Raw genomic sequence first — 144,179 nt, forward strand, 5'->3', positions numbered from 1 at the left:
ATTGAGCTTTTAATTTGTTGGTCTGAGCTTTCTCTCTTTTGCAGATTAAAGTATATAGATATATACATTTTTTCCTAAGCACTGCTCCAGCTACAATGCCCAAATTTTGGTATGTTGTTTTTAGTTTTTATCTTTAATGTAATTATTATTCCTGTGACTTGTTCAATGACCCCAAAATTCTTTGTGGTTAACATCCCCTCAAAAAATTACAAAGAAAGATTATTTTAAAAACCCTATAAACTAGAAACCCTCATGCTTACTTTTTCATCTCTATACATTTTTTTAAACCCCTACCTTCCATTTTAGAATCAATAATGTGTATTGACTCCAAGGCAGAAGAGTGGTAAGGGCTAGGCAATGGAAGTTAAGTGACTTGCCCAGGGTCACACAGCTAGGAAGTATCTGAGGCCAGATTTGAACAAATGACCTCCTGACTCTAGGCCTGGCTCTCTATCCACTGAGCCATCCAGCTGCCCCTATACAAATTTTAAAAGAATGAGTTTCATTATGTTGAGAGTAGCCTTGATAAAAGCATATTAAAGAAAACATGGGCTTTGCAAATGAATTTCTACAGTAGACCACAGAAAGAACATTTAAAAAATCTAGTTTAAACAATTGACTTAAATTGATAGAATTTCAGCTTATTATTGTGATAGTATTAACTGTGAATGAGTAAAAATATAAAATTTTAGGTGGGTGTAGAAGGGAAACCAGGTATCAATATTTAGATCATTGGCCTATCCAAAATTCTATTTCCTTCAGAAAGTTTGAATACTTCAATCCAAACTAAGTTCTCCATTTTCTGAATTTCTATGAATTTTTTTGTTTGAACTGTATGATTTAGGACCTAAATGACTAATTGTGTAGTAAGGAATAATGAGCAGTATCAAAACAGGCTTTCAGAAGGTCTACTATGCATCTCTAAGGAGCAGGCAAGGAGGATTTATCAACATCGATCAACACAAGCTCATCAACTTCGATAAGTGAAACAGAAGGGTGTCTTCTTGTCCAGGTTGCCCAGTGACTGGGGAGCAGGAAAAGGGACACGAGTAACGCCCGAGTCTCCAATGCTTAGGAGTTTAGTTTTATTACTGTTGAATGATCTGTGGCAAGACGTGCGTACCTCCTCTCTAAGACCAACTTGGAGTTTACTTGGCTACAAAAATATACAGTCCAAGTGGGCACCGGAGAGGACACTCAGGAAGCAAGGGCGGCACGCTCAGGGAAGGGAGCTTCAGTGAAAACCAGATGAAGCTATGGGCAGATCGAGACCGATTTTTCCACTGGCCAGGCTGCCGCAGTTCACAGTGAAAGTCGTCCTTTTCTAGAAGTATCGCAGACTCCAGGGAAAACAAGCAAAGGGGAATAGTCTTCTCTACTGCTTGACCTATTTTACTTGGCCTGTAGTGGAGCCCTTTGCTTCACGATCTCCATTTCTTCACAGAGCCCACAATTTCTCTTACATGGATTTCCCTTCGCCCTAAGACAGCTGATTCATGGTTTTCCTTTACTGTGGTCCCATCTACTCAATGTGTGCATAGCCGTTAGCCTACAGAGAGGCTGGAAAGATGGGCAAGCTCCTCAGAAGGCCATTTCACGGTTTTGTCACATGTTAGTCGTCTACATTAAAAAGGGAAGTTCTGAATGGAGAGAAGCCTGTCAATGTGCGTATTTCAAGAGTAATATTGAATGTAAACACCCACCTGATGATTCCAGATTTTTCCAGTATCTTATTAGATTGTAAACTCCTTTAGTAGAGAAACCTTGTATCTTAGTCACCTATATACAATATAAAGCTTTTGAGGCAGAAGGAAGAAGGGGTCTCTTGGCTTTTGAGGCAGAAGGAAGAAGGGATCTCTTGGCTTTTGAGGCAGAAGGAAGAAGGGATCTCTTGGCTTTTGAGGCAGAAGGAAGAAGGGGTCTCTTGGCTTTTGAGGCAGAAGGAAAAAGGGGTCTCTTGGCTTTTGAGGCAGAAGGAAGAAGGGGTCTCTTGGCTTTTGAGGCAGAAGGAAGAAGGGGTCCCTTGGCTTTTGAGGCAGAAGGAAGAAGGGTCTCTTGGCTTTTGAGGCAGAAAGAAGAAGGGGTCTCTTGGCTTTTGAGGCAGAAGGAAGAAGGGGTCTCTTGGCTTTTGAGGCAAAAGGAAGAAGGGTCTCTTGGCTTTTGAGGCAGAAGGAAGAAGGGGTCTCTTGGCTTTTGAGGCAGAAGGAAGAAGGGGTCTCTTGGCTTTTGAGGCAGAAGGAAGAAGGGGTCTCTTGGCTCTTTGAGGCAGAAGGAAGAAGGGGTCCCTTGGCTTTTGAGGCAGAAGGAAGAAGGGCTCTTGGCTTTTGAGGCAGAAAGAAGAAGGGGTCTCTTGGCTTTTGAGGCAGAAGGAAGAAGGGGTCTCTTGGCTTTTGAGGCAGAAGGAAGAAGGGGTCTCTTGGCTCTTTGAGGCAGAAGGAAGAAGGGGTCCCTTGGCTTTTGAGGCAGAAGGAAGAAGGGCTCTTGGCTTTTGAGGCAGAAAGAAGAAGGGGTCTCTTGGCTTTTGAGGCAGAAGGAAGAAGGGGTCTCTTGGCTTTTGAGGCAGAAGGAAGAAGGGTCTCTTGGCTTGGGGACAGAAAGAAAGGACAAAGTCCAGCTCTCTGATTTCTCCGCTGTTACAGTGACTGAATTTCCAGACCTGTTAACCCATTTTCCCAATCTGAACTATATTCCACCATCCTCCAACCTAGGAAATATTCTAGTATTAGGGAAACCCCAAATCCTCTTTCCTTCCATTTTCCTATCTTTCTCTTTCTCCCCAATAAATCCCTTATTTAATCTTAAAGAGAAAGGAGTGATTTAATTGATACATCATAATACTCTGAGTTGATTTAAAGACCAAAAGAAGAAGCAACTGGAAAAGGGGAAGGGGGGGAGGGGAGGAGGAACAAGGAGGGAGGTGAACCAGGGAGGAAATTGGAAGATCTGATCTTTAGCTATCATTTATCATTCAAATAATCACTTATTACACTTAGTCACCTCTGCATCCCCCACAGTAAGCGGAGCAGCTCCTTGCCGACAAGTCATTTGATCAGTCGCCGTTACTGAGCTTCCACTGAGGAGGAGCTGGCATTGGAAATAGGAAGACACGGATGAAACGGGCCCTTTCTTCAAGGAGCTTCTGATTTAGCTAGAGGAGCTGACGTGGATATATACACACATAAATGGGATAATTTATATATGTAATGGGGAAGAAATGGAGTAGAATTTGGAAAGACTTCTACAAACACTGACATGAGTCTGGCAGTTGACCAGGAGTTAAACAGAAGTCAGGTCAATCCCAGTGTGTAATTCTCAGAGTAATATTTGCCTTGTGACTCCAATATTCTTGGTGGGGTACAGAAGAACCACAGCTTAAAGTATAGTTTTAAGGCATAGATTTTTTCTTGATTAGAGAGAGAAATGTGGAAACTTGTTTTGTTGCTTTTAACTTTTATCTAAAAAGTTGCAGGAATGAGTCCAGGGACATTCCCGGAGAAGCCCTTTCTCGCTGTTCCTACAGCCTGGAAAAAGTACAGGTTTGAGAATGGAGGGATAAAGGAAAGAAGAAACTCTTTTTGTTCTGTACTTACGGTACCCTGAAATTAAATCATTAGCTCAAGACTATAAGTGTCAAAGGGAGGAGAGGTTTGATGACCGAGAGGGGAAATCTTGCAGCAATATAATTAGAAAAAGGTCTGTTCTTGCATGTAGATGGGGTGGCATTTTGTCCTGAGCTATCTGCTTGAGGGCAGTGTCCCTTTCCCTTCCCTTCCCTGCTGCCTCTCCAATAAAGCTGCATCTGTCTGCATTCAATCTTGGCCTCTTGTTTATTTAAGTGACTAAAAGAGGTGATCTTGAAATCAAGACCCTCCAAATTTTCATTCCAGATACCAGACCTGGAGATGGGAAAGAGGGGGCTCTGTTTGAAGAGGCGGAAGGGGCCAGTTTGATTGGGCCACAGCACAGGAGGGATGAGGAGTAGTGTATAATAAGACTGACCTGTGAAGTTTGGGCCAGTTTAGGATGGGCTTTAAATGACAAATAAAGGAGCTCATATTTGATTCTAGTGGCAAAAGTGAGCTTCTAAAGTTTACTGCAGGGATATGGCATGGATAGAACTGTGCTTTTGGACTACTTAGAGGGAAATTTTTATTATAATAAACATTTTTTCAAGGTAATGACTTTTTGTTTTTCAAATTATAAACTAAGAGCTAGAAGGAATCCCAAACGTCTCCTGGGTTCAACCCCTAGAAAACTAAGGTTCAGAGAATATCTAAAGTAGTCGAGGCAATGAGGGGCAAAGCTTCTGACTCTAAACCAGGCTCTTCCTGAGCTCCTCAGCTCTGCCCTTCCTGAGACCCCAGCCCATCATCTTTGCCCCGCTGCTCCTCCCTCACCCCAGAGGCCGTGGGTCTCTCCGTTTTCCCTGGGATCACGGCTCCTTATCTCTAGAGCCTTCCTCTACCCTTTCCTGAAAATCGTAACTGTGTCACTGCCACCACAACCTGAGAAGGTGTGTGAATGGACCTCTACCTCATTCCATTCCCCATCCAATGTCTCAGGCCATGGCTCCTTTCCTGGGCCACTACTCTCACCTCTGTGTGGTCTCCTCCTTAAGTCTGACTCCAAAGCAATTATTAAAGCCCATGTCACCAGGATGTAAGTTCTTGGGCAGATTTTATTAAGCTGAAAAGGAAAAATATAGGCCCAATATGAAGAATCCAAGAAGCCAAAGAGATATGCCCTAACAGGCAATGAATTTTTGGGGAAGGGAAGAGAGGTGGGAGAAGGAAGAAGAAATCAGGTAATGAAATACTTTTGCTTTTAGTTTCAATTTCCTCATTTGCAAAATGAAAGAAGTTGGATTTAGATATCTTCTAAAATTCCCTTCAATTCTAATATTCCATAAAATATTTCTATAACAATCTTCCAAGAGGATTTTAAAAATAAAGAGAAACAGGCTAAATGGAAATATATACATATGTAGTTGGTTGTTAATTTTCAAATATGTTGACATCAAATAGTTTTGGGGAAAAAATTACACAGATCAAAAATTCCTAAATGTGTTGCCCCGCAGTCAAATTCTTTTCTTTGGATAAAATTTAGCGTTTCTTCCAAGTGAATTTCCTACGGGCTCCCTCTTGGCCCGGTTTCTTCCGTTCTCTGACACGAGGATCAGGAGTCAGCAGACCAGCTGTAACATGAGATGAAAATTAATCAATCATGGGATTTGCATGTTGCCTAAATAGGGAAGAAGGTGAATGATATGCAATTTTAAGTATTGGGGAGAAAGATAATGAAGAAAGAAAAATTCAGACCACTGGTAAATTATTCTTTTTGTGGGGAGTGGGGAACTAGATGCACCTGGGATTTCAGTTGGTACAGGAAACAGAGAGGAAACTACTTCCACCAATACATTATTTGCAACTGCTCTATAACTCCTGGTTTCAGAGTCAGTGGGGGCACCAGAAAAGTTTAATCAATAAACACAACTCCCAAATATATAATAAAACTGCATTTGTAAGCCACTATTCAAAAACTAAAACTAAAGATTAATAAAGGGATATAAATTGCAGTGTAAATGACTTAAGCTAACAGGTCTACAATATGTGCAGCAACTTGAAGGACCAAATTAGGGAGCTGCTAAGTAGGCTACCTTGGCTTATGTATATATAATGCATAAAGGGATTAATGTGAAAAAAGACCGGAAAAGTAGGGTGGAGTAAGACTACAATGAGTTTTCAATGTTAATTTGGTATGTTTGCTCTTTTCTCTTGGACAAAAGCTCTATTAGTTTTGTTTTTTTTTAAATCCTTAACTTCTGTCTTAGCCTTGATACTAAGTATCAGTTCCAAGGCAGAAGAGTGGTAAGAGCTAGGTTACTAGGATTAAGTGACTTGCCCAGTCACATGGGTTGGAAGTGCCACATTTGAACTCAGAACTTCCCTTGGCTAGGCTTGGCTCTTTATCTACTGACCCACCTAGCTGCCCTTTTACTGTTTTCCAAGTAGGGAAGTGTCAGAGTTCATTTTTTAGGAAAACTATTTTAGTATGTGTGGAGGATGAATTGGTATAGGGACAGACATCCAGAAAGGATGAGGGCCTAAATGAGGATGGTGGCCATGTGAATGAAGAGAAGTGGATGGATATGAGAGATATGGAGGCAGAACTGAAGCTACTTTACAATAGATTAGCTATATGGGATAAGGATGAGTGAAGAGTCAAGGTTGATTCTTCAGCTGTGAATCTGGATGACCAGAAGCACAATGAATTCAGAATTTGGGACTGTATAAAAACGAACTACATTTCCTGAGAGCCCATTGGCTTCCTGTCATTACATACTTCCTGTAGACAGAGGATAAAGTCAGTGGGAGTTGAGGCTCTTTCTTTTCTTTTGGCATGCAGCCAGCGGTGATGGTGGTGAGTAGGGATTTTGAAAATGGCTAACCAGCAATGGGTACATGGTTTTTATTTTGTATCCTCTTTATTCCTTGATTCCTAATGATTATTTAATAAACCTCCTAAAATACAATCTTTTTATTATTAAAATTTAATTTTAAATTTTACAGGACATAAACTTGAGATGCCTATAAGACACAAGCAAACCAATGATCTTTCTTGACCTCCAGAGAGGAATGGTTAAAAAAAGGCTTGCCATATTCTAAGAAAATTTTAAAGTAGTAAACAGAGGTATACATAGTTTTATATGTCTATATCTATCATCAAATAATACCATGGGGTGTATATATATATATATATATTTGAATATATATATATTTGAAAAGTTTATTTCATTTATGGTAAAATATACACATCTATCCCCTCCCTTTGTTATATTATTACATACTGGAAAATATTTTTGGATTCTACTTCTCAGGGATCACCTTAACTTATTAGAAATGTAATTAATATGAAAATTTCAATAAATGCAGCTATACTAAATATAGTCAACTGATTAAGAAGGCCATTCTGCTGCAATGGTATTTTATTTTTAAAACCAGATGAGTTTCTTTTCTCTTCATTTTTTGTTCCATTCTAACTACTTCCAGAATGTGAAATTGTGAACTCTTCATACAGAAAAGCATGTAATAAATCAATATGCTACTTTCAAAGTTGTCTTGCTTGTTTGTGTTTCCTTCTGAACTTCTTTCTGTCCCTCCATGCCTTGCTTTCGTAATTGGGACTTCATATCATAGGTAGATTCTGTGTACTTTTGAAAGGAATAGTGGAGTCTTTTTTCATTGTGATCTGGATCACCCAGGGTATAGAGGATACATACTTGTGTTCTCAGGAACAGCTCTGGCTAGTGAGTTGTATAGGGGCCAGATTTTCCCTATTATAATGAAATTAGGGGTCAATTTCCTCTCCCAATGCCATATTGTAAACAGCAGTTGCATATTTTGCAATGTCAGTTTCAGTAAGTGTATTACTATGTTTTACATTGTTTTTAAGATGAAGAAAAAAAAAAGAGAAACTTCTATTTTGTAAATGTAAAGGCTAACCCATGAACTATTTGCTATATTAAGATATGTAAAGTAATGAGACTTTTACAACAAAAAATCAGAACTTGTATTCAAACTAGCTGCCTTTTCAAGTTAGTTACTCCAAGCAAAACTCCAAATCCAAATGGTCCATAAATACTTATTCTAGTGATAGTATTATGACACAAAACATTTGAAAATGACCATTGTTTTTTCATTTATCTAATTTTCTTTTAAATGAAAACAGTATTATCCACTTTCAAATATCCACTTTTCCCTTCTGATTTGTCTCCAAATAATTTTTTGCAAAATTAAGTAATATTTTATAAGGTTTTTAATTTGGTTGAGAACGCTGCTTCAAGAGAGGAATTTTCAAAATTACAGCATCATTGGAATAATGTAATCTTTTATGAGGCAACTCGTTAACATAGCATTTCTTATTTGGACATATAAGTTTTGATGTTTGTTTAAAAGTCATTATAATTTTTGAAAAGTCAGTCTCATTAGATTTCTGTCATACTAAGACAAAGTTATTATAGACCTTGCCTCAGTGTGTATTTGTCCTGAGTAGAATGAACTGGTGTACAATGTATTGATAATACTATGTATACTTTTCCTGGCTATTTACCCATTTTTTGGTGATAGGAAATATCTGAACTGTTTAGAACTGGCTATGTTTTCATATGTCCTCTTCCTTTTTGTTTTTTAAAGCTCAGATACCAATAAAGTTTATGACTGCTTTAAAAAAAGAGGGGGAGAGGGGAGAGAGAAAGCCCTCATTGTTGTTCTGGTCTAAGCTCAAGAAGCCCTTATGGCTCAGTTCTGGGTCAGAGCAATGCTGCTCTTAGTACCCTTCCATAGCCCTTGGTCGCTAAGTTGGCAGGTTTCAATGAGTTAAGCTCCTGGGTCAGGCTGTTCTGGCTAAATGCCTTCTCTAGTGACTGTAGGTTTCTAGTTATGTCTTTGTGTGGACTTGGGCTAGAAAAATGAATCACTTTGGTTCCTCCTTGGATTTCTTGCTCATTATTCGGTCTGATCTTTTTTCTTCCTAGCTGGATTAACTATGAGAGTTGGGCTGTTCTATTTCTACCATTTTGCTATCTTGAGAAGAACCTGAATTAGAATTTCTAATGAGAGGTTGCATGTTACACTAAACAGAGGGTTTTGGAGACAGGAAGACCTTATTCAAGTCTTGCCTTTGACATAGCAGTGGCTCAAGGCAAAAGTGACTCCTACAACTACACAATGATTGATTTGCCCACCTTCCCCTTGTCCCCATTCTGGGAAGGTTCTACTCCTAAGAGTACACAACCTGAATTGAACCCTCAATCTCATTCTGTCACATTCTCCCCGAGTGATTTTCCTCAAACCAGCTGTTAGTTACATTGCTATTTTCTGCCTCTATGGACCACTCCATTGTTCCCTTCCTCTTCAATTCCTCCCCTCTTTCCCCATTCTACTCTAATGCTACCTATCTCTTCCACTGTGCTCTCTAGAATCTCTAGAATGACTCCTCCACGTGGAATAAAATTGGTTTCATCTTGAAACGATTTCTTTCTTGCTCTTTCCATCTTCTTCCATTCATGGAGACCCAGTTCATTCCCCACTTCCTCCCCACAGCACAGCTTCTCTGGCTACCTTTCCCAGCATTGGTTATACATTCACTCAGCCCACAACTGTCTCTGGTCCGGATGGAGGAGTTGGAGTATTTACAGTTCTTCACTGTCTCTTCCAAGGTCTCCCTCCATGGCCTTCACCTGGAAAATTCTCCACCTTAGAGGTTCGCTCAATCCTTCTCTAACACCCAATCAAGACTGATATCTATTGATATCTACAACACTCTCCCTTCCTTAAAGAGTTCAGATCCTTGCTCAAAGGCTTTCTCTACTCCCCAACTAACAAACTCCCAACCTTTTTCTCCCAGTTTTTCAGTTTACTTTTCATAACTATTTATCTACCGATCTCAGCTACACAGAGATAGATGGTCATACCCTTGAACATCCACATCCATACTCATGAACTCTGAAATTCCTTTATCCAATTATAATTTGTGATTCCAATTCTCCCTGTCTTACAAGTCCTAAACAAATTCTTTGTTCTTACTGTCACCTCCAATTTTTCCCCATCTCAGTTCTTTCCCAGGTCATCAACCCTCCACTAGCTATGCTTTTCCTTTCCCATACTGACTTATTGGTGAATGTGTTTAATTCTACACTAACTTCTTTTTTACCTCTATCTCCTTATCCTATCACTGATCTTTCCTTATTAAGTCTCAGCCTGGGATTCTTCCTACTCATGAACTACTTAACAAAACCATGAACTCTACTGATTGGATCTACTACAAATTAATGATACATAATCTCAAATGGTTCCTAAATGCTGGTGGAATAGCTAAAAAAGTGGTCAGGCAATCCTTTTATACCTCCCTAGCTGATTCACTATATCATTCTCCAAACCTTTTCATCCCTCCTCAAACCTCCCAAGGCCCAGCTTACCATACAACCCTCTCAGCTGAGAACTTTGCCTCATATTTCACTGAAAAAAACTGAAGCCATTCACTAAGAGCTCTCTCATCTTTTCTTCCTCATCTCATTCCATTCGGGTTCCTTCCACTACCATCTTCTCCTTCATTCCTGTCTCATTCAAAGAGGTAGCCTTTCTTCTTGTAAAGGCAAATTCCTGCACAAGTGATCACATTTCATCTTTTCTTTTCTAGCAGACAGCCCTCTTCATCATCCTCATTCTCTCATTGATTAATTTCTCAATGTTTCAGGCAACTCTAAAAGAACACCATGCTGATCTATATTGACAGAGGGGAATATTCTATAAGGGGAAAGGAAAGGAATAAGCATTTATATAGTACCTAATATATGACCGGCTCCGTACTAAGGGATTTTACAAATATCTCATTTGATAAAAAACAAAGTCAATTGACTAACAAAAAGTGGTCAAGGACTGATACTATCTACTGTTTTAATGAATATATAAAATTGATACATTAATTGCTTATATTCAAAGTAAAATTAAATAGGTTAAGCAGAGTAATTTGCTTGCAATACAAAATCACTTGTTTAATAAATAACTTTTTAAGGAGAGTATACAGATTACCTTTGCCTCAGGCCAAAATAAGTTTATCATAAACTCTAAAGATCTCAATAAAATAAATGAGGTTTTTCAATTCTGTGTATTTCCTCCCCAACAACTCATAAAGATGCCTAGATCAAAAGCTCTGGTAATCAAAAGTTGAAGCAAAATGTAGAAACAAGAGAAGAAAATTAAATTCCAGTTATCATTATAATGGTAAAATGAAAATGCTAATTTTTTAAAAGAATACTGAGAATCTTTGTTATAATTAATTTATACAAACATTTATCACAATAATTTGGAAAACAAAGAATGTAGTCTCATAAATACAGTTGAGCTACCTGCTTAACACACAGGACAAATGGGTATACCTCAAGACCCAAATATATTTCCAAAACTTTCAGGCAAAGGAACATTTTTAACAATGCTGAACTGACAATTTCATACTAATTAAATTTTACTATATGTCAGAAATCAAGACCAAAAATTATTGTTGTAAATTTGAAGTGTGAAAGTTGCTCTCAGTAAAATTAAATATTTAAAAATATAATTTTCTTATTAATTACAGGCAATTATTAGAAAAGAAGGAAAACTGATATCATTGTGAAAATATGCCTTCTCAGCTCAAGTTCATACCTTGTCTCATCCATTCTACTTCATTTTCAGTGACAAAACTACATAAGGCATTTGCAGTAGCTAAACGAATTGCTCCTGCTTGTGCTGATCTTCCTCCACCTGAGACTGTGCAGTCCATGTCATGCTTTCCAAGTCGGTCAAGGAAATGGAATGGGAACATTAATTGCTCTCTGTCAACATATATACAAACATAAATACATTTTAAAAGTGCAGGTTAGTTCTATAAGAACAAAATAAATGAACATTAATATTTTTGTACCCACTCTTTAACATATTAAGTGATATATATGACAGAGGAAGAAATATGATATGGTTATACAGAATAAGAGAATGCATTGAATGCAAAATAACAGGATGCAACTAAGGTTCTTTTCTTGGTTCTTCTAACTGGCAAATCATCTGACTTTTCTGTGTTTACAAATTGAAATAGTAGAAAGCCATTAAAACTTGCTTCTTTCTTGTTCTACAAGAATTTTGAAAGAATTAAGAGAATCTATAAAGACATGTTTTGAAATGATCAATGAGATCAATACAACTATTATTAGATGATTATATTAATGCCTTTACTATAAAAATCTGAGTTATGTAAACTATCATCTTTTGTTTTCTACAATCATGATCTTGATATGACTCATTTGCACAATTACTAATGATCACACGCAGCTTTCTTATACATTTGATTTAATATTATTTACACTTTTAGTCTAAACTAACAGTCTTCATAAGCTTTGTAAAAATGAAGCAATTATAGCCATTTTAGTAGTATCTTTTGTTCTGGGTGACTCAATGCACAACCTTAGGTAAGCCATTTCAATGAATATTTGTCTGAATCAGGTTACAAAATAAAGAAAACAGCTCAATTCAATTGAATAAACATTCATGAAGCACCTACTATATATAAAGCACTCTGCTTGGGTCAAGGAGAGGTAGAGACTTAGGTAAGACATGGTCCTTGGACTCATAAAACTTATTATCAGTTCATAAAAACCATGACACTTTCTACATTTTTTACTTTTACTTTTACTTTACTTTTACATTTTTACTTTACCTCAAAATCCACTCAATATTTTTATTTACAAGGAGTAATATCATCCCTAATTGCTGAAGGCTAGCCAGATTCCTCTCTTTGTCACTCTTTCTTCCTAGATTGAAGCAATGCTTATTACCTAACAACTCTGGTTACAAGAGGGATAAAAGGACACCCAAGCACGTGTTATATATAGAATGCTAGTGGAATAACCACAAAGCAAGTGGAGAGAAGAACATCAAAAGGACATACAATAGAACAATTTCCTGAAGCCCTTGGCCCTGGACCATTGGGATGGAATTCCGAGAAGCAGTTATGGCAAAATGGCCCAAGCAGATATGTATCAATGAGAAACAAGTGCTTTAGGATGAATTTTTTGGCAAAATGGAAGAGCTAAAACTGTTGCAGGTTACAAAAACTGCAATTAGACTAATACATGATTGTTTACCATTGCCTGCATGAACACGTAAATAGGCATAAAGAGATTTCTTATGAATGGAATATTAAAACAGTGGAATAGAAAGCAAGTGGTGGAATTTCTGTTCTTGGAACTCTTCAGGAAGACAAAAAAACCCATTGATTCTGGATAGTTTAGACAAGCAGTTCTCAAAATTTTTCATCAAAGGACCCCTTTACACTTTAAAAAAATTGGGGCCCCCACCCCAAGTGCTTTGATTGATATAATCTATATTTATTGATATTTACCATATTAGAAATTAAAATGTCTTAATATTATTATTGAAATAAATTTTCACTGTTCAGCCTTTCTAAAAGGCTTTAGGGAACCCCTAGAGGTCCTCAGAACACATTGCTGGTTTAGACATTCATTAGCTTTTCCTATATTACTTTGATTTTCATATTCTCTACAGAAATTTAAGTTAATGACCTTAGACAGGGATGAACTACCATCAATATTAACAGTTTACATTTATATAGCACTTTATATAAGAATAGGGAACCTCCAGGTAAAGGAAGTCCCATCTTATAGAGTTGTCTAAAGAACCGAAGGATTACAAGACTCACCCAAGGTCACACAGTCAAGACGTGACTGAAACTAGGCCCTCCTGTTGGATTTTTGGCTTATTATCCACAAGATCATGCTGCCTTTATCAGCATTTTACACATGTTCCGTCGGTTGATTCTTACAACAATCTAATTTGGGCACCATGAGTATAAATATTCCCATTTTATTTTATTTATTTTATTATTATTATTTTTTAACAACCCATACCTTCTGTCTTGGAATCAACACTGGGTATTGGTTCCAAGGCAGAAGAATGGTAAGGGCTAGGTAGGGTCACACAGCTGGGAAGTGTCTGAGGCCAGATTTGAACCTAGGACCTCCTGTCTCTAGGTCTGGCTCTCAATCTACTGAACTACTCAGCTGCCCCCCATATCCCCATTTTAAAAAGAAAAGAAGGTTCAGAGAAATAGGACACAAATCTAGTTCTTGATTGAATCAGAGTTGAGGGAGAATTCCAGAACACTTCTAAATGCTGGCTTTGGAATTAGAAGACCTGCAACCAAATCTCAGCTGTGCCACTGACTATATACTTTTAAGATTTCTCTAGTACTTAGTTTCCATATCTATAAAATGAGTGAATGGGCAATGGGCCCTTTAAAATGTCTGTCTCTCTCTCTCTCTTTAACTTTTTACCTTCTGTCTTAATATCAATTCTAAACAAACAAACAAACAAACAAAAAACAGAAAAGTCTAGGCAATTGGGGTTAAGTAACTGGTCCAGGATCACATAGTTAGGAAGTATATGAGGCCAAACTTGAACTCAAGACCTCCAGGCTCCAGACATACCTCAGATGTCTTTAAACTCTAGATCTGTGATTCTCTGTTGCTTCTTATAGAAAATTAATCTTGGTGTTATTAGAGTTTTATTTAAAAAAGATGTGCTAACCTAAGTAATACCTTCTACCTTGCTCTTGACTGTTCCTCAATGAAAAAAAAAATAACTTGAAAGAGGACTGAGTTTTAGGAACTAAATACTTAAGCAATTTATACACTTGAAATATAAAATGACTATAATAAAATTAAGGATATCCCACCTCAATTGCAATTGATAACAAATGGAAACCTGTCTATAAACAATGAATTGCTAATAATTATGACTTTTTACTGGCAATCTTTGATTGCCAGTTCTCATTATTCTAAGGAGACAGGGAGAAGAGGGAGGAAGGAGGAAAGAAAGGATACTGATACCTAAACTAACAAACATAACTTTTTAAAATTTTCTCTAGATTTTTTGCTTGCATTCCCTAACTCTCTTAGTAATCTTACCCATTACTTTAATTACTCAAGCTCCCTAATTCTTCTTTATGTTTTGGGTCTTAAATAAAACTAGATGGTGAGCACAGTCAGCACGAATACACCATACCCATTCTTGCCACAGAATGTCATTGTTCATGCTGTTATCCTTTCTTTAGAATGCCCTCTTTTCCTTTTTTCCTTCAAGATCCATGCAGTCTTCTCAAACTAACCCAGGAGACTTTGGTCTCTCGCTTCTCTGAAATTCTGTACTCTTTACATTCTGTATCACATAATTCAGTGCTTAATTATACCGTCTTGTATTGCGTTCTAATTACTTTGGAAGAATTGATATTTTCTAACTAGATTTTAAACTTGATGTGGCAAGTAGCAGGCATATTAGGACCTCAGAGGGGTGACCTGCAAAAGTTTGGAGGTCCTTTTATTGTTTATAATGAATAAAACAAAAATCGCTCATGGTAGCAATAGAAAACAATGAATCAAAAATACTTTTTTTAAATCCCAAGCTCAATGTTCAATTATTATATTTGTTGCCATTAGCATTTTCTTTCATATTTTAAGATTTAAATAGAAAAATTACTAAAATTGCTTTTTAAGAATGTGACATAAAACTATAAAATAAATATCTTTTGCAAATTAAATGGTACAGGGAACAGCCAAGTAACTTAGTAAATTGAGGGCCAGGCTTAGAGTTGGGAGGTCCTGAGTTCAAATTTGACCTCAGACACTTCCTAGCTATGTGGTCTTGGGCAAATCACTTATTTCTCATTGCCTAGTTCTTACCAATCTTCTTTCTGCCTTGGAACTAATACACAGAACTGATTCCAAGATGGAAGATAAGGGTTTAAAAAAATTAAATGGCACAAATAGAAAAGTAAGGGAAATTGAGAAAAGTTGATAATCATAAAAAGAAATGTAAAAATCTTGACAAAATCAAGGATTTCCTCCAAACAATAATGAGAATGAGGGAGGGACTTAACTATGATAATATAAAAAAAGGTTCTAGTACAAAGAGTGTAAGAAACTGTAATAGCCCAATTTTCTACCTAATGTTAGCTGCTACATATCTAAAATTCCATAATATCATGACTGACATGCATGCTAGTATTATTTATATTTTCTACTTTTAAACTGTTACTAATTTTTCTTTCTTGTCCTTTGAAATACTTACAAACACTTTAATTATTAAAACCCAACGATTTGAGTTAAGTACCAAAATCCACAAAGATTAAATCAGAAAGAATCACTGTTAAAACTGAATAATTTGTAGGAAGGTACCAAACAAATAAACCAGAATATAAACCCCTTCTTAAGCTGATACTTAGAGACAAAGTCAACCCAGAGTCACTAAGTAAAAGTAAGGAAACTCCACTGACTCTTGGTCAGTTCACAGTGGTATAAACAGAAGAGCCCTCTCATATCAGGCATAAGATACTGCAAGTTGTATATAACCAAAGTTACCCTTAAGAAATTTTTAATCTAGCATAAAGTACAGGATATTATTTTTAAACAGCTATAGATGGGGAAAGAAAACGGTAAAGCTTCTTTAAAAGGCAGTCTGAGATGTTTGCTACAGAAATAACTGAATTAAAAAAATTTTTTTTCACCACACCCAGCTAAATGAGAACCAGGGGTTCAACTGAAACTGAAGAAAACAAAAATAGGTAAAAAGAGTTAGTTGACAGATGAAAGTTATCTTGAAAAGGGGTCATATACAAGTATAATTATATCTGGCATTACAGAACTGTCATTTCTTCCTGATTTCCTGAAGTTGAACATAAGACAATAAATGGCTTTCTGGATGCAGAGAAATGTTTGGAAGGTCAGCCAAGGCTGTCCTTATTCATTAACAACGCCAGCCTCAGCAGAAGGAATAGTTTGACTATGAGTATGATAAGAGGGCATTCTACCCTCAGTTGATGAAATAATCACATAATGAAAGTTTCCTGGGAACTAGACTGGCTGAGGGAATAGCAGGTTCACATGTTCAACTCTGGGGCAGAAGCTCACTGACTAGAGTGGTCAAAATACTAGGCACAATTTAAAGCATCATTTTGATTGGTTCTGATTTTTTTTTTTTAAATTTGGGGAGTAGGGCAGGAAAGGAAAAGAGTGACAAGAGGAGAACACTATATGTATCACCAAATTTGCTTAAATTAAATGTGCATAAAACACCCTTCCATTCACTTAACAAATGACTGAGCATTTACAGAGTACTTTATATATATATATATATATGGAAATACAAAGAGGCCATGTATGTTGATTTTTAGGTCAGTTAGTAGTGGTATTTAGAGTAATCAATTAGATTTTTTTTTGGTTTGTTTTTAATTGGGGGAGCATATTGTAGAGAAAAAAGGAGTTTCAGCAATAATGAGCCCCCTAAGCAGTGAGCAACTAGAATACTTTTTAAAATGCAAAGAAGAGATGGGGAAGTTCAGAAGGAAGTACAGATAAGGATAATTTTTAAAGTAATCTGTTCAATTTATTACTTTTTTAAAAACATCATAAACTGAATATGAATGTTTTAATTTAGAATCCCATGTATTCTTTTGTGTATATGAAAATAAAAATATTTTGTGTGCATTTAAGTTCAGAATTAAAAAAAAAATAAACAAAAAAACTGCTACCACAACAGAAAACAAACCTGAAGCATCAAGAACTCTAGGGTCAAGATATAAATATGATTTGGCTATAGGGTGTGAAGACTTTGTATTGCTCTGGGTTTGTATTACAAATGAAGTTTAGGCCTGGTGTACTTATTTGGAATCTGCTTTTGTGGGATAAATTGTCATAAAATAATAGCAGTAGTAACTCATGTTTGTTTTACAGTTATGTTCATCACAAAAGTCTTGTGAGGTAGGTGCTATATTATTATCCTCTTGGTTATAAATGAGAAAATGAAGCTACTCCTAGATTATACAACTATTAGCTGGCACAGACAAAATGGAAACCCAGGTTCTCAGACTTTAAATTCAGTTTGGTTTTTTTCACCCCTTTACTACATACCTCAAGTTGCCTTTTTTAAAATTCCAAAGTACTTGGCACACTGGCACAATCTTCCTGTACACTGGAAGTGCTCAAATGAGTTCTTACTTATTTAATTGGCTGAATAAAATTGATTTACTGCTGGAACATTCAGTTTGTATAAGTTAGTCAATTGCCAGATTGTGATCAGTAGACATATATAGTTTGGTGCCTGGACATTTTAAGGAGATTTGGCTGTTGTAGCTGAACTCATCAGAAAAGAGCCTTTGGTGGTCTGTGACAACAATTTAAAAAAATCTCTGTAGTGGCTAATAGGAAAGCAACATATTTGACAAATCTTAAAATATGTCGATTGTGATTTAACCTGTGAAGAAGCAGCCTAAGAAAAGGACTCTGACTAAAATATATTTTCACCCATACCTCAATTTGTAATGCAATATGGGGTAGATCATGGTTTTTTTTTTATATAGAAAACAAAATAATGAAATATTTATTGAACTTAAGTTCTGCTAAGAAGTTTGTAGAGGATTAAAAGAATAATATCCTTAAATAAGCATTAAAAACAGATGCTTAGCATTCCCATGTGATAGTACAGCCAAGATGCTTTAAAAAGGAGAAGAGACAAAGGGTTAGGACATATGGGATCAATCAATCAGAATTTCGACTAATAACTTCACTTTCCCTTGGATGTCTTATGAAAGTAGAAGTTTAAAAAGACAGCTAATGAAAAAAATATTAAGTGGCTGAAGAAAAGGCCCTTATGTACAGTGATTTGCTCAAAAATAATATGTTCAAGATGACATTAACAAAATGCTTACTGAAATGAATATCTAGCTCTCTAGTGTTTGTACTATAAGCATTTAATCATTAAACCACATGAGGTGGGTGCCACAGGTATTACTTCCATTTTACCAATGAGGAAACATGTTCCAGGGGATAAGTAACACATCAATATCTATTACATAACTAGTAGGAATATGAATAAATTTTCTGACTCCAAATCTAGTGCTCCTTCTATTCAACTAAAATGTATTTCAAGCAAAGCAACATATTTATATTGTTTGCATTTTTTATTACCAATTATATACAATTAAAAAACTAAAATGGTCATAGAAAAAATTTATACAAATTATTGCTATCATTCCAGGACATCAAAGGATAGTTTCTTTGCCAGCTCAACACAATCAATTTTTCATATTGTGTAAGAAAAGTCCCTATATTTCTAATCAAAGAAAAATGTCCTATGAAATTAATGGCAAGAAACTGTCTTTTTCAACCTGCTAGTTTAAGTACATAGTATAAAAAGGAATTCCTTATTCTTTTTTTAATTTCATGGGGGACCTGGAGCTCTTACCATAGAGATATGTAGAGATTAACTAGCCCACAGTGATAGGAAGTAGAAACCATAGAGTCAGGAAGAAGAAACCATAGAGACAGGAAGGAGGAACGATAGAGACAGAAAGTGAGGGAGGAAAAGGGTATAAAAGGGGGTCAGCATAAGTTGGTCGGCTATCAGTTGCTGACAGGGCTGGTAGTTATAGGAAAGTAGGCTGCCGGGAGTGTGTTGGGTTGGTGGTTGGCGTTTAGTTGTAGAATAAAAAGGTGGGCCTGAGCTTATTGAGGGCTTTTTGACCTTTTATGGGATGAAAGGTGTCTGGTCTTTCTTGACAGATCTAATTGGTGTTGGATTAAACACTGATTAGGGTGGTTTTGATTGGGCTGGATTGGGTTGGAACTTTGTGGGGTGGTGGTTATTAGAAGTAGTTATAGGCAGTTATAGGTGCATATATGCAGTTTTAAGGTAGTAATTATAGGAAGTTATAGGGCAACTCGTATAGACATTAGGAATTTTTCTTTCTTTATCTCTTCCCTATATATCTCTCCTCTACTACTTTCATTTTATTATCTCTATTTTCATTAAACAAAATTGTTAATTGTTAAAAGTTGCTGGAAGTTTTCATTTCTCTAGCTAAAAGGGATAATATTAATTTACAACGCTACTATATAGTGAATAAAACTTAAATTAGACGTCTGGGAATTCCAGGTAAACATGGCTGGCAGTATAGATCCAGGACTTTTCTTTACCTCGCTACATACCAATATGGACTACTTCAAAAGGCCAAAAAAAAAAAAAACAAACCCAAATTCATATGAACGAATGGACTATACAGTAGGGCACAACATTGAAGATATGTGGAATTTGGGCATTTCCACACTACAAGGGGGTGAAATAGCTTCTACCAAAACATGAGTTGATCAAACCTCCCCCACCCCACCTACAGAGCCAGAGTCAGAGCCAGTACACTAGAATCAGTGGGTGAGTGAGGAGCACCTCTAGAGCAAGCAGGGGGAACTTCTAGGTCCTTGGCAGCTGACTAAGACCACCAAATACCTACCCCTGAGAGCAGCTAGACCTGGGAATGCAGCAGGCTGTGGAGCGGACACCTTGGACTCCCATGCAAAGACAGTGCAGAGAAAGATAGTAAAGGGTAGAAGCTGCAGAAACTCGAGAGGTGGCCTCAGGCAAAAACCATGCTCTAGTTCCAGACACAAAGAACCTGCCCATCTTACTCAGATTTCTGATTGGAAAGGGAAGGAAAAACCACCATAGTGATGGCGAACAACGCCTAGGAAAAACAACATCCCAACACAAAGTAAAACAAGAAGAAGGCACTGACCCTGGATAACTTTTGTGGAGGAAAAATTCAAACTACAGAGGAAATAGCAGGACATACAAATAAATGCATCCAACCCCCTACCCCCACACACAAAAATGGAAATTGGCCACAAGCTCCTGAAGAACTTAAATCGGAGCTTATGAAAAATATGGAAGGATTTTGGCAAGAAAAGTGGGAAATAGTTCAAAAGGAAAATAAAAGTTTCAAGGACAGGAACTCTCAATTGGAGAATCATCTGGAAGCCACAAAAAGCAGTATAGACCAATCTGAAAAGGAAAATCAAAAGACTACACTGGAAAACCAGTTCTTAAAGACCATAATTAGGCAATTGAAAGCCAATAACCTTGCAAAACAGCAAGAATTAATAAAGCAAAGTCAAAAGATTGACAAAATAGAAGAAAACAAAAAATATGATAAAGATGATAAATCAGGAAAACAGAGCAAGGAGAGACAATTTGAAAATCATTGGTCTAACTAAAAAGCCAGAAATGAACAGAAATCTTGACATCATTCTATAAGAAATTACTCAAGAAAACTGCCCTGATGTTCTTGAACAAGGGGGCAAAATAGACATTGAAAGAGATCATAGAACACCCTCTACACTAAATCCTCAAAAGACAACCCCCGAGGAATGCAACCGCCACATTCAAGAGCATCCAAACTAAGGAGAAAGTTTTACAAGAAGCCAAAAAGAGACAATCCAGATATCAAGGAGAACCAATCAGGATTACACAAAATCTGGCAGCTTCCACACTAAACAACCTCAAGGAATGGAATATTATAGTTAGAAAGGCAAGAGAATTGGGTCTTCAACCAAGGATCGTCTACCCATAAAAACTGACTATGTATATCCAGGGGTAAGTATGGGCATTCAACAAAATAGAAGATTTGCAAGCATTTGAAAAGAAAAGACCAGAACTAAGTGGAAAGTTTGATATCAAAACACAAAGATCAAGAGAAATATGAAAAGGTAAATAAGAGAGGGGAAAGGGGAAAAATGATTTTTATTTAAATGTTCTTCTTTAAGGGCTTCAATAAGATCAAATTGTTTATATTGATAGATGGAAAAATGTTATTTGTAACTCTCAAAATTTATATTCACTATTACAGTAACTGGAAGAATCATTCACAGGTAGAGATTGGGATAATAAGTGGTATATAAGATGATGTGCAAAAAAAAAGAAAAAGGGAGGGGTAGAATAGAAGATGACACCAAGAGAAAGTTGAACGAATAAGATAAATAGGATAATCAATATCACAGAAATAGAGGGAAGGGGAAGGGAAGAATACTATTATAAGAAGGAGAGGAAGAGAGTGCTAACAGGTAATACTTAATTGAACCTTACACTCAGTGAAATCAACTGAGAGGAAAGAGCATCTAGATCCATAGGGGTATCGAATTCTACCTTACCTTACAGTGAAAGTGAGAAGGGAAATTCAAACGGAGGAGTGGGGTGGAGACTACAAAAAGGGAGGGAAAGAGGCGGGGAGGGAACTTAACAGACCCTAAAAAAAAAAAGAAAGGAACAAAAAGGGAGGGGAGAGGTAAAGGAAGCATCACAGTGGTGGGGATTAGGGGGGACTAATTAAAAACAAACCAGTGGTTTAAAAGGATATAAGGAAAGAATAAAGGGCAGAACTAGGAGAGGATATCAAAATGTTGGGGAATACACAGGTGGCAATCATAACTTTGAACATGAATGGGATGAACTCACCCATAAAATGAAAGCGAACAGAGTGGATTAGAAACCAAAATCCTACCATATGTTGTCTATAAGAAACACACATGAGGCAGGTAGACACCCACAGCATAAGGATCAAAGGCTGGAACAAAATCTATTAGGTCTCAACTGAGAAAAAGAAGATGGGAATTTCAATCATGATATCTGACAAAGACAAAGTAAAAATAGATCTGATTAAAAGAGACAGGGAAGGTAATTATATCATAATAAAAAGCAGTGTAGACAATGAGGAAATATCAGTACTCAAAATGTATGCACCAAATGGTTTAGCATCCAAATTTCTAAAGACGAAACTAGTGGAGTTGAAGGAGGAACTAGATAATAAAACTACTAATGTGCGACCTCAACTTTCCTGTATCAGATCTAGATAAATCAAACCAAAAAATAAATAAGAAAGAGGTAAGATATGTGAATGAAATCTTTAAAAAATCAGTTAATAGATATACGGAGAAAAATAAATAGGGACAAAAAGGAATACACCTTTTCTGCAGCACATGGTACATTCACAAAGACTGACCATGTACTAGGGCATAAAAACATGGAAAACAAGTGCAAAAAAGCAGAAATAATAATTGCAACCATCTCAGATCATAATGCAATAAAAATAATAATTAGTAAGGGTACATCGAGGGGCAAATCAAAAATTATAAACTAAATAATATGATTCTCCAAAATCTGTTAGAGAACAAATCATAGAAACAATTAATAATTTCATTGAAGAAAATGACAATGATGAGACATCCTTTCAAAATCTATGGGATGCAGCCAAAGCAGTATTCAGGGGGAAATTTATATCCTTGAGTTCATATATTAACAAATTAGGGAGGGCAGAGGTCAACAAGCTGGATCTGCAAATGAAAAAAACTTGATAGTGAACAAATTAAAAATCCTCAGATGAAAATTAGAGATCCTAAAAAATAAAGAAATTAATAAAATCAAAAGTGAAAGAACTACTGAATTAATAAATAAGACTAGAAATGGGTTTTTTGAAAAAAAAAATAAAATTGACAAATTATTGGTCTTCTAATAAAAAAAAGGAAAGAAGAAAATCAAATTAACATTATCCAAGATGAAAAGGGAAACCTCACCTCTAATGAAGAGGAAATAAAGACATTCACTAAAAACTATTTTGCCCAATTATATGGCAACAAATATGGCAATCTAAGTGATATGGATAAATATTTAGAAAAATATAAATTGCCTAGATTAACAGAAAAAGAAATAGAATACTTTAAATAATCCCGTATCAGAAAAATAAATTGAACAAGCCATCAAAGAACTCCCTAAGAAAATATCCCAAGGGCCTGATGGATTTCACAAGTGAATTCTATCAAATATTCAAAGAACAACTAATCCCAATACAATATAAACTATTTGACATAATGAGCAAAGAAAAACCATTCACATAATTGACCATATCAACAAGTGACAAAAATCACATGATTATCTCAATAGATGCAGAAAAAGCCTTTGACAAAATACAACACTCATTCCTATTGAAAACACCAGAAAGTATAGGAATAGAAGGGTCTTTCACATCATTTGCAATGGGGATAAACTCGAAGCTTTCCCAATAAGATCAGAAGTGAAACAAGGATGTCCATTATCACCTCTATTATTTAACATTGTACTAGAAACACTAGCAGTAGCAATTAGAGAAGAACAAGAAATTGAAGGTATTAAAATTGGCACTGAGGAGACAAAGCTATCACTCTTTGCAGATGATATGATGGTTTAACTTAAAGAATCCAAGACAGTCTACTAAAAAGCTAGTGGAAATAATCAACAACTTTAGCAAAGTTGCAGGATATAAAATGAATCCACATAAGTCATCACCATTTCTATATATTTCCAACACATCTCAGCAGCAAGAATTAGGAAGAGAAATTCCATTTAAAATCACCCTAGATAATATAAAATACTTAGGAATCTATCTGCCAAGACAAACACAGGAACTACATGAATAAAACTATAAAACACTTTCCACACAATTAAAAGTAGACCTAAATAATTGGAAAAACATTAATTGCTCATGGGTAAGATAAGCTAACATAATAAAAATGGCAATCCTACCCAAACTTATTTACTTATTTCGTGCCATACCCATTGAACTACCAAGAAACTTTTTTACTGAATTAGAAAAAACCATAACAAAGTTCACTTGGAAGAACAAAAGATCAAGGATATCCAGGGAAATCATGAAAAAAAAAATAGGAAGGAAGGTGGCCTAGCAGTACCAGGTCTCATATACTATAAAGCAGTGGTCATCAAAACAATATGGTACTGGCTAAGAGACAGAAAGGAGGATCAGTGGAATAGACTTAGGGTAAGTGACCTCAATAAGATTATCTATGATAAACCCAAAGATCCCAGCTTTTGGGACAAAAACTGCTGGGAAAATTGGAAGACAATATGGAGAGATTGGAACTGGATCAACATCTTACACCCTATACCAATACAAATTCAGAATGAGTGAATGACTTGAATATAAAGAAGAAAACTCTAAGTAAATTAGGTGAACACAGAATAGAATACTTGTCAGATCTTTGAGAAAGATGTTAAGACCAAGCAAGAGTTAGAAAAAATTACAAAATGTAAAACAAACAATTCTGATTCCATTAAATTAAAAAGTTTTTTGTACAAACAAAATGAATGCAAACAAAATAAGAAGGGAAGCAACAAAATGGGGGAAAAATCTTCATAACTTCTGACAAATGTCTAATTACTCAAATTTATAGAGTTAAGTCAATTGTACAAAAAAGCGAGCCATTCCTCAATTGATAAATGGGCAAGAGACATGAATAGGCAATTTTCAGATAAAGAAATCAAAACTATTAATAAGCACATGAAAAAATGTTCTAAATCTCTTATAATCAGAGAGATGCAAATCAAAACAACTCTGAGGTACCACCTCACACCCAGAAGATTGGCTAATACGGCAGCAAAGGAAAGTAATGAATGTTGGAGGGGATGTGGCAAAATTGGGACATTAGCATTGCTGGTGGAGTTCTGGAGGGAAATCTGGAAATATGCCCAAAGGGTGCTAAAAGTTATCTGCCCTTTGATCCAGACATAGAACTGCTGGGTTTCTACCCCAAAGAGATAATAAGGAAAAAGACATATACAAGAATATTCATAGCTGCGCTCTCTGTGGTGGCAAAAAATTGGCAAATGGGGGATGCCGTCTGATTGGGAATTGGATGAACAAATTGTGGTATCTGTTGGTAATGGAATACTATTGTGCTCAAGGGAATAATGAACTGGAGGAATTCCATGTGAAATGGAATGACCTCCAGGAACTGATGAAGAGTGAAAGGAACAGAACCAGGAGAACATTGTACACAGAGACTGATACACTGTGGTACAATCAAATGTAATGGATTTCTCTAGTAGCAGCAATGCAATGATCCAGAACAATTCGGAGAGATTTATGAGAAAGAACACTATCTACATCCAAAGCAACTGTGGGAGTAGAAACACAGAAGAAAAACAACTGCTTGATCACATGGGTCGATGGGGATATGATTGGGAATATAGACTCTAAATGATCAACCTAGTGCAAACATCAACAATATGGAAATAGGTTTTGATCAAAACCCAGTGGAATTGTACATTGACTACAGGAGAGGGTCAGGGGAGGGTACGAAAAGAACATGACTCTTGTAACCAAGGAAAAATATTCAAAATTGACTAATTAAATAAAAATTTCCAAAAAAATAATTTAAAAAACTCTTTAATTATTAAGAACTGCTCTCTTATTTTGTCCAAACCCTAATTTAACCCTTAAACTAGTAAAAATAGTGAAGTTTCTTTGGAACTGAGAAAGACAGTAAAATTTTTTTTTTAAGTTCAATATAAGAAGACAAAATTGATAGCTCCCAAGAATACCTAAATTCTAATAGCTTATGAAAATGGAAGGATTTTAGGTAGCTAATTGTATAATATAATTGTGTAAGACAAAAATCTTAGGATACACAGGAAAATCTCCATCTTTAGCTTAATGAACCAACTATTTAACTCATCGTTCCTTAAAAAAAAAAAATCCTAATTTCAGCACAAGATATGAAGTTACTTGGAAAATGTTCAAAGTGTTCAAAAGAATTTCATTTAAAAAAGCAAGCCAAAATTAGAGCTTACCTGTCCTGTGTTACTGGAAAGTAAAGCAAATAATCAATTCCATTCACTTTTATTCTTCCACTTCCATGTTCATAAACCATTACATTTGCTTTTGCAGTTTTTCTTTTGCCTTAAAGATAGAAAGATATTATTAGTGAAGTCTTAGTTCACTTGAGACTACATAAAAGTGCAAAGAAGTATTTAAAAAAATAAAATATGTTGCTGAATAATCCTTGCATTAAAATTCAAGTAGAAGAAAAGAAGGCAGATTACCCTGAAATCTTTCTAGTTTTATTTTTCATCACTGAAATCTTTTGGGAACAAAAGTTTACATTGGGAACAAAAGTTTACATTAAACTTACTATCATCAACCTAGAGTAGTCCCCTGTTTTCTGTATATCTTTTTGTTTAGATGTTGTATTTCACAATTAAAAATAATTCAGGGATTTGTGTTTATAAAATTACAAATATTGGAGTAAAATTTTAGTAGAAAATATCTATCAGAGAACCATATGTAAAAATGGAAAGACTCATCAGGACAAAGTTGAAAACACTAAGTTTAAAAACAGGTCTTAAAAGGAGTGCTGTAGTTTCTGATTTCCAATATTTAATGAATTCTTACAAGTTACTTTGTATCAAATGTCTTTTGCATAAAGGAGTAAAACAGGTAGGAAAACATGAAAGTTAGTAAATTTATTGTAAATACATAGTAAATAAGTTTCACCATGGTGGGCAAAAGACAGATTTATTTTAAATATTTTATTTGTTCCATCAGCTGAAAAACGAGATGTTTATAACATTAACAGATTCATATAATAGTATAACCATGTGTCCATATTTCCCTTGAGACATGACATTCAGCTTTTTCTGAGGAGAAATGTTAAATGAACATCAAGGTTGGCAGAAAAATAAAGTTATTTTTTCTATCTGATGTTATTTACTTTGTAACTGAAAGACAGTCAACTACCTTCTCCACTGCTGAAGGCCATTCCATGTTCGTCATATTGCAGAGGCTCAATCAACTTTTTTTTGGACTGAACAGGTATAGTTCTGCGAAACTTCTGTATGTATTCTTCTTCAGTGCTACCACATGGCAATGTCAATAACCTTTCAAGCAGTTGAATGAACCGCATATGCTGCAGACAATAAAAATTCATTAGAAGATGCAAGTGTAATTGCATTTGCTAAAATTTTCTATTTTTATATCCTTGATCTTTCCTATGTTGCTTTTCTTGATGAATTGTGACAGGATGACACTTTTGCATCCGCATGCTGCTTTTAAAGCTGCACGCAGATGCATTTTATTCTAGAGGCCTGAAAATACTGAACCCTTTCTTTAACAAATAATGAAGTCTTTCACTCCAAGAAAAACCAACTTCTTTGTAATATAGGATTATAATGTTAGAATGATGTTTCTATTAATTTTCAAAGAAAACATATGGGTGATCTTAAATGTGATTCTAATTATTTTACTAGAATTGCATCAAGAAAGCTTTGCAGATCTTTTCCAATAAGTTATGTACATCGAAATGGAAATAGTTTGATTTTATGAAAATGTACCTCTTAAATTATATTTTATAATACACTTGGCAAATATATCTTTGCCTGTTCAAGCTGTGTTCCTTTAATGTTTATGATTTCCTTTAAAACTGAACAATCAAGCTATTTAAAAATTCAAGAGATACTTGACTTAAAGGGCAACCTCTTGAAATAAATTATCCCTGCTACTCTGTGAGTTTTTTTTAATAGTTCTTGAACATGTGATTAGAAAGTAAACAACTTGATATTAACCCCTTATAAATGAAGCCAAAATAACTTACCTCTAAAGTGTTAATGCAAAATCTAACAACTATTACATGAACTCTCTAAAATATGGATAACTCTGTCCTTTGTGAATTAAAAAAATTATTACAGAAAATTTTTAATGTCAAAATTTCATTCATTTACATAGAAAAATTATTACCAAAAGCATTTCCATTAAATTCTGAATGATTTCTAATGATGTATAAAATAATGTCAATACTGTCAAAGGCTTAAGATAACCAAGAGTGTTAGTATTATCAACATGTCACTCCTTTTTTAGTTGAATTTAACTCCCTTTCCTCTTCTATATTCTCAATTCCTACTGTTTCTTTCCTTCCTTATTCCTTCTTTTCTGTCTTTGCCTCACACCTGCAGAGATAACTCAGTTCAGTCCTACTAATGAAACAAAAGGACTGAAGTAGTTGCTAGGTCTCCCACTTTTTAGTTAGTCCCAATTCATACATACTAGAAACCATACTGGTATATCTTAAAATGCTTAAAGATTGAAAATATAAATTTCATAAAAATCAAAGTAGAAAGAAAATGCAGCTAAATATGAAATGATTCTCTAAAAGAATAAGGAAACAGATTTTTTAAAGTAAGCTCCCAAAGGATCGGAATTATAATTTCAGTTAATGTAAACAGGGTCTAACTCAAGTTTTAAGACTATCCAAATAGCTGACATTAAGCAAGCCACAATCTCTCTATTCAATTACTTAAATAAGGATAACAATAATTCAACTTAAAGTGAGAATATAATAACAAAAAGACTTTGTGTTCGGATAGCTAAATGTTAATAGTACTTTTTCATAATCTTAATCATTTGTTTTATATGGAGTCATAGAGCTAGATAGCTAAATCTGATGTCTAGCCCTCTCTCAGGTTATTAATTATAGAATTCCTTTTGACAGATTTGAGTACAGAAGCAACATGAACTATTAACTATGGAATATTTATAGTATAAAGTTTCCTACAATTATATACAATCATGGAAATATTTAACATTAATAGCAGGTAACATGAAAAAAATGAGAAAAAAATAGTATGGATCATAGATAGCAGAAAAGGTTTCCCCCTATATTCCTTTTAACCTTAATATTAATCTAACCTAAATTACTTACTGTTAGCCAGGACAAACTAGCTAAATGAATAGACTTGTATGTGACTAATTCCATCTTGCCAAAGAAAAAGTAATAGATGATGGTAGGAGTTCTGATAAAGGGAGTATTTGGAGAATACCCATGCCCTTTTCCGAACCGTAAATAGATATTACCAAAGTAGAAACCAATTGTAAATGTTTAAAAAAAGAGAAATTTTTCTTAGAAGCACCTGTCTCTGAGGAATATTTCTATTGGGTTCCTAAATACTGCATGTATCTGCTTTCTTATGACACAGGTCCCCTTAAATTAAAAAGATTAATTACTCACTCACATCTTGATCTGACAGTTTTTCCACTAACATTTCTTCTAGTTCCTCCTTAATCAGCCATCTGCTGCCAATCAGGTCTCTGTTAAAATATCACATATATTCTCATTTTAATTAACCATGCAATTAGAGTTATATCACAAAGGACCACACATACAGTCATGCATGATTCAGAAAAACATTTTTATACCATAAAAGATTATGACTTCATTCAAATGTCAGGCAACTTACATTAGTTTAGGAACATTTTACTGTTTTGTCAATGTACTTTAAGAAAGAGATCTTCATACCTTTAGAGATCTTACTATATCAAGAATCAAATAAGGAACTAAGTAATATGATCACAATTAAAGACTACGCTAAATTCTCACAAAAATTCATTTTTGCCTGCTTTAGAATTTTAAAATGTGCTTTAGGATCAAACTCAAAACATAAATGGCTAAAAATCTTCTTTAAAATGAAGAAAAATTAGAGTTATTTAGAAGACACTAAAAAATCAATGCAGTGCCAAAGGCAATAAAGACAATGGCACGAAAAATCAAAGTAAAATATGTTCAGATTTTGTGTACAAAAAATAATTTTAAAAAAGGAGGGCAGATTTAAAACTCTATTAAAATCCACAGGACTAGTCTACCATTGCTTGTCAATCTCTACATCAAAAGATATATCCAAAGTAAGAAAAAAGCGCATGACTTTTAAAAATGTACATTATGTTCCTAGAAAAACAAATAAAAAAAAAAGGATTAAGTCCTAGTCTTAACTATAAAATACAAAAAGAACAAGGACCCAGGACTAAAAGTTAGAATCAAATTTTAAAAATTCAAATCTCTCTATACAAAAATCACCTAATATTTTAGATCTGAATGATGATAAATCTTTAAATATTACATGATTTTTAAGCTTTAGAAAAATTACAAATTTTAATACAAAGTATATGCCTTACCTCAAGAAGGAAACTTACTCTTTATTTTTTTGAGACAATAAATCTTTGGCTCTCAGGAGATCTGAGTGCTTTTCCAGGTTTAATATCATTCCATATACATCCTAGAACATGCAAAAGAACCAGGTTAAAATGTGCACTATTTTAACTGCATTATCATATGTTATATACTCTGTATTTCCTAGTATTTGCTATATCTAAACTTTTTAAAAAAGGGGCCTCCTTTAGCCACTGTCTAGATAAAGATCTGGAAAGCTAAAGGTCCTTTAAAAGTATCATTACATTATTCTAGACTTAAATGAAAAGAAAACTGGTCCTTATCACTAAAGTGGATTTTGTTAATATGCATAACACTTACTTTGACTTGTTTTTAAAGTTATGTAAATATTCATTAACTTGCATTTCAATAAATTTTGTATAGAACATTTCTCACTTGTTTTCCACTGATCCCTATGAACAAAAGTCAGCCTAAATCATCACAATTGTAACAACGGGTACAAGGATGTATATTTTTTGGAGAAGAGGTAGTTGTGGGTTCTAAATATGAAAATACAAAATTAAATTGATTTTAAACAGAGAATTTATCAAAATAAAATTCTACAGATTACAAATTTATGTTTTGACCTGTACAAGTTTATACCTGAAAAAGACATATTGTTAAATTTTTCTATTTTGCTCTACATTTTACTGCTATGTTTGGAACCAAGTTTTTATATGCAAGATACCTAAAACAACATATACAGGGCATCACAAAAGTCTTTGCACAGTTTTAGGCCCCCATAGTTTAATTATGCTGTAATAGCTTAAAATGGCACAAAAACTTTTGGGGTATCTTTTATAAAATACTATGATGTAAATAGAAGATTGTCAATATGAGGGGAAAATGATAAGCCTTTTTAAAATTATCTTCTATGTTTCTTGGAGCAATCACGTGTGGAAAAACACCACAAAAATGATGGTAAATCTTAAGAATTCTATTAGTTCTTAATTCCTTTAGGAAAATTTTCTATAGAGCTTCCAAAATTCAACCAGAAAAATCTGTCCTTGCCTTGAGACAAATTAAGACATAAATGTTCATTTTAAAACTCCCAGTTAAGACTAGCATATCCACATCCACAATATAGTAAATGGTTAGCCTCTTGGAACAACTGAACTCGAAAATAGCCCCATTCCCCACATATCTAATCTTTGCGTGACCAGCAGCAACAAGGAAATATGATCATGATAATGATAACAACTGGGATTTGCACACAGGACTCCTGACTGAATTCAGGGCTCTTTCAATTATACTATATTGTATATCCCAAAGAAACCAAGAATATCATACCCTGTCACAGTGCTGGCAAAGGTTTTCAAGTTCAGGTGCCCAAACTGCAATTTCAAGCTGCCTGAGCACCCCACATGACTCCAGAGAGCGGAGGGAGGAGGTGCTCACTTTGGGCAGCTGGACTGAGGGGTGCTGGGAAGAGGGGGAACAGAGCAGTCCCCCTCTTACCCATCTCTGCCGGCTGGGCATATGTGCCAATACTTTACCAAAGCTGCTCTATAAGCTCTTATTTATTCATTTCCAGTAAAGAAAAAAAATAATATCCTAAATGTCTGGTGATGTTTATAAAAAGCCTACCAATAAGTATAAGAAATCTAAGGAGTCAGAAAAGACAGGGAAACAGTCAGTAGAAAAGAAGAGAAAAATACTGTAGGTGATGGCAGAAATGATTAGCAGTGGCAAGGCACAGACAATGACCATGAGAAAGACACAGAAACATATCATTTAGAATATCTCTCAATTCTGAACGGTGAATTAAAAAACTATTCATTGCTACATGTAGTGCAGCTTGCTAGTTACTGGGGATACAAAGAGGAGAAAAATGGCAGTTTCTACACACAGAATATTTAATCTTCAAGATAAGGCATAACCTCCTGTTTGTATATATTAAAAATATAATTAATTACATAAGGTGTATATATATGATAAGGTCAAACAAAAGTGGTATAAGATATAAGGAAGAGGAATTTCTTCTACCTGGGAATGGGATTTCTAAAGTGAAAGCAACTATTTTTGAAGTTGCATTTGAGGTAGACTTAGAAGAATAAGAAGTGCTTCAAATGTTTCAAATCAAAAAATGTGAGAGAATGATGTGTGGTACAATCGGCAGGCAATTATTAATTCCATTTGGTCAAAACATAGATTTTAGGAGGGAGAATAGTAAGAAATGAGGAAAGAAAGGTAGTCTAGGATCAGACTGGTGGGTCTTGAACACCGAGCTTGGGAGTCTGTATTGTGTTTAGTAGGAATGGGAAATCACTAAAGATTTTGAAGTAGCAAAAAAATGTGATCAGCTTGGGAGAATACTGAATGCCCAAGAATATAATAGTAATAACGTACAACTGTAAGGCATGGCATAGTAAAAACAGTGCATAACCAGGATGTTGGGGCTTGAAAACAAGGTCAGAAATGCACTTGTTCTGTAACGATGGGCAGTTATGTCATTTGGCCTCTCCTACCTAGTCTTAGTGTCTTCATCTATAAAATGGGAATAATCCTGATAGTGTCTTATTGAGAAAAGCATGTTGCAAATCTTAAAGCACAATATAAATATAAATGATTTGCATTTGACTCTCGCAACTCCAGGATGTAAGTATATAGAAACGTTACTAGTCTCACTTTGTATTTGAAGAAACTAAATCTTAAAGAAATTTGAAGCAACCAATTCATGGTTTCTCAGCTATATCTTCTAACAGAATCTCAGTCTACTACTCTCTCTTTCTACTATATCACTATGTTCTACACTTTTACCACTTTACATTTGTATTTATAGCTGTAGTAAAACATGATATAACTGAAGCTAAAGAATTAATATTTAAAATGATTTTCATAAAATAAAGGACATTCCAATCAGTAACACTAACTTTTCCAAAATCACTAACTCCCTAAAGGTACTTGATAGCAAAAGTTTTACTGAATTGATTTTTATATTTAATATGCCTTTAATTTTCAAAGGATATAAATAAGCTTTCAATCTTATAAGTCCAACTAAAATAGTATGTCAAAAAAAAAAAAACCCACGCTTTTCTCAAATGTTCTGATGTGGTAAAGAATATAAAGATAAAATGTAAAATTACATAATCCCATATCTTTGAGGTAAGCAAGGGCAAATAGTACTTTATAGTTGGAGATTATCTTGTCACCCTGAAAGACCCCAACTAATTCTTTACAGTGTTTATGGTAGGAGGTAGAAAGGTTTTGACTTTATTTTTTAAAATCTAAAGTCTAAAGGCTTTGGGGGGTTATAGAAGTTAGAGCTATCAAAAGGCTTTCTAAATGTCAGTTTGGATACAACATAATAATCAAAGAGAGACACCATCAATCAATAAACATTTATTTAGAGCCTACTATGTGTTATGAATTATGCTAAGTGTATCATTAGTAAACAGTAGATAATACACAGATATTATCTAACACCAATTAGATTAGTATGATACTCTCCATTATTTTATAACTTTATCATATTATTCTTCAGAAATGAGGCATAGGAGCAAAAGCAAAAATCTCATTTGTTTTACTACAACATAAAAATTTAGAGTTGCTCTTAACAAGCTTGACAGAATTATCTGAAATATATATTTTACTGATATGATTTCTGTCTAAAAACCAATGTTAAATTTTCTTTCAGCTGCTATAATTTGGAACAAGGAGAGAGAGAAAATGAGTGTGTGTATGTGTATGAGAGAGAGGAGAGGAGAGGAGGCAGAGGGAGAGGGAGAGGGAGAGAGAGGGAGAGAGAGAGGGAGAGAGAGAGAGAGAGAGAGAGAGAGAGAGAGAGAGAGAGAGAGAGAGAGAGATATCTGTCAATTTGCCAAGAACAAGGTTGGTAGAACAATAATTTATGCATCTTAATTTTTTTCTTTCTAAAATATTATGCATTTTAGATACATTTAGATTTCACCAAAATTCTTTTAATATTTATTAAGTATTAATATGATTTTGGAACCCATATGGTTACAGTTTTTGTATTTGGGGTTATGATGAATTAAAAAGTGATGTTACAGCTATTTTTTTTTACATATCAAGTTATTTTTAATATCAAATTTTACGTAGTTATAAGACACAGTACACTACAGAGTAGATTATATAGCCTCAAGTCTCCAAAGAGATGTCCTAATCTACATCAAAAGATCCTTGAGAGGATAAAATATGTCAGGAAGCATAAAAATCAAAAAAATTTAATAGCAATTTATCCTACATCACTTGGTTTCCGCTTAGTTTTACAGGAACACTAGAAAATTCATATGAATAGTCCTACAATAAGTTTATATACTGTATTTAGTAATATAATTTTAAAATATGACAGAAATAACCCAGATGTGAAATGCTGAATCATTAATCACAGTCATGATTAATATTTCATAAAATCAAAGCAAGCCTATCCACCCCTAGTGTCATCAGATTTCCATAATGTATGAATCAAATTTAGAAGGTGTCTGATTTGAAAATACCAGATGCTCAGGTTGCTGAAAAGGAATGCTCAAAAACTATACCTAAGAACAGAGCATTATTTAACTTTATAGTTAATTTTTTTCATATTAATCATGTAGAAATTATAATTTTAGAGAAAAAACAATGCTAGATAGGAGGAGAAATAAAGCTAACTGCATTTTTACACTTAAATAAACAGCATGATATATTAATATTATCATTTTGGAGATATCTTCCAAAAATAAACAGAAAAATAAGATTTAAAACAAAGATTACAGAAGAGATCCTAGAAAAGCTATATGGTTCCATACAGTTTTGATTAATGCCATCCATATAAACCCAATGAAAAAATGTAAGAACAAATAGGATCCAGTTGTCACAAAATCAGTAAGGGTTCAGTTAAGTACTAAAAGCTCTAAATGATAGAGTTCTACTGAAGATCATTGCTATCACTGTATGAATTGTAAATTGCTAACCTATTTAGCACTGGCTAAGATATCTCAAGTAAAAAATGCCTGTTATGTAAGTCACATCGAAAAAATAAAAATATTCTAGGGAATATATCCCATTAGGAATAATATATTTTTAACTTGGGCCTTATATATATTTTACTCCTCAAATTAAAGGCTAATCTTTACTACATTAACAATTGCCCAAGCATAATACAAGTAACCTGCTTAAAATGAAAGTCCTTAGGGTAAGTTGATCTTCAAACAACAAACTGTCTCAGTAAATTTTAAATGTAATTCAACTTGGAAAAAATTGAACTCTTAGAAATTTACCTGAAGAAAATATAATTCAGCACTTTTTTTCAGCTACAACAGGTGAGAATGCAGATTGGAACCAAAACTAGTCAAAGTATGTTGATGCACTGTATTTTAATCTCAAAGCTATGCATACACTGAATATACACCCTGAAGCTAAAAAAACAGCCTGAAAGAAAACTGTACCTCTCAACAATTTCAGATAATCATTCTCCTTCTTCCCTTGACCTTGTTACAAAATTTCCCTGACTACCATTCCCCCCTCCCCCCCCAGGAAAATATTGGACAAGTACAATTGGTTTTGTAATATGTGCATAATACTGTATATTTGGTTTGAGGTTCTGTTTTAAACAAAAGCCACGAAATAGTATTTTCTCATTTTCCTCAGCTCCAAAAGTAACTTAAAAGGATAAAAATGCCCCACCACATCCTTTCCTCTCAGAATACTAGAAAATTTTTAGAAAAAACACTTTGTATACTAATATTTTTGTGAAAATTGAAGTCTTGAAAAGTAAAGTATACACTATATTCTTTCCCCAAACCCAACATTCCTGTGCTTCTATACCAAACAAGGATCATTCCAGAAGACAACCAAACTATTTTGGGCCAAAAGGACCTCCTGAGTGGTCAGTGTAGGGTAACAGTTTCCTTACATTTAGAACTGTCCTAAAATGGAAGGACATGCCCCAGAAAGAAGCCAATTTCCAATTACTGGGGATCATCAAGCAGAGAAGGTGAATGATCAACCTCTTGTAAGGGATGTTGTCAAGGATGGTTCTACTACATGGGTTGTCTTTATGAACCATTTTTAACTTTTCTTAAAACAGTAGAAATTCATAAATACATATTTTTTTTCCTTCCTACAAGTTATATATTTTAGATTTTGTTCAGGTATATGTTGGATTAATCTAATGACTGGTCTATCCCAACTAAGAGTTTCTGTAAATGGATGATTCTTTTGGTCCCAGTATCTCTTACCTATCATCCTCTTTTTTAGGGCCACTGTATATAGTTATATTCTCTAGAACCCTCTTTTATTCTCTAAACCCTTCTTCACTGATTTAAAAAAAAAATTTCCACTTCTCTCTCACTAACCTCAGTTTATCTCTAAGCTTCCAATTGACTCTAATCATACCTGAAAAGCAAGTTACAAATCTATTTCAAGAAAACAGAAAGCTCTAAGTTTTGAAGTGAAAGGAAAAAAAAAACTAGTGTCATCAATCTTGAAAGTACTTCAAAGTTGACAGAAATAGCATTAGAATTCCTTTGTCTCCTCCTGACTCTTCTTTTATTCTTCTATTTTACCCCTAAATCACCAGTATTCAAGATTTCAAATCCATTTTTTAAAAGTTAATTACTAATACTGCAATAGTATTGTTATCTACTACTTTTTTCTATCATAAATATTTCAGTATTTCAGGTACATGTTAAATTAAATAGACTTGAAACTTAACCACTATTTATAACATCATTTCTCTATAAAAACCAACAAAAAGTTACAATTAAATTTTAGAAAAGAAACCATAAGTTAGAGACTTCCCATATAAGCAATATTTTAAATAATTTATAATCTTTGAACTTATATTTTCCTACTTCCCATAATAACCCTTTGTCAGTCTCAAAATATATATATGGAAATAATGGGATTTTTTAATAACACAAGAGAAACTATAACAGCGTAAAGTAGTCTTCTCCCTGCTTTCTCTTCACCACTCCTTTCCCCCATCAAAACAAGGCTCAGAATTATGTCTAATTAATTTGTGGTTGGTAAAGGTTAGATATTAAGAGGCTAACAAAAACTACAAATCACTTAAGGAATGCCATTAATTTCAGGCTTGCATGTTGAAACATTAGCTGATATGCCCAAGTACCAGTGTAAGCTGAAAATAAGTTTCTTCAGGCTATAAAAGGAAGTATTGTTTTCAGCACATACTTATTGCATAACTAAGTCAAGCAACAAGCAAATTGCATCCTACTCTCAGAAAAATCTCCTAGCAAAACATTAATATCACTGTATATGATCTAAATCCTTCTTGTTAAAAGGTTTGTATCATGCATGTATCATATTATGAGACTAGTAAAAGAGCTATATTAACACAAACATTACAAAAATTATTAGCTTAAAATTTGTTTAATAAATCATAATCTGAAAGGGACTAATTTTCTTAATTGTACACCGATTACTCTTACATTCTCTCCTCAAGCCAAAGCCAAAAATGGAAACAAAAAAGAAAAATTAATTCAAAATATACTCAACTTTTAGCAAGTCTTACTTTGCGTGTAAAAGACTGATTTAAATACAAAAAAAAAAATATTTTGTAAGCTGTAGAGTAAAAGTGTTTTATTCAGTAATGTTAGATAAGCAAAAGAAATGAGGATGGTATGGCTACAGCTACAAATTTACTAAAAGTGTGATGCATTATATTCAATTGGCATATATCTGACCTAATGTTTATTCAAGGTTCTGAAGCATAGTAATTACTTTTAAAATTCCATTAAATAATTCTCTAGCACACATATTGTTTATTAATTCTAAATTAGGGTCTTTTTTTACTTTAACAAATACAATTGTATTTTTTAAAATGTAAATCATTTTGATTAGAGATCAAATGTTAACTATCAAGTTTCCTATAACTGTTTAATTGGACCTAATAATACCTTGCAAAGCAAAATGACCTACACATTTTGTTTAATGAACAAGTAAGCCATAAAGAATATTCATCTTTTCCCACTATTACTACAAGTTCATACTTTATGGTGTTTTGTAGTATTCCCTTCCAAAATCTCCCCCAAAGGAGGTACTGCAAATTTAAATATAATTTTACAGGCAATACAATTTAAACTCCTGGGGTTAAGTGAATTAGATGCTCTTGGTCATAAAGCTAGAAAATGATGGAGGCTTAATTCTTCATATTTCAAAGTCAAGTTTTTCCACTACAATATGCTGTCTCATAACGATTCCAACTTATATTTATATTATTGTAAAACTTTTGAGTGATTTTCAATATCTTATTTGATCTGCACAACAACCCTAAGCTCCACAGGAAGGTACAAGTATGATTAACCCCATTTTACAGATACAGAAACCAGGAGGTTATGAGTTTCCCAAAGATACACAGCTAGTTAGATGGCAGAGCTGGATTTCAAACCCAGGTCGTCTGACTTTGGATTTGGTATTCTTTCCACTGAACTTACAAAATGAGTGCCAATCGGAGATAGGCTGAAGTATCAGTCAAGTGATAAAGAAATATTTGACTCCTTTTGAGAAGATAGTATGTTTCTTGGACAATCGTATGTCTTAAAATGATTCAAAGAATTAAAAATAAAGTTATACTCCTTGTAAAATGTGTAATTTCTTCATTATGATGGAATGCAACAAAACATCTTGCCCTTGGGTTGCTCTGTTTCAGCCAAAACAAATGCAAATGGCTTGTCGGATGACAGCTGTTTGATAAGGCTCCTCTACAAGACCTGCATGCTTTACTTTTTTCCGTGAAACTTGGGATGAAAGGCAGAAGGCAGGAAGAGAATTAATGTAGCATACAGTCTAAAGGCAATGCTACAACCGTGATTAAGTAGAAAAGTTAAAAGGCACAGATTTTCCACAGCTTCGCTGCGTGCAACCCATCCGTGTAACAAGTTGACAGGCCTAGCGCGTCAGCTCCATCATCCTCTCCGACAGCTAAAACGCAGCATTGCATCCCTTTTCAGAGAAAATTTGCGTCTGCACCATGAAGCGTTGTACATTATTTCTTAGCACTGCAGGGGGCTCAAGTCCATATGGAACCTTCACAAATATTACCACAGATCAAACCAGCGGCGTTTCGAGGCAGATTTGACATACCTATTTAAATGAACAGCAGGGGTCCTCGGGCTGCCTCAGGCTGTGCAGGAGAAAACCTCTGTGGAAAGCCTCGGCTGCAGCTCCATTACTCAGCAAAGACACACTCTACATTTATCATTCATTTCATTTCTGCCAGGGCAAGAAGCTCATTTGCCCAAGGTCAACAAAAAACGAAAAAAGGGTTGTTTTTTTTCTCCCCCAAGAAATGAATGTACCTGACAAGTGGGGATTTTGTCCTTTGGGTTTGTGGAGCACAAATAAACACAAGATAATGTAAAAAGGACAATAAAGCTTTGTATAGAGTAGGAATGCTTGAAATCTGTTATCAGATTTGGAGGGAGAGGATAAATTATGTCTGATAATTACTTGAGCAACTTTTGTAGAAACATGAGATGAGGGGAATAAAACTTGACAGGATCAACCAATTTTAAAAATATTTAAAGGCATCTTCCATTTACAGGTAGCCATCTCTATAAAATAATTCTGGGAAGCCAAAGAATTTGCACACCATCAGTATCCATCTCTGTGAAAGAACTGTTTGTAATACAGCAAAATGAAGAAAATGAAGTTGGAAGTCAGTAATAAGCTAATATCTGAGGCAGCATTATTGTAAAGGTAAATGGGCTAAAATTCCAGACTCATACTCATTTTTACCCATGAGTGTGAAAAACTTAGATGAACAATCTTAAAATGTAATTTGATGTAACTGTCTAATTTTCCCTCATGTCAAATGCCTTGCTGCATGCCACATCTTTATGTTATACTATATTCCTTCTTTTCCACCCTGTTGCTTTACTAGAAATAAAATGTCTTGTTCATTTTTGTAAAACCTAAAACCTTCTAAGCAAGTCATAATATAAAATGGAAGAACCAGTATAACAAATTTCAGGTTATCTAATAAGAGACAATATTTAAAAAGAAAATAAACAATTTAATTATAAATTTAATCAATGGCATATTTCATTAAATTAATGGTACAAATGTTTAACTTTATCTCTAACAAGTCTAAAATCAAACCTCTAGAGGCCATATCATTGTCCATTATGAAAATGACTAGGTAAATTCTGAAGATTCTGAAAGCTCTGATGTAATTAATCAACTTAGATTGTAGCTAATATTATTTATCATAAAATATAATGTACTTACATGCATTAATGAGTAATATGACTGCTTGCCAGTATAAAACAAAAAGTGAAATGGACGGCCATCTTCTCCCCACTGGATTGCTAAATGAAAAGCCAGATGAGACAAAAAATAAAGAAAAGAAATATTAGCTATACTGAATTGAAGTTCAAAACCACTTTCATAATGCAGCTTAATTTTTAAAATACCAAGCTAAAAAGGAGCATCATGGATATTCAGCCAGACGCTTAAAAATTTAAAACACATTTTATTTAAATTTGTATTATGAGAAATTATAATATTTCAATATAATTATCCTAGATATTTTACCATGATATTCTTATTTTATATTAAATAAGTTTATATGAAATGATATAATCATATCATACAAACAGAAGCATTAATTTTGAATTTGTTAGCCCTAAATGCATCCTAAAGTGTTATAATTACATTCAAATATAAAGATTTATGGGAAAGATCTCTGAAAACTGCAGCAATATACAGATATGTACAATTTTCAGAAGCAAAGATTTTATTTTTACACATTTTTCTATGCTGTATTATTTGCCTCAGCAATGTTGTGTCAATCTACAAATTTCCAAGATTATTCACTTTTTCAAAAACAAATTCTTAAGATGTTTATTAAGAATTAGATCTGTAATAACCAATTATTTCCATGGACAAACAATTTGATATACTGAGTTCTTGAATGAGGAAATTAAACTGGAACTGACAATTGAAAAAAGAAAACCTTTATTTCAAAAATAATATTTAAAAAGATATTTGTATCTAACATAAGACGAGTTCTCTAATTTAGAGAATCTAGAACAATGCTGATATATGGCAAAATTAACACAGGGCTATTCATTTGCAACATTTATTACATTAAAATAATATCAGGTAGCGGCTAAGTTGCAAAGGGAATAGAGAGGCAGTCCTGGAGATGGAAGGTCCTGGGTTCAAATATGACCTCAAACATTTCCAGCTGTGTGACCCAGGGTATGGCACTTAAACTCTAACTGCCTAATCCCTACCATTCTTCTGCCTTGGAATCAATACTTAGTATCAGTTCTAAGAAAGAAGGTAAGGGCTTGAAAACAAAAACAGTATTAGCTCCTCCAAGTACTAATTCAGACAAACTGTTAATATATTAGTTCTAAAACTCATAAAAATTAAAGTTAAACTATAATCTGAAATGTAATGTTTCCACGTTGTAAAATATGGCTAAAGAAATAAAGTGGTAGAAGAATGGGACAATAAGGTTACTTAAAGAATCAATCAATAAACATACAGCAAGTGTTAAATCAATCAACATTTATTAAGTAACTAATATATTCCAGGCACTGTGCTAAAGTAATAGGGATATAAAACAGGGCAAAAGATCACAAAGGAGTATACACTAACAGGAGAGAAAACATGCAATCAAATATATACAAAGGACATATATACAGAATAAATAGGAATTGATTTACAGAATTAAAAGGGATTGGTGAAGATTTCCTGTGAAAGGCAGGGTTTTAGTTATATGAGAATCTAATGTGATCACAAAATCAGAATTTTAAAGAACTTTGGAGTCTTCAGTTTACATGTGAAATTAAATTGTTAAAAAAAAAAAAGTTTAAGTTCTGTCCATGAGTGAATCTGTGTTCCAAAACAATCCTCTTTAAGATATATATGGAAGGTAGCTGGGTGATTCAGCGGATGGAGAGCCAGGCCTAGAGACAGGAGGTCCTAGGTTCAGCTCTGGCCTTGGACACTTCCTAGCTGTGTGACCCTGGGCAAGTCACTTACTCCCACTGCGTAGCCCTAACCATCCTTCTGCCTTGGAACCAATACACAGTACTGATTCTAACACAGAAAGTAAGGGTTATAAAATAAAATGTATGGGAAAGATGAAGCATTGAATTAGGACAAATCCACTTAACAAGGAACATGGCAGGAAAGTGAACACTCTAGGAAGAAGAAAGACTTACTCTGTATACAAATAAGACTAACTCACTTGTGTGGAAGAGAGAAATTGGGAAAGCATGCAAAAAGACAGAAGCAGTGGAGGCTGAGGACCTGTCAGTCAAACAAATGTTCTTTTCGGAATGTTATTGGGAGAAACAGTTAGAGGCAAACCAACTGCTTGGTGGACTCTTGTTATCTTGGAAGAGGGAGGAAGGGAAAAAGAGGGAGGAGGGAAAGAGGAAGAAAGTAGATAATAGCCTGATCCATTAGTTATAAATTACCAATCAAATAATATAGTCCCTTATTACTACTTATTACAATTTGGCACCCAGACTGACTGAACTTCACAACTCCTAAAAGCAAAGATGTTCAAGCAAGTGATCTGTGGGGTAGTAGTACTGGCAGCTATTACAGGCTATTGGATTTATAATATCTTATATAGCAAAATGACAAAAATGATAGTAGATTCAGTAGAATACATAAGCAACACGACTATGTTCATACTCCAGATGCCATTTCAAAAAGACACCATTTTCTGGCAGATTCTGACACAGATCTATCTACATCATTTCCATGGCTGCAGTACAGACACTGACTTACCTTAAGAAAATTTACAGATGTGTGATCCCTAAAATAACAGCAAAGATGATGGTAGTGGATACAAACTTAGAGACTCCAGTTAAGAACATGTTTGAAGAATTCCTGATGTCAAAAGGGCTAGATCAGATAAATGATAAAGGAAATGGCCAGGCAGACAATACAACTAAGGATAAAGACAGAAAGGCCAAGAAAGTAAAATCCAATGCACAGGTCAATGACAGTGACAAGGACACTAAGACAAATAGTGAAGCTGAGAAAACTTTTCCACTCAAAGATATTTCCAAGATTTCAAACACAGCTGGTGTTTTGCATTCAAAGGTTCATAGACAATTTACTACCCAGGAGTTAGATTCCCTGAAGAAAAGGTTCCTAAAGTTTATTGATGAACCCTATAAAACTCATAAGGAGCTGAAGCATGCTTTCTGAAATTTTTAACCCGATTTTCAGGATGTGGAATTTTTTTTGGCAAAGCTTTTTTTTTTTAGCCCCCCCATGAGCATCACCAATTCATTGATAAGACTAGGTCAGAAACTGCACTGACAAGTTGGCCCACACAGAAGCAAAGGGAAGATTTTGATTTCTTTAATCCCTTCAGCATGACTTACCTGAGGAAATGCAGGGAGGACTTGCTCCAAGCCATAAAAATGTATTGCTCAAAACCAAATGCATGGGGAAAATTTGACAGATTAGTGCAAAATAAAGGAGAACATCCAGCTTCCTTTATCGATTGCCTGTCTGAGATGGATGAATCTATAATGGGCTTAGAGACAAACACGGAAGAGTCGGTAAGCCACATTAGGAGACAATTTTTAAGAGGATGCACACCACAATTAAACTTTTTCAAACATTATTTTCCTAAATATAACACTGTGAGTTTAGTTGAATTACGAGAGGCTGCATCATACATATTTGAGAGTCACACAGGTCAGAGTAAACAGTTGGCATTTACAGCAAAAATTGGAAGAATCACAGAAAAATTTAAGAGATAAGGAGATTGAAGAAATTAAAAAGTTGAATACTGTTAGGAAATATCCAAAACCTGTTTATAAGCCAAGAACAATGCAGAGAGAGACTAGGCAATGTTTTTTCTGCCATAAGTCAGGACACCTGATCAAAGACTATTTTCTAAAAAAGAAGTATGAAGTTAGTAACAACAAAAGCACAAAAGTAAAATACAATAAGCAAAAGTCCACTTGTTGTGAGCATTGTACATTGAAATCCACTCAACATGCAACAGATTTGTAACAAATGAAAGATGCTATAAAATCAGGGACTAAACCCAAATATGCAGACATGGTTAGGAGAGACTTAAAAAGCCAGGATTATAATGTATGTAGTTTGGTACATGGAGATGGAGTAAATAGTGAAAGACGGACAGCTGTTAAAATTATGGGGAAACAGATAAGAAACAGTGAAAAGTTAGTGCAAGAAATTATATCTGTGAGTGATAAGAAATGCAAACCAAGCAAAATATCAAGTGCCAGGCAGAGACAAGTAAAACAACTTGATGAAGAAGTTAAAGACATCATTTCTCAAATAACAACAGAGATAGGAGACAGAGAAAAACTGTATAGTAACCACACATGAAAAAAGTAGAAATCAAGTCAAAACATTCTTGGAAAACTTTTTTCAGTGCAGATTCAGGGATTGAAATTTGTAAAAGAAAAAGTCACATAAACTCAAGCAGGAGTTAGTGAGAGATACAGAGAAACAAAATTTCAATTCCCTGCAGCAGAATGACTATAGCAGAAAATCAAAGCGCAAATTTACTGTTACCAATGAGGTTACTGTTACTAGATATAAATGATTTGAAAATATTCACAGATTTGCATAACAAAATCCCACAAAACACAGTTAATTCTTCAAATAGATATATGGTACAGATCTCCTTAGAAAAAACATCTAATTTGAATCCTGAAGCTGAAACTTTCCATCCTTCAATGACTGATTTAGACAATACAAAATTTAATGAAAATGAAGCTAACATTACATTTGAAAATAATAATCATATTCAAAGTAATGGAGGTGAAATAACCGTTAAATTTGAACAGATGAATGGAATGACAGATTTACTAACTGAAAGAACAACCAAGGATGATTCAAATGGCAGACTTGAAACCAACATTCCAAATGGAGGGGGCTGGTCTGGCCAAGTAACATTATATGAACTTAAATATAGATTTGATTTGAATTTATTTTCCAATGAAGTAGAGGATATAGTACATTCAACCTCAAATGAAAATCTCATAGGAAATGATTTAAATCAAGAAAATTTAACTGATTCAAACATATAGCTGTCTGAAAGTAACAAAGAAATGAACAGTGACTCAGTAGCAATAAACACCTTAGCTACACAGAAGCCAGAAACATATGTATGGAGTAATGTGGGAAAAAAATGAAGGCACATATCCCAGTGAGGCAGGGGAAAATGCAGATGTACTAAATTTATACCCAGAAGATAACATCATAGAAGGAAAGATTGCTATCTCTATACAATCACAAGAGAGTGAAGATGAACAAAAACTTCAGGTTGATGATAAGAGTAGAACCTGTGAATTTTAGCAACAGCATTGCATATTTGCAAGAAGCAACTAATCCCATACCATCAAACTTACCACCTAAAAACACAAATATAAAGCTTTTCAATGAAAAACAACTAGAAACAGATTTGGGAAACATAAAAGCTGGTGACATAGGGTTAGATAAACACAGAAAGCCAGAGTTAACAATATCTGACACAAGTTTACATGGCACTGAACAAAATCCAATGAATAACATAAGAATTACAGAATTCAGTGACTCAGAATCAGAAACTGAGTCAGAAGGAATACCAGATGGTGTAATAATAATGGACCAAGATAGTGATTTAGAACAAATACCTCAATTTTATAAGCTTTATGAGGAAGTGGACAAAGAAGGGGATGTGTGGAACACAAATGAGAAAACTGAATACCTGAAACCAGAACAATCAAAAGCTTATCAATATGATGATGATGATGAGGTGATCTTTGGGCACAGAACAAGCTGTATACCTTTGGAGGAACTTTATGTTGGATTAGGAGTTGGTAATGAAGATGACTTTATAGAGAAATTGAATTACATGACTTATACAGATACTGATTATGAATGGGAAGGAGTAAGAATGAAACCAAGATTAGTTTGAGTTCCGTAGGGTAACATGAAACACAAAACCTTATGAGGATGAAGACTAGTCTTAGGTAGAAAAAGAAATATATTCTGACAAAAGAACAACTAAGTAATTCAATAACAACAAGAAAACTCCTAAGCTTTTAGTAGTAAACTCTAACTTCATAACTATGACAAATACAAACATCTAGAATGCTATTGAAGCATCTATTCATATTGGATGAATTTGTTATAAAAAATCTTAACATCAAATTATAGTTGAGAACTGAAACAGGTTATTCATATCTCTCAACCTTCATCCTAAAACAATCTCTACCAAGGGAAGGAAGAGAGGGAGGGTATACCATGAAGATATTATCTTATAGTTTCAGATATCTCACAAAAAACAACAATGTGATCATGTCATCAATGAAGATACATGCAAATGACATCTGATAAAAAAGAGTCCTAGTCAAGAGAAGCAACACAAATAGCCCTAGAAAAATAATTTATAACAGTCCTTATGAATGACCACCTATGAATAGAAACTTATGAAAGGAAAGCACACAAGACTACGAATCAACAGAAAGTACAGACAAGAGAACATTGCACATGTTAAAATAACAGAAAAGCTCTGCAAAAGCAAACAAAACAGCTCCAGAAAGAAATATAGCTAGTAACACAGACAAAAAGAAAATATGCATTTTAATAGCCTATGCAAAGTCTCTGCCAATAACAATAGTAACAGCAAAGAAAGTAACAGTTATTTAACATGACAACATAACCGCATGACCAAATGAACTACATTATATCCAAATACTATCTCCAAGATATATTTAAAAGACAGCAAACAATAAATCCCCTTATGAAAAAATTCAAACAAAAGTTAATAAAATTTCAAATTTATATTCTTAACAAATCTAAGAACTCATATTGCATACACCCACTCATGAAGATAATTATATGTATAGCTTACTTCCACACATGAAGAATAACTAATGAATTCTGACAAGCACTCACGAGTTCCTATGTTACCTCCATGCACAATGAAAAATTTCAATCTTACATACATGCACATGTAAAAACCTTTACACGCATGCATGTTCCCAATTGTTCCAGTATGTTCCTGAATATTAAAGAACACAGGACTAGAATCAAGAATAACAGACAAAAAGTGGCAAGCAGCACAGATGAAGAGATCAAGATCCACAGTTGTCTACAATCAACATTAAAAGAAAGAACTGGAAATTTTGGACTTGTGATCATGAGGTTATGTAAGAATGTGACATACATGTTAACATCACATATATACATACATATGCTACACAGAAGTACAATGTAGGAAGAAATCTCATGGAATGGATAAGTATACAACATATGCATAGTCGCAAAACACAAAATTCACAGTGATATATAAATTTCTGTGGAAAATTCAAACAAAGATTTCTTATCTGCATGAGTTTGCACAGAAATCAAGAACAATGTATTATATTTGTACATATGTTAATCTGTATAGATACAACCTATGTACATATGTGAATACTAATGTACTAACAAAGTAACTATATTGGAATAATTTATTAATGTTCTAAAAACTAAACTATAGGGACAGTTTAGAAAAATTTGTTCAAAGTCTTAGGGAAGTAGGGACAGACATAAAAACTACTTAAATATAGAAGTTAGATTACATTATGAGTGTAGGATAGTAATTGTTAGTAATATAAACTTTTTACTTAGTTGAATTTATAGACATTAGGAGATAAGACAGTTACATATTCAAAATACTGTTGGAATTGTTTAAAATTGTTACATGATTTGTTATGTTCAAAACTATATTCATGTAAATTCCTTGCTTACCTAAACCATTTTCCTATACCCAAACTTAGCATAGAATTAGGTAACCAACAGAGAACAGCTAAGATAAATTAGGATTTGTTGTTTTGGAAGGGTAAAGGAATATTTAATATAGTACATGGTTAAAAATTAGATAGTTAGAAATATAACAAAATATATATCTAAAAGGTAAGTATCATTTAAAGAATTCTGGTTGCATTTTTTCCAAGACAAAAAGGGAGGATTTGTGGAAGAGAGAAATTGGGAAAGCATGCAAAAAGACAGAAGCAGTGGAGGCTGATGCCCTATCAATCAAATGAATATTCTTTTTGGAATGTTACCAGGAGAAACAGTTAGGAGGAAAACCAACTGCTTGGTGGACTCTTGTTACCTTGGAAGAGGGAGGAAGGGAAGAAGAGGGAGGAGGGAAAGAGGAAGAAAGTAGGCCTGGTCTATTAGTTATCAATTACCAATCAAATATAGTCCGTTATTATTACTTATTACTACACTTGCCACTACTGACTTGGTAACAAGGATACTAAGAATCTTGAGTGGGGATAGACCTGTAGTGTCAGCACTGTTGTCTATGATGCTTTTCTTTAGTAATCATAAGGAAAGCAGAAAAGGAAAATAAAAAGCAAAGAAACAAAGAAAAACAAGAAAGCTTTGTGACTATGTTCAAAATGGGAACTAAAAAGCACTAAGGTAGAGGGGAATTAAAGGATGCACACACTCTACTGGGTTTAAATCTTAGAAAAGAGTCAGTCATGACTGATAAGTAAAATATACAAGAGGATGTTTTATCAATTTCAAAGCAATGCAATATTACTGATTCCATTTAACAAGTTTTCAAAAGCACTATCAATCAACAAACAATTATTAAGTGCTTAAGATGTATGTGAAAGACATTTCATAATTCAAGTAATAGGAACACCATAGGAAAAAATAGTCCCTGTACTCCTACTAGAATATATGTTCCCTGAGGACCATAGTTGATTTTTTCATCAAAAAAGATGTTGAAAGATATGGTGTAGGAATCTAGAATGAGTAGTTAAAAAAACAGACAAACTTGTAGATTGTATAGAAAGCCTCACATGAACATTATGAATACTTTGTTCAAGAAAAGAACTGCAAAGCACCTGATATGATGAGCACAAAATGTCATCCAAAAAAGAATGTTTTATTTTTAAATAATAGGAAAATAATTATTATTAATAAGGGAGTCATTTCTGAACTAGCTGTCAGTATACAATCAGAGTATTAACTTGTTAAAATAAATTTCACAATTAATATAAATAAAAACAAAAAAGATATGGGTATATATGTATGTATTTGTATAAAAAACTCCAACTTGGCCTACTTAAATGAGTTACCTACAGTGAAAAATGAAATGGAAAAAAGAAAGGAGCTAAATATTTGCTGATCAAAATTTCATATAAAAGTTTAACTGGTACAAATCAATTACTAAGATGAGGAAGCCAAAAGACCCTAAAATCCTATTTAGCAAAAATCTGAATTACTTGCCAAGTAAGGAAATGTGGCAATGCAGAAAAACAATAATTTAGAAAATAAACTTTTTTGTAAAACAAGGCAAATAGGTGTAGAACATTATGAGCTGCATTATTTCATAAGAAAGTGAAAAGTAATGGAGGGAAAATTTTTTTTAAAAATGGAGAAAACATTAAAATAAAGGTGGGCGAAACTCAACTATAGTCATCTTGATGGCATTTAAGGATGAAACTGAAAGGTTAACAGACAGAAAAAAGATGGAAAAAATCTGCAAATACTTTTGTACAAATTCTTTTCCCTAACAAAGAAAATATACCCACCACATCTGGACAAAAGTAAAAATGACAACAACGGAAAGAAAAATGCAAAAAGTGACTGAACTATTACAATATATAGAGGATGCCTGCATTGGAGTTCAAACAATTTTAGAGATGATGAAGGGATGTTCAAGGTAGCTGGGGCAGGGAGGAATCAAAAGCAAACATAAAAAAAAAAGAACTTATCAAATACCTCTACTAAAATTCTTGTATCTAAACTGATATAAAAATATAAAACCAAAAGCCATTTCTTAACACATAAATTATTAAAGGATAAAACCCAACTTTTTAAGATAGTGCAAATTATCAACTACCACATTAAAAAAATTTTGAAAATTCCTAAAAAGAGAAATGAAAACTTAAACGTGCAAATTAAATGCAAATGGTAACTGCACACATCAAACTGACAAAAGAGCAAAAAAAAAAAACCAACAAAACACATCAATATTAGAGGGACTGTGAGAAGATAGGTATGCTACACTGCTGGAAGAATACCTCTTCATTAGGTGATCCTACTATTAGATATAAAATAAAATTAAAGACAGGAGAAAGATTCCACAGATAACAAAAGATTCATAGTCATATTTGTTTTGAGTAGCAAAAACTAAAGAAAACAAATTACATGCCCACTGTTGGGGGGACAGACTAGCTGATCTGACCATGGTATAGGAATGTAATTGAATATACTGGGACATAAGTTATCAATATGAAAAATTCAGAAAAATATGGGAAAACTTGTAGGAACACTGTAAACAGAACTAGGGGGTAAATTATACCTGATGGTTACAATAATGCAAGTGAAAAGAATAGTAACTCTGATGATGATGATTATCATTATATTGGTCCCTGAAGAACAGATTTTAAAATATATTTTCTGATTTTCAGTAGAATTTAAGACATCATTAGATACAATGTTGGTTAGCTTTACTTAATTATTGCTTTTGCTACAGGAGGGGGCTCAGAAGAGCCCAATACACGCTTTTGGTTCTAAGACAGAAGGTAAGGGCTAAAAATAAATAAATAAACATAATGTTAAAGAATAAAGCAACTATAAAACTTTTTTTTTAAGTCTATGAAATCAAAGGGTGCCTAGTCTTCATATAAAGAAAAAGATTAAAGAAGTTGTACAAGGGGAAAAAATCCAAGCCACGTAAGAAAATGAGGCCTGAAAATATGATTCCTTGACTGGTGGCCACACTGGAGATTTCTTCTTGGAAACAGATTGCAATGAATTTTCATACTAGTTTTAAACCCATTTTTCTAAGTCCTGTCCAAATTAGTCCTAAAATGCCACAGGTCCTTGTTTCCTTTAATCTCTACTTCCTCTCCTATACCTTCTTGGCACTGATACTTTTCAGTCCTGCTCTTCTTAAATTACTGTTTCTTCTACCAATGCCTTGAACACCTGATATGGTATCAAATATTGGAAAACTCAGCTGTTTTCCTCCTTGACTACATTAGATTCACTTCCTTAGTTTAATATCTTCTTTATCCTATAACATTTTATTAGGCAACAGCTATAGTTTTTGTCACTTCCATAGCAACAGTCAACCTATTGGTACTATATTCAGTCAGTCTAAAGGAGTCTAATCACAATTGCAGCCTCCAAACCAGTCTCAGCAAACAATCAGAATATACTTATAACTCAAAATAACCAACATGAAAACAAAATAAACAAAAAAAGTCTATGTAGTTTTTACATGTAACAGTATTAAGAAAACCTATCATATAAGTATTAAAGTACTACATAAGAATATAGCAAAGAACATTTTAATTAAATGTATTAATTACTAAATGCAAGGTACTAATAAAATCTTGTGAAAAGAGTGTAAGATTTTATTAAGTTGGAAAGTTGAATTGCTTCTTAATCTTTATATCAAATCTGCTTCAATGTAATGCTATAACCCCATGGTGGTGAACCTATGGCACATGTGAGTTCATTATTAGAAAGGGCAGGGGCCAAGGCATGGGGGGCTGCTCCCCTCCCCCTCTTCATAAGCACCTGAGGACATTCTCATATTACCTGCCCCTCTAAAAGGTTCATCATCACTCTTATAACCTATTAGCAAATTTTAGTTAATTATTTATACCGGGGGGGGGGGGGGGGAACGGGACAGCTGGGTAGCTCAGTGGATTGAGAGCCAGGCCTAGAGAAGGGAGGTCCTAGATTCAAATCTGGCTTCAGATACATCCCAGCTATGTGACCCTAGGCAAGTCACTTAACCCCATTGCCTAGTCCTTACCACTCTTCTTTCTTGGAACCAATAGACAGTATTGATTCCAAGATGGAAGCTAAGAATTAAAAAAAAAATTATTTATACATGGTTTAGGAGTAGTGTTTTCTTTATAATTACTGATTATATAGTACCTTTTGATAGAGACTTGAAAAGTTGTAAAATACTAGATCAACCAAATATAGAATTATCTATTTCTATATCTCATTTTTCCTATGCAATTATTACCTGGAATCAAATTAGTGAAAACTGAAATTATTAATCTAAATAAATTCCAGGCATAAATTTATTATTATTAACCAAGTTTATTAAAGATACACTTTTCAAAAGAAACTTGTATCAATCAATACCAAAGTTTCTAAGAGTTCTGCCTCTTTATCCTGTCCAAAATGAGAATACACTGAACTTCTAGTTCCCAAAGAAAAGATAATTATTTTTTTTCCCACTAGAAAGATTTCTTAGCCATTTCCAAAAGGTAATCTATGTATTCTCTGTCATCTTCACTTCTCTCCCACTGGAAATTTAAACTCAGACCAAATATCACCAGGATTTGAGAACTGAGCTTTTGCTTTAACTTGCCTGGAAGCAGACCTCCATGTTACTTGTCATTTTCTCAAAATGCCTCTGGAGGGAGGGGCATCCCCCCCATTCTATTTCCAGTTCCTTTCTTTGTGTTGCCTGTCCCCATTAGAATATAAGGTCTTTGAGGGCAGGGTCTATTTTGTTTTCTTAAATTTGTATCACAAGCACACTTAGCATAATGCCTGCCATATTGTAAACAATTAAAATTCTCTCTCTTGTTAATGGAAGTCAATTATATTCTATAGTTGGTAACTAAGGGTTGAGAAAGGCTTTGTATTTAATCCCTGAACTGCTATTTGAAGTATAACCAATATGACTAGATTTTTACAGTTGTTTTTAAGATCTAACTCCTTCTCAATTTTTCCTTCAATATGTTGTCATGACCTTTCCTTTGACCCTATAAACTTAACCTTTTACCATACTTGTATCATATTTATTACACTTGCATTTTATAGATTATGAATTTCCTGATTTCTGGGACTCATTTTTCATTTCAGAATTTAGCTCCAGTAATCTGCAAAAAGTATGTAACTAATGAACAATTGAGTAAGAAAGCATTTATTGTGCTTACCACGTACACTAGGGCAATGTACTAAAAGCTCCAGAAAGTACAGAGAAACACTGGGGATATCAAGAAAGATAAAAATAGTAGTTGCCCTTGTGAAGATTGGATTTGGCTTTCTCCCTTTCATTGTAACAATGAAAGTACTTAGCTTTTCCTTTACTGTTAAGATTAAATTGTAATCCCCTATCTATTTTTTAGATTTTAATCCCCAAAGTGTTAATTCAGTATTTAAAGTAGATCTACCCATTTTAACCACAAAAAGGTGTTAACTAACCAAAAAAGGTGCGAACTAACCACAAAAAGGTGTGAACACCAATTTAATGCATTAAGGGGGAGGTCTGTGACCCACATATGAAAGAGTAGGCAGTCCTGGAGAGGAGCATCTGCTGTGATTAGTAGACCTAAAAATTTAGGGGAGGTGACACAAGAGAAAAAGGTCTTTAAATAGAGGAAACAGAGGCACACAAGGGATCAAGAATCGGCCAGACACTCAGAGTTGAACTAGAGGTACAGTCACTCAGGCTCAGAGTGAAGACAGTTGGCTGTGGAACTGGACCCCTGGAACTCCTGCAGGAGACCTCAGACTGCTTTCCTTTTTAGATGGTCACTGTGGTAAGTGTAAATGCTGACTTGGTTTCCTTGCCCTTTCTGGAGGTGTGAACCTCCAAGAAAGGCCCATTGTCTTGAGACTCTTTTCCCCTGATTAGGGCCTCAGAATTTCTACCTGGCTCAGAGGAAGTTGGAGTTTTCTCTCTTTTCTCTAATTCCATAATATCTTCCTCTATTGTAAAAATAAACTACCATAAATTCCATTTTACTTTAGTAATTCATCTTGGGATTTAGTCATTAAATCCCTGGTGACCACCAATTAATTCTTAAACCCAAACATAAAAAATTTAACACCCTCAAGGACCTAATATTTGATTGGTGGGGCAGGAGAGAGTTAACTATTTAGTTTCATGGAGAACACAGGGTCATCAGGATGGAAATGTACTAGCAATCCTGGGGTTTCCTCTTCAAGATGGTCTTTCAGCAATATTGTGAAGGAAAAGAGGGCTTCTCTTATGTAGTGGTAAAAAAAAGAACAAATTCCCAGAATGGATGATGGTCACTGCCAAAGGTATAGAACTGTAGTGTCACATACAATGGCATTAGAAAGATAGGCTAGGATCAGATTGTGAAGAACTTTAAAAGTTCATAAAAGTCCTGGAAATTTTATTTTAGAAGCAAAAAAAAAGAAGCCAATGGAGTTTTTGAGTGGGACTAAGATGGTCTAAGGAAAATCACTTTGTTAGCTGTATCAAGGCTCTTTTGAAGTAGGGAAATACTTGAATAAGAAAGGACAATTTTAGAAGGCTATAATCTATACAAGACAACAATTTTCATTCAATAGAAATAAGGAATTTTGAAAGAGGGGCTAGTTTTTGAGTAAATGAATTATTTAGGATATGTTCATGCTGAGTAAAATATATTCATATAAAGAATGGACTGTTTCAAGGGCTGGTGGAATAACCTTCCTTGGAAGTCTTCAAGCAAATCCTGACAATAAATACTTCCAGGAGATGTCAAAGTAATGATTCCTTTCATTTGTAGGTTGAATTAGATAACTACTGAGGGCCTTACCAACTCCAAAATTCTCTAGTTCAATGAAGCACTGACCATGAGGTGTGGTGTTCTACTTTTCTCCAATCACTTTTCCCCCTTTACTTGCCAAGATAATGATGCACTGATGTTAAATGATGGATAGTTTACATGTATGGCTATCCTACAACAAGTCATAAATTTTTAACTTTTTTAATCTGCCCTAAAATGTCTGTATGTTTCTAAAATGTTTTGGGATTAAACAGTTTTCATGAATATGGTGTTTCCTAATCCTAGTCTATTTACTTAATTAGTTTCACTTAAGAGCTATTCATGAGCATAGTAGAATTTCATCCCCAAAAATCCAATTTTAATTTTTAAAAGAGATGATGTTATGTTGTATTTTTAGGAAAAAATGAATGTATCAAAGATAGTAAACACTGCTTTTAGGAAAAGGAGATAAACTACAGAAAGGGTTTCATAAATGCTACACAGTCAGAGAAGAAATAAGGGAACCATACATATTCATGAATTATGACATTGCTGTGTGTATAATTAAACATAAGAATATATTTGGGGGCAACTGGGTGGCTCAGTAGAGAGAGAGCCAGGCCTAGAGATGGTAGGTCCTAGGTTCAAATCTGGTCTCAGACACTTCCTAGCTGTGTCATCCTGGGAAAGTTATTTGACCCCCATTGCTTAGCCCTTACTGTTCTTCTGCCTTAGAACCAATACACAGTACTGATTTCAAGATGGAAGGTAAGGGTTTTTTTTTTTTTAAGTATATCTGACACCTTAAAGCTTTTATTACCCTTTATTTGTACATGTGTATGTATTATTTGTGCATCTATATGTATATAATATCTATCTAGTCAGTCTTAGTTTAAACTACATTTTTTAACACAAGAAAGTGTTTCTGTACAAACTGATAAAAAATGACTGAAACATTGACTTTAATAAAACAAAAAACAACACCACAAATCTCACCAAATACAATCCAGTACTTCTATGGAATGTTGTTGAATTACTTATATCTGACTTTAAAATTTTGTCAATTTCATTTTGTGAAATGTTAATTTTTAAGTTTTTAAAAAATATTTTCATTAACAAGAAAGAAAACTGGAGAGGAAGCATGGCTGAGTGAACTGTGCTGGCCTTAAAGCCAGAAAGATCTGGATTCTAGGCTCATACCTTACAGATAATGGTAGGGGAAGGCATTTACCTTCTTAGTGCCCTAGGGAACTCTCTCAGACAGAGCTCTCTTGAAAAAAAGGTCTGGACTTGGTTTGGTAAATTTCCTTTATATGGGAATTCCCAATGAAATTATGATGAAATTATGAGTCCAATTCCTTGCCCTGTTACCTATGGAAGAAAATTAAGACTAAATTTTAAATTGGTGAAGGTGGCTTTGAAGGCTACCTTTGGAAAATATAGTATTTTAATACCTGATCTCTTTAGTTTTAGTTATATTGTTTATTTTAGATGAGGAAGTAGATTTTTCTGTAAAATTATTTTGGAAATTTTACTCAATTTACAGTATAATGCATTGTCTCAAAGAAATGATATAAAAAGGAAATGAGTCCTGAGTATGCTTACCTCTCTGCTTTGGAAAAATGTCATCAGGATGCTATAAAACAAGTTAAAAAATATATTAATCATTAGTCATAATAAGAAAAAGCATAATGAAAAAAGTTTTAATAGTAAATAAAATTAACATACCTTCATAATTGGTCTGGCCCTTTTTTCAAATAAGCCACTTGGGAAAAGATAGGCAATAGCTCTCTAAAAATAAACAACACATTTAAATTGTCAATTCAATTCAATTAAAAAAATGTAAAAGCCTACTACTTGAAAGGGTACAAAACTGACCTGAGTCCATATTCTTAAAATCTAGAAGATTATTTGAAATAGATATGCAAATAATACATAATTCAGAATATAATGGGTGCTAGCAAAGTTCCAAAGTGCTATTAAGAGATTAGAGGAAGAGGAGATAATTTCCATCTCAGGCAATACACAGATAAGTTTGTGATTCCATCCAAGTAGCCATTCTTTCTACCAACACATAATACAATTTCTCCATGATTAAAAGTTCTCCAAATATCCACAGAAACTCATGGATTTCAATAAGCTTCAATAGAAAAAAAATTATAATTTTCTGACAAAAAGCTTCCCTGACCTTAGTTCTGTGATTCCTCAAAGAACAGATTAAGTCTAAACTAAAAAAATTACACTTGCATTCAAGGAGCCAGGGTCACTTCCATGGTATATAATAAAATAAGACCTTCATTTTTAAGGATGGTGGGTGGAAAAGAAACACTTATCAGACAGAATCTTGGACCTGTGATTTTAATGTGAACATAGAAGAGATATAACCTTTTTAAGTAATATCATGGAAGGAAAAAAAATTGGCACCATAAAATATATTCCAGTGCCACTCACCAAAGAAATAGAATTTTTTCCTCCTATATTTGTTTTCCTTTATTCTGGAGATGAAACATGGTTTAGTGGAAAGAATGAGTCAAAAAAACTCCAGGTCTACCTTTATTACCAGTGTACCCACAGAAGTCTCTTAGCATCTCTGAGCGTTAATTCCCTTGTTTATTTAAAGGGGGAAACCACATTAATGTAATTTATATATCAAAGTGGTTCTGAGAAAACTATTTTATTGAAGCAGTACCTACATGAAAATTATTACTCAGTGTAATATAATGCCTATAGAAATTAAGTTGATACTTTGCCCTATAAGATATATAATGCTTATAGAACTTAAGTTGATGCTTTGCCCATAGTATTTGTCAAATTAATGCTATTCCTATGAGAAATCCTTCAACCCTTACTAGATGAAGAGAAGTTGAGCAGTAGTAGCTGATACTGACTAACTTCAATAGGAGGAATGTGGTTTTTTGTGCAAATGATATTTTAAAAAGTGTCCTAGTCTCAGTGTCCTAGATGTGAAACAGAAGATCTCAAGATTTTGTTAATCTGTTAACTATGACCCACTGCAGGCGATTCACAGAAGCCATACGGAATCTAGAAAGTATTGTGAAGAATTACAAAGTCCTGGGCAAGAAACCAAAAACCTTAGTTTTTCTGTTCACAACTCCACCAATCATGCAGTGTCCCAATTTTCCCATATCACCTCTAGCATTTGACATTTTCCTTTTCTGCCATGGTAGATATGATGTGGTATCTCTAAAGTGGTTTTAATTGCAATCCTCTAATCAATATTGCCTTACAATTAGAGCATATTTTCACATGACTATCAATAGCTTTGATTTTTTCCAAACTTTTTCATCACTCCTCAAACTTCCCACAGCATTCTCTCCCACTACTTTTTCCTAAGAATCTTGCCTCATGTTTTACAGAAAAAATGGAGAATTGTGAATTCCCTCTTTTCCCCTATTCTTTATTTCCTCATTTCCTTTAGAGGCCCATTAGAAAAACAGTATTGCTGCTAATGGAAGGTAAGGTTTTCAGGAAAGAAAGGTAGATCTGGAAAGGGAACATATGGTTACAAAGATGACAGCTAACTATAGGGTTTGGGCTTTTTTTTCTGAAAACTTTAATTTTTATTTTCAGTTCTAATTTTTCTCTCTCCACTACCTTCCCCACCTATTTAAAAGGCAAGATTACTGATACACATTATACTCGTGAAGTCATGTAAAGCATAGAAAAGCAAGAAAAATAAGGTGAAAGACACTATAATTCAATCTGCACTCAAAGTTCATCAGTTCTCTCTGGGGAACGTACAGTCTCGTTATGAGACTTTTTTGATCATTGATCAGGCTTGCCAAGTCATTCACAGTTGATCATCATTACAATATTGCTGTTATTGTATCAGCTCATACAAATCTTTCCCGGTTTTTCTGAAACCAATCTCCTTATAATTTCTTTCAGCACAACCTAATCCAACCATCTATCACAACTTGTTCAACGATTTCCAAATTGATGGACATTCCCTCAATTTCCAGTTCTTTACCACCGCAAGAAAAGCTGCTAAAAATATTTTTGTTTACGTGGGTCATTTTCTTTTTTCTTTGATCCCTTTGAGGCACAATGGTTGGCCCAATTCACAAGTCTACCAGCAGCACATTAGTGTACCTATTTTTTCACATCACCTCCAACATTTGTCATTTTCTTTTCCTGTCATATTAGCCAATCTGATAAGTGTGAAATAGTACCCCAGGGCTGTTTTCATTTGGATTTCTCTAATCAATATTTATTTAAAGCATTAAAAAAAACTCTTATCTATTGTGTTAGAATTAATATTACAAATTAGTTCTAAGGCAACTGGGCTTAGTGACTTGCCCAGGGTCATACAGCTAGGAAGTTTCTAAGGTCATATATGAACCAAGCTCTTCCAATTTCAGGCCTGGTACTCTATCCACTGTGCTAAATAGTTGCTTCTCATGTAACTATTGATAATTTTGATTTCTTCCAAACTTTTTCATCCCTCCTCAAATTTCCCATGGCACCCTTTCTCACTTGAGAATTCTCTGCTGTTTTGGAAAAAAAATATAGGCCACTGACGAACTCCCTCTTTGTTCCTCTCCTTCATTTCCTATTACTCAAATGTTTTCTGCCACTACCTCCTCCTTCACCTGTCTCGAATGATGAATTGGCCTTACTCTACTCATTCAGGCAATCCCATTCTACTCTGTCCCCTCTGTCATCTCCACTTCCCTTATTTTAAATCTTTTCCTTTCTACTGGCTGATTTCCCTACAAACTTTTCCACGTTTCCCCTATCTGAAAAGGTCCTCTATAAGGGTACCTCTACTCTCTCTCCTCTCACTTTCTCCTTAACCCCTTATAATATATCTTCTGACCACATCATTCCTCTGAAACTGCTCTCTTCAAAGTTACTACCACTCTCCAAATCCAATTACCTTTTCTCCACCCTCACTCTACTTGACTCCTCTGCAGTCTCTGACACTGCTGCTCTATCTCTCCTCCTCAATATCTCCTCTCCAGGTTTTCAGAATGCCTCTCTCTCCATTGTCCTCCTACCTCTCTGACCACCCCTTCTATCTCCTTTGCTGGATCCTTTTCCAGAGCATACCCTCTAATGTAGCTGTCCCTCAGGATTTTGTGCTGTGCCTTCTTCTCTTCTCTCTCTATACTACTTCGCTGGGTTCCCCCTCAACTCCGGAGGATATAATGGCCACTCTATGCTAATGAATCTCAGATCCTGCCCCAAACGCCCTGCTGACACACCCAATCTCACATCTCCAACTGCCTTTAAAACATCTCAAATTTGAGGTCCAATAAATATCTTAAACTCGATATGCATAAAACAGAACTCATCTTTCCCCCTAAACTCTCTCCACCTCCTCCCTTTCATATTACCATGGTGAGAAACAGCAGACTAGGGGCCATTCTATATTCCTTGTTATCTCTCACCTCTCATAGCCAAGCTGTTGTCAAGACCTGTTGATTTCACCTTTGCAACATCTCTCCCCCTGACACTGCTGTTACTCTAGTGCAGGCCTTCCTCTTCTAATCACAGGAATATCCCAATAGTTGCTGCTGGGTCTTTCCCTCCTCTAATTCATCCTCCATTCAGCCACTAAGGAGATTTTCTTAAAAGGCAGGTCCAGTCATGTCACCCTTCTACTCAGCTACTAAGCTCCAGTGGCTTCCTACTGCCTCCAGGAGCAAATACTAAATGCTGTTTGGCATTTGAAGCACTTCATAACCTAGCCCCTTTCTACCTTCCAGTTTTTTTTATACTCTACTCCCCAACATACTTTTCAATCCAGTGACATTGGTCTCCTTGCTTTCAACAAATAAGACACTCAATCTCCTCACTCTGGACATTTTTCCAAGCTGTCCTTCTTGCCTGGAATAGTGCTCTGAATCTGGACCTCCCTGGTTTCTTTTAAGTACCAACTAAAATCCCACATTCTACAAGAAGCCTACCCCAATTCCTCTAAGTCCACAGAAATTCATCTGTACTGTCAGAAAATTTTATTTAAATATTTTAAAATGTTCAATACATCATTATCTGGTTAAGTTGATCATTTAACAAATTAAAGAATTATCTTCAAATTGTTTTGGATCTAAGTAACTATTGAAGGAAAATACATTTTAGAAGATGAGATTTTTCTAGGTAGATAAACTTCTATCAGGTCAAGATATATGATTTTGAAAAGCCATTAGGAAATTGACTACTAGAGCTCAAATTGAACATCTATTGTAAAAGTTCAATGGGATGTGCTTGAGCTCTTTTAACTAACTTCTACTTGAAGTATGAGACAACTAAAATAGAAATAAAGTTGTCTATGCTTTCTGAAACTGCAATGAATGGAAAAAGAGGTACACTTATTCCCCTTGCATGAGACACAGTTAAATGGGCCAATACAGAATATCTAGTCCAATAATCTTCAATTTATGAATGAGAAATTAGAAGTCTAAAGAGAATGAGGGCTTGCTCATAGTCACAAAGAATATAGAACTTGAATTCAAGCTTTCTCATTATTCTTAACAATATATGTCAAAAAAATTAAAAAGGGGGGTGGGGGGGAACTGCTGGATAGCTCAGTGGATTGAGAGCCAGGCCTAGAAACAGGCAGTCCTAGGTTCAAATCTGACCTCAGACACTTCCCAGATGTGTGACCTTGGAGAAGTCACTTGACCCCCATTGCCTAGGCTTTACCACTCTTCTGCCTTGGAACTAATACACAGTATTGATTCCAAGACAGAAGGTAAGGGTTTAAAAAACAAACAAACAAACAAAAAACAACAACAAAAATCAATATATGTCAACCTGCCTAAAAGTACTAATCTCTCCCACCTATAATAAAGATATTCTGCACACCTTATTTTAACAGCTGGACTTTATAAATGGCACTGAAAAATAATCTTCAGATATAAAAGACACAATCCCTCTCATTGAGGAGGAAGGGAATGGGATTTATTTTTTCTCCTTCTAGGTTAGTAGTGTTAGGGTGGAGCAGTGGGGACTTGGCCATCACACTCTACCTGTTGAAATGCTTTTCTTGTCACACTTGCCCAAGAATGTAATCTTCAGTATGCCTATGTCTTCTTCAGACTCTCTTTGCTAAGGGTGTAGTATAACTTGCAAAGGCTAGATGCCCCCTGTTGAGGATGTTATAAAGGGGATTCTTGTTAAATACTAGTTGGCCTAGTTGACCTCGTGACACTGTGAAATTCAATTCAACAAGAAATATGAAAAGCACTATGTTAACATAAAGCATAACTAATATAGAAATTCATTAATGGAAGTAATTACAAATTCAGGAAGAATAATAACACACAGGGAGAGGATGTGTGAAGGATGAGAACAGGATGAAAATAGTAAATAAAATAACAACAGCTAAAACAATTTTTTAAAATTTGCCAACTAAAATGTTTGCAAAGAATAAGCATTCTTGACAGTGCTATAAACTAACTTAATATGCATAGAGTGTGACCAACAAGATCTTAACCTATTACTTTCATTAATCTCCTAGAATTTTTAAGAATTTTGAAACAAACCAAGGATTACCTGATTTTACGAAAAGGTGATTTGGCTTCTTTCTATGTTTATGGAACAGGCAACTACTTGAACTCAAAAAAGCAGTCCTCCATTTGGTATGTAAGGAATAATTATAATAAAAATTCACAGTCATAATAAAACATGAAATAGTATATTTTGCAGATTATAAAATATATACATACTCCACTATCATAAACTTCATTCTTCTTTTGGTAGCAGATGGTAGAAAAATATGAAAGCTTAAAATAATTGAATGAAAAATATAGTTTGGTTTGCATTGCTGTTATATTAATAATAATGATCTTCCACTAAAATACTATTCTTATTTCTCATTATAGAAGAATGACCTTGGGATCTTAAAGGCTGTATCAGTATTGTAAGTAAAAAGCCCTGACAGGTCTTACTGAGATAGAAAGCCTTTAATATGGATAAATCAATAGGTATTAATAATCTATGGAGAATTTTGGAATACTATTATTCCATTACCAAAATAGCATGTGGTAATGTTTTGCATTGCTTTCGCTATGGGAATTTAAGAAGAACATCTAAAAAAGGCAAGGAGAGGTTACAATTTTCATCAGTGAACAAAGAATTCATATTAATGAAATGTGTTTTAAGAATACTGAATAACAATAGTTAAAGTAGGATTTAATAATTTACAAAGCATTGTCTTCAACATGATATATGCTAAGATATGCTAATATATTATATGATTATTATCACCACTTTACAGATAAGGAAACTGAGGGTCAGAGAATCTGTGATTTAGGATCATAGCATTTAAACCTAGAAGAAAGGAGCCTTAAAGATCATCTGATGCAACCCCTTCAGCTTAAGTACCAAAGAGAATAACTGTCTTAAGAAGATGGAATCATAATTCTAGAGGTTAAATGGTCCTCAAAGGCCATTTAAGCTCAAACACCTAATTTTACAAATGAAAAAAATGAGGCCCAGAAAGTTTAAGTAACTCTGACTCCCATACTAGTGCTCTTCTATCTAAAGTCATAAAATTATATGATCTAACTGATACTTAAACCTATATTTTCTGAATAACTCCAGTGATTCTCATTATACTACAATTTTTTTGGCATACTGTGGTATTAACAATAGGGGTGGCTGGGTGGCTAGGTGTCTCAGTGGTCAGTTCACTGGACCTGGAGTTAGGAAAACTTGAGTTCAAATTCAGCCTCTGACATTTACTGACTAAGTGACCTGGGCAAGTCACTTAACCCCATTTGCCTTAATCTATGGACAAAGGAAATGGCAAGAGACTCCAATTGCCAAGAAAACCCCATATGGAATCACAAAGAGTAAGTTACAACTGAATGGCTAAACAACAATAATATCATCAATAGAAAAGGCACAATGTCATGAGTTCTTAATCATTTTTTTGCATCATGGACCCTTTTGGCATCCAGTGAAGTCTATGGACAGCTTCTCAGAATAATATTTTTAAATGCACAAAATATATAAGATTACAAAAGAAAGGAAAAGATGAAAGGCATTCTAGGAACGGGATTGGGGATGGTGATGGAATGTCATGTACAGAGAACAGCAAACAGGTCAGTATGTCTAAAATACAGAGAAACTAAGGAGGATATAAGAGGAAACAAATCTGGAAATATAGTTGGAGATTATGGAGGGCTATTAATGCTATACAAGAGTTCTATAAGAGGAACCACAGGAGTTATATTTTATCTTTGGGGGAGGAATGCATTTGAAAATGAAGGTGAAATAGAAACAAAGTATATTAAAAAAAAAAACAGGACCAAGAGAAAGAGAGATAAAAATTACTGGAGGCTGACAATGAATGCTAAGGACAACGAAAGTGTCCTGTTTAAAACGATAGGGGGGAAAATAAGGGCACTAAGGGATGGTATTATGGTTTGGAGTAAATGTGATGGAAATAATGGACAAGGAAGAGAGAATTCTTCAATTCTTATTTTGTACCTGCTTTCTCTACCAAGAAAAGTAATTTGGGGAGGAGAATGGGAGGTAGGACCCCATATAAGAAAGAGTCATCCAAATGGGATGCTGTAGGTTACCACTAGAGACCTTCAAAAGAAGGCTAGATGGCGACTCTGGGAATTCTTGGCCTGGACAGTTCTTTATAATTCTGTGATTCTGTGACTTTGATGTGAACCTCCATGCTTAGAATGGACTTCCCTTCCTCAGTGGGCCTTTTAGCTTTCTTCAAAGCCCAGCATGGGGTCTGTGTAGCTCTGTGTAGCCTTTCCTAATCCCTCCTACCCCAACCCTATCCCCAAAAGTTCCTACACCACTTTTTTTTGGATTTTCCTTTTGTTGCCTTGTCTTGCTAATATTAATATTTATCTGTACATACTATGTGCTCTAAAGAAACTTTAACATTTTAACACTTTTACTTTTGTTTCTGCACGTAGTGTGCCTATCTCTCTGTATAGGTATACTCTCTGTGTACACACACATACACTTAATTGGACGAATTTGCTTGAGATAGAAGTTTTTCCTGGAAGTTGTCTTATATGGCTTATATTGAACATAGTATTCCATAGAATATTTGTAACAAACAGAAACTAACAAAAAATAGTAGTTTCAGAGTAGAATATGCTCTCAAAGCCCAGGAGAATTATTTTCTACACATTCTTATACTAGTAAAAATAGCTTCTTTTGGAAATGATTCAGAATTATAACTTATAGAGTAAGAAGCCAAATGGTACAGTGGAAATAATTTACACTGTGGAATATGAACACCTGGTTAGATTTCAGCTCTGCCCATGAGGCCTTGGGTAAACCCATTAATTTATTCAACAAGCATGGTGCTAGGAATAAAAAAAAATACAAAAAAGAAAAATAATTGACAAAAAAAGCCCCCCAAAGACCCTTCCCTAAATGTATTGAGGAAAAAAAAACAACATCTAGGTGTATATATTATATAATATATATCTAAATATAATACAACTAATTTTTAGGATGAAATTACTGAATAAGGGGATTAGAATAGGTTTCCTATATGGAACTGGGTTCTGAAGGAATCTAGGCATTCTAAAAAAAAAAAGATGGCAAAGAAAAACATTCCAGTCACTGGGGAATGGCAAGGGCATGGAGACTGGAAATAAACATCATGTTCAGATATAATAAAGCAGACCATTTTTGGTAGGAACACAGTTTATGGAAAAGAGCAATGTTTAAGAATCTTAGAAATGTGGACTAGAGCCAAACAGAGGAGTTTCTATTTTATCATAGAGACAAAGACAGTGAAGATTCTTAAATGTGGAAGGAAGATGGCTGACCTTCAATACCATAAGAAGTATTAATTTGGCAGCAGTGTGAGGATGAATTGGAGAATGGAAACACTGAAATTAGGGTAATCAATTAGGAGGCTATGACAAGAGTCCATGCAGAAGGTGGTTAAGAAACCAACTAGGGTGAACATAACAGGATTTATTAAGTGTTTATGATATAGCAAGCACTGTGCTAAGCACTGGAAATGCAAAACAAAAGGGAGATAGCTTTTGACTTCAAGGAGCTTATGTACTAATCGGAGAGATAAAACATAGCAGGGAGCAACTTAAGGCAAAACAGTAAGGACTGGTGGCCAGGAGAGCATAAAAGTGGGCAAACTGGCAAAGTACAGAAAACATATATGGAATTCTTGCTGATATTTCTGAGTTCAAAATAACAAAAGAAAAATTATTTTTTAAAAATTCACTTCAAGAAGTTTATACTCTATTAGGAATGGTATAAGCACAAGTAAGAAGAAGCTAGTGTAGTAAAGTATTTGACTTGAATTTAAGAAGAGGTGAGGGTTCAAATTCTTACTCAGATATTTATAAACTGTGTGACGCTATACAAGTCACTTAATTTCTAAGTGCTTCAATCAGCTTCCTAGGATTTTTTCTTGCAATTTGCATAGCAAGAAACCCATCAGCTACTTTAGGGGGATTTCTACCTCAAGCATGTGAAACTTCCTCCTGGCAGAATGGACAGAGGAGAACAATTTGTTCTAATGGCCATGAAGGCAGCTGAAGCTAGTGCTGTGGAGCTCCTAGAGCTGTGCTGGAGAGCTGAACTATGGCACATGTGCCAGAGGGAGCTGCTCCCTTCCCTCTCTCCACCAAGCCTGAGAACATTTCTCTCATCACCTGCCCCTTTGCCCAGCAGCCCAATGGGAGCCCTTCCTTTCTCCCTGCCTGAAGTAAGGGGGCAGCTCACATGCAGCTAGGGTTGCAGTTTGGGTACTCAGTCTCTAAAAGGTTCACCATCACTGCCTTAGAGCTTGGTTAAATGATAAAAATAACAAGGTCATCCACTACATCTTGGATCATCACCAGTCATCCTGAATAAGAGTGTGAAGCTGGCAACTATGCAACTCTGCCTCACTTAAATCCAATTCAAGTCATCATCTTTGTGATGTAATTGCTCTTTGAAACAAAGGATGAACCAGGACAAAACTAATAAATCAAAGATATGATTGCAACTGAATGACAGAAGTTAACAGTAAATGCCAAATACTGTAAGAGATCTAGACAAAGTATGGAAGTAAAGGAAAGAGATCATTCCTGGCTAGAGGAAATAATGACAGTTTCATGGAGGAAATGCTATTTCTCTTCTTTAAAGAAGTGGATGACTACTGGTGGTGTTTAGCACTAAATATTCTTGCAGATTCAGCTGATGTGTTTGATATTTTTTCTAAAGTGGCTCCCTGACCCCTTTCTTTTTTATTCTTTATTAATAGTACTTGGGATAGATGAGTGAGGATATTTTGGGAAATCAAAGTGATGAAAAGAGAAAAAATAGCAATGAAAAGTTAAAAATACAAGCAACTCAAACAAGTAGTCTCGTTACTTTTATACAATTTTGAGTCATTTCAATTCCCTCTAAGTAAAAATGTTAATATTGTTCAGCTAATCAAGGATTGTCTGATACTGACAGACTTAATTGCTCACTTAATACATTTTTTTCATTTTTTCATTTTTATTTTGCAAACAATTTGACAAGAACTTAGTAAGTATTTACTACAGGACAGGTACTATTCTGGGCAAAGGGAACCCAAAGATAAAAACGATAATAGTCCCTAACATCAAAGAACTCGTATTCTACTAATTTCTAAATCTGTGTTGTTTAATTTAACTAAAATGAAACTAGTGACAAGTGATCTTTGCAGACAAATTTCAATGGGACCAAGAATCAGGTCTTATGTGTGATATATCCTAAGCATTGATGATGGGTCTCCCTCTTTCTAAAGCAACATTTATAACTCCCAGTAACCCCTTCAACTAATCTCTAAAAAGGTGGCGTTCTTAACCTCAGCTATATGAACTTAAAAAAATTTTTTTGGTAACTATTTTGATAACTTTGCAATTCTATGTATTGCCTTTTATACATTTATCTATGAGAAGGGATCCAGACTGTCAAAGGAAAATATGAAAAAGCGGTATACACAAAAAAGGTTAAGAACTCCTGCCCTGAAGGATGTTGTTCTTGGCATAAGACTAAATCCCAGAGCTCTGGATTTGGAGTCAGAAGAGATAGGTTCAAGCCTCTATCATTTAATGTATAACCTTGAACAAGTCATTAACTTCTCTGGCCTTCAGTTTCCTCATCTCTAAAATCCAAAAGCTGAATTAAATGGGGTCTAAGGTTTCTTCCAGCTCTAGATCTATAATCTTATGACTCTGACTGAGAATCTCCTCTATAACATTACTGCTTCAAACCACTAGCAATCTTATTTCTCTTGCCCTCCATTAGATACTATAATTAACCGAAAAGAAAGTGAATTTCAAACTGAATAACAGCAATAAAAGACTGTCAACTATAAAACTGGGAGTCAAAGAAAAAAAGGAACAAAATGAATAGAAAAAAAAACAGTTTATTCGACAAACCGGAGACTACTGTATTGGGAGAACTTTTTCATCAGTAGATTGTACATGGAGGGTATTTATTAAATAAAATAAGTTAACTGCAACCTGAAAACATTTTTAAAGCTAAAAACTAAACAAAAAACATAATGTGAAAAAAAGCAAGGAGAATCAAGCTCTTAGCTTATCTACTTTTGGATGGTAGGTATTACAAAAGAGACAAAATTGAAACTATTTTGAAGAAATAACACTTAAATTAAAAAATTAATTTCTTTTTATGCTTTAAAAATGTTGAAAAAGAATTCTCCTTTGTGAAATGAAAAATGCCAATTACATATCCATAAGAGACATTTCTAATAGGATGAAACTTGGCATATGGATCCTTTGAATAAAACTATAATTTCATCTAAAAAAATAGAATGAAACTATAAATTTACCACATTTTCTTTCATATTCTGAGGGAGAAGAAATTTATTTTCCATCTAAGTAAACTATTCATTAGTATTAATTTCTTATTTAAAAATATATCTTATCTAATATGAAGAGATACCTAAGAAATTAATTTCTTTTTAAGGAGTAACTTGGCAAAATTATTAAGTGTTTCTTAGTGAAGTTACTTTCTGAAAAGTATTCTAATTTGGCTTCAATAGTTAGCTAATCATTTAAAAATGCCTTTTCCAAAACTAAAATGTATAATATTTATATTAAATATAAGATCAGAAAATGAATCTTCTAGTTTTTTGAAAATACTATACAATATAGATTCTTACGTTGAACAAAATTGATTTCATTACACATGAAATAAATAATAAAAGTTAATCTATATAGATCATAAAGCTTACTATAATCTTTGATTAGTAAAAATATTAGTTACATTTTCAGAACTAAATTGTAACACCAATGATTCTGATAGTTTGCTGAAATGAAGGCAAAGTATTTACAACATCCTTAAGCTTACATTGAGAACTAAAAAAATATTACAGACTCAAACAGGGAGAAGCACCGGGTCAAGACTGCAATCTCTATTAATTAGGTATCCCAGCTGGGCAGTGGGTATGCAGCTGTTAACTTGATCAATGACTTACCTAAATGTCATCTCTACTGATTCGCTTATAAATTACCAGCAAGTGAGACTAATGTACAGGTGCTAATTTATTTAAACTGTTCTCTGCAGTTCTACATAGCTTTATAAACTGCATCTGGCACCTAATGTTAGCTGTCAGTTGTACTTAGACATGCCTGTCCTAACGACTCTGTTCATTAGAAATGAGCACAAATTATGAAATATTGTGAAAAATGATACATCAAATGGAATGGGCACAGCAAATCAATTAGAGAAACTTCATACAGCATATTCACACTTAGGAGAATAAAACATTCTGGTTTCAGAGCAAGGTCTATAATACCAATTAAAAAGTAATTGGTAGGCTTCTGCAGTTATATATCAATTTGCTGGCTTTTTCCCTGAAATTCACAAGTAATGTGCTGCTTAACTTTTAATTCCCAAATATAAGCATTAGTAAATTCTATATTCAAAACAGTCAAAATGATTGAAATGTCTTTAACTACTATTTCATACAGTAGTAGTTAAAAAACCCAAAATCTATGTTTAATATCCAAAGACAAGTAAGGACACATTAAGTTCTATTTCTAAAATGCTTTGAATAAATTGACTCCCTAAAAAGACATAAAGGTACACAGGGATACTGAAGGGATTATTACTGTTTGAAGGGTAAAGCCTGATAATTTTGCTGCCAGTTAGGCTAAATAGCTTTTTTGATTTTTTTTTTAACAACAGAAATTTAAGTATGTACATATAGCAAATATTCATATGCCCTCAAAAATTTTTCAAAATCTGGTTACAAATGGAAAAATTAAACATAAATAATGGACAGACTACAAGACCCTGTAATATTCTATGTTCTATTTAATTACTTTTAAATCTACTCAGAAGACCTGGATTCAAATCCTACCAGCATTCTGAGGTCCAGCCAGATTGTCCTCCTTCATCACATACAAAATTCCATCTACAAATTTATATGCCTCTTTGCTGGCTATACTCCAAGCCTGGAACACACTTCCTCCACCTGCCACTCAAAATTCCTCGGATTTTTTTTTCCCCCAAAACTCAGCTCAAATGTTACCCTCTACATGCAGATTAATGCCCCATCCCACCATCATCTTGTATCTACATATATCTGTTTGACCAAGGGAAGGAAAGTGCCTTAACTAGGCCACAGTTTCTTCATCTGTAAAATGAAGAGGTGAGCTACATTAGGAGGCTTCTGAGTTCCCTTTCAGTTGTAAAGTTGTGATCCTGGGAAATATTTTTAAGTACTAATGGCACTATTAATAGTAGGTTGGCTTTAAAACAATCACTGGTATCGGCAGATTTGTTTTATAATTTTTTATTCAATGACTAAATGTTACATAGAAATTAAAGAGCATCCTTTTGTTCATACTAAATCAAAAGTAGAGTGAAAATTCTGTGAATCGAATATTTAAAAATGTTTTTGAAAGAGAGTTAATCGCAAGAAATCTGCCCGAGTTTCTCTTAAATAATAAGCTTTCAAAATTTTTCATCTTCCATATTTTTATTTAGTCATGCTTTCTTCTGGATGTCACATTACTTAGTTAAGCAACCCTAGATCATACCTCCTGCCATACAAGTTTACCCATAACAAACTACAATAGCACTCTATAGAGACAGCAAACTGTTAATAAGTTCAGTGATTTGGAAGACAGTTCTGAGGTACAGAAAGAAAACAAATTTTTATTAAGTGCTTACTATGTGGCAGGATATTAGTTAAGGGGTGGGGATACAAATGCCAGCAAAAAGAAGAAACCCCTGCCTTCAAGAAGCTTTCATTCTAAAGTGGGAAGATGTCCCAAATATATAAGGAACTGAGTCAATTGTACAAAAAAATCAAGCCATTCCCCAATCAACAAATGGTCAAGGGACATTAATAGGCAGTTTTCACATGATGAAATCAAAACTATCAATAAGCACATGAAAAGGTGTTCTAAATCCCTCCTGATTAGAGAAATGCAAATCAATGCTGAGGTACCATCTCAGACTTAGCAGACTGGCCAATATGGCAGCAAAGGAAAGTGTTAAATGTTGGAGGGGATGTGGCAAAATTGGGACACTGATACATTGCTGGTGGAGTTATGAATTGGTCCAAACATTCTGGAGGGCAATTTGGAACTATGCCCAAAGGGTTTTAAAAGACTGTCTGCCCTTTGAAAATCCAGCCACGCCACTGCTGGGTTTGTACTCCAAAGAGATCATAAAGGAAAAGACTTGTACAAAAATATTCATAGCCATGTACTTTGTGGTGGCAAAAAAAAATTGAAAAATAAGGGGATGCCCTTTGATTGGGAAATGTCCGAATAAATTGTGGTATCTGATGGTGATGGAATACCACTGTGCTGAAAGGAATAATAAAGTGGAGGAATTCCATGTGAACTGGAACAGCCTCCAGGAAGTGATATAGAGCAAAAGGTGCAGAACCAGGAGAACATTGTACACAGAGGCTGATACACTGTGGTACAATCAAATGTAATGGACTTTCCTATTAGCAGCAATGCAATGGCTCAGGATGATCCAGAGGAACTTATAAGAAAGAATACTATCTACATCCAGAGAGAGATCTGTGGAAGTAGAAATGCAGAAGAAAAATATATGATCAATCACATGGTTTGATGGGGATATGATTGAGGTCTTAATGTTAAAAGATCACTCTATTGCAAATATGAATAACATGGAAATAGGTTTTGAACAATAATATATGTATAACCCAGTGGAACTGCTTGTCAGCTCTGGGAGGGGAGAGTGAGGAGAGGAGGGATCATGAATCATGTAACCATGAAAAAATATTCTAAATAAAATAAATAAATAAAAACAAAGTGGGAAGAAACAGAAAAAAAAGCTGAAAAATATGGGGGGTTGTGGGAGAAGGAAGGATAGTTTGAGCATGAATATCTGAAGTCTGGAAGAAGTCAAGAATAGTGCTGGGAAGGAAATGAAGGCAGGCTAGGCTGGGCACCTCCATTAGATGCCAGGAGGAACTAAAGAATGGTAGGAAAGATCTTGCTGAGGGAGTTCCCATGGTGAGGTCATAGGAGTACAGAATAAGCCAGCAGTTCTGAAGCCAAGAAATTGGGAACAGGACTGTAAGGGAATTGAACCTCAAAGTATTTGGGGTGGGAGGTTGAAGGGAAATTTTAAAAGCAGAAATAAATACCACAAAGGCTGCGCACTTAACTTCACAGTAGAGGTCTTTCTGTCCTCAGAGCCTCCCAACTCTAAATATTACATATGATTCTAACAAGTTTGGCTATGGCAACTGATTAGACATTGCGTTTTGTAGGAGGTGTAATATAACTGTAATATAAGGGCAGGGAGAGAATGGAGTTCTCCCTCCCTGCTGGGTCAGGATCAGAGAGAGGTAAAGATGGAGTAGAGTCAAGTAGAGAGAGAAAATGGATTGTCTTCCCTCTCTGCTCTCCCTGACAAACTCCACTCTAGTTGCCTTTCAGGACTTTAACTTCTGTTCCCTCAGAGACCTTGGCTAAACAGGTTTGATACAATTAGTTTCTTTCTTCCTGGGGAGAGGAATGCCACTTCCTACCCCCCAACTTCAAGTCTCTCTCTAAATGTGATGGAGTCAGTCACTTGTTCTTATTAAAACTGTTTTATTCTAAGGAAACAAGGCAAGGGATAGGGCAGATGAATTTAGGAATGAGGCAAAAGGAAAGAGGGAGCAAGGGATCCCTAGAATAATTGAAACTCCTTCTCCCAAAAGTCTAGCAGATCAGGCTTTGCTAGTATCTCTGACAAGAAACCCCAAATGCAGTAGTCATGAAGAGATGGACATGACTCAGATGACTGAACAACAATGACAACAGCCTTCAAAAAGTCAAATTATGTTCATTATGCTAAGGACTTATGTGGGTGCTACTTCCAATGACCCACATCAAGGCTGTGTGAATTGTCTTGCAGTTAGCTAAACAATGGAATTTAACAAATGAGAAAGACAAAAAAGAATGTTGTCTAGTATCCCAACCATGCTAATCTCATGATTCAAAGAAGCTACTAATTCTGAGGAAAAAGAGAATAAAAGAGAACCCTTCCAGGTCCTACCATAATTTCCTATAAAAGTTTAATAGATGTAAACCAATTGTCAAAATCAGGGGGTACAAAGGATCCAGAATCAGTATGAAGCAACAAATCACTTAAATCTCCCTAAACAGTAAAGACACAGGAGAAACAAGGAAACACCAGTTCACAATAGAAACTTATCTGCAAAACAGAATATGGTGAAAAATTATAGTGTCACCTGAGAAAACAATGAAAAGTGAAAGGATGAACAAACCTGCATCAAGTGTGAGGCCCAGTTAGATTAGATCATATAAAGATAATTCAGAGATGAAAGTGCAAAGACAACATGCAAACAGAAAAAAGGAAACATTCTTTCACCTTGTCTAAATGGATCTTTTCCCCAACTTAAAATGAAAATATGATAAAAGAAAAATAGGGCTTTCACAAATGATAATCTTTAGCAGTCCAGAACATCAGAGACATAAAATTAACTAAAAGGTTTAAAGAATAAAAGATATCTCTTTGTTTCTAAAAAGCATTTGATTTGGTAGAACAAAATATCACCTTGAAGGTTTCTCCAAAAATGTCTCACATGTATATGTTAACACTACACAAGTCTCCATTACAAAAGCAACAGATAAAATTAATTATAATATTCTCAATATCAAGTTTTGACACAGAGACATTTTTACTCACCAAAACTGTCTGCCATTTCATGGAGGATATTCAAAGTTGTGAATCTAAAACTGCTCAGACTGTACCTTAGAAGATTTGGTTAAGCAAATGTCCCTATTGTAACAATGGAGGTACTTGATCAGGAATGTATTGAGAACTTTTAAAATTACTCCACCCTACTCAGACAGTGCCTTAGGGGAAGATAAAGTTGTAAACTCCTGATTGAACAATGAAAGTCCCTAACTCATAGTAAAGCTAGAACCTTAAGCTAGCTCTATTTTTAGACCTAATACAAAAAGGTGCTAAGTACCTAAAAAGGTTAAATTAATCACTAAAAGGTCAAGCAACTTAAAAAAGGCAAGCTTAACAAAAGAGGTATGAAGTAGTGGTCAAAAGAGGTGTGAAGTAGTGGTAGTCTCTTGGTGACCGAGAATGACAATTGTCTTTGTGCATTATCATCTATTGATGTACCCTCATGTGGCTTTAAAGTCCAAAGACTGAGGCGCAAAGTTTGTGGCACATGGGGCACGGGATGCCAGTTGTTACGGGAGGTGTGGCTGTGGCCTGGTGTCGGCGTTCATGCGCAGTGGCAAGACGACAACGTCATTCATCTTCAAAGGTGGTGGCGGCATGGTTAATGTGGGTTCGCCAGCTGCTTCTGACAGAGGCAGCGAGTTCTAGTTGCTTTGGTGTAATGCCAGCCCACTTTAAGTTTGACTTTAGTTGATCCTTGAATCTTTTCTTTGGTCGGCCTTGTTTCCTGAGTCCAGCTGACAGTTCACCATAGAATACCTGTCTTGGTATTCGCTGTGGGTCCATGCGGATGACGTGTCCAGACCATCGTAGCTGGGTTTGAAGGACCATGACTTCGATGCTGGTGGAGTTGGCTCTGTCGAGGACTTCCTGATTGGTGATTCGATCCTGTCATCGGATCCTCATGATTGACCGAAGGGAGCGTTGGTGGAATTGCTCCAACTGCTTCAGGTGCTTCCGGTACAGTGTCCACGTCTCGCAACCATACAGGAGCAAGCTGAGGACCACTGTATTATACACTTTGAGCTTTGTCGTAGTGCTTACACCTCTGTGTTGGAGGACTTTGCAGCACAGCCACCTGAGTGCCTGGCTGGCCTTTTGGATCCTGGCATTGATCTCGTGGTCTAGGGACCCATCGTTGGCAATGGTGCTGCCCAGTGTAAACCTTAAGATTTCCCAGACCCTACTTTATGGGATTGGATTGGGACCACTCCCCATTTGGGCAGTGAACTCTACTTAAAGCAGGAACGTGAGAATTCTACTTTGCCTACTTGGGTCTGCCCTGGGGGAAGATAGAGTTGTGAACTCTTTCCTGAACAATGAGAAGTACTTGAACCCATACTTTTCTTAAGCTGGGTACCTAAAGGTCAAGCAACTTGTGAATTTACAAGGAACAAAGAACTGGAAAACTTACTTAGAGCTTTCCTGGTGTGAATTACTCAAAAATCCACACCTTCTTAGGTGTGGACTAAGAATGGGAGGTCCTTTAGAAACATCTACAGTGATTGGTAGATGTAAGGACTTAGGGGAGGTGACATAGGAGATTTTGCCCTTAAAAATAAGAGCTCAGAAAAGAGCTGGGAAGTCATTCTGAAACATTCAGATTGGAGAGACTCATTCTGAGGAGACTGATTCTGAAACATTCAGATGGAGGAGGGAGCTGGTGAAAGCAGCTGAGATGCTGCTGGCCTGGTGTCATTAGAAATCCTTACTTAGACAAATCTTATGGTGAGTTATAAAAAACTGACTGATTTCTCTTTTAAGACTCAGGTCTAGGCCATATTGGCTTGAGGCCCTTCATACTTATTTCTTTCTTACTCTCCCTCTATTTGATTACTCATTGTATTGTTAATTAAAATCTCTATAAAACCCAATTGACTTGGGTATTTGAATAATTGGGAATATTTCCCTGGCGACCACCTTATATTTGATTTTTAAACCCAAGACACTGTAGTGAAACATATTTCTACGGTCAAACTTACTCACCCTCTCTTATATCTATCACAATTTATATCTTCCACCATTTTAATCACAACAGTTTAAAACCTCAACCATTTTAAATCTCACACCAGGTACTTGAAAGTGTTGACGTTAGAAAGCTGTGTGCCGTCAATTGTAATGCACGGCTGGTTGGCTTCCCTGGTGCAGGTTGGAACAGCACCTCTGTTTTTCTGAGGCTGATAGTCGGGCCAAACAGTTTTGTTGCGGTAGAGAACCTGTCCACAATGGTTTGGAGATGATTTTCTTGGTGGGCCATGAGAGCACAGTCATCTGCGAAGAGAGCTTCCAGGATGAGTCTCTCTATTGTCTTTGTTTTTGCAGTCAGGAGGCAAAGGTCGAACAGTGAGCCATCCAGTCGGTATTGATGTAGATGCCCAGATCTAGATCCATCACAGCATGTCGTAATACTTGGGTGAAAAATAGGTTGAATAGCACCGGAGCAAGGACGCAGCCTTGTTTCACGCCATTGGAAATGTTGAAGAGGTCGGAAGTCTCTCCACTAGATAGGACTTCCCCTGTCATGTTGACATGAAAGATCTGGATCAGTTTGAAGAATTTTGCTGGGCAACCGAGCTTGCTGAGGATCACCCACAATGCGTCCCTGTTCACTGTGTCGAACGCCTTTGTCAGGTCTATGAAGACAAATTAGAGACTTAGGTTCTGCTCAAGGCATTTTTCCTGCATTTGCCTCACCGTGAAGACCATGTCGATGGTGCTACGATCTGGTCGGAAACCACATTGTGATTCAGGCAGGTTCTGCTCTGAAACAGATGACAGGAGTCTGTTGAGTATAACACGGGCGAGGATCTTTCCGGCAGTGGAGAGTAGTGAGATGCCTCTGTAGTTGTCACAGGCTGTTCGTGAGCCTTTGTTCTTGTATAGGGCTACGATGGAGGCATCTCTGAGTTCCGGGGGCATGTCTTCCTCTTCCCATATGCTGGTCAGCACTATGTGGAATGCCTGGAGCACCTTTCCATTTAAGGCCTTGTACACCTCGGTTGGGATCCTGTCTTTACCGGGTGCCTTGCCTGCACTCATTTGTTTAATGGCTTTTTGAACTCTATTGAAGGAGGGACGTCAAGTTGTTCAATGGTGCAGTTTTGGGGGATCTGGTCAAGGGCGCTTTGGTCGACTGAAGAGGATCGGTTGAAAAGCTGACTGAAGTGTTCTTTCCACCTGTTGCTGATGGTGTGAAGTACTCAGAAGATATCTACCCAGAGAAGGTGAGAACTAAAGAGTGGTGAGAACTAAGAATGGGCAACCCTGGGAAAAAGCGTTTACTATGATTGGTAGATGTGAAAATTTAGGGGAGGTGACATAAGAGAAAATTCTCTTTAAAAAGGAGGTCAATTGAATTCAGTGGGGACTCTGAACTCAGTTCAGGAGTTCAGTGGAGGACTGGAGCTTGCTTGAGACGATCTTGTGGTGAGTGATAAAGACTGACTCGCTCTCCCTTAGGCTCAGGCCTAGGCCCTTTCTACTATTTTCTCTTTCTCTCTCTCTCGCTCCTTCCCTTAATTCCTTCATTTATATTAATTAAAATCTCCATAAAACCCAGCTGACTTAGGTATTTTCAAATTTGGGAATTTCCCATGGCAACCACTTAATTTAATCAAGACATTAAAAATTATCTTTACAGTTTGGCCGAAACCTTTACAGTTTTGGCAATTCAGTCTTTGGCAATTCACAGTGGCAAACCACATTTTCACGGTTACAAAGTCCAAATCAAAGAGAGGTTACCTATAAAAGTAAGGTTCTTCAAACTCTCATATGTTGTTTCAAGCTCTGAAATAAGAGTCTACTTAATGAAATTTACACTCACGTAAGAGAGCATGTGCAACAATAAAAACTAGGAAGAAAAGTGGAAGAAAAATGCAAATTGCCTAGACTAGATATACAGAAGGAAAGACAGCCCAGTGAGTTGGCCCATTAATATATCTTGAGCATGCATGTGGATTGTAAACTGGGTCCAGAAGATAATAAGAAAAAAGAGGATAGGATTTCAGTTTGGGGAAATCATTCTGTTTTCAACTATCCCAATCCACTTCCTGAAACAAAAACACTTCTTTTTAACATCAACATCCTTCTAGTGATGCAATACGGTTCTTAATGTTAGAATACACATAATCTACAAAGAATCAAAATTTTAGGTGGCCTAAAACACCATGAATAAATGTGTGGAGGACAAAAGTAGGATTATTTCTCAGTCATTTCAGCTGGGTCCAACTCTTTGTGATCCCATTTAGAGTTTTCTTGGTAAAGATAGTGGAATGGTTTGCCATTTCCTTCTCCAATTAATTTTACAGATGATTGAATTGAGACAAACAGTGTTAAGTGACTTGCCCAGGGTCACATAGCTAGAGGACAGATTTGAACTTAAGTCTTCCTGACTCCAGGCCTATGTTCAATCTATTGTGTCAACTAGCTCCCCTGTAAGTATCATCAGTAGAGGATAAAACAGGCTCAGCCTTAAAGATAGAACAGAAAAACATAACCTATTAAGCTCAATTTTCTCATCATACAGATGAGGCCAAGAAAGAAAATTTGCATAAGGTCACATAGATAGTAACTAGGAATCAATTTCAACCCAAGAATTTTACAGTTTGTATGAAAGAAATTTATGTATATTTATAATTATGATAGCATCTAGGAGATGTATGATCAGAAAAGGGAGGCATGTTGGTCATACTGCAAGACTAAAAAATAGCAGATGGATATCCAAGACCTGTGGGGAGTGGAGAAGAAAGAATACTACCATGTGGGGTGGAATACTCATATTGGATTCATGGACAGACACGAAAAAGAATCATACAGGAAGAGAAGATATGAACAGGCCACAAATTCGACCAATGGGAAAAGTATCCAATTTGAAATTATAGAACCCTGAAATAAATACAAGTAAATTCATGGTATAATCAAGGAAATTCATAAATGTTTTAAAGTACTATACTATTTCTTCCTTCTATGCTCCCACAAATTGACTAGAAGATTTACAAGCAACATTATACTTACTTCAAAGACAAAATCAACAATCAATAATGATTGTGGTTAGTGTTTTGTTCATTACAAATTGTACTAATAACAAGAATATATACAATATTTATATATTATAAGGTCAAGTGAAACATGTCAAGTTAAATAAGCCAATAAATATAACGACAAGTTAGCATTTAAATTTTCCAGTTACTTTTTTTTGCTGAGTATGTCATTATGGATTCATCACTAAACACAAGAGACTTACAAATATATGTATATTTGTACTTACTTATATGCCTACAAATATATATGTATATATATTTGTCAAAATACAAAAAATTATTTCTTTCCTATTCTATGCAGCTTTGTGGTATGGTAGACAGTAGTAGTCAGAAAGACTTCGGATTATGCCTCATAAAAAATACTTATTAGTTGTATAATCTTGGGCCAACTGCCTAACATATTGTCTTCCTTCAGTTTTTTAAATTGCAAAAGGAAGATAATAATAGCACTTACTTTTCAACTGTGTGAAGATCAAATGAAATAATATATTTAAAGCACTTTGCAAGTCTTAAAGTGCTTTATAAGTGTCAGTCATTATTATCTCAATACACTGCTACCAATGAGCATATTATGTCTAGGAAACATTTCTAATTTGAGAGGCAAAACATTGTCTTTTATATTTAATCTTGACTGAATAAACACTAACTTCCATTGGTTAGTGACCCTATAATATAGAATAGTTATTATTTTTCTTAGTAAAGTATAGAAGAATTTCTGGAAAACTTAGACTAAATCCTTAATCTAGTTTTGCTTCAATTTATTTCAAAGTTTATTTTTAAAAAGTACTTTAGCATAAAAATATTTACAAATATTATTTTTACTGATGCTTCTAGTTATCATTAGCTAGTAAGCTAGCTACAATGGAGACTGTTGGAGTTGGATTCAGGAAAATCTAATTTCAAATCCTGCCAGAGACATTCACTTAGCTATGTGGCCTTGGGTAAATCACTTAATCCCTCTCAACCTCAGTTTCTCATTTGTACAACAGGGATAACAATAGCTCTTATCTCATAAGATTGCAATGAGGATCAAATAAGTTAACATATGTTAAGCCCTCTGAAGACCTTAAAATGACAAATAAATGCTTGCTAGCTATTATTATTTTTATTTAAGGAATTAAGTTGTATGAGAAAACTAGCTTCTAAAAAATTTCATAAAATAATAAGTTCAGTCTGGACCAACTTGTTAACTCTACATTCTAATTAATTCTTATATAGTTCATATTCTAATTATGTATAAAAACCACTAAGTAGCTTTCTTAAAATGCCCAAATCCTTTTTTAACATTCATGTTGATTCTACAAAAAAGACATCCTTAATGTCTTGGAAAATTTTGATCTACTAAAAAACTAGACAAAAAATACTCTGCTAAAATAATGCTATGATAATGCTCTCTCCCTTAAGATCACTTGAATTTGCCCTGTGTAGTTTGGAAAATGAAAAGCTAAAGAAATGATATGCCCATGAACTCCCATTCCTTATTTCTCTCAATATTCTGAGAAGTTAGTTTATCAAAATTCAAAATAAATAAACAGAATTTTTAAAAAATTTGGATGGCTCTTTGTGGTGGCCAAAAATTGGAAAATGAGGGGATGCCCATCAATTGGGGAATGGCTGAACAAATTGTGGTATATGTTGGTGATGGAATACTATTGTGCTTAAAGGAATAATAAAGTGGAGGATTTCCATGTGAACTGGAACAACCTCCAGGAAGTGATGCAGAGCGAGAGGAGCAGAACCAGGAGAACATTGTACACAGAGACAAACACACTGTGGTATAATCGAATATAATGGACTTCTCCATTAGTGGTGGTGTAATGTCCCTGCACAATCTGCAGGGATCAAGGAGAAAAAAACACTATCCAAAAGCAGAGGACAAACTGAGGGAATAGAAACACCGAGGAAAAGCAACTGCCTGACTACAATGGCTGAGGGGACATGACAGAGGAAAGACTCGGAGCGAACACTCTGATGCAAATACTAACAACATGGCAATGGGTTCAAGTCAAGAACACATATGATACCAGTGGAATCACGCATCGGCCACGGGGGGTGGGAGGGAGGAAAAGAAAATGATCTTTGTCTTTAATGAAAAATGCATGGAAATGATCAAATAAAATACTATAAAATTAAAAAAAAAAGAAAAAAAAATTTGGATGGCTTAAAAAACCCTTTTCAAAATTATATCTTAATGTGAGCTCCTTCTCTTTAAAACCCATCAGGCTCAATTTATTTTTGAGTATAGATTTGAACTGGTACTTGTTACTTATTGTTACTATCTATAACTAAAAATTAGCAATGAAACTGTAAGATGTAACCAGTTAAGATATTTTCTTTCTAACATTCATGAAGAGGGCATATCACCCTAAACAAACAATTAGCATGTGATTACTACAATCCCTCCATTCCTCTCCCACAAAAAAGCAGCTACTAATCCTACAATCCCAACTCAGCTAGGCTTCAAAGCATGAAGGGAAAAACCTATATACTAAGATTCTCTTTTGGACAACATGAAAATAATTAAGATATATAAAAAAGAGAATCATGTCCTACCAAATACCTTTAATACTGATGAAGATTAGATTTTTGTAATAAGATTCTTATATCCAATTATAAATTATTCATAACATTTAAGAATAAGATTATGTGGATGTTAGAGCTGACATTTTTATCAGAGAAAGCTAAATAGTTTTTAGTTAAATTGAACTACTCCAGTTATCTCAGGTTACTTAGCAATCAAATATCACAAACAATTATTCATAGTTCTTCAAAAATTTAACACTAGAGTAATAATACTTTAATGAGTCTGGATATAGGAGAATTAGAACTAAAATCCAGGCCAATTCTCAAATCACTGGACCTTTTTTAACAATGCAGGTATATATTAAAGACACTTAACATACCAAATCAAGGTTTATTTACAGGACTTCTCATAAATCTGGCATTTTCATTATAACCTGATATATCATCTTGCAAGAAAATATAACCTAACTATGTATAACAAAGAAACATTAACCCATAATTTAATATTATAAACACTCACATTAACATGTAATTTTGAAACATTATTTATGATCAGTAAAAACTAAGTTACATGTAATAAAAAACACAAGGCAATCCTGTAGTATGATGCCTGACCTAATAGTCTGACCTAAATGTCTGACCTAGTAGTAGTAGTATTATCTCTATTCAAAGCCATATTTCCTTCTTGAGAAGCATAAATAATATTTTTCGTTCATCTATTAATTTGATTAAAATTTAGAGATCTGAAGGGCTCATGTTAAAAGGAATATGCTTTTCAAAATTATTTCCCTCACAGAATAATTGTACTTACATCAATATCTTCTTGGGAAAAAGTTTCTGGATCTTCTCCCATCATGTTGGCTAAATGTCTCTTTCCTATGTTGAATTCTTCAATCTGTTTTTTAATAAAAGCCACTGTGTATTCATTACGTCCTGAAGTTGCAACATTTTTCTTCTGTGTTGGACTGGTGGAATGTAGTAACCTTAATAACTAACCAAAAAAAAAAATTTAAAGTTATTCTTGCAAGTAAAGCATACATCATCTCTAAATAAAAGAGCTTACAAAGGGAAAGAAGAAAGGTTTGTATGTAATAGGACTGAAGCAAAGAACTGATTAACAAACTTGCTGAGGTTTCTTTTTCCCTCAAAACATTCTAAAACATACTATTACAAATAGTATTTTGAATCTACTACATGCATCTATATTTTTATCAAATATGAACACAATAAAATACAAGTTTACTAAAGAAATAATACAAAATAAGTATATAGACATAAAATGTCAAGTATAAGTTATTATAAAGCAAAGCCAGTCTATAAACAAGCATTTATTAATATGTAGGAGGCCAGTATCACTGGAAGGTACAGTGTGTCTACTGTGCTTCCTGACAGTCATACAATGGCCCCACAAGAGGCACTAGTGAAAAGTTCCCCTCTACACCTCATTAGTCTCTTGCACAGACACCTCAAAGCTGAGCACTTCAGAAAGGTAAACCAGTTGGTTCTATCATGGCTCTGCCAGATGGAGTTCATATCATTTCTTGGTGACTGTCCCCAATACCCAAATGATCTAGACACCTAACAGCAAGAATATAGAAGACCAGGAGTCAAAGCAAGACCATGAAGGGCCAGAAGGTGCAAAGGATGGATGTTGCTGACCCCAGTATGGTATCAGATCTCAAAGTTTACTCCAGTCAGAGAAAAAGTATGTGGCTGTGGATGGCACTATGTCCCTAGATGAGCCTTAGAACGAGTGATCCATGGCATTGCTTTCAATCAGGCTACAAGGAGACTTACGAGGTGGAGTCAAGATGGCGGCATAGAGGCAGCAAATGTTCAGTCCTCTGAAAACCTTTCCTTACTGATTGCAAACTAAATGCTCCTAGGGGACTGAAAATCAAACCTAACAACAAGACAGAGCCAAGGAACCCTCCTGCTGGACTCAATTTAAAAGGTGTGCTCCCAAAAGCCGGAATTTGAGAACACTTGGGTTTAAGGGGAAGGAAGAAGGAAGGTCCCGGGACCCCTCCCCCACCTAGAGCACTAAGCTTCCAGCAGCAGCTGGAACCTCTGGGTGGGCAAAGGTGCTGGTTTGGAGGGAGTACTTTGTGGGCAAAGCTGTGCCAGGCTCAGAGCATCCAACACAGGCAGTGGGGATGCAGATAGAGGAGAAACACAGAGGGCAGAGCGGGAGGCACAGTTGCAGCAGGGGAGACACTCCATATTTCAACCCACCCCCCTTCCAAGGTTTTGGTCCCAGGGCACATCCAGCAACCCAGCCAGACTTAATCCCATCAAAGCCTCCAGAGGGCAGAGAAGTTCAAGTTCCAACACCCCTCCCCCACAGACTGCCCTGAGAGATTTACTGACAAATCTCCAAGGGTGAAGGAGGAAAGAAAAGCCCAAAACCACAAAAAAGAGAGGAGCAAGAGGAGCTCAGGCAACAGCAGGGAGTAAAGAAGGAGTGAATATGAGCAAACAACAGGAAAAGAAAAAAGAAATTACAATCGACAGCTTCTAAACAGGCAATGAACAAAGAGCAAATGAAACAGAGAAGGATGAGAGAATTCTAGGCAAAAAAACCTGAAAACCCAGGAAATTAGATATAGGCTCTGGAAGAACTCAAAATACAATTTAAAACACAATTAAGAGACTGAAGACAACTTTAAAAGCAAGATAAGTCATCTAGAAACAGAAAAGAGTGTCTTGAAAGCCAAAATTAATCAGCTTGATAATGAGGCAAAGGAAATGAAAGAGGAGGCAAAGAAGATGAAAGATGACCTCCAAAGAAAATCAGACCAGAAGGAGAAGGATGACCAAAAAGCCAGGGATGAAATCCAGTCTTTATGAACTAGAATACAACAAATTAGAAGCAAGTGACTTCACAAGGCAACAGGACACTATAAAACAAAAATCAAAAGAATGAAAAAAATGAAGAAAATATGAAGCACCTCATTCACAAAACAGATTTAGAAAATCCTTCCAGGAGAGACAACTTAAGAATCATTGGTCTACCAGAAGACCATAACAAAAGAAAAAGCCTGGACATAATACCACAAGAAATTATCCAAGAAAACTGCCCGATATTCTAGGACAAGAGGGAAAATGGAGATGGAAAGAATAGACAGATCACCTCCTGTACTTATCCCCAACTGACAACACCCAGGAATGTTCTAGCCAAATTCAAGAACTCTCAGACCAAGGAAAAAATATTACAAGCTGCTAAGAAGTCATTCAGATACCATGGAACCACAGTGAGGATAACACAGGATCTGGCTGCATCTACACTGAAGGACCAAAAGGCATGGGATATGATATTCCGGAAAGCAAGGGAATTAGGTCTACAACCAAGAATCAACTACCCAGCAAAACTGACTATATTCTTACAGGGGAAAGTATGGTCATTTAACAAAATAGAAGAATTCCAAGAATTTGTAAAGAAAAAGACCACACCTGAACAGAAAATTTGATGCCCAAGCATAGAACTCAAGAGAATCATCAAAAGGTAATTAAAAAAGAGGGAAAAAAAACAAACAAACAAAACAACTTTTTTCCTAAGAGACCCAATAAGTTAAAATGATATGTATCCCTATAAGAAAAGAGGTCATTGGTAACTTTTAAAAATTATTATTATCACCAGGGCAGCTAGAAGAATTACACTTAGAGGGAACAATGACAAACTGTATAGGATGAAATGACAAGACATAAATATGTATATAGATATATATGCATGAATACATATGTATGTGTGTGTGTATATATATATACACACACAACTAGAGCTAAGAAAAAAGTTAATGCTAAAAGAAATGGGAAAAGAAACAAAAGGAGGCAAATTTATATGTCACAAAAAAGCTCATGGCAGGAGGGAGAACATCAATATATCAGAAGGGTAAAGAGTTTGGAGATAGGAAATACTCAACTCTTATGTGCATTGAAATTGACTCAGAGGGGGAAGAACAATCCAATCCATTGTGGCAGAGAATTGATTTGCACCCTATAGTGAAGTAGAAGAGTAACAAACATACTGGTGGGGAGGGAAGCAGTACAAGGGAGGGAGAGGGTGAGGGGGTAGTTTAAAAAGACTGTAAAGAAAATAAGGGGAGAATAAGAAGGGAGGGGGTAGAAAGGGAAGTAAAATAAGGGTGGGAAGAGGGAACCAATTAAAAACAAAACATTGGTGTAGAAGGAAATAGTGAAAGAAGAAAAGGCAGGACTAGGAGTAGAAATCAAAATGCTGGGAAATCCACAGCTGATAATCATAACTTTGAATGTAAATAGAATGAACTCACCCATAAAAAGCAAGCGAATAGCAGAGTGGATTAGAATCCGAAACCCTACCATATGCTGTCTACAAGAAACACACATAGAAAGAGTCACAAAATGCAAAATAAATCATTTGGACTACATCACTAGTAGTAGTCTCTCGGTAACCGAGGATGACGATTGTGCATTTTCATCTATGATAGATGAGTGTGCACAAAGAAACTTGTGCGTGAAGGAGATTTAAGTGGAAAAGTCGATGCACAGAGACAGTCCCACTCTCTCGGCTTTGGAAGCCTGAGTCCAGTGGCACGAAAAGTCGTTACACCTGGAGACTTCCTCAGCCGCATTGGACTACATCAAATTAAAAAGCTTTTGTACAAACAGAACCAATGTAACCAAAATCAGAAGGAAAGCAACAAATTGGGAAACAATCCTCATAAAAACCTCAGACAAAGGTTTAATTATTCAAATTTACAAAGAGCTAAATCAATTGTACAAAAAATCAAGCCATTCTCCAATTGATAAATCGGCAAGGGACATGGATAGGCAGTTTTCAGATAAAGAAATCAAAACTATTAATAAGCACATGAAGAAGTGTTCTCAATCTCTTATAATCAGAGAGATGCAAATTAAAACAACTCTGAGGTATCACCTCACACCTCGCAGATTGGCCAACATGACAGCAAAGGAAAGTCATGAATGCTGGAGGGGATGTAGCAAAGTAGGGACATTAATTCACTGCTGGTGGGGTTGTGAATTGATCCAACCATTCTGGAGGGAAATTTGGAACTATGCTCAAAGGGCGATAAAAGACTGTCTGCTCTATGATCCAGCCATAGCACTGCTGGGTTTGTACCCCAAAGAGATAATAAGGAAAAAGACTTATACAAGAATATTCATAGCTGCACTCTTTGTGGTGGCCAAAAATTAGAAAATGAGGGGATGCCCATCAATTGGGGAATGGCTGAACAAATTGTGGTATATGTTGGTGATGGAATACTATTGTGCTCAAAGGAATAATAAAGTGGACGAATTCCATGGAGACTGGAAGTGATGCAGAGTGAAAGGAGCAGAACCAGGAAAACATTGTACACAGAGACAAACACACTGTGGTACAATCGAACATAATGGACTTCTCCATTAGTGTCAATGCAATGTCCCTGAACAATCTGCAGGGATCTAGGAGAAAAAACACTATCCACAAGCAGAGGACAAACTGTGGAAGTAAAAACACTGACGAAAACCAACTGCTAGACTACAGGGGTTGAGGGGATATGACTGAGGAAAGACTCTAAATGAACACTCTGGTGCAAACACCAACAACATGGAAATGGGTTCGAATCAAGAACACTTGTGATATCCAATGGAATCACGCGTCGGCTATGGGATAGGTGGGGGGGGGGGAGAAAATGATCTTTGTCTCCAATGAATAATGCTCGGAAATGACCAAATAAATAATGTTAAAAGAAAAAGAAAAAAACACACACGAGGAAGGTAGATACGCATAGGGTGAAAGTAAGAGAATGGAGCCAAATATATTGGGCATCAACTAATAAAATGAAGGCAGGAGTTGCAATCATGATATCTGACAAAGCCAAAGTAAAAATAGATCTAGTTAAAAGAGATAGGGAAGGTAATTACATCCTGATAAAAGGCAGTATAGACAATGAGGAAATATCAGTACTCAACATGTATGCACCAAATGGCATAGCATCCAAATTTCTAAAGGAGGAAGTAGAGGAGCTCAAGGATGAAATAGACAGAAAAACTATACTACTGGGAGACCTGAACCTTCCTCAATCAGGCAACAAGCCACCTGATTTTGAGTCAAAGCAGGTATTTGATATTGGTCCCCTAATGGGTATGGTTCTTTTCATCCACATGGTAGCCCCAGGGCACGTGCTTATCTTTATCAAAGGGCAAGAATAACTTCTACCTCCAAGTTATGACCAAGGTCCTTCTATAGAGACTGGAGAACCAAGGTAGATTACTTGTAGGTTAAATAGCAGGACACATAGGCCTTTGTAGGATGAAAAGGAGGTGCTATCTTTAATTGAAAAAAACTCTACAAATCATGTACCTAATCTTCATGAGGGGAGAGGTGGCAGCATCCCACTGAAGATAAACTATCCCATTTATAGAATGATTTGGGGGCAGACATGGTGCTGAAACAGTATTGAAGCTTCTAAGGCAAAGTGGAGAGGATATGGAGATAGGTGGAGTTACTGGAATGCCAGACCTATTGAGTTCAGCCATGTTTCTACCTATACACAACAAGGTTGCCATCATGCCTATGGCAGTCATTGTAAGTCTGGCCCAACCACATTTTTGGATGCTGTGTTCTTTGCTTAAGCTATAAAACTCTAGATGACAAAGAACTTCACTGACAGTAACTATGAGGAATAGAACTGGTCACCCTGTTTGGTTTTAATCCAGCACATATCCATCAGTGTAAAGAACATGTGAGTATTTGAGCACTATAAGGCACCTTTAACCTTTATTCTAAAAGGTAATGCTGTGGTCCTAGAAGACAAAGACCCTGTTAACTGATTTCTTCAATATGACATAATGGAGATGATATGAGAATCAGGAAGACTTGGACTTCGCAAGTGGGACACTAGCCAAGTTAGCCAACCTCTTAATTCTTTTAGCAGCTAAGATTGTAGGTGGTAAAGGTAGCTGCTTACTTTGGTAGAGAAAGTTCCTTACCAGAAGCTCTTTAAAAAATCAGAGCTGGTAAAGACAAAACAAAACAAAATAGAATAGAATAATGAATGAATAACAAGAAGACTATGCTGATATGCCATCATTCACAATGTGTTTTTTCTTAATTATTTATGACTTGTCCTTTGTCACTTTTGGTTTCTTTTTCTGGTGACATGTTTTGTTTGGAACTTCATTTTTCTTGCTTATGACTTTAAGTATTATCTTTGGTTCTTCTATGGACAGGCTCTGTTGAGGGAAGTTTAAAAAGTTAACAATTAAATAATGTTCTTGTATTTCTCAAAATTTCCCCCATTTGACAATGAAAGAACACTGTACAAGGAAATGAAAGAACTGAGTTTTAGTTATAGCTCCAGTATTTACTAGAAACAAGGGAAATATATTCTAATAAATAATAATAAAAATAGGTTCAAATTTAGCTTGATAATGAATTACAAGAGCTTCCTATTTGCCTGATAGGATAAGGGAGTTACTCAACTAAATATAAAGATGATTTCTTATTATTAGCAATTAGATTCAACATACTAGTTTCCACAATATGAGCTTTCACATCATTTAAAAATATCAGTAATTCTATTAAGACTAGCTGCTGCTGATACCTTTGTGCAATGGCACTGAAAATTTCTCCCCAAGGCACTAATACTTTACCTTTGACAAAGTGGTTATAGAACCAGAAAAAAATACATTCAAATGACATTCAGTTGTCATTCTTTAGCCTGGTACCACGAGAAAATATTCTTCTCCTCATCTTTTTGGCTTTTAAAAAATATTTTAAATTGATTTAAATTCATTTGTCATTACAGCTAAACAGAAAGGAAAAAGGATGGAAGATTTGCAAATGAAATATAAGGAATTAATGCTATTTTCATACTATTATGTGATTTGGAGAATTCTTTGATCTAGCAAACTGCAATTTTTCTTTTAAAACTGAGCATTCATATCTTTTAACCACTTAAGGATTTGGAGATTCAAAGGAACGGCTTTGGCCATCTAATTTCAATTAATTGTCTATATATCTTAGATCAGATTCTTATCAGAAACATTTTACGTAGAAATTTCCCCCAAATGCTTGCCTTCTAATTCTAATTGCATTAATTTTGTTTATACAAAAGTTTTTCAATTTCATGCAGCTATTTGAACATTATTTTCTAATTCTGTCTTTGAATAGAACATTTCTAACAGAACAAATCACTAAACACAATGGAGTGACTCAATTTATTTACTCTGAAACAAACATGTAACCTTTCAGTATGTATTACAAAGCAATTGTAATTCCATAGATATCTAAAATATAAAGATTAAGATATAAGTACTGTGGCTTATTGGGATGTTTCTTCTTAGGAAAGCCCAAGAATACAGCTCTTTTTTAATATTTTAGTTTTTCAAACAACATATTTAATTTCTATACTTTCTACAATGGTTTTTAAATGGTTAAGACTACAAAAAGCTAATGCTATGCTACCATTTCAAAGTACAAATACTACAAAATGATTAGTAGAAATTTCTACCATTACATAAACTCATTGTGAGTAGGGATTATTTCATTCTTTAGTATTTATATCTCTCCTACTTGGCATTTACTTTAATTAACAAAGTAATTAAATTATTAAAACTTATTAAAGTACTAAATATATGATTTAATAAATGTTAAATTATTGAAATAATTAAATAAATATCCAAAAAACTGATATTCCATTGTTATGAGAGTCAATATACTCTTCTGATTCTGACATTTGGGAAAGAGAAGAAATGGATATATCCAGAACAACCAGAACTGTAAAGTAGGAAGAATACCTACTGGAGTCCTCCACTATATGACCCGAACTAGTTTTTTTTTACCTCACAAGTACTGAAAACTTTCTTTAAATTATATGCTGATACAATTTTAAATGACTGTTTTTTGACATCTTGCGGTCTATGTTCTCTCCCATTTTCCATCTCCTCTACACTCCCTGAGATGGGAGGTAATATGACATGTTATATCATGTGTTATCACACAATACATATTTCCATGTTTGCCATGTTATGAAAGAAGACAAAAAAACTCATGAAGGAAATAAAGTGAAAAATGGTGTGATTCAATCTGTATTCAGACTCTCAGTTCCCTCAATAGTGGCAGATAGTTTTTTCACTGTAAGTTTCTTGGAATTGTCTTTGATTTGCTGATAAAAGTTAGGGTCTTCACTGTTGATCATAGTTCATTATTGTTGTTACTATGTATAACATTCTAGTTCTGCTGAAAACTTTCTAAAAAATCACTTCCAGGGTGTCTTAAGTACAAAAAGCTAAGAGAAGTTCTAGTTCTTCCCTGATGCTTCACCTAGAAAACTGTTGATTTAACTCAGGTGAATGCACTAGATATCGCTGAACACCTTTTCCCTACTATAGCTAAATAAATATCCTTTTATTGTCACATTCCATAAGTATTTTTATTGCAATATAGAAACTAAACTGCCAAAATCATACTTTTCCCAGAATTGTATCCTTACTGAATATATTTTCCATAATATTGCTAAGTAAACTCTGTTAACTTTCAGATGGTTAATGGATGTCTCCTGGTTCTCTTTTCTTTCATTCAAATAAATCCATAAGTGTCTTTCCATGTTCTAATTCCTTGTATCCACTGTTTCTAATAGCACTCCTCTCCCCTATCTCCATCAGCTTCCTTTTATTCATGGTCTTCTCCCATTAGAATGTAAGCTCCTTGAGGGCATGGCTTGGCTTTTATTTTCATGGTATTTATATTTCCAGCTTTTAGCACCTTCCCTTCTATACAGTAAGCACATAAAGCTTGTTGCTTTGTCTTCCTCTTTTCTAAGCCATTGAAATGTCTACTTGATGTTTTCTGGAATACATATAATACTATTCCAATTTGTATCTAATGACTTTAATTCAGCAATCATTGTTATCTCATGAACACACTGTAATTAATATTTCACTTTCTAATACAAGTTCCTATAAAAGAATTATATCCTGTTAGTTAAAAATAGTTCACATTTATGTGGCATTATAAGATTTACCAAGAATTTTACTCATGACAATCTGTATGTTTTGTAGTGTTAATAAAAGTATAAATATGAATAGATATTGAAATACTGATTGTCATTGTAAGAAATAGGATAAGAAAAATCATATTTTGAAAAACATCAGTCAAAGAAGGAATTGGTATTCCAGTATTATGACTGATGGAAAGAAAAATATCATTCTATGATTCACATTGGATATGTTTCTTATTATATTAATACAAACACGTCAGATTTTATTTAAAAATATTTTAGAGAAGAAAATTCTCTGAATTTAAGGGGGACATTCTCATTTTGTTACTTTATTCTGTCATTTGCAAAAAAATAAAATTAAAGTTAATTAACCCATGGCTATCTGATTATCCTTAAGTTTCCTAAGGACGGGTCATAGCATTAGTAAGAGGAGTTCTGTTGGTAGTATAATCCTAAATTGAATGAACAAAATATAGTCACTAAAGAAAAAAAGAACTGCTTTAAATCATGAGTAATTTTCATCTTAAAGCTGTATCCAAGTATAACAAAGTAATTCTCACAAAAGAAAATTATTGAAAAGTTTTGACAGTTTTAACATTTAATTTTACACATGTACTATATGAAATAATCTATCTTTGGGAAAAATATGCTTTAAATTTCTTTTAATAAAGACAGCTGTGCATAATTGTTTAACAACATGATACTGAACATTCATAATATTTATTAAAAACATCACATTGCTGAGTCAAAAAGTCATTAAATATACTTATACAATGCTAAGAATAGTACTAGAGAAAAAAGATTCACACAAAGATAATATTTAGGCTAAAAAGGTTGTCACTTTAAGTCTAAACTAGGTATCTGCTCTGAATCTTGGAAAAAAATGAATTTTTAGTTAGCATTAAGAAGAATTTGATTTTTTGTTGTTGTTGTTGTTGTTTTAACTAGAAAACAACTCTTACCCTGCCCATGCTGTTGTTTCTAGTTACAACTAAAAACACACGATTTGAGACAATTCTTCAAGACAATTCTTATAGAATACTATGGATACGACTAGACAGGTTTGGATTTTTTCTTTTTGCAAAGATAATCAGTGGGTTAGACAGCTATAATTTCAATCAAGCAGTCTGCCAAAGAAACAGAAGCTTCAGTGGCAGAGCAGTAATGTCCCAATTTTGGCCAAATGCCAATTTTATACACTACTTTATTTATCCTGAGGCACTATTAAGTAAGCCTCTTTTCAGTTTAATTACACTACTGACTGAACTCAGATGAAGCAATGCACTGACAATTAAAATGATTTTTAACAAAATTTGTTTTAAAAGTCTAAGACTAAGGGAAAGGGTAAAGATCAAGGGCAGAGAATACAGGGAGAGAGAAAAATGTAAATTTAATTCTTATTCTGGGAAAAGTGATCACTGTAGCCTACTTAAAATTAAATAGCTCCATTTTAATTTTTACTCAGTAAAATTCACTTCTTTGAAATTTTAAGAAAAAATAAATATGATAGGGAAAAATAAACAAGAGGAAAAACTGAATGAATATAAAATAGTAGATGAAAAGATATAGTGTTTAAGTGTTTACAAAACTAACAATACCATATAGCAAGCAAAAGTTCTATAAGTGTTACATAAAAGTAATTGTCTTGTCATTTTTCATTTCACAAATATGCCTGGAACCTTGTGTCTTGGCACTAGTGGAGATATAAAAGATATGGACTTGCTCTTACATGTGTAGAGATTCATCGAGAAAACAAGACTAGATACTACAAATAAAACAATAGCATATAATATAATATGGCAAATTGGGAGGAAAGGGAGTATAACAAAGAATGCTTGATTTCAATAAAGAAGAGCCTGGTAAATTCTGTCTCTAACCATTATAAGTTAAATGACTGTTGTCTCAGTTTTCTCATCTGCAAAAAGGAAGATAACAATAGCTGGCTTTAAGGTCTGTTAAGTGCTTCACAAATGTGAGGTCACAAGATCAAATAAGATAATGTATTAAAATATTTTGCAAACTTGCTGATGCTACATAAATGCCAGTTGGTATTTCAATTCTTAAGACCAGAGAGAGAGAGAATGGAGTATTATCTAGATAGGGACCCCTTTCTCCCTCTTTCCCTCCTGAACCCCAATTTATCCTCCATTCTGCCTTGTCCCTTATCCTGGTCTCTCCTGAAATAAACCTGTCCTTAGGACCCAGAATTGACTCAAGCTTCATTGAAAGGCAGCCCAAGCTGAGGGGAGAGAGAAGTGCCCTCTCTCTTGTTGTAGAGACTTGAAGAGAGAGAGGTTTTGTAGGACAGGCCAAGATGCAGGAAACAAGCTGGGGACCTGACCTGCCTGTCAATCAAGGAGAAGGTTCCAGGAGGAATGTTCCCAGGAGAGGCAGTTGGGGGTCTGGCTTGAGAGAGAAGAAGCAGGAACTTGAATTTTTGATGATGACTGGTTTTGGGAGTTGAAGCTGACCAGGGGAGAAACTGGAACTCTGGTTTTGTTTCTCTGAGAGTTGAACCTGACTGAAAGGGAAGAAGCTGAGAACTGATCCCAGTTAGCTTCTGTCCACTGGGTAAAGAACCCTTGTAGGGCTGAGTTGGCTTTGGGCTTTTTGGTCAAGGGGAAACCTCTGCTCTCTCTGAGATTTGACTGACCAAGAGTTGGAGGAAAGCCAAGCTGAAGGAGAGACTTTTCTTGGTGGCTTTGTGAAAAAGAAAGTAAACAGTTGTCCTCCATCCATCTCTTTGTCTCTCTGTCACAGTTTGTGACAAGACTGATTATTTCCATAGCCCTCCTAAATTCTCCTTGTAGTGTAGGGAAACCCTCATCCCTCTTACCTCAGTTTCCCATCCTGTCACCTTTACTGAGAACCCCTTACTGAGAAAGAAAACTAGAGTATTTTATAGTTCACTCAGGGGGGAGGGAGGAAGCTAAAAGGCTTCCAGAAGTGGGTAGTTAAGGGAGGGAGTAAAGGAGGAAGAGGGAGGAGGAGGTTAGGAAATAGATTGATCCATCAGTTATCAGTAGGGATCAGTAGGCAAACCCCAGAGCATTCCCCTGTAGCAGTATCCCGTGTGGCTCCATCTCTCCCTATCTCTGTAGTACCTCTACCTCCACTGTAACTAAGTACCATCAGGTGTGTCCCAATACCAGCAGCTGTTCTCTATTCACAAGCCGGAGCATTCAGTCATTGCAACAAGTAATAGTGTCTTGGATACGGTCAATTTGGTTTTTTTCTTTCCTTTTTTTAATTAGACTGACTAGTACTTTGTCTATTTTATTTGTTTTTTCAAAGTACCAACTTCTAGTCTTATTTATTAAATCAATAGTTCTTTGACTTTCAATTTTATTAATTTCTCCTATGATTTTTAGGATTTAGTCTTCATTTGAGGATTTTTAATTTGTTCACTTTCTAGTTTTCTAATTTCCATGCCCAATTCATTGACCTCTACCCTTCTTAATTTGTTTATATATGAACTCAAGGATATAAATATCCCCCCTGAGTACTGCTTTGGCTGCATCCCATAGGTTTTGAAAGGATGTCTCACCATTGTCATTTTCTTCAATGAAGTTATTGTTTCTACAATTTGTTCTTTTTTTTAAAATTTTATAGTATTTTATTTGATCATTTCCATGCATTATTCATTAAAGACACAGATCATTTTCTTTTCCTCCCTCCCACCCCCCATAGCCGACGCGTGATTCCACTGGGTATCACATGTGTTCTTGATTCGAACCCATTGCCATGTTGTTAATATTTGCATTAGAGTGTTCGTTTAGAGTCTCTCCTTTGTCATGTCCCCTCAGCCACTGAAGTCAGGCAGTTGCTTTTCCTCGGTGTTTCTACTCCCTCAGTTTGTCCTCTGCTTATGAATAGTGTTTTTTCTCCTAGATCCCTGCAGATTGTTCAGGGACATTACACTGCCACTAATGGAGAAGTCCATTACATTCGATTATACCACAGTGTATTAGTCTCAGTGTACAATGTTCTCCTGGTTGTGCTCCTCTCGCTCTGCATCACTTCCTGGAGGTTGTTCCAGTTCACATGGAATTCCTCCACTTTATTGTTCCTTTGAGCACAATAGTATTCCATCACCAACATATACCACAATTTGTTCAGCCATTCCCCAATTGATGGGCATCCCCTTATTTTCCAATTTTTGGCCACCACAAAGAGCGCAGCTATGAATATTTTTGTACAAGTCTTTTTGTCCATTATCTCTTTGGGGTACAAACCCAGCAGTGCTATGGCTGGATCAAAGGGTAGACATTCTTTTATCGCCCTTTGTGCATAGTTCCAAATTGCCCTCCAGAATGGCTGGATCAGTTCACAACTCCACCAGCAATGAATTAATGTCCCTACTTTGCCACATCCCCTCCAGCATTCATTACTTTCCATAACTGTCATGTTAGCCAATCTGCTAGGTGTGAGGTGATACCTCAGAGTTGTTTTGATTTGCATCTCTCTGATTATAAGAGATGTGGAGCACTTCTTCATGTGCTTATTAATAGTTTTGATTTCTTTATCTGAAAACTGTCTATCCATGTCCCTTGCCCATTTATCAATTGGGGAATGGCTTGATTTTTTGTACAATTGATTTAGCTCTTTATAAATTTGAGTAATTAAACCTTTGTCAGAGGTTTTTATGAAGATTTTTTCCCAATTTGTTGTTTTCCTTCTGATTTTAGTTACATTGCTTTTGTTTGTACAAAAGCCTTTTAATTTGATGTAGTCGAAATTATTTATTTTACATTTTGTGATTCTCTCTATGTCTTGCTTGGTTTTAAAGTCTTTCCCTTCCCAAAGGTCTGACATGTATACTATTCTGTGTTTACCCAATTTACTTATGGTTTCCTTCTTTATGTTTAAGTCACTCACCCATTTTGAATTTATCTTGGTGTAGGGTGTGAGGTGTTGATCAATTCCTAATCTCTCCCACACTGTCTTCCAATTTTCCCAGCAGTTCTTATCAAATAGTGAATTTTTGTCCCAAGACCTGGGATCTTTGGGTTTATCGTATACTATCTGGCTGAGGTCGCTTTCCCCCAGTCTATTCCACTGATCCTCCTTTCTGTCTCTTAGCCAGTACCAAATTGTTTTGATGACTGCTGCTTTGTAATATAGTTTGAGGTCTGGGACTGCTAGGCCCCCCTCATTAGTGTTTTTTTTCATTATTTCCCTGGATATCCTTGATCTTTTGTTATTCCAAATGAACTTTGTTATGGTTTTTTCCAAATCAGTAAAGAAATTTTTTGGGAGTTCCATGGGTATGGCACTAAATAGATAAATAAGGTTGGGTAAGATGGTCATTTTTATTATATTGGCTCGTCCTACCCATGAGCAGTTAATGTTTTTCCAATTGCTCAAGTCTAGTTTTAGTTGTGTGGAGAGTGTTTTGTAGTTATGTTCATATAATTCCTGTGTTTGTCTCAGGAGGTAGATTCCTAGATATTTTATTTTGTCTAAGGTGATTTTGAATGGGATTTCTCTTTCTAGTTCTTGCTGCTGAGCTGTGTTGGAGATATATAGAAAAGCTGATGACTTATGTGGGTTTATTTTGTATCCTGCAACTTTGCTAAAGTTGTTGATTATTTCAATTAGCTTTTTGGTTGAATCTCTAGGATTCTTTAAGTAGATCATCATGTCATCTGCAAAGAGTGATAACTTGGTCTCCTCCTTGCCTATTTTGATGCCTTCAATTTCTTTTTCTTCTCTAATTGCTACTGCTAGTGTTTCTAGTACAATGTCAAATAGTAGAGGTGATAATGGGCATCCTTGTTTCACTCCTGATCTTATTGGGAATGCGTCTAGTTTATCCCCATTGCAAATGATATTAGCTGATGGTTTTAGATATACACTGTTTATTATTTTTAGGAATGACCCTTCTATTCCTATGCTTTCTAGTGTTTTTAATAGGAATGGGTGTTGTATTTTATCAAAGGCTTTTTCTGCGTCTATTGAGATAATCATGTGGTTCTTGTTGGTTTGCTTGTTGATGTGGTCAATTATGTGGATGATTTTCCTAATATTGAACCAGCCTGCATCCCTGGTATAAATCCTACTTGATCATGGTGGATGACCCTTCTGATCACTTGCTGGAGTCTTTTTGCTAGTATCTTATTTAAGATTTTTGCATCTATATTCATTAGGGAGATTGGTCTGTAGTTTTCTTTCTCTGTTTTTGACCTGCCTGGTTTTGGAATCAGTACCATGTTTGTGTCATAAAAGGAGTTTGGTAGAACTCCCTCTTTGCTTATTATGTCAAATAGTTTGTATAGTATTGGGATTAACTGTTCTCTGAATATTTGATAGAATTCACTGGTGAATCCATCAGGCCCTGGGGATTTTTTCTGAGGAAGTTCTTTGATGGCCTGTTGGATTTCATTTTTTGATATGGGATTATTTAAGAATTCTATTTCGTCTTCTGTTAGTCTAGGCAGTTTGTATTTTTGTATATATTCATCCATATCACTTAAATTGGTATATTTATTGCCATATAATTGGGCAAAGTAATTTTTAATCACCTCTTCATCAGAGGTGATGTCCCCCTTTTCATCTTTGATGCTGTTAATTTGCTTTTCTTCCTTCCTTTTTTTAATTAGATTGACCAGTACTTTGTCTATTTTGTTTGTTTTTTCAAAGTGCCAGCTTCTTGTCTTATTTATTAAATCAATAGTTCTATCACTTTCGATTTTATTAATTTCTCCCTTAATTTTTAGGATTTCTAGTTTGGTTTTCTGCTGGGGGTTTTTTAATTTGGTCACTTTCGAGTTTTTTTATTTGCATTTCCAATTGATTGATCTCTGCTCTCCCTAGTTTGTTAATATAAGCATTCAGGGATATGAATTTACCTCTGATTACCGCTTTGGCTGCATCCCAATAGGTTTGAAAGGATGTCTCGCCATTGTCATTTTCCTCGATAAAATTATTGTTTCTATGGTTTCCTCTCTAACTAAACGATTTTGGAGTATCATATTGTTTAGTTTCCAATTAGTTTTTGATTTGGTTTTCCATGTACCATTACTGATCGTTATTTTTATTGCCTTGTGGTCTGAAAAGGCTGCATTTATTATTTCTGCTTTTCTGCATTTGTGTGCAATGTTTCTGTGACCTAATGTATGGTCAATCTTTGTGAATGAGCCATGTGGTACTGAGAAGAAGGTGTATTCCTTTTTATCCCTATTTATTTTTCTCCATATTTCTATTAATTCTAATTTTTCTAAGATTTCATTCACTTCTTTTACCTCTTCCTTATTTATTTTTTGATTTATCTAAATTTGATAATGGTTGGTTCAAGTCTCCCACTAATATGGTTTTACTGTCTATTTCTTCCTTCAATTCTCCTAGTTTCTCCCATAAGAAATTTGGGTGCTATATTATTTGGTGCATATATGTTGATTAGTGATATTTCCTCATTATCAAAAGTCCCTTTTAATAAAATATAATTACCTTCCCTATCCCTTTTGATCAGGTCTATTTTTGCTTTGGCTTTATCAGATATCATGATTGCCACTCCTGCCTTCTTTCCATCAGTTGAGGCCCAGAAGGTCTTACTCCATCCTTTAATTCTGACCTTATGGGTGTCTACCCGCCTCATGTGTGTTTCTTGGAGACAACATATGGTGGGGTTTTGGTTTCTAATCCATTCTTCTATTAGTCTACGTTTTATGGGTGAGTTCATCCCATTCACGTTCAATGTTATGACTGTCACTTGTGGACTCCCTGGCATTTTGATATCCTTACCTAATTCTAACCTTTCTTCTTCAGCTCTACCTTTTAGTCCAGTGATTTACTTTAAATCAGTCCTCCTTGTATTTCCCTTTCTACCCCCTCCTTTTTTATTCCCTCCCTTATTTTCCCCTGTAGTCTTTTTAAAATTCCCCCCACCCACCCTCTCCCTCCCTTGTACTGCTTCCCTCCCCACCAGTCTGTTTTTTACCCTTCTACTCCCCTATAGGGCGCAAATCTATTCTCTTCCCCAATGGATTGGATTGTTCTTCCCTCTTTGGCTCAGTTTCAAAGTACGTAAGAGTTGAATATTTCCTATCTCCAACCTCTTTACCCTTCCAGTGTATCGATGTTCTCCCCCCTCCTGCCATGAGCTTCTTTGTGACATATAAATTTACCCCCATTTGTTTCTTTTCCCATTTCTTTTAGTCATAACCTCTTTTCTTTTTTAGCTTTAGTCATGTATATATATATATACATACACATGTATATGTATTTATGCATGCATATATCTATATACCTATTTATGTCTTGTCCTTTCATCCTATACAGTTTGTCACTGTTCCCTCTGAGTGTGGTTCTTCTAGCTGCTTAGGTGATAGCAACAGTTTTTAAGAGTTGCCAATGACCTCTTTTCTTATAGGGATACAGATCATTTTAACTTATTGAGTCTCTTAAAAAAAACCTTTTTTGTTGTTGTTGTTTTTCCCCTCTTTTTAAATTACCTTTTGATGATTCTCTTGAGTTCTGTGATTGGACTTCAAATTTTCTGTTCAGGTCTGGTCTTTTATTTATGAATGCTTGGAACTCTTCTGTTGTGTTAAATGACCATACTTTCCCCTGTAAGAATATAGTCAGTTTTGATGGGTATTTTATTCTTGGCTGGAGGCCTAGTTCCCTTGCTTTCCGGAACATCATATTCCATGCCTTTCGGTCCTTCAGTGTGGATGCAGACAGATCCTGTGTTATCCTCACCATGTTTCCATGGTATCTGAATGGTTTCTTCTTGGCAGCTTGTAATACCTGTTCTTTCATCTGATTGTTTTTGAATTTGGCTATAACATTTGTTGGTGTTGTCAGTTGGGGATTAAATACAGGGGGTGATCTGTGGATTCTTTCAATCTCCACTTTCCCCTCTTGTTCTAGGATTTCGGGACAGTTTTCCTGGATAATTTCCTCTAGTATTATGTCCAGGCTTTTTCTTTTGTCATGGTCTTCTGGTAGTCCAATTATTCTTAAATTGTCTCTTCTTGAACGATTTTCTAAATCGTCTGTTTTGTGAATGAGATGCTTCACATTTTCCTCAATTTTTTCATTCTTTTTGTTTTGTTTTATAGTGTCCTGTTGCCTTGTGAGGTCACTTGATTCTAGTTGTTTTACTCTGGTTCTTAAAGATTGGATTTCATCTTTGGCTTTTTGGTCGTCTTTTTCCTTCTGGTCTGAGTTTCTTTGAAGATCGTCTTTCATCCTCTTTATCTCGTCTTTCATCTCCTTTGCCTCATCTTTCATCCCCTTTGCCTCATTTTCCAGCTGGATGATTTTGGCTTTCAGGACACTATTTTCTTGTTTTAGTTCAAGTACCTCTGTTTCCAGATGACTTATCTTAATTTTTAAGTTCTTTTCCCAATTGTCTTCAGCCTCTCTTAGTTGTGTTTTGAGTTCTTCCACAGCCTGTATCCAATTCGCTGGGATTTCTGGTTTATCGTTTGCTGATCTCTCCCCCTCTGTTCCATTTGGTGAGTAGTAGCTGTCTATTGTAGTTTCTTTCTTCTGTTTCTGTTGTTTGTTCAAATTCACCCCTTCTTTCCTCCCCGTATTTGTCTGTGCTCTTGTTCCTCTCATTTTTTTGTTTTTTGGGAACTTCTATCAGTCTCACCTCTTGGAGCTTTAACAGAGGATCTCTTGGTATAATCTCTGAGGGAGGGTTGTTGGGGTTTGAGCTTTCCTGTCCTCTGGAGGCTTTTGATTGGCTTAAAGTCCAGCAGTCAATGAGGATGGATGGGGAGCCTGGGCTTCCCTGTGTTCTGGAAACTTTTGATGGGATTGAGTTCTGCTTAGTTGGGCTGGGTTTACTCTGAGTTTTAAACTTCCTGGACGGCTGGAGCAGATATGGAGGATCTCTAAAGCTCTGGCCAGGCTGCCAGGTCTATGCTCCTTCTAAGCTGCTATCTTGACTTCGCCTCTAGGTTTCTGTTTTTTCAGAAGACCCAGCTCTCTAAGGGGGGAGGGGTCGTGGCTTGCCTGGACTCTGATGGCTCCTGATGGGATTAGGTTCAGGTGGTGTGGGCCGAATGATCCCCGAGCCAAAAAAAGGAAGAAAAAAGAAGCAGTAACCTCCTCTTCCACAGTCTGTGTTGAATGTCCGGAAACTGGCCCGGGTTACTTTCAAGGTAAGCTCTTCGGAGCAACCCCTTTGCCAGCCCCAAGTTTTTTGTCCTTTCAGTAGCTCTGAGGGCTCCTGATGGGATTGGGTTCAGCTGGTGCCCTAAAGCTGGGACCTCCCTTGAGACTCAGATGGAAGGACCCAGCCAGGGGGCTTCAGGCTTCCCCCTTCTCTCTATGTTTCCCTGCCGTCTGTGTTGGGCACCCCGGAGACTGGCTCAGGTTGCTTTCAAGGTGAGTCCTCAGAGCCCTGAGGTTCCCGCTGCTGCCGTGGGCTCAGCACTCTGGGTTGGGGGGGATGGGTCCTGGGACCTTCTTTCTATCTACCCCTTAGATCTGAGTGATCTAGGGTTCTGGCTTTTGGGGTGTGGTACCTTTTGATCCAGGTCCAGGAGGAGATTTCCCCAGGTCTATCCTGTTGTTCAGCTTGAATTTCGGTGGCCTAGGAGCACTCTGTTTGCTATCGGTAGGGAAGGGTTTCCGAGGTCTGAACTTTCGCTGCTTCTACACTACCATCTTGACCAGAAGTCTACGATTTGTTCTTTAACTAGCCGGTTTTGGAGAATCATATTGTTTAATTTCCAATTAATTTTTTATTTATCTCTCCATGTACCCTTACTAATTATTATTTTTATTGCATTGTGGTCTGAGAAGGTTGCATTTATTATTTCTCCCCTTTTGCACTTGTTTGTTTGTGCAGAACCAGGAGAACATTGTACACAGAGACTGATACACTGTGGTACAATCAAACATAATGCACTTCTCCATTAATGGCTTTACAATGTCCCTGAACAATCTGCAGGGATCTGTGAGAAAAAAAAAAACTATCCTCAAGCAGAGGACAAACTGAGGGAGTAAAAACACCGAGGAAAAGCAACTGCTTGACTATAGAGGTTTAGGGGACATGATCGAGGAGAAACGCTAAATGAGCACCCTAATGCAAATACCAACAACAAGGAAATGGGTTCAGAGCAAGGACACATGTGATACCCAGAGGAATTGCACGTCGGCTAGGGAAGGGGTGGTTGGGGAAGGGAGGAAAAGGAAATGATCTGTTTCCAATGAATAATGTATGAAAATGACCAAATAAAATAATGTTTTAAAAACTAAAAAAAAATACAAGTAATAGTGTCACACAGATTACCCATTTCTATTTCAACTGGCACCTCTAGTTTGACTCGAACCCCATCCTTTTAAGGCAGGAAAGAAAGTAACTAGGTTCAGATAAGTGGTTTTTGGAATTGTGATTGTGGCAGCAATTGCCTGCTTTTGGGTTTACCACATTGTATACAGTAGGATAACCCATATGGCAGTGGATACTATAGAGTACGTTGACAAAGTTACACTGACTGTTTTACAATTGCCATTTTAAAATGAATTGGTTCTCTGGCAAGTCCTGGCACAAGTATATGTAATCTTTATGGCTGTGTTGCAAACTTTAACCCAAGTGAAGAAAGTATTCAGATTTGTAGTACCCCTTAAAACTGAGAAGATTATGGCTGTTGATTCCAACTTAGAAGGAATGATTAAGGCTTTATTTGAACAACTGATTAAGGAAAAAGGGCTAGATCTAGTTATGGGCAAGGGCAATGAGCAATCAGAGAATACACCTCAGGAAACTGAAGGTGACAATGAAAATGAGAACCAGGCTGCTAGTGACCTTGAGAAAAATCTGTCCTTTGAAAGAGGTCACCAAGCTAACTACTAATTCACTCACTTGAAATAGAAATAATCTTGAAAACCTATGCATAACGCTTAGCCTTTTGCAGGGAAGCTTGTTACCTTAGGAGCGCCTGGCAGTTGAGAGTGAAAGGGCAGACACAGTGGGTGTTTAGTCAGAGAGGGCTAAAGAGGGGAAAAGACAAACTCATCCTTCCTTCTCCTTTTTGGCTAAACACCACCACCACCTCTTCCTCCTCCTTTGTCCCTGCCTTAAAGAGAGAAGAGTCAATTCTCTCTCTCTCCTCTCCCCACATCTTTATTGCAAACCTCAGTTTGTACCCTGGCTCTACCCTGGGTGATCCTTAGTAAGTTTCCTTACTTCTCAAAGCTTTAATTTCCTCATCTGTAAGGTGAGAGGTCTGGATTGAAAAATCTTTAAGATTTCTCCTAACTCTCCATCATACAGCCCTATAGTTCAATTTTGACTATGAAACATAATGCAACAAAGTTAATGTTATCTGTGTTAAAAATTGCTTTAAAGTACCAAGGCAGCAACTCAATTATTCTTTTGCAAGAAACTCCCTGAACAGCTTCCAAAGTCATCAATAGCCTGCATCGCAAGCTATATAATATGAAGTCTATGGGGAAACCTGCTAAATAACCACAGAAGGGTAGATAGAGCTAAGAAGCTTGGAGGTAGGAGTGAGAGGAAAGCTGCCCCAACAATATCTAACTGAGGCAATAAACTAGTAATTGGATGTTGTAATGGGGTGTTTTGGTAAAGTAATGTATTAGCCATACAGACTAGGTCAACTCTGTTGCAGGTAAAAGATGAAATGTCAGAGGAAAACAAAGACTTGAGCTTCTTAGCATATCAAACTTTTAAGCAATGCATGCCAATCCCATAACACATCCAGACCAGAACTCCATAGCTTTGGCACTGGACCCCAAATACAGAGGGAGACACATTTTTATGCATCAAAGATAATTAACTGAATAAGACCAGTTAATTAAAAGAAAGCAATTAGCCAGGGTACAAAATTAGGTAATCTGATTTCTAATTGAAGGAAAGATCCTATAGGATCCAAGTTGGGAGGGGGAAATGAACAGGTACAATTTGTTAAAATCAGAAAAAGAGGTGTCCAACTCCTCCCAAAGGTCTTTATTCAATCAAAAGCACATGGAAACAATAACTAATTGACCAGTAAGGGGCCAGCAATATGGGTTGCTTGATTAATTATAATTATGAGAAAACTTGCATTACTCTTTGGAACTAACCAGATTTCTCATCAGCATACCTAAGGTTAGTTAAAGGTCTCCTGCAGCAGGTAGAGGTGGTCTAACTTCCCAGCCATGCAGGGTTAGGTTCAAACAATGCAATATCACAATTCCCTTTATTGAATAAAAGTTTTCTTACAAGACAGAAATTGGACCCATAACTGAAAAGAAAAGGAACTGAGCTAGCTCCAGAACAGTCACAAGATGGAGTCAATTTGTTTAATTCTCACTACTACTTGCTATTTTGATAAAAGGACTCTATCTGTGCCCAGACAATCTGATGGGGAACAAAGCAGCTCTTTATCCAGAGAAGCAAGTGAATCACATCACTGAAGAAAGAAGAGGAAGATGGAGGGAAAAAGGACACTGAACTGGGAATCAAGATACCTGGATTTTGGTTCTGGCTCTGCCACAAATGAGTTTTGACACTGGTAAGTGTTTTAATCTCTTTGGACCTAATTTTTCAAAGCTATATGGAGGTTAATTAAATTAGGCATGGTATAAATGGCAAAAGCCTTGGATTTGGAGTTAGCTTACAACAGATAACCAACAACATACACACCACCTAAATCTGATTGGCCTCATTTAAATTACCAATGGATTCCTTTATAGAACTAAAAATATACATAGAAACACATATCTGAAAGACCAAAAGGTTTAAAATCTCACGGGAAATAATTAAAGAAGCATGAAGGGAGGTCTTAAGGACCAAATCTCAAACTAAATTACAAAGCAATATTCATTCAAACTATTTGGTACTGGCTAAAAGTAGATCATTGGAATGGTCAAGATCAGTAGGAATCAGAAGTAATCTAACAAAATAGTTTGTGTCTAATAAACCCAAGATCACAACTCACTAGGGAAGAACTCCCTATTTGACAAAAATTCCTAGAAATAAAGAATTCTAAGAACCCTTACCAATGGATAAACTGGTGATTCAGTTTTCAAAAAGATGAAAAACTATTAACAACCAAATGAAAAATTGTTCTAAGTCAGGGAAAATGAAGACACTACCATTTTCCCAGTCCCCTGTGCCTACAACCTAAGTGTCCTTTTTCAACTCTAAGTTTCTCTCATTTCCCGCCAATTCACATATTCAAACTGTTGTCAAGACCAGTGTATTTCACCTTTGAAACATCTCTTGAATACACAGATCCTGCTCTCCTCTCATTCTGCCACCACTCTGTGGCAGGCTCTCATTTCCTCAGGCCTGGACTACTTCAATAGACAGCAGAAACAAATCTCTTTTCCACTCTAGTCCAGTACTCCATTCAGGCACAAAAGAGAAGATCCAATCAGGCAACTCTCTTCTCACTCCCTTTCAATAAAGGCCAGTGGTTCCCTATCACCTCCAGAATTAAATACAAAGTTCTGTTTAACATTCAAAATCATAGTTCTATGGCCAACCTCTTTACTTTATAGATGAGGAAACTGAGGTTAAGGAAGATTCTGTGTTATTTGCCTACACTCATGGTCACACAGGAAGTAAGCATCAGAAGAAAATGAACCTAGGTCCCCAGACTTCAGTCACAACTGGATAATAAAATTTTAAAATATTTAAACAAGGACAAGAGGAATTGTTAATTGTATAGGGGAAACAAAACAAAACCATTTTCTACACCCAAGATATATAAGGATACAAACACATTTCCCAACAGATAAGGGCTAGGGATACAAGGAAATTCAGAGTACCTGCCCTCGGGGAATTTTCATTCTAATAGAGGAGAAAATAGTAAATAGTTACAGATACTGAACAGATTTAGAAAATAATCTGAAAAAAAAAAGTAATCTGAGAGAGGAAGGAATTAAAAGCTGAGCAGATAGAAGGTAAGGTAAACTGAAAGGGGAAACATTAACAACTCAAATGATAAGAAAAAAAGTTTAAAAAAATACAAATATGTTCATCAAAAAGCATGCAAATCTCACATTAAAAAATGCACATTAAAACACCAGGAACTTTTCCCTCACCCCTATCAAACTGGTAATTATTTTTTAAAAGAGAAAACAGTCAATGTCAGGGAGGGCAATGGAAAGGTACATCATACACCAATAGTGGAGTTGTGACTTTAACAATTTTGGAAAAAACTACAGTAGTAAAGCAAATAAACTATTTACACCCTCTGACACAGAAAATAATTTTACTGAATATTTCCTCCAAGGAAGTTAAAGATAAAATGGAAAAGTTACCTTATATATAAAATATCTACAGAATTTCTGCTTGTGGTTGGCCACTGAGTGGAAAATGACTGAAGCAATAGTAATTAAGGGAATGTAATGAAACTTGGGAAGATGTGCATGAACTAACTGAAAGTGACAACATATATACAATGATTATTGTACTATAAAGTAAAATAACATAGCACTGATGATGTTTAACCAATCAAACTTCAGAGGTCTGATGATGTGGTAGAGTGTTGGTGAACTATAGCTATGGAGTAAGACATGTATACTAACATTATTATTTTTATCTATTCACCCTGTTTTTTTGTAATTTTTTTGTAATTATAATTCTTTTTATAATCATGGGGTTATCCTCATTCTGTAATTCTTCATTGATTTCTCTTTTACCTATTTGCCATGTTTTTAAAAATAAAATCTTTGTCATTTTCATTAGTTCTTATTTCATTACCCATACTTCCTGATTCATTTTAATCTCTATATACTAGATCTTTAACTACACAGTCCTTGGCACATCTTCATAATGACATTACACCTTTTTTGCATATTGAGTTTTTGGGTATTCCCACCAACTACCTGGGAATACTTTGGACAAGAACCTGCTTTGATATAGTCCTGCATGGAATTCCAGTCTGGGGCTTGTTGTAAATTATGGTAACATCCAGTATCAAAATAATTTGTGTAGTTTGGTCTTCCATACTGGAATGCATTATTAAATCCATTATTGAATCTGTTGTTAAATCCATAATTTCCATATCCATTTTGCCTGAATCCATTAAAGTGATAAAATCTATTGCCTTGGTTTCCCCTGAAGTTTTGTCCAAAGAATTGTCCCCTAAATCTGCACTCTCTCATGAGATGACCAGGTCTGTCACTAAGATAACTGGGGGTGGGGGTCGGGGAGGGTAGTTATTTCTGGGTTGTCTGTAAATTCTTAATGCAGCTACTGTTTTTTCCTGCACTTCATTGGATTTCACTTTTTGTTTATCAATTATATCATTTTTCTCTTCTGATTGCCTATCTTGGAAAACATAATTAACAATTCTCTGAATTTTGTCAAGACCCATATCAAACCAATTTGACAGTTACTATGAAAATAATTTCGGATCACAGGGCATGCATTTTATACAAACTGCCTGTGAATGTGACTTACATTTTCCTCTGTTAAAATATCCAACCCAATCCATTTTTCAGCACAGTCAATAATTCCATTGAGGAAAGTGGAGGGAGTCTCTCCCACTTCCTGCTTTAGGCATTTGAATTTAGACCATGTTCCTGGGCATCTGGAATTTTGCCTCATATTTTCAATTATTGCCTCCCTAGCTGTAGTTAAGTCTCTGTACCCTGCAACAGAGTAAACTTCCCAACCAGGATCGGCAATCAGCCAATCAGCAATTTGGGGGTTCCTATTAGTGTCCTCTATAATCAGCTGTTTCTCTCTCTTTGTCAATAATTCATCCATAAGGATGTCAAAAGTCCAAATAAGAAGGACTGTAAAGCTTAATTAAGTGCTTGAACTGCTTTACAACTCCTATTGGTTCTTCTTCATATTTGAGGGTATTCTGGGGACACTACAGGTACCTCCCTTGAGGAGAGGGGGAGAGAGAGGGAGAGGGATGAGCAGCTAGAGGAAAAATCAGGAAATGCTCCAGGTACAAGGCTAAATTTGAAGGAGATTAGAGATTCAGGAAGAATGATGGTGGGAGTGAGTAGAAACAATTCCAAGCATGGGAGGGCCACCAAAGCAAATGCTCAGCCATGGGAGATGGTGTATCATGGCATAAGAGACAATTTGGTTAGACCAAAGAACTTGTGAAGGGTATAATAAATTATGAGGTTAAAAGGTAGGTTGGGAAAGACTTTAAATGCCTAAAAGACCTCTTCCAAATTCTCAACATAACCTACAATCCCTTCACATCTCAGTTCTTGCCCAGCTGTCAGCCCTGAACTGGCTTCACTTTTACTGCTTCCTTATATTGACCCATCGGTAAATAAATCCAATTCAACACTATCTTCTATATTTAAATCTCTTACTGTTGGTCATGTCCCTAATCAGGTCTTGTTAAATCTCCACTTTGGATCTTCTACCTTTTATTTCCTTCCTCTCTCAGGATGTGTTTGTGGAAGAACAAATTGGTTTTTGTTTATTTGTTTTTGCTACTTGTTTTTTTATCCTCCTTTGAATCTTAGCTTCTTTATAGCTTACCACAGTTTTGAGCACATGAGTGCCTATTAAATGCTTTTTGACTTTTTGCAACTATTTTCTCTATGAAGATGATTACCAAAGTACATGTCCAGACTAGTCTCTCTAATGAGCTCTAGTTCCATATAACCTATTGCATGTTGAATATCTTGAACTCATGTGCCATTGGCATCTCGAACTCAACATATCTCCAACAGAATTCATTATCTTTCTCACTAAACTCTGCCCCTCTAGCCAACTTTCATAGGTATTCAGGACCACAATGTCCACTCTTCATATACACTCACTCCACATGTCCAATCCCTTATTGCCAAATCTTTTGTTTCTACCTTCACAGCATCTCCCATATACATTCCACTCTCTCTATTCCACAACTACCATTACACAGGCTTGCAACACTTTTCATTTATATTAGTAAAACAGCCTTCTCACCACCTGCTGTTTCTGATTTTCATCTTTCTCAACTTGGCTGGCTCCTGTTCCCAGGGGCCAGCATACTGATCACAAACTTAGCAAGGACATTCAATTAGCATAGTACATTGCTGCCCAGAACTCCTGGACTCATGTGATCCTCCAGCCTTAGTTTTCCACATAGCAAATTTAAATGTGCCACCAAACCTGACTACAAAAGCTTTCTAATTAGTCTTCCTATCTCTCTCTCCTCACTCCATTCAGGCTGAAGCATCTCACTAAAGAAAAGGTTGGATCTTATCACCATCTTCAAGATTCAGCTCAGATCTTCAATACTGAAGGAAATATTTTTAGTCTTCTTGCCTAAATTCTGCATCTCTAAGATTACCTTCCTTTTATATTGTATGTATCTAGTCTGTGTATGGCTATTTACATGTTGTTTTCCCCATTAGGATGTGGACTTCTTGAGAGTGGACTATGTTTGTACCTGTCTTTTATCCTTTGTACTTAGTTAGCATTGACTCTTTAACATACTAATTATTTATTAAATGCTTGATGACTCGATTGGAAGTGATATAGAAATCTGTGAAGTTGAGAACAATGGACAAAGATGTTAATTCAAAGAACTGTGGCTATTTTCCACACTCTTAAAGAACTGCGTCATTCATGAGAGAATTGGGGAAGAGGGGGATAGTAGGAAGAACTTACTGACAGTGCTAGAAATATGAAATAAAACAGTCCTGAAGATTATATTCTTTTAGAGTGAGATGCATATAGGGGAATGCTGGCAAGAGAAGAGAATTCTGGTCAGCAAAAGGGGCACAAGTCTCATATGCCCTATCCAGAAATAATAGCAGAATTGATGTAATTATTGTTCATACTCCCAAACTGGAAGGGACTGGGGGAAGGAGGAAAGAGCCCATTACAACAGTCCATCATAGAAGGCAATGTGAAGATAGCAGTAGAGGAAAGTGGAAAATGGATGAAGTTTTCCTAAAACAGTGTGCCAGGATAGGACATCATCAATAAACAGAGCAAGGTATAGGGAAGGGACTGCTAAATTGGTACAAATTAAAACCTCCCACAAATGAAAACAAACAAAAGGAAAGCTAGAGAAAGGTCCTGAGCATCCAAATGAGATGGTCTTTGATAAAGGTAGATGTCATATACCTTGGAAGATTGCAACAAATCATTAGACCTACTGAAAACAGCTGTGGATCATTTTGCTTAAGAGCTATCTAAATTTAGACCCTCCTTTAAAAGAGGAAGGCAGCATTCTAATTGTTCAAACCTCTCAGGACCTTGAAATACAAAAGAGGTAGCAGTTCAAGAGAAAAATGTTACTGCAAAATTAAAGAAAGATGTTTAAAATCGGAGTGAGCACCAAGTACATCCCAAAACTGTTACCACAGCAGGACTTGGAAACTAGGCCAAACAGGCATGATTTCCTAAGAAAATGAAGTACTTGAAACACAAGGTTGCTTTGTTAGCTTCTAGATCAGAGAATTGGACAAGGTGTTTTAGGAATCAGTGCTCCTGGTCTCTAGGGACTTGAATGTTACTAGTCACAGGAAAGGAGCATGGAGTATGGGACAGCATTCCATTTTCTTAAGAAAGTTAAGACATGTGGGCCTACACCTATATTTTAGAAAATAGCTAGCAGATTTTATTTTTAAAACTTAGTTCAGTCAACCTTTCTAGTCTAGCATCCCTAAAAGTATATTTTTCTTGATATCTTTTGTCTTTATATAACTTGAATTCCCAATTTATCACCTCAACTCTTCCAAGAGAGTAATTCCTTATTAACATTAAAGTAAATTTTAAAAAGAGGAGAAAAAGAAACACCTTTCATCAAAACCAAAATATTAAAAGACTAACAACATATGCAATGCTACATACCCATAGTGTTCCACCTCTGAAAAGAAGGTACTGAAGTGCCTTATTATATTGGTTCTTTAGTCTGGCCTAGAATTCTCATGTCTTAACTTTCTTAAGAAAGTGGAATGCTGTCCCATACTCCATGCTCCTTTCCTGTGACTAGTAACATTCAAGTCCCAGTGCTTGCTTAAGAAATTAGGTGCTTGGGGACAACTAGGTGGCTCAGTGGACTGAAAGCAAGGTCTAGAGATGGGAGGTCCTAGGTTCAAATCTGGACTCATATACTTCCTAGCTGTATAACCCTGGGCAAGTCACTTAACCTCCATTACCTAGCCCTTACTGCTCTTCCAATACACAGTAGTGATTCTAAGATAGAAGGTAAAGGTTTAAAAAAAAAGAAAAAGGTAGTGTTGATTAACAGAACATGATAAGAGCAAGATGTGATTTGAGCCATGTGGATTTGGGAAAAACATATAAATGCTAATGTAATTTTTTTGAAAAGAATAAAAAAAATTAGGTTTTAGTAAGATTCAATATACAATTGAGCCTATTACTTGGTCCATATATCAGATTGCCAATGTTACATGAGGAAAAAAATGGAAATTCTACAACATGGAAGAAGGGGTAGGAAGTGGCGATGCCATTAATTCTTTGGCTTTCAGTATATTGGGATATATTACTGTATTACCAGGTGTTAAAGCAAAAGATTTTCAAAATTCATGAGTCATTCAATCAATTTGCTCTCACTGAAATATAATTAATATTGATGAGTATTTAAACTATTTTAGTAAAGGCAAAAAGATTTTTCAAGCCATTAATAACATTATTTTAAAAATATTTTTATTTTCATTTTATCTCATACTTTTATTTCTACTTTTGTGACTATTTTATAATGTTTATATATATATATATATATATATATAAATACAAGAGAGAGGCAACTGGTCAGAGTAAAAAACAAGCTAGCTGCAAAGCCATGAAAATCCAAGTTCAAGTGCAGCTTCTAAAATATATTGTCTGTGTGACTCAAGATAAAAATCACTTACCTCTCAAAGCTTTAGGTAACTCTAAAACTATAAATTCCAGTGAAGATTAAGACCTGAATTGGTAAGGGAAATTTCCTAATATGGAAAGAGCATATATCAATGAAATCACAAGTCCAGTCAAACTCCATTTCAAATTTGGACATATAATTTGCAAATAAATATACTAGCATGCATGGACAAGTAAAAAAACTGAAAGTGATAGATGATCAAAAAAGTTTATAGAATACTGATTTTAGATTACTGTATTGAGTTCAAGGGATCATATGCTAAGAAAAACAGAGAAAAGCTAAGGCATACTCAGGCAAGGGTGAAACCGGACAGTGAGAGGAAAGCAAGAAATCATGAAAAGGAAATTAAAAATAATCACTGGTAATGATGAAGTTAAAACTATCTCCATTTATAGATGACATAAACATGTTTAAAAAAAATCTAAAACAATCAAAAGCTTGAATCAAGAACTTTAGGTAGGTAGCATACTATACCATGAAGAACAATAAAAAAGAGTTGTTTGTAATATCAGAATGTGTTAGGATGTAATTGTGTTGGGTTCTATTTATCTGACAAAGTTGAAAAATATATATATATATATGTGCATATACACAAGATATATGTATATACTTTATGTAAAAATAGTATTTATTTTCATTATTATAACATGCAATAAATTGATTCTTAACTATTTAATATATGCATTTTTCATACTATTTTCAAAGTACTTTCATAGCCTCTTTGTACTTTACTTGTCTCAATCTCTATATTATTATTACTCTGTAGCTTCTCTGACATATCGAAATACAAGTTATAGGGAGTTATATACACTGTGAAAAAATGCAGTCTAGCTGTAAACAGCTGGAAAATTATATCAAAAAACAAATTAGGCTGGCAAGTACCCATTGAGACCTAGGTTAAATAATTTAAAGTGAAAGAGCATCAGACCTGGAATCAGGAAGCCCTGAGTTCAAATTCAGCCTTAGATACTATAGCTATGTGTCTCTGGGCAAGTCACTAACCGATTTGCCTCAGTTTCATCATCTGTAAAATGAGCTCGAGAAATAGCAAACCACTCCAGTATCTTTGTCTAGAAAACCCCAAATGGGGTCACAGAGAGTTGGACAAAACTGAAAAAGACTGAACAATAACAGCATGACATAGGGGAAAGTATTGGATCTAGATCAGAAGACTTATCCAAGTGCAATAAGAACTACAGTAAAGTATGACTGAGAAATATTTAGCACAATAAATAAAAATATAACACAATATATATTAGTATGTGGTTTTTCTAAGTGAATATGCAGCTTGAAGGGATCCTTATGTATAGTTTAGTGGCCCCCATTCTATTGACACCTGTGAGCTAGAAAACTATCCTCGTCACTTCAAGCTATAAATTTATGCTCCTGTGTGTAAAGCACTGTTAGACAAAGACAGAAAGAGGTTTAAGACATAGTCCATGACACCAAGGAACTTAAAAATCGAATAGAAAAGATAAGACATACACATAAAAGATAATTACACAAAGCATAATTGTAGAGGGACTACCTTAATTTATAGCTAAGTACCTGAAATGTAGCTAGCATTCAATAATGCTTGTTGATTGATATGAAGACCAGTACTAATGCTCTTCTTATGTGTGAAAACAAAAGCAAAGAAGAGCAATGTGGTTAAGTCAAATTGGGAATTTGCAGCCAATATATACCATAGGCTGGTGCTATATTGCCCAGTGTTTCTTAAAATACAAACTTTGTAAAAATAGTTTCTCTTCAAAAAGCTCAGAAGCTGCCAAGCCAGTTTTTTTTAAACCCTTACCTTCCATCTTAAAATGTGTATTGGTTCTAAGGCAGAAGAGTGATAAGGGGGATTTAAGTGAGGCCACATTTGAACCCGGGACCTCCCATCTCTAGGCCTGGCTCTCAATCCACTGAGCCATCCAGCTGCCCCCCAAGTCAGTTCTAAAAGCAGTCTTTTAGAGATGAGATGTATTTGGATCATGGTTTCAGTTAAGTAGTCAGCTGACAAACAACTTGGACAAAAAGGCAAAAAGGAATAGCAATATGATTATATATACCTTAAGATTTGGTTTTTTAGTATACCAAATGACTCTACATAGGAAATCTACCCTTACTGATAGTGGATTAAGAACTTTCATAAGAAACCAAAAGAGGAGAGAATGAGTCCCAATTCCAGCCTGGCCAATGCAAAATGTTAACAAGTAGCCTATATCTAAGTTTCTACCAAGGTGAACAGTCATTATTGTCACTGTAAAAGTAATAGGTTTCACTTACCTATTGTAAGATTTGTTCATTTCTTACAAAATTTTTTGATTAAAAAAAAAATTACTAGCATTTTCCAGTATCTACTTAATCCCTCTACTATCCCCTTAACTAGTACATTCCCCATAGAACCTGTCCTTATAAAAAATAAACTGACACCTATCTACCTGCCATCTACTAATTCTCTAAAGAGAAAAAGGTGGAATGCTTTATGAAGTCAAGAAATCTTAGATTTGATGCATTTTAGTATTATTTTTCTTTTCATTACTGTGATCATTGCACATATTGTGCTGCTTTACATAATTATTTCACTGGACTTGGCAGTCAGGAAGACTCAAATCCACTAGTTGTGTAGTATAAAGTCATTTAAACTCTGCCGAGGTTGTTTTGTAAAATGGGTATAATAATAGTACCTATCTTCAAGGATCACTGTGAAGAAAAAATAAGAATGTTTGTAAAGGGCCTTGCAAACTTTAAAGTGCCATATATTTGCTATTATTACTGTTACTGCTCTTGTTATTTATACAAGTTTCCCTGAATTTTTTATATGCAATAATAGCCCATTACATTCATATATTGCAATCTGTTCAGACATTAACCAATCAACAAGCATTAACTTAGTCCCTATGTATCAAACACTGTGCAAGGTGCTAGAGATACAAAGATAAAAATGAAAGTCCCTGCCCTCAGTAAGCTTACATTCTAATGGGGGAGAGAAAAACATGGATATGTTACACATTTGAAAAGAATTTGGAGGGAGAGGGCATTAGCAGCTGGGAAAATGGGAAAGGTTGTAAAGGTGATACTTAAGTTGAAATTTTTAAGCAAAAAGTAGATTCTGGGTGGCAGGGGTAAGAATGAGAGTGGATTTTAGACATGGGTTATAACAAGTGATCTACACAAGAGACAAAAGAACTTCAGGCTAGTCTGGCTGGATAAGAAAGTGATGGAAAGGAAATAATGTTTAACAAGGTTAAAATGTAGGTTGAAATTGGATTGTAAGTCTTTAAAAGGCAATTCAAGGAATTTATATTTGATCCTGAAGACAATTGCTGTAGTTTACTGCTTAGAGAAATAATATGTTCAAACAAGAACAAAAGGAAAATCATTGTAGCATATGTGTAAATGACAGACTAATTGAAGCTGGGAGACCAACCAATTCAGAGGTTATTAAAATAGTTCAGACAGAAGGTGATAAATGACTAACAAAGTAGTAGTAATGTGATTACAAAGGGGGTAGATACAGGAGATGGGTGTGCACATAAATGTAAAAGTCCTAACAAATGATTGGGTATGCAGGTAGAGAAAGAATGAGAAATCAAAGATATTACCAAGGTTGTAAACCTGGGTGACTGGAAGGTCCTCCTCCTGGGAAGGGACTATAGGGAGCTGCCAATGGGACCAAACTAAAAAGACCACTGAAACTGAACACTATAACCCAAGAGGTATGTACAAGATTATAAATGAATGCATAAAGACATACTCTTTGGTTTTAATTATTGAGCATTCATAAGATATTGCCACTGTTGTCAATCTGGTTGAGTGGAAGGATGGATTTGAAATGGAACAAGGCATTTGAATGTCCAAAAAGACACATATCTAAGAGCTGGAGGTAAAATGGTTTCACTTCCTACCTGTTTCATTTCTCTTTCCTCTCCATCTCTTTTCTCAGCTACTCTCACCTTTCTCCATCACTCAAATAAGCATTTACTAAGCCCCTATTATGTGTCATTGTTCTAAGCTCTGAGGATACAAAGAAAAGAGGAAAAAACCAGTTCCTGTTCTCAGGTGCTTATAGTGGAAGACAACATAGAAACAGCTATGTATAAACTATATATAGAGAGAGAAATATATATATATAAGATAAATTGAGAGTGATCTCAAAGTGAAAGCACTAAGATTAAGGAGGACTGAAAAAGGATTCTTGTAGGAGGTAGGGCTAAAGCTGAGACTTGAAGGAAGACAGGAAATTTAGAAAGAACAGGTAAGGAAGGAGAGAGTTCCAGGAGTGGGGGGAAACGGTGTGGTGTTCTAGAAACAGCAAGGAGGTCTGTGTCCCTGGATCACCAAGTACATGGAAGAGTGTTAAGATGTAAGAAGACTTGAAAAGAAGGAAGGGGCAGGTTATGAAGGGCTTTAAAAGCCAAACAAAGGTTTTTATACTTGATCTTGGAGGAAACAGTTGACTGTGAGTTGACTGAATGGGGAAAAGATAGAGAACAACATTGTTAGACCCGCCTTTTAGGAAAATTAGTAATTATAGTTGAGTGGAGACTGGCCCAGAGTGGGAGATTTGAGGCAGTAAGACCACCCAGCAGGCAACTGCAATATAATTTAGACTTGGATGAGGGACTGAACAAGGATAGTAGCAGTGTCAGAGAGAAAAGGGGGCAAAACATTAGTAAGGGAGAAAAGACAGGATCTGACGTGTTTTACAGCATATAGAGAGGCATCGTCTTTCCATACTCCAGCTCCATCCCAACCTTCCTAATGATAATGACCAAGGCCACATCACAAACTGAAATACCTCAGATCGCAGACCTGGTGGAAAAACAAGGTTTGGTTCTCTCATCTGCTCGCATATAAAATTCTGTCTGGCCCAATTCATAGTTCCACTAGCAGTGTATCAAAGTGACTGTTTTCCTCCAGCCCATCCAACGTTGGTAATTTCTCTCTTTTTTTTTTAATCAGCCAGCATAATTGTTAGATTATGGGGGGCAGATAAATGGGAGTGGAAGACAAAATAATGCTTATTACTTAGAAATGGAAAGGTTAAATTAAAAAATAATCACAAGAAGCTTCTACCTCCACTCAATAAGTCTCTCGGTCTAAAGAATTTCAAAACGCAGGGAACACAGACCCACTTCCCACCCACACAGAAGACCTATCCCGCCCTAGAAATAAACATTTTGCTTCCTCCGCCACCACTCAAGAGCAAGTGGGATAAGCAGGAAATTGGGGCGGGGTGACTCAGGGAAAGGGAGGGGCAAAGGATTAGGACCAAACGCTCTCGCACGCCCTCTCCTCTGACTCCCACTCGCAGCGTGCAGGAAAAAGGAGGAGCCAAAGCCTGAGGCCATGTTTCCGCACGCCCCCTTCCCATCTGTACAAGTCCCTGTGATTTTCCCTTCCTTTCCTCTCGTCCTCCAGGACGTTACCTGGGTCCCAGCGACCGTTCGCTGTTTAGTTACCGCAGCTTTCCAGACGACTCGACTCTGGGCCAGTCCGCTCCTACTGCGGATAAAAAGAAAGCTAGTGACCGTTGCGGCGAAAGGCGACCAGGGAGCCGCCATGTCTACAGTGGGAGGAGAAAGAGAAAGAGGAGGAGCCGGGCTACTACGCAGACGCCGAATGAGAGGCGTCCTTGTGCGTTCTCAATGTCAGGCAATCCCGCATGCTCATTAGAAAACTCTTAATTGGCTGAGCCTTGTTTTCTTCTGCACGTTGGTGATTGGCTCGTTAGCGAGTAAGGGCGGGGCGAGTGATCGCTACGCTGGGATTTGGTTGAGTACTCAAAATTGGAATGCCACGGATCCCAGCAGCACCTTCAGCCAGGTGCAGACCCATGTTTTCTGGCTGTCCAGCTCCTTCCAAAGGAAATAGTGGTTCCTGACCCTAAAGATGGGGCAGCTTTTGGTCTCTTGTGTTCAACACTTTCCTCTTCTTTCCCATCAATCAGCAAGTCAATTCCTCAGGGACTTTTAAATTTTACAAGTCATTTCTTCAGGAGAATCCACTAAAGTAGGTAGTGCAACTATTATCCATATTTTTATTGAATAGAAAATTTAGGACTGGAAAGACCCTTAACGATTGTCTAGCCATCCTTCACCAAAAAGTCCATTCGCTTGACTACAGGAGGATGCAACATCTTCCACTTACCACCATGGGTCATTCAATAAATATTTATTAAGTTCTAAGATATGTACCAGGCATTCCAAAGAAAGGCAAAAGATATAACTAACGAAGGGGACCAGTTCAAGAGTACATTGTATAAAATGTGCAAAAGCCTCATAGCTGCCGGTTTCAGACAGTCCCAATTTAGTTCCATCTATCCCCACCCAAGGCTGCCAGATTAAATCATTTTAGAATGATGTTTCCACTTCATCACTGATGTAGCTTGCTGGTACATTGGATACAGCATTGGACAGGGAGCCAGAAAAAACCTGATATTCAAATTGGGTTCATACTTATTAGCTGTGTGCCTAAAGGCAAGCAAATTACCCTCTGATTCTTAGGCACCCTAGCTGTAAAATGGGGATGATAACAGCACCAACCTCTCAGGGTTCTTTTGAGGATCAAATGAGACAATAATTCCAAAGTGCTTAGCAAAGTGCCTGACATATCTTAAGTGCTAGTTAATGTTAGCTATTTAAAATACTTCTTTGGTTCTCTATTTCATCCATAGGAATCTTAGCACTTATTGTTCATTTCAGCATTCAAGGCATATTTATTATGCTTTCATAGGCCCTAGAGAGGTAAAGACCAAAAAAAATATGTTAACTGACCTAAAGGAGCTTATAGTCTGTAGGAGGCAACAACTTGCTGGCAGATAAGTAAACATGAAACATAAAGCAAAATAATGGGGTAAGAGGGGGAAGAAAACACCAGTAATGTCCTATAGGAAGTGTTACTTGAAATGAACCTTGTCTTATATTTAAGGATTCTACTAGGAAGAAGTGCATTCTAGGATTGAGAACAAAGATCGAAGATGAAATTTCTTATATTGGAATAGAATATAGGCCAGTTTGAATAGACCATAATGTTTTCAAAGGAGAAAAGTATAAATTAAGATTTGTAAGATAAGCAGATTTCAAATAGACGAGGTTATATTTTATTCTAAAGACAAGAGTAAACCACTAGGGCTTTTTGAGCAGGGAAGAGCATGATCATACTTGTGTTTTGGGAGTATCAATTTGCCAGATTAAATTCAGGATACAAAATTAGGTAATCTAATTTCTAATCAGAGGAAAGTTTAGGGGCTTTCCAAATTGAAAATGAGAAGGAGTCGTTTCAATACAGTTGGGAGGGGGACAAGTAAGTTTTCAGGTCCTCTAGTCACAAAATTAAAGGATGTTGACTAATCATATCTACCTGTATAAATGAAAAAACATATGGTTTTTATATGAATAGTTTCCCATGGATGAATAACAGCAAAACAACAAAATAGAGGAGAGTTCATTGGCAACATGAAATCTGCTCTCACAAGCTAGAATCTGATTGGTCATTCTTATTCTAACACTAAACTAACTGGAATTTGTATATAATTTTATTTTATCTCAATCAAGAAAGGTCTTTAGTGGTACTGGGGACTGAAGGATATACCTGTACCTCCTCCTGATTCGTGCATCACAGGCACCAGAGAAGGCACATGTAGAAGATGTATAAGATACCCTGAAATTCTTTGTCTTAGGGAGATGCCAGGTCTCCATGATGGCCAGAAGGGCTTTCAGGAAAAAGAGTTCTGGGATAAAGGGCTATTCAACATGAAAATGGGTTTGGGGGGGGGGGTTACAGAGAGGAGAAGGGACATGCAGTCCCAGATCTCAAACTATACTATAAAGCAGTGATCATCAAAACAATTTGGTACTGGCTAAGAGACAGAAAGGAGGATCAGTGGAATTGTAGTAGTCTCTCGGTAACCAAGGATGACGATTGTCTTGGTACATTTTCATCTATGGTGTATAGATGAGTGTGCACAAAGACACTTGTGCATGAAGGAGATTTAAGTGGAAGAGTCGATGCACAGAGACAGTCCCACTCTCTCGGTGTTGGAAGCCTGGGTCCAGTGGCACGAAAAATTGTTACGTCTGGAGACTTCCTCAGATGCATTGGATGACCGTGTTGTCCTTTGTGCTCCAACACGCCCTGAGCACTCCACAGTGCTTTGCTGCGTCGCCATCTCAGCCGTTGAACCTTCTTATTGGTCTCTTCCGCCTGTTCCACCGAAGCAGTCTTCATATGCCAGGTGTGAATCTTGAAATTTCTCAGACTTGTGAATGTTAAAAACTTCCCCATCGGGGAATTCTCAATTGGAACAATTCCCTACTGGGAACATTCCACATTTGGATGTGAGAACTTTACTTGGATCAGAAATGGGAGGAACTTTACTCCACCCATACTTAGGACTGCTTTAGGGGAAAAAACTCCTTGCTAAACAATGAGGGTACTTGGGCCCATACTTATAGTGAGGCAAAAAGTTCTTTAAGCCATGCCTATTTTTAGAAGTAATATAAAGGGGTGCTAAGTACCTATTAAAGGTCAGGCAACTTGTAAACTTGCCAGGAGCAAAGAGGTGAAAACTTATTCAGAAGTTTTTTCTGGTTCAAACTTACTAAAGGGATTAGTCGACCCAGCAGTGTTTTTAGAATGGGTTGTCCTTTGGAAAACATCTACTGTGATTGGTAGATGTAAGGACTTAGGGGAGGTGACATAGAAGGAAACCACCTATATAAGAAAAAGCTCTTATGAGAATCTTTTTGGAGAATCTCTTGAGAGAGGCTCTGGAGAAGGGAAGCTCTTGGAGGACAATCTCTAAGGAGGTCTCGCTGGAGCTCCTCTGAGGGGACTCTGTCCCTCTGGAGGCTCTTGAGAGAGGCCCTTTGAAACAGTCTCTGGCTGGAAGGCTCTTTGAGGAGGACTCTGGCTGGAACTCTCTCTGAGGAGACTCTGTCACTAGAATCCTTGCTTAGACAGACCTTGTGAGTGATAAAAGTGAGTGATAAAAGACTGACTGACTGATCTCTCTCTCTTAAGACTCAGGTCTAGGCCATGTTGGCTTAAGGCCCTTCATACTTATTTCCTTTTTCTCTCTTTCTTTCTTTTCTTTAATTCCTCATTGTATTATTAACTAAATTCTCTATAAAACCCAGTTGACTTGGGTATATTCATAATTGAGAATATTTCCCTAGCAACCACCTTATATTTGATTTAAAACCAAGACACTGTAGTGAAACATATTTTCTGCGGTCACAAATTTACTCACCCACTTTTATATTTATCACAACTTATATCTTCAACTATTTTAACTCACTACAGTTTACAACCTCAACTATTTTAATTATTACAGTTTAAGGCATATACTCTTTTAAATCTAACATGGGTGAGCAAAGCCCTGGTTTACCAGGGGTCAACGACGACCCGATGGCTACCCTCACAAGGTTTAGCCGGCCTGTCGAAGCCGTTGCCCGGGGTGTGGAATAGACTAGGGGCAAATGACCTCAGCAAGACAGTCAATGATAAGCCCAAAGATCCCAGTTTTGGGGACCAAAACCCACTATTTGATAAAAAAAAAAACTGCTGGGAAAATTGGAAGACAGTATGGGAGAAATTAGGTTTGGATCAACATCTCACATCCTACATCAAGATAAATGCAGAATGGGTGAATGAACTGAATATAAAGAAGGAAACTATAAGCAAATTAGGTGAACACAGAATAGTGTACTTGTCAGATCTTTGGGAAAGGAAAGACTTTAAAACCAAGCAAGAGCTAGAAAAAAATCACAAAATGTAAAATAAATAATTTTGATTATATCAAATTAAAAAGGTTTTGTACAAACAAAATTAATGCATCCAAAATTAGAAGGGAAGCAACAAACTTGGAAACAATCTTCATTACAAAAACCTCTGGCAAAGGTCTAATTACTCAAATTTAGAAAGAGCTAAACCAATTGTACAAAAAATCAAGCTGTTCTACAATTGATAAATGGTCAAGGGACATGAATAGGCAATTTTCAATTAAAGAAATCAAAACTATTAATAAGCACATGAAAAAGTGTTCTAAATCTCTTATAATCAAAGAAATGCAAATCAAAACAACTCTGAGGTATCACCTCACACCTAGCAGATTGGCTAACATGACAGTAAAGGAAAGTAATGAATGCTGGAGGGGGTGTGGCAAAGTCCAGAGGTTAATTCATTGCTGGTGGAGTTGTGAATTGATCCAACCATTTTGGAGGGCAATTTGGAACTATGCCTAAAGCACTGCTGGGTTTGTACCCCAAAGAGATAATAAGAAAAAAAGACTTGTACAAGAATATTCATAGCTGCACTCTTTGTGGTGGCCAAAAATTGGAAAATGAGGGGATGCCCTTCAATTGGGGAATGGCTGAACAAATTGTGGTATATGTTGGTGATGGAATACTATTGTGCTAAAAGGAATAATAAAGTAGAGGAATTCCATGGGGACTGGAACAACCTCCAGGAATTGATGCAGAGTGAGAGGAGCAGAACCAGGAAAACATTGTACACAGAGACTGATACACTGTGGTACAATCGAATGTAATGGACTCCTCCATTGGTGGTAATGCAGTGATCCTGAACAACTAGGAGGAACCTACAAGAAAAACCACAATCCACAACCAGAGGAAACCCTGTGGGAGTAAAGACATTGAAGAAAAACAACTGCTTGAATGGGGATGTAGACTCTAAATTAACATCCTAGTGCAAACAACAACAATATGAAAATAGGTTCTGATCAAGTACAACATATAATACCCAGTGGAATTGCGCATTGGCTGTGGGAAGGGTGGGTGGAGGGGTGGGAGGGAAATAAAGTGAGTATTGTAATCAAAAAAAAATTAAATTAAAAAAAAAAAGAAAAGGGAAGGCAGAGCTAGACCAGGACTGGAAGGAGTAGGGCAAAGATTATATGTCTATATATAATCTCTTGAGAATTATGAGCCTAAAGATCAAGGATCTTATACTTTTTTGTATTTTTGTGAGTAATATAATATGTACATAGTATATAGTCAACAAATATTTGTCAAATGAAGTCTTGTACAAGGCTGTAGTAGATATCTTGGAGTAGGATCATGTGATTATAGATTCAAAACTAGAAGGGATCTTAGAGGTCATATGGCTAACGCCCCCCTCATTTAAGGAAATTGAGGTCCAAAAGAGAGAAATAGCTTTGTCAAAGTCACATGGATAGTAGATAGCAGTACTGAAATTTGCCTTTTCTATCATACCACACTTTCTGAAGTCCTAAAACTTTTCAAATTAAAATAATATTAACAATTACATAATTTTATCAAGGAAGGTGAAGAGGTTTGCATAGGGTAATTGAAAGAGCACTAGTTTTTGAGTCAGAGGATCTTGGCTGAAATAAATGGTCAGTTTAATCAATGACCAGGCCAGGTCATTCAATCAAGAATGCCCAAATCAATTGCAACAGAGCATTAGTCTAAGTGTCAAAAAGGCTTCAGTTTTAGTCCCAGCTCTGCCATTTGCTAATGGAGTGACTTTTGACAAATCATAACTTCTGAGAAAATTTGGCAAATGGTGAGGCCACTCAATCAAAACAGTGAAGAAAGAACAGGTCAGGGGCAGCTAGGTTGCTCAGTGGTTTGAGAGCCAGGCCTAGAGATGGGAGGTCCTCGGTTCAAATTTGACACTTCCTATCTCCTATCTCCATGACTCTGGGAAAGTCATTTAACCCCAGTTGCCTAACCACTCTTCTGCTTTAGAACTAATACCCAGTATTTACTCTAAGATGGAAGGTAATGATTTAAAAAAAATAGGTTTGACTAAGATGAGATCATAAAACATTAGTAAATGAAATAAACATTTTAAAAGAGGCTAGTATATGGAAAGACCTCCAGGAATTGATGCAGAGAGAAAAGAGCAGAACCAGGAGAACATTGTACACAGAGACTGATACACTGTGGCACAATCGAATATAATTGACTTTTCTACTAGCAGCAATGCAATGATCCAGTACAATTCAGAGGAAATTATGAGAACGAAGCTATCCACGTTCATAGGAAGAACTGTGGGAGCAGAAACACAGAAGAAAAATATATGAGTGATCATGTGGTTTGATGGGGATATGATTGGGGATTTTGGCTGTAAATGATCACTCTATTGCAAATATGATTAACATAGAAATAGGTTTTGAACAATTATACTTGTATAGCCCAGTGGAATTGCTTGTCAGCTCTGGGAGGGGGAGGGAAGAGGAGAGGGAAGGGAAAGAACGTGAATCTTGTAATAGGAGATTTTAGGAAGGCAACAGGATTACAAAGAGAGTGGTCTTAGAATGCTGTGAAGCAAGACTGACAGGCATTAACCCTGTTAGAATCTTGGAAGGAGAGGGGAATGCTGGTATTTCCAAAAACCAGCCCAGGGAGTTCCTTGACTCTGGAAGTGCAACCATCTCCCATACCCCTGCTCCAGCCTTTGGAAAGTGGAAACCATTCCTGTATGAGAATTTAATAAGAGCCTGAAACCCACCGAGACTCTTTACTCTCCTGTGACTCTGTGAAGAACAAGATCTGAGAAGGAACTGATCAAACTCCTCAGTTTGCCTTTGGGAGTCATCCCCAGGGAAAGACTTGATTGCTCCTGAAGCCTGACTCCATTTCTATTCAATCTACAATCTAGAGACTTGTTCCTAAGTGGATTTAGCCTAGGCTTAGTTAAGAATAGAAGGAATTTATTAGGCAGAGAGAATAGTGAGCATAACCTCGATTTTGGTGGAGGACGGAAGGGACATGCCATCAAAGTCAGTTGTTGGGAAAATAAGTTAGGTTTTATTAGCTATAGGGAATAATTCTCATCCCATACCCAGTTATCAATGTTATTAAACTGTGTTATCTCAGAGAAGCAGTTAGATTGGTTACTCACTGGCCTGAGGTCAGAGAGAGCAGTCATTTTTGCTCTCTGGCCCAGGGTAGCCCGTTTATACCATCTTTCCAAGGGCTCTCTTCACTCTAACAATATGAATCATATAACTGTGGAAAAATATTATAAATAAATAAATATTTTTTTAAAAAAGAGGTTAGTGTAGAAGACCTGAAAAGTTTCTTTTAATTCTTAAGATTTTAAGTCCATACTCCCTCCCACCTTCTCCAAATCTCTACAGTCTCAACTGAATCCTACCATTTTTGTTCAGATTATTCTCTCTTTGCTTCCCTACCTCCCTACTTTAGTTACCCCAAGACACATGGATCCAATCCAGGGCAAAATTGTTCTCTTGGTAGATGGGTCCAAGAACTATGGATAGCTCTTTACTTTTGTACTTTTCTCTTATACTCATTAACAACAATACTTAGAGACCTAGCCAGTGATCTTTTATGTAAAATGCCCAACATCTCTTTTACCGTATTCTGTGGTGTGAACTTAGCAAAAATAGTTGGTGATTTATTTGTTGAGTGTCTCGTGTGAAAAACACTCTATCATCGGTATCATTTAGACACTGGATTCCTTAAGTGGGATTAGGGTTAACAGTTTATCTGAGTTTGTTAAACTGTACAGTTAGGCATCATGTTGATAGATGTGAGTTCCTAGGATTTTTGTTACATTTTCATTATAAAAGCAACAATGGAAGATCCATATGCAGATGAACTGTTCATTCAGGATATGTATCATGTATAAAAGGAAGCCAAATTGTTTCTGAAAAAAAGGTCTCTCTTGACCTGTATTTTGTTCAAGAATATTTTTTTCTCTGCCATAGTCTAACCCACACAAGGAAAGTAATAAAGTGGAATTTATGTTAGTGGAATTACTTAGAAATTTAATAAAGTCAATTTGTTCTCAATTGTGTAGACTACCTAGCAAAATGCACAATATACATATAAAATAGGGAGATACATAATATTGTGCTTCACTGAGGCATTTCAGATATTTTGTAGTAGAGATAGATTACTGGTATAGATATTCAATCTTAATCTTTTGTATCACTATAAGAATATGCCTATTCTTTCCCACAAGTAGATCTAACAACATTTGTATGTTTACTAGATATTTTAGTTGAATTTTAAAAAGCAATAATTAGAACAAATCCTCCTTTGCATTTCACTTTATTCTATAGGACAAAATAATGCCACTCAGGCTACACGTGCTCTTTACCTAAGGGCTGTCAATTCTGTTTGCTATAAAAGACACAGCACTTAGAGAGCTGTCAATCAAGTCTGTTGTGAGAGATATTTCAAGAATCATTACTCCAGTCATAGTTATAAAAAATAAAACAAATTTACATGCAGACATAAATGCAGATCCATCATTTGTTTTGTGGTGAAAGTGACTTCAAACATGTATATAAGTATAGAAGAAGTAATGTTGAAATGATGTTTCCCTGAAGGTATTTTAAAGTATTTTGTAGAAAATGTTTTATTGGATTATAAATAAGTGTTTTGGGATTAAGTGTAGAATCCTTGGAATAAGATAAAATATACTTGTGAAGTAGACTCAAAACACTTTTCTTTATCAGTATAACAACTAGAGAAAGTTCAGGAAAAAAAGCAACTTAAATGATAAAGACAATGAACTAATAGGACTAAAGATATCAGAACTCTTTAGGATGCTCTGTGAAGACTGAGTGGAAATATGATTGAAATCTATAAAATCATGAATGGTATGTATAGTATAAATAAACAGTGCCTAAGCAATTAAAAGCTAGAATATCAGAAGTAGAGGATCCTCCTTAAAGAATGATAGAGATAAAAGAATTAAAGGTAATTGGCTTTGAAATTAGAGATCCTTATAGAAAGTTTTAGGATCTTTCAAGATATGGCATTTCTTTTTCACTAATTAAACCAAGAATTTCCCTTAGTAGTAAGATTAAGCCAAGTAGAATGGTTAGAGAAAAATAGATTTTGAAAACACCTATGTGATTGTCCATAATGAAAATGGGAATGAGCCAAAAGGTCACCATTAGCCAAACCAAGAGTAGAGTTTATGGAGGAGCATATCTCATTCCTACTTCTTGTTTCCTAATATTTCTTTGTTGCCCTTCCACCCTAACCTGTCTTAGCAAATAGGGCCCATATTTGTCCAGTTTGCTGTATACTGGACCAATTTCAGTGCTTCACAGAACTAGTCCTATACCACTTGCTTCCTTTTGAAGACTGCCCCTTGATAAGATAAAATTTGTCAACTCAGCAAAAGAATTAGGATTATTAAACCCTAACAAAGAGAATACAACTGATACAGCTGAATTTGAAGTTTGCTCCAACAATACAGAGACTGGAAGACATTGGTACTTTTTTTGTAGCATCCCTCTAATTCTATTACTAACAAGGATACCTCTTGCAATCTTGCAAATTGTGTATATATGAGGTGAGGGGTAGAGAGTTAGGCACTAAGATGACTAAGTCAGGGTCTCATATTTTAAGGAGATCATAGAGGACAAAGTCTATATAAATAACTCTAAAGCAAAATATGATAAAGGAGTTGAAAAATAAAAGGAAAATTCAGAGGAGAACCAGACCATGCCTAGCTGGGTAGATAACTGAGCTGGTGGCTGGAGGAGGTTTACAAAGCACTTTATGTATATTGGAATCAAGAAGGGGAGTTCAAATTTGTATTTGAACACTGACAAGCTATTTGGCCCTGGGCAATCATTTACCCTCTTTCAGCTAAGTTTCTTTATCCAGGAAGGAGAGCTGAGTTCTAATAATGCAACTGCTTATCTGAAAATGGTGACTTTTTTTAGCCCTTACTTTCTGTTTAAGTAACAACTCTAAAAAGTGCAAGAGCTAGGCAAACTTGGTTAAGAGACCTGCCTAGGGTCACACAACTAGTGTTTGAGGTCAGATTTGAACCCAAGTCTTCCCCACACCAAGCCTGGCACTTTATCTATTCTGCCACCTAGATGCCCCTAATGGTAACTTTTGAAGTACTTCCTTTGGTCTAACCTTTTATTATTATTTTTAATTAATTAATTACTTAAGACTATTGTCCCATGGTTACATGATTCATGTTTTTTCCCTTCTCTCTCCTGTTCCCTCTCCCCTCCTGGAACTGACAAGCAATTCCACTGGGTCATACATGTATAATTGTTCAAAACCCATTTCTGTATTTATCATATTTGCAATAGAGTGATCATTTACAGCCAAAATCCCCAATTATCCCCATAAAACAATGTGATCAATCATATGTTTTGAACTGCTCCCACAGTTCTTTTTCTGGATGAGGATAGCATTCTTTCTCATAAGTCCCTCAGGACTGTCCTGGGTCATTGCATTGCTGCTAGTAGAGAAGTCCATTACATTCGATTGTGTCACAGTGTGTCAGTCTCTGTTTAATGTTCTCCTGGTTCTGCACATTTCACTCTGCATCAATTCATGGAGGTTCTCCCTGTTCACATAGAATTCCTCCAGTTCATCATTACTTTCAGCACAATAGTATTCCATCCCCATCAGACACAACAATTTGTTCAACCATTCCCCAATCAATGGATACCCCTTCATTTTCCAATATTTTTGCCACCACAAAGAGTGCAGCTGAAGATATTTTTGTATGTCTTTTTCCTTATTGCCTATTTGGGGTGCAAACCCAGCAGTGCTATGGCTGGATATGGGTATGGGCAGACAGTCTTTTATCGTCCTTTGGGCATAGTTCCAGATTGCCTTCTAGAATGGTTGGATCAATTCACAACTTCACCAGCAATGTATTAATGTCCCAATTTTGTCACATCCCCTCCAGTATTTATTTCCTATACTGTCATATTGGCCAGTCTGCTAGGTGTGAGGTGTACCTCAGAGTTGTTTTGATTTACATTTCTCTAATTATGAGAGCATTAGAACATTTTTCATGTGCTTATTGATAGTTTTGATTTCATCATGTGAAAACTGCCTCTTCATGTCCCTTGACCATTTGTCAGTTGGGGAATGGCTTGATTTTTTTGTATGGTTGATTTAGCTCTTTGCAAATTTGAGTAATTAGACCCTTTTGTTATAAAGATTTTTTTCCCAATTTGTTGTTTCCCTTCTAATTCTGGTTGCATTGGTTTTCTTTGTACAAAAATGTTTTAATTTAATGTAATCAAAATTATTCATTTTACATTTTGTAATATTCTCTATCTCTTGCTTGGTTTTAAATTCTTTCCTTTCCCATAAATCTGACAGGTATACTATTCTATGTTCACCTAATTTACTTATGATTTCCCTTTTTATATTTAAGTCATTTACCCATTCTGAATTTATCTTGGTATAGGGTGTGACATGCTGATCTAAACCCAATCTCTCCCATATTGTTTTCCAATTTTACCAGCAGTTTTTTGTCAAATAGTGGGTTCTTGTCCCTAAATCTGGGATCTTTGGGTTTATTGTACACCATCTTTCTGAGGTCATTTACCCCAAGTTTATTCCATTGATCCACCCTTCTGTCTCTTAGCCAGTACTATATTGTTTTAATGATCACTACTTTATAGGACAGTTTAAGATCTAGTACTGCTAGACCCCCCTCCACATTTTTTTCATTAGTTCCTTTGATATTCTTATCTTTTATTCTTCCAAATGAATTTTTTTATAATTTTTTCTAGTTCTATAAAAAGTATTTTGGTAATAGATATGGGACTGATTAAGTAGATTAATTTGGATAGGAATGTAATTTTTATTATATTAGCTCATCCTACTCATGAGCAATTATTTTTTCCAATTATTTAGACCTAGTTTTTATTGTATGTAAAGTGTTTTGTAGTTGTGTTCATATAATTCCTGTGTTTGTCTTGGCAAATAGATTTCTAAATATTTTATATTGTCTAGGATGATTTTAAATGAAGTTTTTCTTTCTAACTCTTGCTATTGAGTTGTGTTGGAAATGCTGATGATTTATGTGGGTTTATTATTATTTCTTTTGCTAAAGTTGTTGGTTATTTCCACTAGATTTTTAGTTGATTTTCTAGGATTCTTTAAGTAGACCATCATATCATCTGCAAAGAGTGATAGTTTAGTCTCCTCATTGCCTACTTTAATTCCTTCAGTTTCTTTTTTTTTTCTCTAATGGCTAACTGCTAACATTTCTTGGTCTCACTTTTAAATAAAAGACCCATACAATGGTTTAAGTTACTTGTCTGGGGTTTGTTTTTATTTATTTTTAAAATTCTCATCCCCTAATGAAGATGTATATTAATGAAAACACTCTGGAAAGACTTGGTTCACTGGAATTTGGACATAAAAATCAGAATTACTTTGATTTTTAAACTAAAACAAAAATCTGTTAACTAAAAAAGAAAGTCTAAAATTTAAAAAACAGAGTAAAATGAAGATAATAGCACCTACCTCACAGTGTTGTTGTGAGGATCAAATGAGTTAATACATATAAAGCCCTTTGCAAATCTTTAAGTACTATATAAATATGAAGTAGTATTAGTACTATTATTGTCCAGATATAGAAACTATTTTTGGAGAATGTAAGAGACTTACACATAGAGAAAGGGAGGGAAGGGAATCATCATTTATTAAGCACCTATCTTGTGCCAGGTATTATCTCTGAATTTCCATAACATTTTCTAGTTCCTCTAACATATTATAGTGGTCATATAGGTAGTTGATATCCAAGGTGGAATTCAAATCCAGATTTGTTCTGTTACACCATGCTTGGAAACTATGAAATCTGATTGTGCTGTACAAATCATTGATGATTAAAATAATAATGATAAATCTCAATCAAAAATCAGTCAAGAAGCTATCATCAAATTTATTTCACAGCTTTCATAAAAATCTACTAAACCATACAAAAGAGAAGTTATTCTGCCTAGTCAGTATTTTTTTTTCTACAACTTTAGTTAGTTTTGAAACCTTTGTGCCCCATGCATGAAGGATCTGCATACATTTTTCAGGATTCCTGACCTTTTGTTGTCCCCACCTAAAATATTTTGGAATTTCATCATAAGACACTTCTCATGATGAGGTCACAAGCACCCCTTGCAGGCACCCAGTTCACAAAACTCAAATAAGAAAATTTTTTTTTCAGATCAAAGACAACAAATACAATTTTTTTCAGGAGCCATGGAAAATATCATCATGTACAAATGAGCTTCTTCTTCTCCCTGTCTAGCCCCTGTGACTTTTGGTCATGTATGTTAATACTTCAATAGACATCGCTCTTCATAAGTTCTCATACATGGTACCTACTGCAGTGATGCACAGGTCCTGGTGGGGACATTCCTTTTATAATTCTCTGAAGTGCTAGCAGAATAGTTAAACAGAGCTGCAACTTCATCAAGATGACTAAGGCTTTTTTCCTAGGGTGCCAATTAGAACTGCTTCTGCAAGAGCTGGGAGCTAATAGTTGAGGGATAGGAGCTGGATGTAGAGGGTCAAGGGGAAAAGGTGATGGACCACTTCTAGCACAGTTTCTTCTGCGGTCAGACAGTTCTCTGCAAGTTTCCTTTCCCTATCTTCATTTTCACTCTTTTACCTCACATCATTCCCTTTTGGCATTATTCTGATCTCAACTCCTTTTGAATTCAGGTAAAAAAATTCTATATTATACTTTAGTTGTTACTTCCCCTTTTATTAGGCAAGTACATTAGAGAGTCCTTAACTAGGCACGAGATACATTCTCTGTGTTACAGCTCACACTTGGGTATCCACTAAGACTCTTTCCTTGTGTTATGGTTTCTACCATCTTCTGCCCTCAAAATAATTTACCTAGGAACCAAGGATATTTCCTACCCCCATCATCTCTAAGCTTTTCTGTATAAGCAGCACCATAGTGGGACCATGCAATTTCATAATCTGTCACCCTTGCCCAAACCCCCAACTCTGGGGTGATGTGTTTCCTGTCCACATGTTTAGAAGCTTCATAAACACCCCAGTATCCTTTCAGATATTCAGCTGGCTGATGTTATTCATATTATAAACTCAGACTGTTTTCCTAGATATCTCCAAGGGGGGTGGAATTTGGTAGGATTTGGTAGAGTGGTAGGAAAAGCCAAAGTCTCCCCCAGCATGAGACAGGAAGAAAAAATGCTACATTTAGCAGCAAATATAATATAGCAAATTATATCCAGACATAAAGGTTACTAACTTTAATGCTTAAACTAGTCAAATAATTATGTTCTTTGTAACTTCTACCTCATAACTTATTCAGGGGAAAGTATTTTATTTTTTAGGCTACCAGAGTCAAAAATAAATAATTAAAGAGACCAGTAGAGTTTGGGTTTCATTTAAGAAAGCCAAAATGTCTAAGACTTACTTGAACTGCTTCAATAGGGTTTTCATAGAGGGTATTCCTGTATGGGATAAGAGATTAGACTAAATGCCTTCTAAGGTCCCTTCTTCTAAATGACTCTGATCCTATAAATTTATTTTTGGAAATCAGAAATTTAAGAAAAGCAATGATCCTTACATTTTCAACCTCCCTTTCATCTTCTCCCATTAGAATGTGAGCCCCTTGAGAGCAGAGAAACTTTTCTACTTGTATCCCCTAGAATTTAACACAGGACTTTGAACACAGTAGGAACTTAATAAATACATTTTTCATTTATTCATACAACCTGTTTTGTCTTGATATGTACATAATTTAATTCAACTAAACATAAATCAAAACCCTACCCTACTAGATGTTAAGTGGAGATACAAAAATATTTGAAGTGGTCTTTACCCTAAAAAGGCTTATTATATTCAAGGGGGCAGTTAAGTGTCTCATTGGACTGAGAGCCAGGTCTAGATATGGGAGGTCCTGGGTTCAAATGTGGCCTCAGACACTTCCTGACTGAGTGATCTTGAGCAAAAAAAATCACTCAACCCCCATTGCCTAGTCCCTGCCTTGGAATCAATACAGAATAATAATGATTCTAAGACAAAGGTTAAGGATTTCTTTCTTTCTTTTTTTTTTAAAGAGGCTAATAATCCAATGTATATGTCTATGTGTATATGTTTATGAATTAAGTTGTATGGTGCAACAAAGACCTCTAACGTGATTCTGTTTTGGCTCTTTTTCATAGCCAAAACATAGTCAATATCAATTCATAGCTTAGAAATTCCTATTTTTATTGCGTCTTCCCCAGCAAACTAAAATGAATCATGCAACATCATGATAAGGCAAAAAACATTTACTTACAGCAGAATACAAGGTAAATAACAAGGAATTAAATCAGAAAGTAGGCACTCTCACCACCCATTTCCCAAAACTGCAACATCCCCTTCTTTCCCCACCTCTGAGTCTTCCTGTTCGGCTACATTGGAAATCCTTCTGCTACTTCAACAACAGAGAAGAGTGGTGGCATACACCAATCATTCACAGCAGAATGTTAAGTTAGCAGTATTAGCCACACTGGATTTCTTGGACTCCCGGCAAAGGGCACTCAGAAGGATGTCAGCGTGAGAACTGAGGGGCATTGTAGGAAGTGTTTTGACTTGGCATGCAAACTGGGCAAACATTGAAATCTTAGGCAGATCTGAAAGTGCTGTCTCTCAGTAAAACAATTTCACAAAAGGACATCAAAGCTAGCTCCTGGCTTGCCATTTCTCCCCATTCTCTTTTCCTGCTCCCCTGCCCAGACTCCTTTGGACTTTTGTCACAGTTTTAAAAACTGGGCTCACTGAAAGGATGGTCATCTATTCACAGTTCAAACTGAGGTAGCACATTTACTGGATCATATCCAAGTTTCTGAAAAATGTAGTTCTGAGACTCTTAAATCCCTTTATATGTGTATACATAGAAGTAGAGTACAAAGTAGAGTGCAAAAATGTCTGACCAGGACAAGCTGCTATGAGAGTTAATGGAATACTAACACGACTTTATCATTTTGTTCAACGGCATTATTAATCTTTTCCTAAAATAAAGATTTTTGTCCTTCGCTTGGTTGGGAGAGTCCTTTATTTTTTGCCAAGTAAAATGTGCTTTTATTATCCTCATTAACTATTTTTAAATTAAATGTGCATAGTATTGCATATATGGTTGCTTACTGTCTTTTAAAATTAGCAGCATTAGAGATTCACATCTACCAGTATACCACCTGAAATTGTTCCTTCATAAATTATATTCAGGTGATAGGGATGATGGTCCAAACAATGTCATATCATTCATTTATGCTGATATTGTTTTTATTCCATTATTTGGATGTATTATGAATTATTTTTAACTATTACTAAAAGTTTCCTTACTTAACATATATCAAATACGTCAATTTTGCAATGAGTTTGTGACATGTATTCTATTTGTTTGGAAAAGTGTTGCTATGGGAGTAAGCACTTCTTAGCAAGCTGATCAGATTGAATAGCAATTTTCCATTCAAATATGTGATAGACAAATAGATAAGTTATTTTCTCAACACTTTGTCTCCAAACTAAAATTTCAAATTGTTCTCCAGAATGGTTGGATAAGTTCACAACTTCACCAACAGCATGTTAATGCCCCCATTTTTTTACATTCCCTCTAGCATTTGCCATTTTCCTTTTTTGTCATGTTACCCAATTTGGTAGGTTTGTATTTCTTTAATCACTAGTGATTTAGAGCATTTTTTCATATGACTATTGATTGTTTTACTTTCTTCTTTAGAAAACTGCCTGCTCATAACCTTTGACCATTTGTTAGTTGGGAAATGGACAGAATTTCAGGAGACTCAAGAGAAGAGGACTATGTAGAGATGATTTGGTTGACTAAGATATCAAGCTGGAGAAGAAAAGAGTGCAAAAGCAATGGCCTGGGAAAGAGCTGAGTAATTGGAGGCTATGGTAAGAATGAAGAATTGGATTTGGAGTGGCCAGGCAGAGGGAGAGATAGAAGAACAACAGATTATAATCATATAAAAGAATTCCAGAGATGAAAACATGTATATGGAATGCTTGCAAGTGATGGCAAAGGTATGATCATCTCTATGTGTTGCTTTGGTGGTATAGACAATGTGTCATAAGAAATGAGTAGTTTAAGGAATTGAGAGGTTAGGGTGTTTGAGAGTATCTCTATATATGTGTGTCTGTTGGTCTATCTTTCTATCTATCTATCTATCTATCTATCTATCTATCTATCTATCTGTCTGTCTGTCTGTCTGTCTATCTGTCTATCTGTCTATCTATCTGTCTATCTATATCTATCTATCTTCTGCAGTATGAGGGCAAGAGTTGGGGAAGTGAGAATGGCTATGAACTAGGCACTGAACTCATTGAGGAATGGAGAATCTGTCTTGTAGGTCTGTAGTATAATAATTAAAGGGATTATAGGGAGGATTGAATAACAGGGGATAAAGAAACGTTTGTGACAGGGAAATGGAGGAGTTGAAGAGAGAGAGGGAATATGGCTTCTGGTAAGGTAAAAGGAGAGAGTTGTCCCCTGCTGAGAGGCTATCTTTGAAAATTGGGGTTCCTGAGAAATGGCCACCTATGATAGCCTGAGGGGACGTCTTCTCTATAGACTGATGTTGAAGATATCCCAGAGCATGTAAGCACGGACCCCCCTGAGGGACAAGCCTCCCCCCAGACCAAGGGCACCAAGCAGGAGTCCAGTAAGGACCATTTATGGCTGTCCTGAGGTTCAGCTCCCTCTATGTCCCCCTGTGGTTATTTAAATAAATATGAAATTTTAATAACAAGTTCCAAATTGGTATCAGGGAAGAGAGAAGAGGGATTTCCCTAGATTGGGTTTGAGTCTCTCTCAGCTTTTGAGCTAAGGCCAGGCCTCACAGGCTGGTGGAAGGTTTCTTTTATTCCTGTCTAAGCTAATCTGTGCTCATTTTCTTAAATTTAAAGTCTTTAGTAGTAGACAGCAATAGGAAGAAAAGGTTCTGATCTTCAGTGCTGGTTGGGCCTATCTCTTCAGGCTGACACCCCTTAAAGACCAGCCTTACAGTTCAAACCGCTCCCCTTCACTCCTTTTGTTCGATGACACGATCACAGGAATCCAGGTAGAGCCCACAGATGGGAAAAGTCCAGGAATAGAGGCATCCAGAGTCAGGGAGAAAGAATCCTTCTAGTCCGAGGGCCAGGAAGAGAGTCCCGAGACCAACAGTCACTCTCCAAGTTCCCCTTCCCCACCAATTGTCCTTGTTGTCCATCAATTTCACTCCAACCTTCCAACTGCTGTTTGCTCCAGCTCAGTGGCAGAAAGTCCAGAACTTGCTTCAGTTTTCCTTTCCACTGTAGACAACAGCTATCAGACCTGACTGAATGATAAGTACAATTTGAATAACCCTCAAAAGAATAGAGATTACTGAGTGATTGTGGTAGAAGGAGAGACTAGAAGTGGCAATGGTAGAAAGGAGTAATCAAACTCTTCCACCTAGCCCAGTGAATCAGGGGATATGAGTGAAAGTGCAACCCATTCTGGAAAGGATAACCAGGGAAGCTATGCCATTAGAATGGAGTTCAGTTTCAGAGTATGTAGAAAAGATGGAGAGAACAAGAAAGGTTTAAGTATGTAAACTGAGGGAAAGTGCATTCTTTTTCAAACCTCTGACTATGCAACAATTCTTTAGATTCTAGAATTTTGAGGGAATTGGTCATTGGGAACATGGGATGTAGAACTTGAAAAGAACTTAGAGATTCTCTACCATATCACACTCATTTTTATAGAAAACAAAACTGAAATCCAGAAAGATGAAGGGATTTGACTTAGGATGGAGAATTATGAAATGGCAGAAGTAGTATTTAAGTGCAAATTCAGCACTTTACCTAAATCACCAGTAAGATTGTTCATATTTCTTTGATGACTCCTAAAACATGTTAATGTCTGTCCCACTCATTGACCACTTTGTACTTAATAAGGAATAAATGTTGTTTTTTTTTTTTTTAACCCTTACCTTCTGCCTTGGAATCAATACATAGTATTGATTCCTAGGCAGAAGAATGGTAAGGGCTAGGCAATGGGGGTCAAGTGACTTGCCCAGGGTCACACAGTTGGGAAGTGTCTGAAACTAGATTTGAATCTAGGACCTCTCATCTCTAGGCTTGGCTCTCAATCCACTGAGCTACCCAGCTGCCCCCAGAAATAAATGTTTGTTGAATTGAAAAGAAAAAAAAATGCTTCCTTTTATTTCTGCTGGTTACTTTAAACTTATAGAATTTAATTTACAAAAAAGTAATCTTAAATTATTTAATTTAATTAAGTTTACATTTATTTATAAAATGTCATTTTATGTTATACACTTCCTGATAGAGAGGTGATAAACTCAGTGCAAATGTAGACTTTTTTTTTTAACATGGCAAATGTGGAAATTTGTTTTCTTGACTATATGTATTTGTAACAGGAGTTTTATTTTCCTTGATTTCTAAATTTGGGGCTGAGAGGGGAAGGTAGTAGGAAGAGAAGGCACATTTTCATGAAAATAAATAAAGTTTAATTTTTTAAATGTCATGTTTGTCTTTTAGACTTAGCTAATGGGACATGATTAATCAGATAATCATAACAGTTTTTCAAACATCATGTCATTGGTGTGATTACATCAATGTAATTTTGGGTGAAAGAAAGGAATGAAAACTGTTAGTTCATCTGTAAACATATCTTGTCATTATTTTCATGGCCTAAATCTTCCAAAGTATTTTCATTTCTGGGCAAGAGAACCAGTTTTTTTTTTCAACATTTATAATTCATTCAGGGTGTGCTTGGTAATATCTTCAAAGTCAAATTAAAGCAAAAGGATACCAATTAGCCACATAATTTGTAAACTCTTTGCCCTTTGGATGTGTAGATTTGGGGTTTGTGTTTTTTATATAAAATGATTTATTTGTAAAGATTTATTATATAGTTACAGGGCAAAGTATTGCATTGGGGAGTCCTAAATTACAAGGTAGAAAATCAGAGTTCAAATACCCCTGTTATTAGTGTCATCCATGAACTTAGGCAAAAAAATTTAGCCTCTCTAGGACTCAGTTTCTTATTAAAATGATATTGGTTAGGTTGAAAAATCTCTAAAGCTTTTACAAACTTTAAATTAGAATTCCCTAATCTGAGCATTTCTCTCTATTAAAGTAAATGCAATTGCATAATCCCAGTTAAAGCTCTATCATATAACATTACCATATCTTCTCTAGTTGATTTCATCTGCTGCTGAATACAGAAGAAATCACACAATACACTGGCATGAGTCTACAGACTAAACCAGGATTAACTTTCATCAGTGGCCACTAACTGCTAATCAACTCAAGATCCATCTCTACCTTACCTCAAGATAGGCAAGTAAGAGGATATCTAATTTTCCTAGAGTCAAGATCTTCTCCTTTTTAACCATATCTACGGTCCTGACCTAGAAAAAAATACGACATAAAGAATAAGTCAGCCACCTGATGCTATATGGCAGAGCCATGGAAACTCCAATGGACACTTGTCTCTCAGACACAGGTTTACAATATTCTCTTCCATATGAGGAAGAGCAAGTTTTTGGACAACCAACAGAGAAGAGTTTCTCCCAATGACTTTTGTAATCCTTTCTAAGATGGGAGGGTCCAATTACCTACTTTGTGGCTAGGAGGCCCTTGTGTGGAGCTCCATCAGTGATATTCTAATGGGCTACTGGAGCTACTCAGGCAGGTAAATTATGAGTCTATGCCTGGATCCAATAGCTCATTTGCTATCAGTGGTTAAATAAAGACCACTTGTGATTCTTAGGACATCTCCAATTCATCTGCTGTACACTTCCATTTCTTAAAGACTTCTCCTTAAAAGTAAATTTGTAGCCAGATTTATGACAATAATGCCTTACATTTATATGACAATTTATATTCTTCAAAGCATTTTTACATCTTTTACCTCAGTTGATTCTCACAAAAATCCAATTAGGTTATGAGCCCACTGATGAAAAACTGTGTCAAGTTTGATGTTCTGCATACCCTGCTTTGGATTTTTTACTGCTCATTAAATGTTAAAAAGCAGATGATAATGATGACCTATAACATCAAAAGAAAAAAGAGCAATTTTCAAAGCATAATAACAACATATTTCAAAGAAGAAATGCTAGACAAATGAGATGTAAAAACCAACTTGCCTTCCCAATTCTTATGGGGCAAACAAAGGTAAATCAAGAAACGAATATGAGAAAAGATTTGAACAGCTTTAAAGTCAGATGTGATTCAGACTGATCTCTCTTTTCTATTAAGTTCTGGGCCCAACCCAATGCCCATCTGTAGTACTTGTCCAAGATGTATGTTTTAGTGGGCTGCCTATTCAACTGCATATCAAGTATACATTTTAATACTTCAAGTATAGGTCATAATTTGGGGAATATGTGTTCTTCATCCATTTGTTTTTTTTCTAATGAAAATTATCTTATTTAATAGACTCCTCTACTAAGGCAGGTTTTCACTGTCTCTCCAAATTATGTAGTCTTAGACTATATAACTTTGGATCCATAGACAACTAGAATAGATTTCAAGGGTATCCATTAACTTAGGTAGGAAAGGAATTACATCTTTATTTCATTACAAACGCATCATTCATTTGTGATTTTATGTATTTTATGCATTAAATTACTAATTTTTTTTCTGAGAAGGCATCATCATTTTTCTGAGAAGTCTGATTTCACAGACTGCCAGAAGGATCCATGACACATACAAGGTTAAGAACCCCTTTCTTAAAGAGATTCCTGAGGCAGAATATAGTTATGGAAAGACAGTATGACTTCCAGAACAGAACCTACTGATGTTTCATTTTCATTTTAATCTTACAGGGAACTTTTGGAAATCCTTGAGCAAAAATTATTTAATATATCTTTAGATGAATGCTTCAAACTATAGGCTGGCAGTTTTATGTTGATCTCTGCTTTGAAAAAAAACCTAAACCCAATTGTTTAAAAAGAATGTTTGTAAGCAGATGAGAAAGGAGGCTGTGATTGCTAAGGACCACTCTAGATTTATTGAGAACAGTTTCATATTGGTCATTTCAGAACATTTTTTATACATCTCTGTGATTCCATTAGTATGGGGAATGAAGGAGCATCTGTAGGACTCTATGGTAGGGAACTCCTGGTGTGGACATCTTTTTCACCAATACAAATCAGCAATCTACCTGTAAACCATTTCGTGAGCCACCAAGAGATTAAGAAACTTGTTTTCGGTCACCTAGTCAGTATCTATCAGAGGTCAATAGTAGCACCCAGGGTTTCTTGACTTCAAAGCCAAAGCTTGATCTGCCACACTACACACTGCCTGTCATGTAGGGACATAGTTTTCTGAAGAGGTAGAACATACTGTCTGCCTTTGTTCTTATGGTAAAAAAGTTGAGTCATTTTTAAATTGCTTATTATGGCTCAAGAACTATTTGGTGACCACTTGCTAAAAGAATAACTTGGTGTTTTAAAGGTACTTTCTGACATAATCAGGTCCACAGTATCACGGAGTGATGCTTCCACTGCTCAGTGGTACACTTAAGACAGCAGTCTTGGCAAAGGAACAAAGGCTGGCAGAATTATCCTAAGCCAAGGCTTTAAAAATGAGCCCTCTAGGATAGAGCCACAGCAGTTGGAAGGCCCTTTGTTGAACATACTGTTCTGAACTGAATAAAAAGCTTCATTTTTCTAGAGCTATCAGTTGGATGATTTTTTTCAAGAATTGAATTCACCAATTCTATAGAAAAAAAGGGATATTAAGCAAAATATCCAGATGTCATCTGTTAAAGATGCTTTATGGAGACAATAAACATAGCATCAACAAGTACTAAAATTTTAATTAAAATATGATTTACAATGTTGCTATGCACGTCTAGCAGCATTCTTATTGACATGAAATAAGATTGCCTCTGCTCGTATCCTTAGGACACTCAAACCACTCCGTTTGACTTTGTAGTTCTCAGACCAGAATACTCTGCTGTAATATGGCTTTTCCATGCCCAGAAGCATAAAAATCTTCCTCAGCACTTTAAAAGACAATTATAGTATCAATTGTTCCCTTTCATTGATGGCTATATCTCCAAATAAATGTATATTATGTTGTCTTGCCTTCTGTTTAGAAAATCTAACTATTGCAATTCTGTCGATTCCCCGATGGAAGATAACCCTACTCAGAGTTGCTTCCAATGTTTACAAAATTATTTGTATGAGAACTAGACTTATTGGTTAGAGAAGATTCTGGCCCTGGTAATTATCCCATAAAATGCACGTGTTTCAACAGAAAGGGCTCTTTAACCTAGCAGTTGCTTACATCTTGGCTGCATGGTTCCTATTAAGCTTCAGGGCAGGACCTGCTGATGCTCTACTCTCATTTTGATCCTAAAGGGAGTGTTTTAAAACCTGTGAGCCAATATCTTTATTGAATTTATCTTTAGGTGAATACTTCAAACTATGGTGTGCTTAACTTCACATTGATTTCTGGTAAAATTCTAAAACATTATTAAAAGGAGTGTTTAGGAGTAAACAGAAAAGGAGAAGGGCCACTAAAGGTATAGTAAAACACATTAGAGGGCAGTTATATGGTTCAGTCGAGGAAGAGCCAGGTCTAGAAATGAGTGATCCTGGATTCAAACCTGGCCTCAGATACTTCCTAGGTGTGTGACCCTGGGTAAGTCATTTAACCCCCATTGCCTAGCCCTTATGGCTCCTCTGCCTTGAAACCAACATTTAGTATTGAATCTATGACAGAAGATAATGATTTTTAAAAGTTATATTAGATGAAATGAATTTCCGTTTTTGATAAGGTTAATCAACTAATGCAGGATGGGAGAGAGAAATGAATGCTGGTTCTGGATTCAAGTATTCTGGGTTCAAATTCTAAGACAAGATAAGGGTTTTAAAAAATTCTAAGTTAAAGGGCAGCTATGGCTCAGTGGATAGAGAGTCATGCCTTGGGCTTCAGATCTGACCTCAGACACTTCCTAATTGTTGTAAAAGTTAAAATAGTCTCTAGTAATAAAAGTATTATATTTTATGAGGTTTATTAAAGATTATTAGAAATCAAGGATACAAAATAATAAACCACGTGTCTAGGCTGATTAGCCCATTCACAGCCTACTTACTACATGTTGCAATCTCCAAGTAGAGGAAGAGAGTGAGCATAGAAGAGGAAGAGGAGACTCTTGGGAGTCAGAGAGCCCGTTAAATACTAAATTGTGATCTCTTCCAGGTGGAGACTCAGGTGAGATTATAGGGAATTCTGGTAAGTACCAAGGACTTCTGGGGATTGAAGTCCAGGGTTCAAATCTCCATTTTACATTTATCCCCTGAGGCCCAAGGAAGACTAGTCTCTCTGCTGGGTCTTGTAAACATACCAACTTTGAAATTACAACAATTTGAGGATAAGAGGAAAAGAGAACAAAACCAATAATTGCTAGACTCATTGACAAAAAGCCAGTTAGGGCACAGTCCCCTTTGGCATAAGAGTATACATACAAGTAAATGTTCAATCAACCACACCCAAAGTTCATTCTTGATCGTCTCATGCACAGCTTGTGGTCTGTGGAGGCATCTTCATGGTGTCTTCTCCAAACAGTTCAGTTTCTGGATTCAGAGAGGTACCATGTTTCTTAACCTAAAATTTCTCTCTCAAGGAATTTAAACTTTGAAATCTAAAATAATAAAAATTATACATTCCCCCCCTGAAGAGGGTGATTGAAAAACACAGGGATTACTTAGGGATGCATGGCTGAGTTATGAGATATATGAATCAATTGGCAAGAGAAATAAAAAAAATCAGAAAAAATCCAAATAAAAAAAGATAATTTTTGGATGAAAGATAGACTATCAAAGTCTTATGCGTAAAAATTCCAAGTGAAGGAAAAGTAAATCTATAACAGGTCCTTGAATCAGGGCCCAATTAAAAGGATCTAAGGAATTAAGCATTTACCCAGTCAGTAGCCAGGACTACAGAAAGTTGCCACATTATGAAAGACAGAATAGGGACTAGATTATAGGATCCAGGTAGGAGCCAAATTTGAGATACTTGTCTGTAAGTATTTTCAGAGTGTGGATACAAGGAAGGCCTATGTCTTAATGTATGTTAAGCATCGCAACCTGGAGTCTTCACACTAGGTTCAAGTCCTTTGTATTGGCTTAGAAGTGTATCAATCCTTCCTGGATTGGTTTCTTTCTTTCTTTCTTTTTTTTTTTTTGACTTGTGTGCTCTTTTGGCAAAATTCAGGCTTAGCTTTGTGCTTCATTGGCCCTGTGCAATGGCTCTTTTTGTATTATCTTGTCCTGGAATCAGACAGAATCATTAAGCAAAGTCCCATAATTTTTTAAAACAATTAGTGGCATCATTTTTATAGTCTCAAACTTTTTTGGGACATGCATTGACATTATAGCAAATGTATTTTAAACTTATATTACTGCAAAATCAAAAAAAGTTTAAAAAAATCTTAATACAGGTGACATGTGCTTCAAATATAAAAATGAGAGAAAAAATAAAAACTGAAATAGTATATTGCACATGCAAACAAAATATAATAATAAAAGAGTTTTAACATTCAAAAATATGGCTTATAATTATTGACACACTGTGTCAGCTAAGGAAATATAGAATACAAGGCTTTCTCACCAAAAATGAGATCCATTTCCTCTTCATATCTGGCCATGATCCACTGTGAGTACAAGCAAATGACTTTCACCAAGTAATAGTTTTTATATAAAGAACAGTAGTACAAATATGTAGGTATCGATATCCCTCAAATTCTAAATAGCCCAATTAATTACAATAGCAAACAAAAACCACTATCATTTTTCACATAAGTTGTTGTATAGCATTTTTTAAAAGTCTATGAACTGATGGATATTTGTCACAATTTTTACAAACATAGCAAATCTTTCAACCTTGGTAAACATATTTATACACAAAGTAAAACTTATTTGGGTCTAGAACATCATCAAGAAATCTAGATATCATTACAAATGTGGCAGAGGAGTCTAGGAAAAACTCAAACCTCTGTACTGTTGATGTTGGGTAAAGTGAGCTGAAGAGTTATAAATGAGAGACGCTCTTCTTTGGGGAGTCATCCAGAGGGGTACCATGCCCTGGGATTAACTTCTAGTTCCTTTGGTATGAGTCTGTGATGTCCCATCCATTCATATTTTTATAAATGTGGGAGGTGGGGATTATAATTGTATTTCACTTCAGCTACTAAAATGGACCTTACCTCCTGTTAGAGGCAGGCAAAGT

At 35.7% G+C, this 144,179-nt stretch overlaps 1 protein-coding gene across 1 annotated transcript; it reads right to left on the reverse strand.

The window, feature by feature from the left end:
- Positions 1-4,660: 4,660 nt before the first annotated feature.
- Positions 4,661-117,812, reverse strand: MRPS9 (mitochondrial ribosomal protein S9). Its single transcript, XM_007501177.3, has 11 exons — positions 117,597-117,812; positions 82,231-82,410; positions 56,422-56,484; positions 56,299-56,329; positions 40,430-40,509; positions 30,220-30,302; positions 29,265-29,340; positions 26,998-27,166; positions 26,052-26,160; positions 11,202-11,371; positions 4,661-5,194 (listed from the first exon to the last, which is right to left on the reverse strand). Exons 1-11 carry the CDS (start codon positions 117,729-117,731, stop codon positions 5,103-5,105), a joined length of 1,188 nt encoding a protein of 395 aa, XP_007501239.1. The 5' UTR covers positions 117,732-117,812; the 3' UTR covers positions 4,661-5,102.
- Between the last annotated feature and the right edge of the window lie 26,367 nt (positions 117,813-144,179).

This window comes from Monodelphis domestica, chromosome 8 (assembly GCF_027887165.1).
Source record: "Monodelphis domestica isolate mMonDom1 chromosome 8, mMonDom1.pri, whole genome shotgun sequence".
In the NCBI taxonomy this organism is placed as follows: domain Eukaryota; kingdom Metazoa; phylum Chordata; class Mammalia; order Didelphimorphia; family Didelphidae; genus Monodelphis; species Monodelphis domestica.

What these genes read in the sequence shown, in the direction of transcription:
- MRPS9 (XM_007501177.3), bottom strand. Translation starts at nt 117,731, where the DNA reads ATGGCGGCTCCCTGGTCGCCTTTCGCCGCAACGGTCACTAGCTTTCTT. An exon ending in TTTCCCAAGAAGATATTGAT is followed by an intron (nt 56,485 to 82,230) that starts GTAAGTACAATT and finishes GTTTATTTTTAG; the next exon opens with AGAGCTATTGCCTATCTTTT. An exon ending in AAAAACTGTCAGATCAAGAT is followed by an intron (nt 27,167 to 29,264) that starts GTGAGTGAGTAA and finishes TATTGTCTGCAG; the next exon opens with CATATGCGGTTCATTCAACT.